At 43.8% G+C, this 122088-nt stretch overlaps 4 protein-coding genes and 1 pseudogene across 15 annotated transcripts; 3 read left to right on the forward strand and 2 right to left on the reverse strand.

The window, feature by feature from the left end:
- Positions 1–2407: 2407 nt before the first annotated feature.
- LOC123394174 (zinc finger protein 37A-like) lies at positions 2408–24049 on the reverse strand. Of its 5 annotated transcripts, none has more exons than XR_006608940.1 (4): positions 23778–24014; positions 23438–23533; positions 6176–6285; positions 2408–4778 (listed from the first exon to the last, which is right to left on the reverse strand). XR_006608940.1 is itself a non-coding variant. In XM_045087935.1 (4 exons), exons 1-4 carry the CDS (start codon positions 23953–23955, stop codon positions 4733–4735), a joined length of 366 nt encoding a protein of 121 aa, XP_044943870.1. In that variant the 5' UTR covers positions 23956–24016; the 3' UTR covers positions 2410–4732. The 5 variants fall into 5 exon arrangements, 2 of the variants coding, with proteins under 2 accessions (XP_044943870.1, XP_044943871.1); XM_045087935.1 differs by having other exon boundaries at positions 2410–4778; positions 6176–6221; positions 23778–24016; XR_006608941.1 differs by lacking the exon at positions 2408–4778 and adding an exon at positions 24026–24049 and having other exon boundaries at positions 5482–6285; positions 23778–23904.
- Positions 24050–24055: 6 nt separating this feature from the next.
- Positions 24056–63709, reverse strand: LOC123394173. Of its 8 annotated transcripts, XR_006608936.1 has the most exons (6): positions 60300–60842; positions 58643–58780; positions 56720–56722; positions 49305–49369; positions 48184–48324; positions 24056–24141 (listed from the first exon to the last, which is right to left on the reverse strand). XR_006608936.1 is itself a non-coding variant. In XM_045087933.1 (4 exons), exons 1-4 carry the CDS (start codon positions 63684–63686, stop codon positions 24107–24109), a joined length of 621 nt encoding a protein of 206 aa, XP_044943868.1. In that variant the 5' UTR covers positions 63687–63707; the 3' UTR covers positions 24056–24106. The 8 variants fall into 8 exon arrangements, 3 of the variants coding, with proteins under 3 accessions (XP_044943868.1, XP_044943867.1, XP_044943869.1); XR_006608938.1 differs by lacking the exons at positions 58643–58780; positions 60300–60842 and having other exon boundaries at positions 55126–56804; XR_006608939.1 differs by lacking the exons at positions 56720–56722; positions 58643–58780; positions 60300–60842 and adding an exon at positions 54507–54906.
- Positions 26610–33729, forward strand: LOC123394172. Its single transcript, XM_045087931.1, has 6 exons — positions 26610–26703; positions 28626–28760; positions 30312–30382; positions 30815–30839; positions 32617–32690; positions 33376–33729. The coding sequence occupies exons 1-6, from the start codon at positions 26676–26678 to the stop codon at positions 33727–33729; spliced, it is 687 nt and encodes a 228-aa protein (XP_044943866.1). The 5' UTR covers positions 26610–26675.
- A 26615-nt stretch (positions 63710–90324) lies between the features above and the next one.
- On the forward strand, positions 90325–120165 carry LOC123394170 (basic proline-rich protein-like). The gene is made up of 4 exons (XM_045087930.1): positions 90325–90485; positions 94968–95852; positions 108189–108272; positions 119721–120165. The coding sequence occupies exons 1-3, from the start codon at positions 90325–90327 to the stop codon at positions 108196–108198; spliced, it is 1056 nt and encodes a 351-aa protein (XP_044943865.1). The 3' UTR covers positions 108199–108272; positions 119721–120165.
- Positions 115834–117816, forward strand: LOC123394175 (annotated as a pseudogene).
- Positions 120166–122088: the final 1923 nt, after the last annotated feature.

Below are 122088 nucleotides of genomic sequence, written 5' to 3' on the forward strand. Positions count from 1 at the left end.
AGTTACAGATACCACTTCACACCCATTAGGATGGCTCTATTAAAAAAAAAAAAAAAAAGTGGGGCGCCTGGGTGGTTCAGTGGGTTAAAGCCTCTGCCTTCGGCTCAGGTCATGATCCCAGGGTCCTGGGATCGAGCCTCATGTCAGGCTCTCTGCTCTGCAGGGGACCTGCTTCCTCCTCTCTCTGCCTGCCTCTCTGCCTACTTGTCATCTCTGTCTGTCAAATAAATAAATAAAATCTTAAAAAAAAAAAAAGAATGAGGAAAAAAAAGCTCAGAAAATACCAAGTGTTGACAAGGATGTAGTGAAACTGGAACATTTATTCTTGCTGCTGAGAATGAAAAATGATGCGGCTGCTGGGAGAAACAATATGGTAGTTCCTCAAAAAATTAAACACAGAATCACTATTTGACCCAGCCACTCCATTTCTGGGTATACAACCAAACGAACTGAAAGCAGCAAGATGCAGATACTGGTACACCCATGTTCATATCAGCATTATTTACAACAGTCAAAAGGCAGAAGCAACTCAAGTGTCCATCCATGGATGAATAAACAGAATGTGCTATATACATACAAGGGAAGAAAACATGGCCAATATAGGCCACAACATGAGTGCAACTTGAAGACATTATGCTAAACAAAGTCACATGCTATGCTAAGTCAGTCACAAAAAGGCAAAGATTGCATGACTCCACTTATATAAGGTGCCCAGAATAGTTACATACACAGACACAGAAAGTAGAACAGTGGTTGCCAAGAGCTCAGAGTAGAGAAAATGGGGGAGCTACTATTTAATGCGTACAACATTTCAGTGTGGTAGGAGAAAAAAAAAGTTTTAGGCTGTACAATATGAATGTACCTAAGGCCACTGAAGTATACACTCAGAAATGGTTAAAATGGTAAAGTTTAGTGGCACCTGGGTGGCTCAGTTGGTTAAACATCTGACTCTTCAGCTCAAGTTCTGATCTCAGGGATGTTAGATGGAGCACCGCATTAGTCTCTGGGTTGGGCATGGAGCCTGCTTAAGACTCTTCCTCTCCCCTCTGCCCCCTCACTGACCCCTCTCTTAAAAAAAAAAAAGAAAAGAAAAAGAAAAATTTAAAACGAAATTTTAAAGCCCCTTTCTTTATTTTGATGGTTTATTCTCTTATATTGTTAGGGCACATGGTCTAGGAATTTCCTAAGAAATGTTGCATGGTGGATATATTTTTTTTTCTTGTTCTTGAAGGTCTTTCCTTCCTCCTTTTGCACTTGACTAATGGTTTGGCTGGATACAGAACTCTAGGCTGAATGCAGAACTTGTAAAGCGCTAGTCCTCCATCTTCCATCTTTAAATTAGATTCTTAGATTATGAGAAGTTAGATGACATATATACTCCTAATCCCTCCTAAATGATCCCAAAAGCTTTTGAGACATTCTCATTATTTCTGATATTCTTAAAGAAATTTTGTACTAACTGCCTGGTATTGGCCTGTTTTCATTCATTGTGCTTGGCACTTTACAGCTTTTTTTTCAACCTGGAAACTCAAATCGTAAATAACTTTTCTGGAATATGCCTATATAGGCATATTCTGGTGTACATATGTATGTGGTAAGACATTTCATCCTCTGATAGATATGGCTACTGAGACAATCAGCTTTGGAATCTCACAGACTAGACTCGACCCTCAGCTCACTACTTACCCACTATGGCACTTGGGGAAATTAACTTATTTTAAACCATATATGAAATGGGGACAGGTTAATTGTAGAGATTTTTAATAAAATGACACATGTAAACAGCTTATACAACAAAAATAATGAAAAATAAGTGTTACCTATTATTAAAATCCTAAAAGCTAGATTGATGCAGATACTATAAACACTGTCAAATCTATCATGGATCTGCTATTTGTAAGGAAATAAAACTAACAAAAGAAGTGGGAGGCAGCCAATGGGTATAGGCTTCTCTTTTGGGGGTATTAAAAATGTTTGGGGACTTGAGAGAGGTGGTGGTTACAAAATACTGGAAAGGTACTAAATGATAGTGAATTGTTCACTTTAAAATGATTGATCTTATGTTATATAATTTTTGCCACAATAAAGAGAAAAAAGGAAGCAGGAAAAAGAAAGGCAGTATAAAAGAGAAGTCAAAAGTTGTTGAAATGGAGAATGGAAACAATACTCTTTCCTCTAAATTAGTGTGACACTTTCCTCTATATGCTCTCTTTTTAATTCTTGGAACTGAACAGCCAATAATGATATTGTTGGGAAGACAAACAATTCCTTTTTTATCAGACATTAATACATAAATAAAAGGCTGATTGAGAGATCGACATATACTTAAGAGAAGATTATTTTAAATTTCTTTGGGAAGAATGTATAAAACAGGAAAGTTGGAGGATATATATATATACAAATACACACACACACACACACACGAACAAAAAAGCTGATAGTATAGAAGACAATGGATAAAGTCTTTTTTTTTTAATCACTATGTATCAGAATGCTCAGCTCTAAGCCTTCTCTTATGACAAATATGGGAATCTAACCGCATCTAAAATCTTTCCAATAAAAGGGGAAGTAAATTACTTCCTACTGATTTCAGACTAGGAGGAAATATTGTTAGATGCATCTTTTTTCATTTTCAACACTTCCCAAATTGTGCTCCAAGAAACACTGTTTTAGAAAGATGTTATTTTAACACAGTACAAAAGAAATGAGAGAAGGGAGAATGGGGGGAAGAAAAAGGAAAAGGAAAGCAGCATATTCAAATTTCATTCTTGGGAGATTTTGCAAGGCATAGTAGTGTATTAAAGGTTCTGCAGTAAGAAAGCCAGTTCACCTCTATTAAACCTACATTTGGCTGATTTATTAAGTACAGAACAGTTCTTAAGCTATGTCGGTTAAACACATAATGCATCATTTTGTTAAAGGCTGCTTAGATTTATACCAGATAACATATAAATTAGGGTAATTTCAATATTAGCCCAGGGGGATAAGATTGCCACACATACTCAAGAATAATCAATTATCTGAATAAAACATTGTTTCAAATTACCAGCTGGTCAGAGCAAGAGCTTAATCGCAATAAAGGAGGGGAAGAGAAGGTAGGAATAAGAGGAAAAGAAGAAAAAACAATCTGGGAAGAGTTAGCTCTTCATCTTCCTTTGTTGAAATGTCCTTGTCCTGACATGTCAATTCTTATTATTAAGCCTAACAGTTGCAGTTAAGATAGTAAAAAATTCCAACTTGGTTCACTTCTCCGCCACTTTCTATTTTTTTACATTAATTCCTAACCCTAGGAGGTAACCTCAAAAGGAGAAGTTAAATATTTGTTACTTGAGTACCTTAAGTATAAAATTTCACGTTGCCATAACAATCCATATCCCAAAACAGTTTAATACTGCATAATTTAAGCATAAAGGCATTTGCAATTTCAGTTTCTTTTACTCAGAGCAAAGATGTACAACACCAACAAAACCTGAACCTGGAACAATATTTCTTGTTTGGGGGAAAACAATAGAAAAAAACATGGATTTAGAGAAGTAAAAATTCAAATAGATAGGGCAAAGGAAAATCCAAATGGAAATACATTTATGAGAAAACTTGTAAGAAGATAAAAAGACACGCTTTTCATTATCACTTTATCATCTTTGAACCAAAAAGAAATCACTACTGCTTATTACTACTATTTCCCATATTGTGGGAACCAATCAAGGAAATGAATCATTTAGGTATTAGAGACAGCCAATCCCTTAGAGAAGTTAATCCTCTTCTTGGAAATTATTTTACTTCATAGGGGAAAAGCTACAGCTACCTTCCTGGTGACTGTTCCTCCTTTTTCTCATAAAAGAAGTGGAGTGGAGTGAGCAAATGAAGCCAACGAAAGCCTCAGTAGCTATATATATCCCCAGTCACAAAACTGGAGGGGAGGAGGAGGGCAAGATAAGCCAGGCATGCACGCCATAGCTATTCTACTCAGCAGATCATTCTTCGTCATTTACAGGCTACCACCCTTGCCAAAGGGTGACATTTGGCTAAAGCAACTACTGGCTAAATAACAAACCAACACATAAATCTTTTTAAGGAATAACAGATTTGAAAAAGACAAAAGCTAGATAAAATAGATACATTAAAGTGGATAGAATAAACTTCAACTTTTGTTATTATTTCACAAATTAAATTTGTGAATCTTATTTCAGTGGCTTAAAGGCAGGAGTTGCAAAGTTGGAAGATGAAAGATCAAAGCACTGGTAGCACAGTATTTTCTTGGTGAGAGTATCAGTCTAAGGTCTGAAAATGAAATGTGCTGATCCAGAAACCGAACTTTATCAGTAACTTAAAGATGATCAATCAGCTTCAGTGACTTATTCACAGAAGAGAGCAAAGGGAGCAAGCACCCCAGGTAAACCCACCACAAGGAGGCCCTTACAGTGACCCAAAAACTTGTCCTCTATCCATAGTATTCATACTCTTTTTCCACATGAGTACTAATCTGATCTGGTTAAGTAGTACTTGGTTGAATACAGAATTATATAGTAGTAATATAAAAGAGATCAACCTGCAAGGTATTTCATCTAGGTCCTCAGGGGGCTTAATAAACACTCCTGCACTTCAGGAGATGCACTGCTCATTTTCCAGATTCTCCATCTCTCTCGATGCAAAATTTACACCCGTCATTCTGTTTTCCATCACCCACTGTGTTTCTGTAGATGTGTATTATCACTGACTAAGCCATATCAGGCTATTGCTCTCGTGGATCTGATATTATGCATCCTTCCAACTGTGTCCTGCCCAACCATGAGAAGACACATTTATTTCCCTATTTTCAAATTCTTAAACAGTACTTCTGACAGCCCCATGTACCTCTAACTGTAATAAAACTACGAAAAAGTAGTCTGGTTTTTCTGTACATTTTGTAGATACTGATACTGATTTTAAAATTCTGAACAATTTAAACACAACAACAGTCCAACTGGACACAACTCAATACTGCAAAATGTAAATATATACATTGGTTCAAAGCAAATTGTTAAAAATTAACCACTTAACAAAACAACTTATGGCTAGCTCATAATAAGGACACAGACAATTCATATACTCAATTATATAAGGATTCTACATTTGCATAATGCTTTACAAAGTGCTCTCCCATTCAAGATAACATTAATTCTAATCAAATATTTAAATTGAAAGTCTCCAAGAAAGAGATTTCTCTAAGAAGATAAACAAAATAATCCAAAATTTTAGGGGCGCCTGGGTGGCTCAGTGGGTTGGGCCGCTGCCTTCGGCTCAGGTCATGATCTCAGGGTCCTGGGATCGAGCCCCACATCGGGCTCTCTGCTTGGCGGGGAGCCTGCTTCCCTTCCTCTCTCTCTGCCTGCCTCTCTGTCTACTTGTGATCTATCTCTGTCAAATAAATAAATAAATAAATCTTTAAAAAAATTTTTAAAAAAATAATCCAAAATTTTAAACTTTAAAAGCCATTAAATTTTCTGATGTTTCATACATATATATTTTTGCTTTGAAATGAGAAAATATATTAAGACTACAACAGAAACAAATTCCTTCTCTCATAAAATAGATCACATACTCTTAGGTTATACATGTGTTAAAATTATTTAAATCAGTCTTGAGAAATACGGTTTCAAGCTGGATAATAATTACACTTAAAAAATCATGCAAGAGACAAAGTCAGGCCTTGGTTTGCCCAGCAATTCCTGTCCAGATCCTCTGTACCAAATTACTTCTTCAAATGTTTAGTATACTTATGCTCCATTATAAACTGTTCTATGTAAAAAATACATGGTATCAGTTATCTCTACCTTAGAATGAATAAATTTAAGTGAGTGAATACACTCAAGGATTAAATCTAATCCCCCATTGTGAAATAAAAGACAAAAACCATAGTGTAACTGAATCCAGGACTTAAATTGGTAAGAAGCCTTAAAAGGAATCCAGGAAATCCTATTACATACACCTAACCATGTCAAAGGTTAGTTCTTATCAAATGAACTGTATCCCATTGAGGTCCATTAAACAAACAAAAAGCAGTTATAGAGCACCAACATAATAAAAAGAGTTCACATCACAAAGCACATCATTTTCTAAGACTTAGAAATCTTCTCTAAATGAAAATATAGCATGAATACATCAATATTTGCAACAGAAAATTAAGAGTTCTTACCTTACTACATCATCAATATTGTTCCTGTATACGCCTTCAAGTCTTTCTGCGGGAAACCCCATAGCAATAATGTTGGGATAAATATCTGAGTACTTAAGTTAAGGAAACATCTGAAATATACAACAATGCAAACTACATGTACTTGTTGTAAAACATTAGCTGATTATAAAAATCACTATACCTATGCTAGTAAAAGGATGTCAAATGTATTTATCTCTAAACCATCATGTGTAATTAAGAAACACAGGTACATAAAATTAATTCCCCCAAAAATTCTCAAAATAATTATATGGCAAAATAATTTTCAAATCTCTTTACCTAGTACATTAAAAGTAAGTACATAAAAATTAAGGAAAAAAGGAACTTCCACATTTACACTATTTAGGCCCACATACATGAAAACAAAAACCACAGTCTATAAATCAGAACTGAAGTTACCTTGGGACAAAAACCAAGTATCAAAATAAAAACAAAAAAAGCGACAAACCATAAGTGACTCTTAATCTCACAAAACAAACTGAGGGTTGCCGGGGGGAGGGGGTTTGGGAGAGAAGGGGGTGGGATTATGGACACTGGGGGAGGGTATGTGATTTGGTGAGTGCTGTGAAGTGTGTAAACCTGGTGATTCACAGACCTGTACCCCTGGGGATAAAAATATATATGCCCTAAAAAAAAATAAAAAATTAAAGTAAAAAAAAAAAAAAAAAAAAGAAAAAAGAAAAAAAAGAAGAAGAAAGGGAAAAAAAAAAGCTACACAACTTCTCATTTTTCATTGTTACAAAAGGCACCACAGCATAGAGAAAAGTAGATACAATTAAGAATTAGGAAGCCAGATTTAAGACCTGGCTTATGCCGCCATCCCATTGTATAACCTGGACATGACTTCATCTTTCCAGGCTTAAATTTCCTACTCCACAAGATTAGGTTGAGCCAACCACAATGATCTCTTCCAAGTCCTTGGTATTTGTGACTTAGTAATACTGAACTAAGGTAGAAAGTTTTCCTCATTCACCATCAAGGTAATCAACATTTAGCATGCCATTCTATTTACTTATGTTACATACTGTAGTCAACATAAAAACAAACTTTTGTGCTCCAGAAGAATCTGCATCAAACTAAAAAAACAAAACAAAACAAAAAATACCAACCAATCTACATTTCTATGCATTTGTCAATAGTGGCAGACCTCATTTCTTCCCGAGTACCATTATTCCTCTCTCTAATCTCGTGATTTTTCTGAGATGGACCTTCCAAAACAGCCAAGCTGATCTGCCCCAAGCCTCCCTTCAACACCCTCCCTGAAGTTCTCCACCTACCTACTCCTGGACCCCATTTGATCTTCAAGTACAATCCAAAATTCACCAAATCCAGTGCCTTTTTGTAGATCTTTTTTCATCACTTTTGGCTGCTTTCACATTATTGAGTTATTTTCGGTATTATTTTCAATTGAAAATAATTATCAAGTTACTAAAAGCTTTTTAAAATTATTTTTTTAAAGGTTTTATCCATAGTTTTACCACACACTGATTGGACAGACCTAAAAATATTTTAAGGGGAAAAAACAAACAAACAAACAAACAAACAGGGTTGCCTGGGTGGCTCAGTCGGTTAAGCATCTGCCTTTGGTTCAGGTCATGATCCCAGCGTCCTGGGGTAGAGCCCTACATCAGGCTCTCTGCTCAACCAGGACTCTGTTTGTCCCTCTCCCTCTGCCCTGCTCATGCTCTTTCACTATCTGTCTCCATCTCTCTCTCTCTCAAATAAATAAAATTTAAAAAATAAAATAAAAATAAAAACCTTTCATTAAAAGAAAAAAGACCTCACACAATAGCATATACAATATGCTACCTTCTGTACAAAAAATATTTTCTTTTTGGATAAAATGAGTAAGATTTACACACAATTTGCCTGAATCTGAACTTCTCAGCACACATGTGCATTTGCACACACACAAATGATAACTGAGAGACCAATAAACATGTTTGCTTCATAGAGAAGGGGTGGCAAAGGGGAAAAACATACACTAAAACCAGCAACAAACAAATCCAATTAAATATCAAATTGGTAACCAGGAGATAGAGTTTATTTCACAGGAGTTATTTGGCTACTGCAAGTTTACTGTACTTCTTGGTAGGAAACACTGTAAGAACAAAAAGAACTAAAAAGAAGTGCTCCTGGGTGGCTCAGTTGGTTACACATCTATCTCAGGGTCCTGGAATCGAGCCCCACACAGGGCTCCTTGCTTAGCAGAGGAGTCTGCTTCTCTTCTCCCTGTGCTCATATTCTCTCTCATGCCCATTTTCTTTCAAATCAATAAAATCTTAAAAAAAAAAGAACTACAAAGAAATTTTAAACTTTTTCTGCAAGTTTGTTTTTACTATTATCAGTATTGATATCCTCAAGCTTTCTTCTTTATATTGTACAAAAAAATGAAATTTTACTAATGATTTTAAGATTTATGATTATAGGTATAAAATCAAGAAATCAAGTAAAAACCTTAATTGGAAATATCAATATGAACTCATGTTTATAAAAATCTATGTTCTCTAGGTCTTTTCACTGAAATGGCCTAAAAGCATATCAATCTTAGCAGCAAACAATCCCTAGATGGACCCAGACTGCATCTCTAGTATTTAATATATTAAAAGGCACTAAACTTGGAACTATAATGGATGCCAGGTCTGTGGCAGGAAGGTACAAGATGAGTCTGGGATATTTTTCTGTGCCAGGAGACAAGGAAGGTACTCAAGAGATAATGATCTCTATCAGACAGATATAGGAGCTAAAATGAAGGACATCCCAGGACCTAAAGCTCTAACAAACTGAGTATTGAAGAAACAATTTAAATGGTAGTAAATTAAAACACCCTAAATAAAATTAAAACACTTGAGTCTAGATAAAGAATCTCAAAGGAAAAAAAGAACAAACTATTTTTCATTTATCACCTTTTGAAGTGGCTGTTAGAACAGTTCTTTCTCTACTCTGAAAGTAGAAAAAGAGGGAGATTAAGTATTTATGCTACTTTTCCTGTAGGTGCTGTATTTCACGACAACCAAATAGCACCATTTCATACAGTAAAGATCTACTTTACAGAAAAACATTGTGTTAATAAACACAAAAGAATAGAACTTTAAAAGTCATATTTTGCAAACCCTAATAAATTTATTGATTTAGGCAAGGATCAACAACTGGTTCTAAACCAACAGGTTAGTGGATGATGAAGAACTGAAATTTTTTTTCTTAAGAAAGCCAAAGCAACACCACCCAAAATACCTTCTGATGTAAGGAGACCAATGTAACTGAACAGCGGGCAGAAAAGACTGCCAGCACCCAATTTCAGTAGTAAATCTGGGCATCACCAAGGAAGTTAAGCAGAGATCCTGTAACTTTCTGTGTGATACAATATGAAGGACACAGCATCACCTATGATATCCAAGGTATCTTCAACCTGAGACTCAACCAAGTATTTAGATATAAATTTTAATTTACATTAAATACAAGAGATAGAAAAACAAGCTAAAGGACATGAGAATAAACTGGACAAATTCAAAAGGTCTGAAACATATGACCCAGTCTCTGCTCAAATGTCTTTTTAAAAGGCAAGGAGGGGAGGAATGGGTATCTCTTGTTTTTAAAAGACTTAAGGGTTGGGGTGCCTGGGTGGCTCAGTCGTTAAGCCTCTGCCTTCCACTCGGGTCATGGTCCCAGGGTCCTAGGATCGAGGCAAACATCAGGCTCAGCAGGAAGCCTGCTTCTCCCTCTCCCACTCCACCTGCTGTGTTCCCTCTCTCACTGTGCCTTTCTCTGTCAATTAAATGAATAAAAATCTTCCAAAACATTTTTTAAAAAAAAAAAAAAAAAGACTTAAGGATTCTAAGAGCCAAGTTCATAGGTACAATGCTATTGTTTTAGACGAACAAGCCATAAAGAACATTTTTGAGCCAACCAGAGAAATTTGAAAATGATCTGGGCATTATATGGGATAAAAAAATGACTGAAATGGAAAAGCAAACATTACTGACTAAAAAAAAAAGGTTTCAAAAGAGAATACACAGCATTATGCCATAATCGAATAAGAATGCATATATACCCAGATAGACATATGTAGACAAAAAGATTACAAACTAAGGTACTAAAAGTAATCATCTCTAGGAGGTGGGAATATATATTTTTCTCATTTTTGTTTTTTATTTTCTGTTGTTGATACAATGCCTGCACTATTTCTGCAACAGATTTTTAAAAACTGTTTGCTTTATAATTACCTCCAGGTCTATTTACCAAGTATCATGACAAAATATTGTTTTTTTCCACATGACTTAAATTCAGCTCTGTATTTAGTTTTTAAAAAATGATGAATTTCTATCAATATATATATGTATATACACATACATACACACAAATATGTAATGAAAAAAGATTTAGGTAGCATTTACTATGTGGCAATTTTGTCACTTTAAGAATATATAAATTCACCCCCAATCTCAAAGTGTTCTTCTACTATGGGGACTCCAAAACTACTAGGATTATCACACATTACAAATAATAGCTGTCATCTATTATTCTCACCTAAGAAAGTAGTTCCACCTAAAAACATAGCTCATTCAAAGAACTATGTTCAATTATCAAAATATTTTGGGTATTATGTACGTTCATGAGAAAGAACAAAAGAGAGAGAGAGACTGGAGGCTCAAATCAAGCCTACAGCAGTAGTAATTCCTGAAAGTGAATAATCTTTACTTTGTAACCCTGTCTTGGGAGCACCAACATATAGAAAATAACACTCAGAAGACAAATGAGGCAGCAGTAGGGACCCAAAGCAGTGGCAGCTTCCACCAATCCAGAATTCCTACATAAAAAATTATAAATAGATACAAGTAAAAAATTTAAGTTGAATTATTCTGAGCAATGCAACAGCAAAGTATTTCTAATTCAAAGTAATAGTAATTACTGCTCCTAATGAACTTTCCAACTGAATGCTAAATTTCAGTAAAGACACTGTATGATTTTCAGCCTTATAGAAAAGCACAATAATACAATGCCCCTTGAAATGCAGTCATTTTAACCAGGACTAAACTCCAATGTATCCTTGCACTATGAATACTAATAAAGGAGTTAAAGTTGAAAAGGACTTGGTTACCTTATTTAAACAAAACCATTTGTCTCTAATTATACATAAATAGGAATGTTATATACTCATTAAAGTAAACTCAGTTGGCCCCCTTTCATTCACTTAATTATTCAAACACACATTGAACATTCCGTGCAAGGGGCAATGAGAGCAGAGGCTAAGTAAGCAAAGACTACTGCACTGGAAAAGTCCCTACTCTGTCAGGAAAGACAAATAGACACACAGACATGCAGCGGTGCCACATGACTTATATTCTACTAAATATAAGACCGAAATATTTTAAGAGATAAAGAGAGAGGGGCTAATTCTAATTAAAGCTTTACAAAATAGGTGATATGTTAGAAAATCCTTAAGAAGTCAGTCAGACATCAGTAGACAGAAGAACAAACAAGCAATCAGAACACTTCAGGCAGGGAACAGAACAGGGATGCGGAAATACATACAACATTAGGAAGCAGCAAGCAGGCCAGTGTGGCTCACACACAGAGCTGTATGGAGAAGGCAGGACAGAAGACTGCATTTAGTTTGAAGGAAGCTGTGAGAGGGAGTTCAATTTAACCAGACATATAAGAAGTCAAAGGCCAGAATCGGCGTGGGGGTCTCTGACAGAGCAACAATCCAATGCTTCCTTTACATAGAATCTAAACATCCAGTCTTCTGAAGGTTTCATTTTTCACAGATCCTCACCTTTCTTATTCACAGTTTGAGATTTTACCCAAGACTTTAACCTACATCATAAGTTAGAAAGATGCAGAGAACATGTGCCACACTACAGGAAATACATTCCCATTTAATCCTAGCAACCCTACAAGGTATTATTTCCATTTCATGAATGACAAAATTGAGGGTCAAAAAGACTGGGTAATTTGCATTAAGTTCCACAGCCAGTAAGTACTGAGTTATGATTCAAACCAGTTAGGTACAAACCCAGCTTTTTATACCATGCTGCCTCATAAAAGATTAAGAGTTCCTTATATTTCCAAATCAGTAACAAAAATATAAAAGCTTCAAAGGAAGCAGGTTCAAATGAAAGTGAATTTACTAATCAAATGTTAAAGCTGAAAAACTTTTAAAAGACAATACAGAATCACTGGAATTTCCAAAACTGAGTAATGAATTATAAGACACATATTTCTTATGACAAGAATTATACCAATGCATGTCCAATTTGACTTTTTTGCTTCCTAATGTTAAAATTTCTGACATACTTTTTTTGGACAATTTAAACCAAATAAAAATAACTGAGAAAACTATATATATATATATATATATATATATATATATATATATATATTTCTAATACGGAATAGTGTTAACTTGCAATTACCGGATATACTTTCAAATAACGAGAGTGTTTCATATGAAATTCTCATCTTATTACTTATAAATGCTGCGCATAAAGAATTATACTAACTAGATCACTGCAGGAAGCCAAATATTTTTGCCATCTAGTGATCTACTCGCAGGCAATGTGGCAACATGGTCAAGAACATATGCTCCGGGCACCTGGGTGGCTCAGTGGGTTAAGCCGCTGCCTTCGTCTCAGGTCATGATCTCAGGATCCTGGGATAGAGCCCGTATGGGCACTCTGCTCAGCAGGGAGCCTGCTTCCTCCTCTCTCTCTCTCTGCCTGCCTCTATGCCTACTTGTGATCTCTGTCAAATAAATAAATAAAATCTTTAAAAAAAAAAAAAAAAAGAACATATGCTCCAAGAGCCAAGCTGCCTGGATTTGAACTCTAGCGTCACTTACTAAGTCATCTTTTGCAAGTTACCCATCTTCAGTTCCCTGTGTAAAATGGGACTGGTAGGAGGTAACATTTTCTTTTCTTCTCTGCTTAATTTTTATTCAAGCTTTTATTTAAATTCCAGTTAGTTAACATACAGTATAATATTAATTTCAGGTATAGAAATTAACCAGGTGTAGAAATTAGCTGCATGTAATTAACTGTATACTAACTAACTGGAATTTAAATAAAAGTTTGGATTAAAAATTAAACAGAAAAGAAAGTGTTACCTTCATTAAAAAAAACAAAGTACTTATAACATAGGGTTGTGATAAGGATTAAATGCATTAACCTATGGAAAACAACTAGAACATAGTGATAGCTGTCTATCAGTTAAACAAATGGGACAGACCTATACCATTAGGGCTTACTGTAACGATTTGGATATATTTTTTTTCCAATGACACTCTTTACTGAATAACCTAATTCTTCTTAAGAGCATCAAAGTCTAATAGAAACCTTAACTCTTTGAAATCTTGACTATAGCAATTTGCCTTTTAAGTATTTAACTTCAGAACAAATGTAAAATATTCCCAAATTTAACAAAGGGAACAAAACAAAAGACTGCTTTCCCCTTGTTATCAGTGGCTACATGAAGTAAGCAGAGAGGTAGAAGGAATTTCTGTCGGGCCTCAGAGGGGCAGCTACCATTGCTATGGCAGGTCTGCAGACACAGACATACGACGTTCAGTACATGACCTTTCACCCCACCTCTAAGCAAACATGCTCAGTTTGTTTTGTTTTAATTCAGGTATAATTTACATACAATAAAATACAAGATCTTAAGTGATTCATTGATGAGTTTTGATAATCATATATATCATGTTGGAGAGTCTTGATTCAAGTGCTGCAACAATCCCATCTCAAACATAGAATGCTGACTGCAAGAAAGAAAATAATAAATGATAATTAAGTTCTAAAGCCTGTCCATAGAAGTCAATTTCACCAATAACAGAACTGACACACTATAAAATGATGCAGCTAGTATATGAGCTAACTCAATTTTTACTGGTTGTTCTTAACATCCAATCCTGACTTAAAACACTAAAAGGATATTCTAAGTTACACCAAATTAACAAAATGCCTTTAGAAAAAAACATGTGAGCTGAGATTTCATATTGACCTTGTCTCAAAATTTTACTTGTACCCAAATTAATGTCATTTGCACTACAAATTTAACTAGAATTTTCAAATAGAGAATAACCAAAAATAGCTCCGTAAGCCTTATTTTATGTGTCCCTGAATATAGACAGTCTTATTTTAAGTACAATTATTAAAAATAAAGCACTTCTGAAGTTTCTTTGTAGTACTACTCAACATAATATATAGATATACTTATCCCCAAACAAGTTATAAACTAAAATACCAGTATACAGTACTAGTATTCAAACCAGTAACATCTTTTTTCTGCCACAATTATTTTAAGAAAAATTACTTCCACAGATCACATATAAGTTATTTTAAAAATTCTAGTTAACTGGAAGCGGTAACATACATGGAACACAGATGGCAAATAGAAAGTGACATGTGGATTACAGAGGTAGTGATCAAAAAGCAGTAAGAGCAAACCTGAAGTTGCCTAGCTCACAAGAGGAACTGACGTTGAGCTGAATCGGCAGCAGGAATGAAGGAATAAAGTCAGACTAACAAGAGGAGACAAGAAGAATCGAAAGCTAGTTAGTAAATACCAAGACTGCACCATTTAATTCTATTTTCCAGGAATTTCTGGAGCTTTTCCCCTGCTTTCTGTCAGGGCTATCAACCAACAGATGCTTAAGGATCAGGTGAGGGGAAAAAAATTCAGCCACTGATTCATAATCTACATCAGGACTACATTTTTTTTTTCCAACAAATTTTAACAAGTTTAAAATTAACAAAGAGTTTCCATGTATGTCACAGTTATATCCATATTAGCAACTTAACTAATCAAATTATGCTTTAAACAACTGCCACTCATAGACTTATACGGGAGTCTCATTTAATGCAAGATTTTTTATTTCTGACTAGGTATTCTTTTTCTCTATTAAATGTGTAAAATGTTTGTATCTGGTTTCTAAATTGAAGATTCATATTGGTAGGAAAGCAGAAAAAGGAGATGCTGATTTTTCCAGTTGATAAAGTGCTAATTGCATTATTTGAGAACAATTTGTCCTAACATATAAAGCATATAAATATTCCTGTACAGAGCGAATTAATGCTGCCTAAAATCTGATTTCATAAAGTGAAAAGGGTGCCTAAGCACCAAAGCCTAAACTACAGAAATACTAAAAATATTTCTCAAAAAAATACAGAAAACTACAAAAATATTAAAAATATTGCTCCAAAAAAATTGGGGATTTTTAAGAATAAAGCATAGTGGTCAGAAACAGCACAGGACACAGGAACATTTGTTTAAATATTCCCAAGGTGCCAGGCCTGCATTAAAATACTTCATGCATAATGTCGTTTGTTTGTTTATTTATTTTTATTATGTTATGTTAGTCACCATACAGTAAACCATTAGTTTTTGATGTAGTGTTCCATGATTCATTGTGCATAGTGTCATTTAATAAATAGAAGACCAAAGTTCCATTCTCAGCTTTGCAACTTAAAAGCCTATGACTGCAGGTAAGTTACTAAGTCTCTGGGCCTCAAATATTTTTGTTTCTTTTGTCTGCAAAATGATGATCCTAACACCTAATGTAATTTCTTTATTGGTTGTTTCAAGGATCAAATGCGGTATCTGGAAATATCTTTAAAACTATAAACTGTAAAGGGCTATTAGAATTGTAATAAGTAGCTGTTATGATTTGAGGTTGCATGGACTAGAAATATCCTGTTATTTAATTTTAGTTTCAATGTCTCATTACAAGGCAACTCAATATGATGTTTTTATAAACAAATTATAAAAGAAAAGAATTCCAATATATTCACTTAAATCCACTTTAACATAAATTTTAGGTTCCTTTTAACACTTCTAAATTAGCTGCCCACAATGGCAAACCATAAAGGAAAACTGACTGCCAAGTAATTTATGAGCTCTACTGGAGCTTTCTATTCCTCCAAACAATTAGGACCTCACAACTTCCTCTAAAATTGTTACATTATACCAACTTTCCTTGACTGAAGAGTTTATACACATTTTTGCTTTGAAAAGAAGTTTAGATGTCACTATGTGGAGTTCTTTTTGTTGCTGTTGTAGTTTCGTTTGTTTTAAGCAGGCTCCATGCCCAGCACAGGGCTTGAACTCACAAACCGGAGTTTAAGGGTCCCATGCTCTACCAACTGAGCCAGGCTTAGATCTTACTTTCTGAAGGAAAATACCACATTCTTCAAAGGTAACATCAAGAATTGCTAGTAATTCTTCTACTTAGTAGCATAAATTGGTTCATTTGGCACAGAATCTGCAATCTGTAACAAAGAACTATGAAACTGTTTTACCTTTTATTCCAGAAACCCCACTCTAACAATGTGCACTAAGAAAACAATGTAAACTATGCAAAGATAGTCACAATATGCTGTTTTTAAAGGGAAAAAATGGAAATAATCCTAACACAGCACAGTAAGCAATGCCTGATATTTAGCCCAATGAAATGCTACCTATATAGCTTTAAAAATGACAAATACCCACTGACAGATAAAAATTAAGCTGTTAGTACCTAAGAATGTAATTATGAGCATAAACACATTAACAAAGAGGGAATGATAATTTCCAGTGACAAATACCTGACACAGAATCAACTTCTTCTATTGTTTAAATTGAAGATTACAGTTTTAAACAAATACTTTTTAAAGGAACAATCAAGGCCCTCTGAACTTTATTTAAATGTAAGCAAACCAGAACCACAGAAAAATATCTAATCAAGTCACTGATAATGCTAGCAATGCTCCAAAACCCAAAGTACAATTTTTGTGTGTATTAGCTAAGGGATTATTCCTCTCAATAAATTTAATCAATTTTTCTTCAGAGCTGTTATGAAATAATGTATCTACAACTGTTCAAACCTACATCTGTGAACCTCTAAAATTTAAGTTGCCCAACTAACTGGTTTTAACGAGCATAAGAAACAATTACCTCCTTCCTAGCTCTCTGGATGAATATGATAAGGCAGATTTCCTGTTTCAGAACTCTGCTGCTGTTAAAATACACACACGTAAACCCCGCCCCCTCCCTGCCATGGTTCTGCTCCCACTAACAAACATCCAAGATTGACTACCAATGACAAATCAAATAAAATATGGTTGTAACTTACAGAACAACTTTCAGAAAGATCATCAGTCCAATATGCATTAGATATACTTGTCAGCATTATATACCTGAACTATAAGCCAAACGCTAACCTAATTTCCTACAGCAAAATCATAATAAAGTATATGAAAAACTAAAAAACTTAAAATTATGACATCAATCCAGCATTATTGTAAAGTACATAAAAGTGTATCTTTTACGCTCTAATCTTTATATTCAGTGTTAGGTTTATGGTACTTCTGTAGTTCATTTCATTATAAAAGCCATGCTTTTCATCCTTTAATTTACCAGAGATAACTATCTAAAACACTAGGTTTGGGCTGCTATTTAAGGTCACTAACTTTCACAGAAAGAAAGACATTCCAACAGGTAAGACAAAAAAGATGATAAGGGATGTATCAATAGTTTGAGAACAAAGGCCTAATAATATTTAGTGCAAATTTACTCAATACTAGTAAACTACATTAAAAAAAAAAAAAAACACAACAGATTCCAACATTTCCAACTCTATTGATCTTTTAGATGCAGCCGTGCACAAATTTCCTAATGTTCGAAACTACTACACATACATAATACGAAGGAAAAAAGCTCAATACAAAACGTATCGCCAGCAAGTGGGGTTTCAGTTTCCTACTAATTAAGCTAAAACTGTAAAATTTCTAAATTTACTTCTATCAAATTTACCTTTCAATGAAACCACTGCTAATTTGAACCATTTTAATGGAAGAAAGCTCCAAACAAGTGTGTGCTAGGCTGCTTCATTTTATATTTGGCTTTAATATAACAGACCCAAATCTCTTTATTTTATATCTAAGCCAGGACATCATCTAGAAATGACTTGCTTTTTTTTTTTTTTCCCATGTGGAAAAAATAGTTTTGCCTAACTGCTGTATTTTAATCCTGGAAGGGTTTATACTAATATAAACTAGAAATACAGGTCTACTTTAAAATATTAAGGCACAGATATTGGCATTTATTACTACATTAATAAGAATCATATTACTGATTTTATGAAAACTGCCTTGGTTCTAATACTGAAAAACATGATTTATATTCTCACTTGAGGATATTTTTATCATTATATCAACTTTATAATCACTTGAATAAGTGGATCATAAAAAAAAAACCTCTGAAATTACATATACTAAAATATTAGCCAAAATTCATATTTTAAATTTTAGTAATATGCAGATTTAAATATACTAAAAAATATGAGAGCAAGTCTACATTGCTTGGTTTGAAAAGGCAGTACTTTTAGTTTTAGTCAGCTACCCATAAATGCTTGTTCCTAAAGCAAGTATCATTTTAGTATAAATCCAATTATCACAATTGGGGGAAAAAAGCACAATTACTAATCAATTAGTTGTGGAATCTTCATATGCAAAGGAGAATATACAGAAAAACCTCGAAAATTATTAAGCTGAAACATGAAAGATAAAAAGGGAGATAACTCTGTCAACCAAAAAACTGTTGAAAAACATTAAAAGGTCAACATACAGAAAAACAAATACCAACAGTTAGACGGGAGGGACGGAAATGAAAACAAGGGAAAGGAGCTCATAACACCTCACACCCTTTAAATACTATTAGGCAAACAAAACAGGTAAAGACTGAATATTTGGATAAAAATCTCACCTACATACATGCTCCCTCACTTAATATAAGAGACAGAATTTACACACATATTATCTGTTTATCCAAAAGGGCACCATTCTCTTCATGACCTACCACTCAGACCCAAACAAATTCTATAAAGTGATGCTTGTCAAATAATCTACTTTCATCAGACATGAGTTTTAAATTGGCAAGATGATTCTTACACAAAAAAATAGAGGCCCTAAACACAAAGTTAGATCCTATCTACACTGAAATAGTATGCCTGATCATATTAATCATTTGGCATAACAAACTTCTCAGTAAAAATATCAATAAATAAAGTAGATTAAAACTAATCAGACCCTATTAAGCCCAATATTCAATTTTAAAGACATCTATCCAACCTGGCAACACCAGTTCTTGGGGTGGGGGAGGGAGGGTGTGAAAAGGAATTATGTTACAGAAACAACTTATATATTGTAGCTTGAAAAAGCAAAATTTTAAATGGGAAAAATCACTTCACAGCAGAAAGACAAGAACTGAGTTGTACAAGAAAGCAGAGGACCTGAAAAATATTTAAAGCAAATATTTAAGGAATACATATTAAATCAGTTCCCTGATGAAGTTCCATAATAATGAATTCCTATCTATCAACTTTTAGGAAAATTACAGCTAAAAACTATCAAAATCTCATATAACTTAATATCACAAGATAAAACATGGTGTTCCCACTTAAATATCCAAATAATCTTGTAAAACTAAATGACTAAAAGCCAGACTTCCATTACATGAGCTTTAGTTCTCAACCAATATCTTCACATTTTATAAAAAAAAAATATAAACACTGGCATAACCTCTAAGCTTTATTTTTGCAAAAGCTTAAAATTTGGTATTAGTCTTTAAAGACTGTAATTAATAGATGATTCCAAAAAACAGAAATGTCAAAACCACTCATATCACTAGATTATCTTAACTTTTTCCTGTATTTGAGTAACAGATGGCAAACCTTAGTTCTTGGACACTACACAGTAATCACAATCTGTGTGACCTTTTCAGTATTAAAAAGAATCCAAATAGCCTTAATAACCAGCACCTGAGTCTATTTTACAGTATTATCTATAATCCTGATCATAGTGAACAGAAACTAGATATGCGAAAATGCATCAGACTTTTTGGTGTGCTGATTCTTATTTTCCATAAATTTCCTACAAATAGCCCACGAAAACTATCCAGATGTCAGACTGCTTCTTCAGTTTTCAAAAAACATAGATGCACACATTTACAAAGTATTTTTACCATTACTTCATTTTCATTAGTACCAAAAAGGTATATAGCATACCTAGATCAAAATTTCCTTATGCTTATTGAAAGAATTTTATCTCATTTTAAAAATGTTACTCTAACAAGTAATTTTGTTTAAAAAAGAGAAGAGTTTGTTTCTTCCTCAATACTTTTGTTCTAAGTACACGAATTAATACATTTGCTCAAGACATCATTTAGCTAATAAGGTTAAAATTATCTCTGACTCTTAAAAATAAACTCTGTAATAAATAAATAAAATGGAACACTAATGGACAACTAAAAGGAATGAACCATTGATACAATAACTTAGATGAATATTCAATGTGTTATGTCGAGGGAAAGAAACTAATCCCAAAATGACATACATACAAATCTATGTAACATTTGAACTGACAGTGGCAGAGCGCACAGGAGTGAAGAGGCTGTGGTTATAAAAGGGCCAACAGTAGAGGTCCTTATGATAATGGAACTATAGAGTATTTTGACTATGGGGCAGATACGCAAAACCTACACAAGTGACAAAGTTGTACTGTACTAAATGTATGCAAACAAATGAAGAGAAGAAAAACTGGAGAGATCTTTCTTAGGCCCCAAAATTTTATCAATGTCAATATCCTGGATATGATATATATATATTTTTCTGGATATGATATTTATACAACAGTTTTGCAAAATGTTACCATTAGTGAAAACTGGGTGAACTGTTCTCAGGACTTGCATATATCGTTTCTTAAAAGTGCACTGGAATCTGTAGTCATCTCATAAAAAGAAGTATTTCAATTTAAAAAATTAGCAAGATGGTAGTTCACCTAAGAACTTGCTCCAAATAAGAGCATTAAAATGAAGCTAGCGATGATCATCCCAGGACCCTGGTATCATGACCTGAGCCAAAGGCAGACACTTAATGACTGAGCCACCCGGGCGGGCCCTGAACAGATTTTTGCCAGTATGTATTCATCCTTGGGGTTCTTCCAATTTGCTTTCTTTACTGTGATTATATTTTCTGTTCTCCTTTCTCAGTTTGACACCTTGCCATGTGTTTGCTATTCCCTTATTAATATCCTTCTTAAATACCTGTATCACAGAGATAATTAATCCAATTAGTACACCCTTTGGAAACTCAGGATTTAATATTTGGTCACATAATTTACCTACTTTAGGACTACTTTGATCAGATGACAATTCTATCACCAACTAGCTTTCCCCAATACTTTTCACCCCTTTTTTCTTATAATCGTTTTGCATGCATTTGTGCTGGTTCCTTTTCCATTACTTGGGCTAAAAGGATGAGAGCTTTTCAAGGAAGACCAAATTGCAAAAGGTTTACTTGAGAGACAAAACAGAGTCATCACTTAGGCTAGAGGGGTAACTCATTATGAACAAGTGGTCAGCACATGTGTTGGTCTCAGTTTACAGATCAACCAGGATGTTCCTTACTTCCTCGTTGGAGTAGCCTCCAGAACAGCTTGCTCTCTTGCTCATCACAGAGCCAGTTCATTGGGGCTGGAACTGCTGCAGCTCCAAATTGAGAAAAACCAAGTGTTGGGCTCATTTCACAGAAACAAGCCCAGAGGCCGAACTGGGCCCATGGAGGCTCCGACTTCCCCAGCATCTGCCTAGGCCAACTGTCTGATGCAATCCAGGAAAGAAAGGTAGTTAAAACTCTACAGAACAGTTTCATCTGAGAGAGAGGAACAAGACAAAAGAGAACATCCTTTCCCCTTCCACCTTTCTGACCAGCTGGTCTGGCACACAGTGGTTCACACTGAGACTCGGAACATATCCTGCTAGTCTGAGCAATCAGATGTGCTAATTACAAAGCTACAGTCAACGAGGTAATCACCCCCCCCTGAGCCTTCCCCTCCTCGTAACCAGCCTTACCGTCCCCCTTGATTCCCTCACTTTTGTAGAAGGTCTGCAAATCCCGATCAACCGTTGCCAAGTAAGTTTTTGCATCAAATTCTATGTCAGAGGAGTACATGCTAAGATGGCATGTAAGATTATTTCTGCACATTTAGTGTCTATGAGGTGGTTTTCCCTCGTGTACAGTCTCTCTTGCACCATCATGGAAACAGGGCTGCTGAAAAGTGTGGTTTGTGCTTCTACACTTCAGTACGTCTCCTTTGCAGAACGAAACTGTCTCCAAGGGAGCTCAGCTATCTAGTTCATGGCACCGTTGTTCATGGAAGTTTAGGTGTGGATGTGCTCTGTTCATGAAAAGCGCACTGCCAGACCCCATGCGCATCAGAAATGCTTTTGTTCTCTACTCACCTGCTAAAACACACAGGTTCCTTGATCCATCATCAGCTCTGCTGCAGGTACACTTGCACTGATTTGGGATTTCAGATATCCACTAGTGTCATAGAATGAGGCTTGTCTTACTCACTTCCCTTAGTGCTTCTGGATGATTTGCAGACAAAGGCAGAAAACGCTGACTTTATACATTTTTCTTCAAGAAGTTCATTTTGCCTTTGAAAACCATCTTAACTCAGCTACAGGACACCATATTCTCTGTTTCCACCTTATCTCCAGACTGTTCCTTCTCTATCTTCGCTGAGTCCTCTCATTTTCATGACTTCTAAACATTAGTGTCCCAGGGGACAGCTATCATTCAGACCTCTCAAATTTGTTCATTCTACCTTCTGAGGAGAGGTGGTTACCTGATCCCTTAGCTTCAAATACTAATTTTATAAAAACTGTAAATACTACCATAAGTTGATAATTTCCAAGTAAGTATTTCCAACCTGGTGTCTTACCTATATCACCTCTGCTCATACAACCAAATGCTTATTCCCATGTAAACCTGTGCATTTTATAATCATTTCATTCAAGCTGATATCATCCAAATGCCTTCCTGAATGCCTTCCTTTTCTCAAGTATTATATTTCATTATTTCAATTTATAACTTCCTTGCAATTTTGTTGACATACTATGTATATAGTATGTGTATGTGTGTACGTATTATGTATGTTATGACATATTATGTGTATAGTATGTGTATGTGTTTTTATTTCTTTTCTTTCCCTATCAGAATGTAAGCTCCATGAGGTCAAGAACAAATTCAGTTTGATCATGTGTTTCAGCACCTAAAACTTGAGTGAGGCACAGCAGGTACTCAGTATTTGTTAAATGTGAAAACGAACATATAAGCAAGTACCTGAGAATAAAAACAATTCATACCATGTCACCTAGTGTCCATCTGTTTAATACATACTAACTCACCTGGGTAGCTCTGACTTGGGGACTCTTCCTCTAGCATCCATGGCTGCTCTCCTTGCTCCAACTTCAGGATCACTTCTGCTTTAGGGATGCAACACCCTGTAATTGGGAAATAACATGGGATTTCGGTGAAGTTCAAGGGCTTCAGGGCCCTTGAAGAAGACAGAAGACGAAGCTTCAGAGGCCAATTACAACACTTCATTCTTTACAGTGATTCAATAATCCTTCTGCTTAATACTTGAAATCTCAAACTTAAATATCATTAAACTCAACAAAGCTTCTACAGGTGTCAAACCAAGAATGAAAGTGCATACTAGGAGTCTGCATGGGAAACAATCCTTACCCACTGAGACAAGGTGGCTATAGTTCTCCAGCATCACCTCCCTGTACAGGGTCCTCTGAGCAGGGTCCAGATGCTGCCACTCCTCCTGGGTAAAGCCCACAGTCACATCCCCAAATGATAAGGATCCCTGAAACAGCACATTTGTGTTCAAATTTAAGTAATCACAATGGGAAGACATGGAAAAGCTGTCGAAGAACTGTTACGGAGTTCACTATTCACAATTAGAAAATGTGTTCTGGCGTGCCTACCTTTGTACTTGGTTGGAGGAGAAAAAAGCACGGCACACATTCCTCACCAGTGTGATAAGTTACCGGCGTCCCATCATGTGCCTACATGCCATAAAGAACTCTGCTACCTTGAGAATCTGAAAACCAATAAAACCATGTCACTGTTCTCAAGGAGCATATAATGTGACAGACACAAGCATGAAGCATCCAATTGCCATGTAGCATGAAATCCTACTACAGTAAAACAGGTGCAAAGTAGAGTGAGATTACAGAGGGGAGAAAAGTTCTATTCCTGCTATTAGGGTGAATTTCACTGATAACAGAGTATCATTCATGAACCTGGGCCAAGAGCATAACCATGCACACTTCTAAAATATGGAGTTAACTGTTTGCCTTTGGCTCCAGTCATGATTTCAGGGTCCTGGGATCGAGCCCCATGTCAGGCTCCCTGCTCAGTGGGGAGTCTGCTTTTCGCTCTCCCCCGTGTGTATGTGTTCTCTCTCTCTGGCAAAGGAATAAAAATCTTGTTAAAATGTAGTTAAAGGAGTCAGTGAACACACAGGAAAGGACTGCTGGGACTATGTTCACATAAAGAGCTACAGTCGTCTTCAGGGAAAATGCTATTTAATAATTCTGAACATAACTCCTGTAGGACGGGGTGCCCAAAATGTTTGGTTACTGTTCCATCTAGGAAACCCTTTTCTTTCTTTCTTTCTTTCTTTCTTTCATTCTTTCTTTCTTTCTTTCTTTCTTTCTTTCTTTCTTTCTTTTCTTTTCTTTTCTTTTTTAAGGAAACCCTTTTTTTAAACAGTAAACTTACAATGTCAATTAATATATTAAATTCCATTATTTGTTTTTCCTAAGTCACCTTTATTTTTTCAGATGAATATATTTGGCATGTAACATTGTATAACTCTGATAGGCTTATATACTGTAACGATTGCCAATGTAGCTGTATTTATCGTATTACATAACTACAGCACATTAGTGTGTATATCCATTTTGCTGTATACTAGATTTCTTCATTCTTCTTTTTATGGATTACAATAAATCTAGGGAGATACCCAAGTATTTCCTTCCCATAACTGAACTGACTGTCTTATACAGTTCATAGCTTTTATACCACCCATTTATAAAATGACCACTGTGGGAAATATAGCAAGAAGAAACAGAGACATATCATTCCCAGGTTATCAAAACAAACAGCTAATCAATGTTCATGTCATACACTAAAAATTGGTTACTAGGAAAAACAAGACTATTTTCCAGAAATGTATAAGGTATTATTGAGAAAACAAAGAACAAAGAATAACTAAGTAAATGAATACACTATATTCCATGGCTTGGACAACTTAATATTACAAAAATATCTCATTTCTCCACAAATTGTCCTATAGATTCAAGACAATCAGAATTAAAATCTTAGCAGATATTTTTGTGGAAACTGATAACTTTACTCTCAGACTTACATAGAAACTTGAACGGCCAAGAATAACCAAAACTACCTTGGAAAACAGAATGGATAAACTCACACTAATTATATAGGCAGAATCTAAGATGATGACCTCCAATGGATCCAACAACGTGACATAAACTCCTCTTAAATGGAAGAGACTTAAGTCCCTGTGATTGTGATACATTCTATGGCAAAACAGATTTTGCAAGTATAAATGAGATCCTTTAATCAGTTGACTTTGGTCTAAAAGGAAGATTTACTTGGGTGGGCCTGACCTAATCGTGTGAGTCTTTTATTAATTTATCTTAAATATTTTATTTATTTATTTGAGAGAGAGAGAGAGAGAGAGAAAGAGAGCGCATGAGCACACGAGCAGGGTGAGGGGCAAGGAGCCCAACATGGGACTTGATCTCAGGACCCCGGGATTATGACCTGAGACAAAGGCAGACACTTAACCAACTGAGCCACCCAGGCGTCCCACATGTGAGTCTTTTAAGGAACGTAAGATATCAGAGACCCTTATTCTGACCTCAAAGAAGAAACAAGCTACTGTGACTCCTATGGCTGTCCAGAAATAAATTCTGCCACATATGTACAGATGGGAACCCAACCAAGCCTTAGATAAGGAGTCCCAAGCAACACCTTGATTGCAGCATTAATGCCTAAGAAACTTAGTTAACCTACTCCTAACTCATTCTCGTCTATACATATGAGCCATATGAGCAGGGAGCCTGATGCTAGGATTGATCCCGGACTCCAAGAGCAGGACCTGAGCCGATGGCCAATACTTAACCCACTGAGCCACCCAAGAACTCCTGGAGAGACTTTGTGAAACAATCTCATATAAATAGGAGTTTTCCAGAGTAGCAGATAGGAAAATGAACATTTCAGTCTCCTAGGTGCCCTCAGGAGTATCCTTTTTCTAATGTCCAAAAATGCAGGTAGTTAACGTACAGCGCAGTATTGCATTCTGCAGTACAACTCAGGGACTCATCACTTCTCTCCACCACTCAGAGCTGACCACAACAAGTGCCTTAATTGCCCATCATCCATCGACCCTTCCCCCCCACCCCCTTCCCTCCATGACACCCTCAGAGTTCTGTCATGAGCCATCGCCACGGTGACCTGATGACACGCATCCAATGTTCCATTTCAACTGTCACTCTGTGAGCCGAGCCCCTGGCGGTTGGGTGAACAGGACTAACAGTCCCCACGATGGGGAACCTTAACTGCTGTTGTATAGGTATGTGCCTATCGATTTTCTCAATTCTCTTCTCTGGAGCTGGCTGCCTCCCTTTCACAGAGATCGGCTTCTTCTCTTTGGCTTTTCCTCTCCACCCTCTGATTCCCCCTCCCGGTTGGATGCCTGTGTTTGTTCGTTTGTCTGGGTGATTTCATTGGGATTTCGTGGGGAAGCTGCCTTCCTTAAAGCGCTTCGATGTTCAGAAAACCGTACTCTTTCTGAATGCCCATTTCGGACACAGTCCTACAGGGACAACACACAGGTCACACGCCACACTGCTGTCCCTGGATCAGGAGAATCTTGGTGCGACCCAGGCACCACATTTGAGGGGAACGAATTGCTGGTCTCCTCTTCCCGATGGACATGACAAAATCGGAGAGGAAAGGTCAGAGGTCGAAATGCAGCTGTTTTTAGAAGGAGAGACACTGGAGGATAGCGGGGTGGTCTCATGGCTTGATGTGCAGGGTTTCCCGGGCCGTCTGCTTGATGCCTGGGAGTGCACGGGAACGGGCTGTGCCACCGGGTGGGTGGACAGAACACACGGCAGCTGCACAGTGGACTGTCTGCTGCTCTCAAAGGTACTGCTGGGCTGGGTTCTCCAGGCCCGGCCTAGGGAGGGAGACAGGAGACTGTCTGCTAAACCTACAGTCTCCAGAGGGGATCAAGAGACCTCAGAGTAGACAGGGGATGCTGGCGAAGAATGAGAGAGCAGGGAGGGACTCACGCCAGCCAGGGTAGCCTCACTTCCATCCAGCCTCCTCAGAGCAGTCCGCACGGCAAGAGCGGGCCACTCAGCATCATCCGTCTCCTTCCTGAAACCAACCCCTCCCAGCCCACATGGCCACCTACATGTCCGTTTGTACCATCGACTGCTCCTCGGGACTGGCGAGCTCAAGGCAAGCGAGTTCTCGGCCAGGTCCTATGCGACTGTTGGGAGTTTGAATCAGCTTGGGAGCCAAGCAGAACCCGAGGAGCCTGGGCTTCAACTGGCCTTCAGGACGGCCTTGGGCGACTGGGCTGACCTTGCAGAGAGGTGAGGGAACGTGGCTCAAGCTACCCATTCCTGGTCCTTCACTAGGGCCCCACTGGGCAGAAACCACCACTTAGTTGATGTCAGGGCACCAAACACAGAGGTGAGTGAGGACTGAGGCTGGTCTCGTGGCCCTCGCTCTCCCCTACAGAAACACTGGCACAGAGGGATTTGAGACTGTGAGGGCAGCTCTTGGTTCAGGGCTTCAGGACCTTTTAGCAGGGGCCGTGGGTTGGTGTCAGGGGCTCGGGGATCTCCGGCCACAAGAAAACGACGACGTTCCTGTCTCAGATCCATCCTTCATCAGGGTGGCAACTCTGGACGGTCCCTTCGGCACCCTATATTTCAGAGCCCTCCACTGTCCTCCATTGTGGCTTTACCCACAGCCAGCTGTCTAGCTGAGTCCCTAGGCGGTCCGTTCCTCAACACCTGCCGAGTGGCTGGGAAGCATCCAGTCCTCCCCTAGGTCCCAGGCACTCCCTGGACTCAATCACTTGGGACACCGTGGTGGCACACTAACGTCTAGGCCGGAGGGCAGGGAAACAGGGCACAGAGGGTTCTGGGGAACACTCTCGGGTAGGTGTGGCTGCTTAGTGGATGTGACCGAGGCCATCACGCGTGCTCACGGTGCTCTGTTGCGTGCTTTTCTATCCTGTCTCTGCTCTATACAAGCCGTTGCCCACGGAACCTGTGGGTGTGGGAGGGGGCAGAATTCAGAGCACAGCACATGGTGACCCCTTCCTAAGTCCCACCTGGAGGGAGGAATGCCTGCTGGGCAGCTGGCGAGTAGGGGCAGGAGACGGATGGACTAGAAGGAAAGGACTTCCAATCCCCCTTTGGGCTCCTGAGGACAAGGTGCCGACACTGTTCTCTATTTCTGTGCGTCTCCCAGAAATCTGTGGGGAGTGTCTCCTGGAAGATGTGGAGACGCTCCCACCCACGCCGCCCCCTCCACGACACCACCACAAGAAGAGAGTCCGGTTCTCGCTCCACAATGAGGTCTTCACCATTGAGGACCCCGAGGAAGGTACCTTGGGGATTGACTCATTACGTTGATCAGAGACGCTTTCTGTCATTCAGTAGCACAGACATAACCGAAGCTTTTAAAACTGCTGAGACACATTGTCCTCTGATTTCACTGGTAGCCATTTCCCTCTATGCCGTCCGCCCGTCCCCTTTTAAGTCCACAAGTCACGATGAGATCCTCATTCAAACTGGATCCAAGCGGCACGGGAAAAAAGTGTCTACTAGCTGAAGGGATGGATCTTAGGTCTTTCTGGAACACAAAGGTCCCTATAGGTCTCCCCAGGAAACCTGGTTCTTAGATGTGTAGGAAGGAAGAGACTATGTTTTTTGCCAGGAACGCTGAACAGAAAAATGGAACACAATACGACAGGAGGTTTCACGATGTCCCCCCTTCACTTCCGCCCATTAGCCACATCTTACATGGGTGTGCTACGTATCTTCAAAGGAACAGAACGACCTCACCACATTTGGGGAACTCAAGTACCCAGTACATTCCACGTGGTTACCGTTCTACAAATGGGGCCAGTGCATTCGGTGACGTCTTCTCATTCTGGAAACAGACAGAAATCTGCTCACTAATGTCTCACACAGCTGGGTTCCCAATAGCCCCAGAGAGGCACTGCCCCCAAATCCATCACGGGAGGAAAGAACACATTCAGTGGCATCCATACACATCATAGAGTGCAATTCAGGCGTAAGAAGAAACTAAGGTTTCCAATATTTGACGAAACAGATGGAACCTGGAACTTAACTTAAACACGCATTTTGAAAGCAACCACACAAGGAAAGAGGTACATGACACGATCCCAGGCTTTGAGGACACTCCAGTAGGGACATGCGTAGACCCAGAAAGTGGAAGGGACGGTGCAGGGAGGAAACGGGGAGGGCCGGTCATGTCGTCACGGGTACAGAGGTGCCATGAGATAGGATGGCAACGTTCTCCCCGTAGATGGCAGTGCGGTCTACAAAGCATCACAGATGTCACTGAACATCTGTGTTCAGTGTCACTGAACGGACACGTACTAACAAATACAACCCGTCCCCAATACTTAGATTCCATCACCAAAAAACGCACTACTCCAAGGCACGACAGAGGAGCGATAGGGTCACACAGCAGAGGTGCAGGGGAGACAGCTGAACAGGCCCCATGACCAGCTGAAGAAGTGGCAAGCTGGCTTGGCTTCACAGTGGGCAGGAGGGCTCAGGGGACTGCGCCCTGAAACCCAGGGTGCCTTGAGTGTTTCCCAGACAGACGCTGAGAGTTCCCACTGATGACATCCCCTCCGTTAGAAAGCCAAGGCCCCATTTCCCTTTTCCATCCTGCTCCCCTCCTCTGTGTTTCTGTGTACACCACTGCGTTCTGTGTACAGCACTGTGTACTGCGTCCACCACTGTGTCCACCACTGTTGGCCCACTGGCAAGTCAGGCCTTGCTTGGTCACCCTTCACGTCCATTCCCTCTGGCCCCGCATCTACATCCAGCAGACTTAACTCCCCAAGTCATTCCTGAGTAGCGCAGCCAATGTCCTGACAGCTCCTCTCTGTTCTCCTAGACCCTGTGGAGAACCAGTCCAAGGACCTTCCTAGGAGCTGGACAAAGGAAGGTCCCCCAACTCTCCCTGAGGTAAGCTCGCCTCTCTGATTTCTCAGAGACAGAAATGGTGCTTCCTTGATTTCTTCCATCAGTGGAGTTTGATGAACATCTGGCACTTTACCTCCCAGGGGAAGGGGGCAGCAGTCTCCCCTCGTGGAGGAATGCTGGGTCTGACCTCTTACACACAGTGGACCCAAAAAGGGTGAGGACACAGGACAGCCTCAGTTACAAACTCCATGGGATCAAACAGCTTCTTCAGCAGAAAAGGTTTCTCCTTGAAAGAGAACGTTCTGCCTGTTGATCAGAATGGACTTCGGAGATTGAACTCAGGTGGGAGGACATGGACTCAACCACGGGACCTCATCCAATTAACTGCCTGAAGCCCTCCCCAAACCAAAGAGCTGGCCCAACAGAGGACAGGATGCTGGGATCCTCACTGTGTTTCCTTTTCCCCAATCGCAGGTAGACGCTGGGAGCAAGGACAGCTGTACGTATTTAAGACCATCGGGCTCTGGGAGGAAATCTAGAGTACAAAGAAGCCTGCCCCCTGATTCTGGGTTCCAACAAGGAACGGGGGTTGGGGGATACTGACCGAGACTGTCCGGTGAGGCACGGTCACCACGTCGAACAGGGCCTGGAAGAACTCGTACATAGGGAAGGGGTGATCTGTGTGCACGTGGGATGAAGGCCCTGTGTGCGTGGGTGTGTGCGTGGGTGTGTGTGTGTGTGTGTGTCCCCATGCGTTATGCTTGTGAACACGATTGTGTGCCTTTCCCAGCTGATCTTTCTCACACTTCCATCACAATCACAGTGTCCCCCTTCCAAAACACTCTCATCACCCTGGCACACTTTACATACTCCTTCCCCTACTCCCCACAGCTGTACCTGGAGGATGTTTCCCTCTGATTTCCTGGGATGGGCATGGTGCGGAGATGAAGGGTCCAAACCCTTGACCTCCTACTTGGAAAGCCAAGATTGGAGCTCAGGTTCCAATCTGAGAGTTGCTCTGGCCTACCAACCTGTGTTAGTCCCTCAGCCAGGGGGACATGCTGTTCCATGGGTGCTAGCTAGCAAAGGGCCATCAGCATCTGTGCACACAGCCAAATACCTAGATTCTATGATGGTCCCCGAAAGGACCCAACATGACACGGTGGCTCTCATGGACACAGAAGCCAGGGAAAGCTTAGAAGCCCACGTTCAAGAATACAGCCTGGTCCCTGGAGTCAAGTGCACAGAGAAAAGCCACATCCTCGTGCTCAAGCCCACATGGCTGGAAAGCGTGTGGACCCGTGGAGGACAGAACAGGGCAACATCGGTCATAGCCGGTCTCAGTGTGTACACACGACCGACCAATGGCAGAAAAGCATCACGGAGGGAACTGACTGTACTTGATAAGATTTCCCTAAGCCTCAGGAAGGTTCAAATTCTCTAAGCACACACTCAAACACCACTGGCCAATAGGAAATCAAGGTGAAGCTTGGGTGGAAGCTTTGGACCCAACATCCCCGGAGCAAATCTCCTGCAAAGCAGGCCTACAGCCGATCAGCACACACTCCCAGACTCCTCTGTGTAAGCAACTTCCCACTGGTCAGAACACCTGGGAGGGTTCGGACAGCCACTGTCTTCAGGGGGAAAACACGCACACACACACGGGACAGCTCAAGAACAGTGGAAGGAATCTATCACACTCATCGACGGTGCCGGCTGTTTACGGAAGCTATGATGTCCGTGCTCTCCAGTGTTGCACATGGCATTTTCTGAAGACAAAGAAAGGATGAGTGAAGCAAACTACCAGGCTCCTTTCCTGAGGGTTGAATGCAGCCTGGCAAGCAAGGCTGCTTTTTATGCTGTGCAAGATCTTACACAGACGTGATGCATATAGTCGCAGCAGGTGGGGATCTTGGGCCCAGAGCTGATGTCCAAAGCAGCAGCGTGGGACACCTTAGTGGCACGTCAGTCAGGAGAGGTTATGGGACTCGGTCTTCACACAGAAGCCAGGTTAGGCTTCCCATGTCCTGGACTGGCTATTTGGCTTTGATCGGGCTCGCTTCAGCTAGAAAGACAAGAACCCTCTTCGCGTTTCCTCCCTCCTCCTCTCCCGTCCCTTCCCCTCTGCACCAGGACAAGGCCCGGCAGCAGTGCGGCCCATACCTCCTACGGGCCCGCACGCGCACACTCCCCTCCTGTCCTCATCCATCCAAACTCCCCGCCTACTTCCTGAGCAGCCTCACCAGTGTCCTCACGGTGCCTCTGTATCCTCCTAGCTCTCCACGATGACCTGATGGAAGAGCTACTACCCACTTTGAGGGCCGAGGAGGAAACTCTGACTCTCCCTCAGGTAAACTCATTGTTCCTCAAGATTTTGTTTATTTGAAAGACAGAAAGACAGAGAAGGGGAGAGAAAGACAGATAGACAGACAGAGAGCGCACAAGAGCGCAAGCAGGGGGAGTAGCAGAGGGAGAGGAAGAAGCGGGCTCCCCTTTGGAGCAGGGTGCCCAATGTGGGCCTCCATCCCAGGACCCTAGGATCAGGTCCTGAGCTGAAGGCAGAAGCTTCAATGTCTGAGCCACTCGGGCACATCGCTAAAGTCATTTTGTGCTTCTGAGGGACAGCCAGTGTTTGATTTCTCTTTCCATGAAAGTGTCTGAGCATGGACATGCCAGAGGGGAGAGACCATGTCCTTGGTGCTGAGAGCCTGCCGTGAGTTTATACCATTAACGGACAGCAGATTGAGACGGGCACCACCATTGCTTAGGCAATGGATGGTCGTGAGCATTTTCCACCAGGTCGTTCTGTCTATGGGAAATGGCTTTGGAATGAGTTGCTGACGAAAATGGATGGGGGAATTTTGACATGACATGCCGGAGCCAAGGACAAGGGGGTCATTTTCGGGAGGTCATTTCCTCCTCCTCTGGATCATAGACTCAATGACCGCATCCCATCTAGCTTGCTTACGACACACACCAAGGGCACAGAGATGTGTGCGGGGATCCTCACTGGGTTTCCCTTTCTCCAACTGCAGGAGGCGGCGACTGGATACACCCCATATGCTTATTCCCCCATCACTCCCTTTAGGGGGACAGATCTAACTCAACAAGGTAGGGTTTTCTCTCCTCCTTTGGTCTGGAGAGCTTCCCCCCTTCTGAGTTCCTCCCGGGAACAGAGGCTGGGGCGGACTGAACAAACGGAGTGTCCTGCAGAAACCCAGGACCCTGTGCTACAGTCCCTGCAAACCAGTAGGTCATTCGGGCGGTGTGCTTGGTGCGTCGGAGGGTTGGGGCTCGCTTTCGCGTGGGTCGAAGCGACGGGACCGGGCGTGTGGGTGTGTGGACTGCGTGCGTTTCACCAGAAGACATCTCCCACTGAATGGACTTGAGGGCACGGGTCAAAGTTTCAAAGCCAAACCTCCTTCATCCCCGCTGCACACACCCCGCTAGGACACCACATTCCTCGCTGACCACAGCTCCACCTGGAGGGTTGCTCAGGATTCCCTTTCCTCAGACAGGGACGGGGAGAAAGGAAGGGGCCCACATCTGTCCTAGCTCGGGACGTTTCTCAGACAGGGTCAAAACACAAAGGCATCAGAAGCTACTTTAGTCGACCCAAACATCTCCACCAGCCTTACAAAAACGCTCCCATCTTGAATGCACATAGAGGGAAGGCTCACTGGCAAATGGCAATGGCCAGGAAAGCTTCATCATTAGCTCGGGGCCCGATCCGACTTCCTGACAATCTGCTACATGGCCTGGTTAGAGAGTGCCCTTCTCTCGCCTGGCCTCCGCGCTCTCGTCAACTTGCCGGATCTTGACTGGGGGAGCTGGGTCCTGGGAAACTGGGTCCCCCGGACTCCAAGGACACACCCACATGCCACAGGAAAGGAAAGACTGGGAAGAATCAGCACTTTGCGGATGGGGACTCTGTTGGAATGGTCAGATCTCAGTACGTCGAAATCCTGGGTCTTTGGTTTTCCTGACCCTGCATGACTCAGGGACAAATAGAAACCTCTAGGGTACTTGTGCTTGCATTGAATGCAACCCTGCCACACAGTGTTCTTCTGCAGAAAAACAATCTCCTAGAAGAGGTGAGAGATAGGTGGGAGCGGCCAAGAAACGGTCTTGACAATGACCATGACACAGTCGCTGGTTGGAGGAACTTGCCTGTCAGTATGGAACGTGTCTCTTAGTGTTTACCCTTTCTGCTTGAAGAGGTCACCCTGACTCCACTCCCTCTAGCTCAAGTTCAGAGTCAATATTTCTCCCTCCGTTCCTGCTCCTTGCCCTGACCTCTCTCGATGCAGCAGCAGCTTGCTCAGTCCATACCCACGCAACCCAACGTCGCCATACACTCCCGGGCACGCCCACCCCAAGCAAAACTCCCTGAGCTCTTCCTGCCGAGCCCCACCAGTGGACTGACCATTCTGTGGATCTCTCCCTAGCTTGGCTGGATGGACAGGCGGGTGAACGGTCAACAAGAACAAAAGAGGAAGACGCCCCGTTTTACACCAGAGTGGTACGCTGGCCTTTCTTTGGGGGAGACACAAAACTCTTCTGGCTTTTTAAATCAAGGTCACATAAAAAAAAAATCTCAGCATGCACAATTGATGGGGTAGGGAGAAGTTTGAGGGAGAATCTGTTACCTAACCCCAAAGGCATTGGGGGGGGGGGCAAGGACAACCTAAGCAGGATCACCTACCATCTGGAGGGCAGGGAGCTTTGGTACGGGTAGCAGCTATTCCTCCTTGCCACCTATTTTGTCCAGTGGGACCCGGAACGTGGGACCTCTAGGAAGACTGGGTGCATCTGTGGAGGACTCATTTTGCTCTCTTTATACTTTGGGGCTCACGGGCCTCTAGCACACTTCCCCATCTGGCTTCCTCCCATCCCCCAGGGAACAAAAGAGCCATGCAAACAGAACAAAGCCTGATTTGATGTTCATACTGTTTTCTTTTCTGAAATCACAGGTGTCCCTGCTGGAAGGGGATGGCGGTAAGTATTCTGTACTCTAGAGTCACTCACTCGTTTGCAACAACCTGGAAAAGGGACAAGGTCGGGGCTTCCTCGCAGGCTCCACGATGAGAACCACCCTGATTCCAGGTCCGGCGGGACTTGAGAAGAAGGGTCGGAGTAACAGAGAGCGATTTTCTGGGCAAAGACCCATGGCCTCATGGCCCTGTCCCCGGAAACTACTGCGCTGCTCTTAGGTGGTGCAGGTTTGGGGGTAGGCAGTAGATGTGCCTTGGAGAAGGACTATTTCACAGCTACTCCAGGCCCTTGTAGCTCCAACAGGAGGCAGAGCTTCTATTCACGTCCCTGCTCCTCTCCAGGACCTTTCATCCTCCATCCAGGAAGGGCCCACTGCAGCTCAGTCCATACTGATGAGCTCCCCACCTCCACACACTTGTCCACACGTGCACGCCAAGCAAAGATCCCCGAGTGATTCCCGAAGAGTCCCCTCGGGGTCCCGACACTCTCTGTGTGTATCCACCTAGATCCCCCCGATAGTCTGTTCGATGACCTTGACGTGGACAGCACAGAAGGAGTGGTCCCATTTTTCACCAAGGTGGTAAGTTAGCCTTCCTTCAGGTGAGGTACAGCATCCCTTGTTTCTCTGATACTTGCAATCAGATCCGAACACCTCACCACGTACAATGTCCTTGGTGGGGAGATTCTTGAGGGAGCGACTCTTAGCCAGGGACACCCCATTTCAAAGACCCTGCAGGAAACAGCAGGTTCGGTTACAGTCCACAGGGTCCTTAGCTTTTTCACGGGTGCTACTGACACCGCCGTGCCACCTAATGGACCCAGGGCATGCGGCCTCTAGGTGGATTCCATATCACTGCCCATGACCCTGCCCATCACCAAGAGACCAAAAGAGCTGTGCACACAGGACGAGGCAGGACTTGATGTTCATCATGTCTTCTTTTCTGAAATCACAGGTGGCCCTGCTGGAAAGGGAGCATGGTAAGTATGCTGTCCTCTAGAGTCACTCATTGCTTTCGAGCAACCTGGACAGGGTGGGGCAAGGTGGGGCCTCTTTGCAGGCTCCATCTTGAGAGCTACCCAGAATCCAGATCCTGTTGCAACGAGACTAAGGGTCATGTTCCGGACCGAGACCCAGGGCCTCTTGACCGTGGCCCTGGAAGCTACCGTGCTGCTCTTAGGTGCTGTAGGATCGGGTGCTGGGCACGAGGTCTGTTTCCATGGGAATTCATGTGCTGTGATTCGCAGGGTTGGTGTGTGTGTGTCAGGTGGATGAATGCTGTGCTCTCGAACGTGTCTGGTCCCCTCAAAATGGTGATTAATGGTGTCCACGTTCTCAGGGATGTTTCCCATCACTGTCCCGTCATGAACGTCCATTCATGGGAAAACTCTTCAACACCTACAATTGAAAGAGGTGTTCTTTCCTTGCAAATACACATCAATTCCCCCAGAAAACAAATCCCGTCGCTAACTAGGAAGGGCTAGACTGTGCCCCAAAGACACAAGTGTGTCTTTTCCAATCCCTGTTACTGAGTCAGTGTCCATGGTGCTCTCCCGCCCAGCTAGGTCTCGGGCAAGAATGGTCACAGCACCTCCCTCTTGACACTGCACTCACACACACACATCTCTGCATCAGAGGCCCCACGATGCGTCTTCCCAACCTCATCGGAAACACTGAGTGCGGGGACACACTTCCTCCCTTCTGCAGGTGGCTTCCGGGGCAGCCGCGTACAACAGCCCGTACGGGGATGACCCGCACAAAGGGGTAGTGGCCAGGGAACAGATGGGGCCAATTCACTCTGTGTTTCTCCATGGAGATCTACCATTTCCCTGCAGATACTGTGTCTAAGAATGCAACTGGCCTTCTCCCAGGGAAATCCCACACCCACCACTGGTCCTTGCTGGGGATCTTGGAGGTGGGTCCAAAAGGTGTCCTATCCAAGGGGGAATGAGGTGGTCTTCAGGGACTGAGCATCACTGGGGGCACCTGGGCCCCCTCCATGCAGGAACGAAGGGTGCTCTGTGCATCGCAACGTGGCCAAAGAGAACCTCAAACCTCAACAGGTGTGACAAAACAATCATCTCCCGTTTCGCTGGCCATCTGTCCATGCAAGAGGGCCTTGTTAGATTCGGAAGGATTGGGCCAAGAGACAACTCAAGGGAGTTCAGTGCCTGGGAATGGAAACAGAGCCAAATCAGGGTTTCAGGGTTCTTTGGCAGACAACAAGACTTTCTCTCATGAGAAACATGTATTGGAACAGATTCTGATTTTCCAACATCTCTTTTTCTCACTCGCATGCGCGGGATCCACGGGAGTACCTTTCGCTGCTCTCCGAGGACACTCAACGGGCTTTTCCAGGGTAGTTGCACCAGTCTGCATTCCATGAATTGCATACAAAGTCTCTAATTTTCTGCCTCCTTCCAACATGGGTCCTGGGTTTGAATTCCTGGTTTGGGTCCTCGCCACCCTAACTGACAATGCCACAGCTCAGCATCCTTTGGATTCGCATTGCCCTCACGATGCCTTACGTTGAGCATCTTTTCGTACGATGTCTGTCATTCGTTCCCTTTGCAGCACGGACTATTCCAGTCTTTTTCTCGATTCTTTCATTTGGTGAAATCCCGGTCTTCTTTTGTTTGGTTTGGTTTTCTTTGTTGTTCTTCCTTTTTGTCAGTGAACACACCTTTTCTGAAATAAGGATTGCCAAGGGTGTCTCCAATCTGTGGGCTGCCTTTTCACTCTGTTCACTGTTTCAGAAGAGGATGCTTTTCCTGGGCGGTCCTCTTGGGAAGGAAGCATCGTGATGCCAACATGAGCGCATTTCCTTGGGCATTTCTCTTCCGCTCCCAGGTGCCCCTGCCTATTTGTATGCCAGCACCCTCCTGTTGGCTCAGGGGAGTCATCCAAGGTATTGGAAGGTCAGCTTCTAGAGACCCACCACCAACTTCTTCATATTCAGAAACGTCGTGGCTCGCTGTGTTCCTTTATGGTTCCCTTATCTATTCTAGCAGCTCCTCTGTCCCGAGAGCATCACATTGTATGCTTTAGATCAGTGCTGCATGGAATCCGATCCCCATTTATTCTAGGAACTGGGGCTTCACCTTAATCTCTTCGGGTCCAAAGACCTCCAGCAGCGCCTGGTGGGTGTGTGTGAGCCCGGGAACGTCTTCCCTTGATCAATGTCCCTGTCAGGCCAGCCACTGATGCCCGAGCAATACGCGGGAGAGCAGGCCTCCTCTCTCGCTCCTGGTTGGTGTCTAGTGCTGAGTGATCCAGGAAAGAGTCTGTCTAGGATCCATCATACACAGTCATTTATTATCTCAGCACAGTACACGGAAATCATCAAGGGAACGAAAATGTCCAGTCGCTCACTCCCACTAGCCACACGTCAAGAGTCCCATAACGACTGGAGTTTCTGATGGTTGCGCTGGGAGGGGACAGCGGTCATGGGCATGCAGAACTGACACTGAGGTGACTGCTGCAGCGTCCTGGTCTCATTAGAAGGCATGAAACTCCAATCCCTGTCTCCTCCAAGGGCTCCGGCTCCGCCAGCCCCGTGAACCTCTGAGAGCACTGCAGAAGGGTCAGGCAGATGCTGCACGGCCCAGAGACATCTCAACGCACCTGGGATGAAGGGGTGAGGTGGTTTCTCTCCTAACGGCATTGCTCCTCTTTCAGTTCTTACAGATCTACTGATAGAGAGCATCGAGGACTACTCCTTCAGTGAGGACGAAGTCTCTTCAGGTAGGGAATGGCACCGAGGAGGGGAACACTGGGACAGGGCTCCCGGGAACATGGGGTTGCCCCTGCCGCTCTGGAGAATGAAGAAGGTGGGTCAAAAACCACCAAGGAAAGCGATGCTCTGGCACAGGCATGATTTGCTCATGTCACGGTTTCGGGATGAAAAGAACAGACGAGGTGTCCACGGGCCTTTAGGGTAGGCTGGGTTTGTCATCACCACTCGACTCCTTGCGTGGCTCCTTGAAGGATCTTTCCCATCAAAGCTGCTCCTGCCTCCCTTGGCCACTGCCACATGTCAAAGCTTGGCCTCTTTGCTCATGGCCTCTCGGGAATGGTGCACAAGAGATTCTGCATCATTCTTGGCACGGGCCCAGACCTGGTCATGCTCAGGACTTGGCGGCCCCAACCGCACTCTCCTGGGCAAGAGACACTACGCGACACTCCGTTCTGGTCTGAGCCAGGAGGTGTAAGACAGGTCTAAATTCTCTCCCTCATAACCTCCACTACCAAACCATCCTAGTTCTCTCCACGCTGCTGTACTTCAAGGGGATGCCCAGAGCTGCAGAAGGGAAAGCGTACTTCCCCTGGGTTCACGACACAGGCTCCCGTAAATCGGAGCTTCTGCCAGCCTTCACACCCCAGCCGAGTCTGACCTGGGGACGTGTTCCCAAGTGTGGGATGCCCCCATGCAGCTGCCCTGGAGAACCCCTGTCGTGGGCCACGGTCCCCCGGGCCTGAGTGAAGGGGCTGCTGGACCTGCTTCACACACTTGCTGCCCCGGGTCCACTCTACCTCTCACTAGCTGGCGTCGAAGCATAGCACAGAGCCTCTTGGAAGCAGGGCCAGGGAGTCATGGTTCCTCTCACAAACCCCCCTCGCTGGCCCATGGCCCTGGCCATGCTCCCCACTCCCTAGGCATGCCCAAAAGGCAAACGTTCCTCAGGCCTGCCCAGGGCCCTACACACACCCCGACCCCGTCCATTCCTGGCAAGCCTCAGCAGGAGCACTGGCAGGAATCCCGTGTTTCAGTAACCACACCGCTGGACGTTTTCCAGCCCTGAACAGCTGAGGGCGCCTGCACAATTTCCCATGCTCCTGTCTCCATTCAACCTCTCTAACACTTAGGGAAACAGAGGGCGTTGCGTTCCCTGAAACACGTCCCTGGGAAGGTCATCCCAGTCCCTGGGCAGACATGGGCTGTGGGGACGTGGTGGGCCATCTCTCCCGGCACTTCCCCAGCAATCCCAGACCCATGACAGCTGCTCCCAGCACAGACGGATCGGGGGGGGGGAGGGGACTGATTCCAGGGAACCCAGAATATCTCCTCTCTTTCCTTGGTGGCACCCTCCTGGACAACAATAGTACTGGTGGAGCTTGGCAGGGGGAAGGACAAGGAGCATCTCTAGGGGAGGAGGTGGAGGGGGAGGAGGTGGAGGAGGAGGAGGAGGAGGAGGAGGAGGAGGAGGACGAAGGAGAGCAGGGAAGGACAGGAACAAGGACAGAGGAAGACAAAGTCCCGCAGAGGCAGTCTTAGGGACAGTGACAGCCTCCAGGGGGGAAAGGATCACACAGCCAGGCTCCCGGGTCTTGGAGAGAATCGGAGGTGGGAAGAGCAGGTGGGCAACCAGAGACCCCCCTGTACCCTGCCGAGATCAATCGACCAAGGCCAGGGAGGACTCGGCTCTAGGGACGCACCCCACTGAGGGCAGAGCCCAGCATCCCCAGAGCAGCAGGCCGTGGGTCGTCACCTGCACTAACTCCCCTTTGTTCTCTCTCAGGGCCAACCCCAGCACCCTTGCTGCTCCCTAACCCGAGGAAGGATTCCACAGAAGACGATTCCGATGGAAGGAGCCACCCTGCGCCTGTAATTCACTTCCACCTCCATCTCTTGGGCTTCCTCTCTCCTCTCTCTGTCCCTAACTGCCTCCGCCCAGCTCTTCCCCTTTCCCTGCTTTGACGACGACGCCAACCCCGGAGGCCCTCGTCTCTGGCAGGCACTCGGGCTCTGCATGGGAACTGCTGCATGAAATCCCTGGGAAGCCCTCCTCACCCCTTTCCTACCATCACCCTGACCCCTCACCGCGGACTCTGGGAAGCAGCCCCGGACAGCAGAGCAGGGAGGAGGGCTGGGAGTCGGCAGGGCACGGCTCACCCGGCTGGAGGGGCCTCGGGAAGGGAGGCTGGGCCTGGGTGTCCCCACTTGGTTCTCTGATGCCGGGGAGTCTGTGCTCATGCCCACTTCTGCTCTTGCTCTCAGCTCTCAAGAAACTTTCCTTCGGTGGACTTGGCGCAAACGACAAGGGAAGCAGAAGAAGAGGAGGACTCGGGAACAGGGTGAGTCGGGCAGGAAAAGGGGCCGGTGAACATGGACACACCTTTTCTCTCGTTGCCCCGTCCCTGCTGTGGGTACCTCAGCAAACAGCACAAAACCCGGGGTGCTGCCCTAGCCTCTGACCACAAAGAGGAGAGGAGAGGAAGATCCCAGTCCCTGCGGCACTAGGAAGTCCTGAGAACATCCCACGGGGAACCTCCACCTGATCCCTGCAACTCCCTGTGGTGGTTGGGCGCTGTCGTCCAGGAGCTGCTGATCTTGGAGGGAGGGCCCTGGCTGCCTGGAGGGACTGGACCCCAGGCAGCCTAGGCACGGTGACCTTCTGGCAAAGGGCTCCACGCCCCCCATTGAGCCCCTCCCTCTGCACGACCCAAGCCTTGCCCTCCCACCCTGCAAAAGCCAGCAGACGGCTTGCTCCCGGACGACACTAGTCGCGAAGAGACAGTGGTGCGGTGGCCTCATCTCCCACTTCAGGCACATGAGAAATGAGCAAACAAGACAGGCCCCCGGGCTCACAGGAGCAGGACAGCTCACCCCTCCCAGCGCTGCATCCCTGTGGGCAGGGAGTCGGGCCCGGTCTCCAGCTGAGTCATGTCCGCCGGCCACTCCCATACGATCTAACCAACACCTCCAGTCCCCCGAGACTCCAAGATGCCTCGTGGGAGGTAGTGGGTCCCCTCATGGCACATTTTGCTTTGTGCGTCTCATACTCTAGAGACTCACCTCGATCCCTCAGTCGGCAGGGGAGACCCACCGGAGAAAGGCCACCCTGCCTACTCCCACCTTGCCCAACACCTGCCCACAGCCCGTCTCTGCCACGCCACCTGCAACACTCATGTGGGCAAAGGCTCCCCCCACAGAGAAGGGCACGTCCAGGGCTCTCAGAGAGGCTGGGGAAGGGACAGCCCAGCAGGAGGAGGACCCCGCCGTCATGGAGGAGGACGCTCAGGGAAGGGGCCTGAGGGACCCTGGCAGTGTAGCCTTCATTCAGCCCCAGGGGGCCCACAGGAAATTCCCCTTTCTTCAGGTCATGCATGGGTTCTGCAGGAAAACCTCCACCTCAACACCTCAGAAGACACGTCCCGCAAAACCCCACAGGCCTCTGGTAAGGCCCAGGCCACACGCCACTCGCTATCTCACACCACTCTACCCGTTGTCTCCACAGCTGCGCCACAGGACAGTGTGCCCACCACCCCGAGGCACCAGAGGCTCCCAGGGTGCTCCAACAAACGGAGCCAGGACGGCCCTGGGGCCCCACTTGCGGCTCCGATTTGGGCCCGGAGGAGGATTCGGCGTGAACGTACAGGGAAACACGCCTGCAGGAACGGCTCTCTTACGCCTGACCTCCGTAGGCCAAAGAGAAGACTTCTGGGCAGCCCACCAGAGGACGGCACTGGAGCCCCGAGGACGAGACGAGAGGACCCTCTGAGTCGGCCGCCACACCCAGAGTTGGCTGCCCGGGCCCTGCCGATGACGGACACTTGGAGCACGAGGCAACCACCTGGGCCCACAACAGTCCGTTGTGTGGGGAGACTGGGCCCACCTGGGACTGGGCGGGACAGCAGCCTTCCCGTCGTCTCCCCTGTCTGCTGCAGGGGCTGTCCCCTGCAGTCCCCGACAACCCTGCAGAGCATGACACATGCAGGACGAAGCGGCACTGCCAGGGCCCCTTGACCACCCTGGGATCGACTCGAGGGGCAGCAGCCCTACCCCTGCTGCATTCCCCGAGGGTGCCGCACCGGAACCGCCCCCGTCGCTTCGACGCACAGGACCGTGACCAATGCTGGGCTCAACACTGGAAGCAGCCCCACAAAACGGGCCCCGCTCAGCCTGTGTGTTTGGCAGCAGCAAGAGGTTTAGGGAGGAGAGGCTCTCCCCTGCACTCAGCGGCCTCTTCCTTTTACAACTCAGACAGCAGAGGCCTCCCCAAGCTGGGCCTCCGCCACCTGACCAGAACGACCCACGCGGAGGGACAGCTCTACGCCCCTATTCAGCAGGAAGAAGCTACAGAAGATGAGACCGTCCTCCTTCAACAACCTTCACCACGCAAGGCTCCGCACTGGTCAGGGGCACACGAGGAGGGAGGGGAAGGCTAGCTGAGCGCCAAGCAGGAGCTGGCACGCCACACCGCCCCCCAACCTGTGATACGGGGGACATCCCTCAGGCGCTCTGACTGCCCTCAAGCTGAGGAAAGGAAAAAAACAGATTCTCCACAGATGGAGATCAAAACCCGGCAAGACCGGAGTCTCCCTCGGTTTTGAAAAGTCCTCCTGATTCTGTAGGAAGAGGCCTGCTTAATGAGAGCCTAGCGACCTGCCAGAGGCCCGGATCTCCGTTTCCTGAAGCCCTGACATCTCCCTCCCCTCCACGACACGGAGGGAGGCTGAGGCCAAAGGAAATGTCCGTAGGACAGAGTTTCTTTTCAAACGTGCAGTCCCTGGGATGGACCTGTGAGAGGAGGAAGGGAACATTCCTCCAGGAAGCTCCGCACCATCTTTCAATTCATGCCTTCCTAGCAGGAAAAAAACCACCTCCCCTTCACAAGAGCAAAGTCAACTGTATCCTCGGTGTCCTCTGTCCTCCTGCCACATTCTTGCAAAACCTCCCTTTTGCTTGACCTCCTCCAATGCCATCCCAGAAAGTCAGCCTCCTGTCACGACCCCAGCAAGCAGCCCTTTCTACCCAAGGGTCGTATCCCTGTGCCTTAATAAAAAGCACCTCCTGCCAGCAGAGCCGTCTCAAGACTTCTTTCTTGACCATCGGCCTTGAATGCTAACCTCTTTCCTACATCAGTCCTGTCTCTTGTAGGGCTCCTGTGGAAACAACCCTGCAACACGGGCCCATTTCTGTCAACTCTTCCGACTCCATCCACCTCACGCACTGCACATTCTGAGTCCTCCGAGGACTGGACCCTTCTGTGATTCTTGCACTCAAACCCTCACATGGCCCCTCTCTCGGTCCTCGACGTGGTTGACGTTGCCCTTCTGAAACTCCCCAGCCTCCCATCCTCACTCTCTTTGTCTCGCAGGTTTATCTGGTCCAAAGGTTCTCATCACCAACACGCTACAACCGGTTTCTGCTCCTGAGTAGAGGACTCCATGCCTTTCCTTTCTCATCAAGCTCAAATCTTAACTCTCAGATGTTTGTCTCACAACTTTCAAAATTCTTCTTTCCCCTAATGCCTCTCTACCAGTTTCTCTTCTCCCTTTTTCAAGCCGCCCTCCCTCTTCCTCCCTCCCTCCCTTCCTTCCTTCCCTACATGACCTTTTTGTTCTTTGTATTCCTTCCTCCCTCCCCCTCTTTCCTTTTCTCCTTCTGTTCTGTTAGTCCCCACACAGCACTTCAGTACTTTTTCACCTAGTGTTCCGGGACTCACTCTTTGTGTACAAGACCCAGGAGCTCACGGCAATTCGTTCCCTATTATAAAGGATGAAGGGAGACCCACACGGGGGCATCTCAAAGGTCTGCTTCTCTGCAAGTCAACGGGAAGCTTCAGGGTCATGAACCCTGGCCTTCCACACTAGAGCTGGACACGGGCTACGCTAAGCATTCCCCACAATCCCCTGTCATCCAAGACCCTGAGCATACGGGCTGTCCCACCAGAGACCTGAAGAGTTTCATTTCTCGGCTGAAATGGGCCTCGAGTCAAGCCGCCGCCCGAGTGTCTGGAAAAGTCACTGGCTTCAGCACGACTCACGGGTATATAGTCTTTGAAACGGAAACATCAAAAATTTAATCAGCAGTTGACGTGGTATGAGGCTACCATGTAGAAAGATCTATCTGAATTCCGGAAAGGAACAAGCCACGCGACTACAAGTGGCTTGCAGGGGTAGACGCAGCGACCGTTCCTGAAGGGAGGGGCTGGAACGCGTTCCTTGAGTCAGGAAGGGAGGAACGTGAGGGAGCGATCCTGCCACAGCCCCTCGTGCTCTGGCCATTAGCACAGGGTTCACACTGCACAGGAACCCGGGCAATGCTGGAGCACAGCACGGAGAGGTCTCACGTGCCTCACCTCACTCCAGGTGTGCTGTGTCCTGGGAAGACAAGCCTTGTATTTGCTGACAATGTGGAAGAGCCTTCAGCCATGAGTCCCTGGTGCCAGGGACATCAGCGATCGTTCATCCTGGATCGCAGCACACCCATCTACCCAGTGTGGGAGAGCCTTTAGTCAGGGCTCTAACCTCGGGAGACACGAGAGAACTCACCCTTCCGAGGAACGGAGACATGATACACATGGGGGGAACAACTCCAGGGCAGTGCTCACCTCTGTACACAGTAAGACCACTGGAGACCCACCTCAGCGATGGAAAGAAGGTGGGGGACCCTTGTTTCAGAGAGCTCTGCTCTTCTTCATGACCAGGACCTCACACAGGGTAGAAGCCATGGGCTGGGATTGCTGCACAAGAGCTCACAGCAACATACATCTCTTCGAGGCCATGAAACGTACCCACAGACAGAAACCAATTGAATTTCATCTTCAGGGGAAAGCATTTAGGCCAGCCACACCCTTAGCCAGCACCCGAGGATCCACACCGGCGGCAACCCCGACAAATGCGGTCAACGTGGAAGAGCCGTTCGATACAGCTCTCACATTTGGAGACACCAGACAACTCAGAGCAGAGAAACCTGTGTCTGTCATCACTGGGGCCCCGCCTGTACCCAGAGCGCCCACCTTGCTCACCGCCACAGAAATCACACAGTACAAACCCTTGTCTCCCGTCACTGAGGCAGAGCCTTCAGCCAGAAGTGGGCCCTTTCCCAACACCAGAGAACTCACACGGGGAGAGCCACTAGCGCGGTATCCTGGTGGGAGAAGCTTCAGGTGGGGCTCAGGCCTGAGGCTCCCGCTACCATCTCAGAGTGTGCTTCATCCCTCACATGGGAGCGAAGGCGCAGGCACCCCTGGGACCCCCTGCATCATCGCTGTGGCTGAATGCGAGGACATCCCATATGGGAATCCCATTCCTCACGGAGCCAACACAGGAAGGACCGGGCAGGATTTGCACACAGGAAAATCCTCCCGGTCAGATGAGCCAAGGAATGGGCTCAGCTATCCCTTCTTCCCTAGCCAGCAATGACACCCTCACACCGAGGGATCACTGATCCCAACGCAACGAGGGGAATTTCTTCCCCGGACACTCCCATCAGAGAATCACTGGGCAACTACCTCCCAAGGAATTCCTCGGGGTGACTCTGAGATACAAACTCAGACACTGCAAACACAGACAGCGGGGCCCCGTTCTGAGGGATGCAGAATGCGTTATTCCAGTAACCAATAGCTAGAAATCAAGCACATCTGCTCTGATCCAGGAGTACTTCCATAAAGGCCAGTCTCACCGAACAGGCGGGTCTAACAACCGTGCACACTGTGCCAAGTAAGAACAGGGGACTTCTCCTTCAGGAGCTCTCACAACAGACCCAGGTACTGTCTCTTGGTAGGAAGTGGGATCACGGGAAGTAACACTGCCTGCCTCGGATCCATGAGAACATCAAGTCGAGGGGGAACTCAGAGTCTCAGAACACAAGGTGATAGAAGTATGTTCACAAAAACATGAACCTATCGATGTATATAGATCACAAGGATGAATGGCCACAAGATTCAAAAAAACACATGGTTTGTGATCTACCTCTCATGTGTCCTTAATTCTACTAATATTGTCCTCACAAAGCGCAAAGGATTTACAAATTAATTGCGTGCATAGAAATATATCTATTTACTTCACTTCACTTATTGGAGATCGACAGAGCTAGCGAGGGAGCAAGAACAGCTGGGGTCCGGCAGCAGAGAAGAGGGAGAAGGGTGCCCAATACAGGGCTTGATCCCCCAGGATCCAGGGATCCTGACCTCAGCCAAGGGCAGATGCTTACCCAACTGCGCCACCCGGGGGCTGGCAAATTAATTTCATCTTTTACAAAGATGCTCTTCTGGAAGACAGGGCACCAGAACCTCCACAGTTCAGCATCAGGCAGTGAGGGCTTCCTCCCTGTCTAGGAGAACAAGGAAGCCAAAGGTTTTTCTCCACCACCAAGAAGAGCTACATATCTCTGGGCCTGAGAGGGTATACAACCACTGCAGATGTGGAAATACTCCCCGATTCGGTAGATTTTACAACAGGATGGCGTTCTTATGGCCCCTTCCATAAAGACAAAGCCTGTCTAGGAATGCCTGCGAGGTTCTTTCAGTTAAGGGACCAGCTGTTGGCTTTGGCTCAGGTTATGATGTCAGGGTTATGGGATTGAGCCCCTTGTCAGGCTATGGAAGGAATGTGGAGCCTGCTGAAGGGTCGTTCTCATCCCCTGCAACACCCACTCCCCCGCAAAAAAAAAAAAAAATCCAGGAGAGCGTGAGTGAGAAAGAGAGAGAGAAAGAACGTGTGCGCAAGTCCACTCAGACATCCATTTGTAAAGATGCCCGGCATTCTTTGCTCTAGATGAATGGCCCAATAAAGCCAGTGTGGGCAGAAAGTTGACCATCAAGAGAATGTCTATTTATAAGATCAGGCAGCAATAACTCAGGACTCTGCTAAAAGGGGCAACCTGGAGTTCAGAAGTCTTGTGTGGGGCAGGGACTTGCAGAACCTTCTCCACATGTGCCACTAAATCATCTTCCCCAAGCAGCCAACTCTAGACATTCTGGTTAAGGGTACAACTCCACGTTAATCGACAGGAAGAGGCTCTCTTTGCCTCCGGAAGAAAGAGAGAGGCCGGCAAGAAAGACACCCAAGTCAAGGCCTGAACCTCAACCCAGGTGGGAGGTTCAGAACCAAGACAACTTACCACTGTGATGCACGTGCACCAGCGAGACGACAGCGGTCACAATCCTGGACATGCTGCACTTCCATCTGCACTGAAGAGACAGAGGCCAGACGCTCTGGATGCTGCCCAGCAGGCCACATCCCCTGAGCCTCAAAGCGCCACCTGTAAAAACAAGGAGAGCTTTCAGTCGAGGTCTCAGGACCGCACATGGGGAGAAACAGTCACCCATGATGGAAGCAGGCCCCTCCGTCCCAGCAGGGAGTGCAGGTTCAAGGAGGCCAAAACCACAGGGCCCCGCCATCTGTCAAAGTCTTAGCATTGCTGCTGGAAGGCCTTCCCCTAAAGCATGCTTGGCGAATTGCCTGCCAGGAGTTCCATCAGGCTGAAAAGGGCCTCTGGTCTTTCCTTGCTAAGACATGCCTCTCATGGACCCTGGTACTCAACAAAAAAAAAAAAAAAAAAAAAAAAAAAAACCAACAACGACTGACTACCTTCCCCTTCCACAACACCCTTCCACTTCAGGGTCCTGGCTATGGTAGAGTTCACACTGTGCACATTTTGCCCTGATAAACGCCAACCCTCCAATAAAGGACAGAGCAGAGTGTCACGCTTGAGCACCCCAGCGACTTGGCTGGCTGCTGTGGCTGACTGGGCCTCCCTCCCTCCCTCTCTCCCTGGCTCTAGTCCTTTCCAATAAGCATCTGCCTGGGCCCTGGGACTCTGGCTGTCCCCTGGTGCCCCGGGCCCTGGGTACAGGCCGTCAAAGGCAGTTGAGGGGCTACAGACTCCAGCCGGCCGGTCCTGTGCTACCCTCAACCCAACCACCGTGGTAACCAACGTGGGCCCAGGTGCCTGATCCAACTGCAGCCCCCGCCTTCCTGCTCAAACACAGGGTCGCTTCCGCAGCAAGGCACATCGGCCCCAAATAACCTGCCCCTTTGCCCCCAGCCCACCGGCCTGAATATCCCCTGGGGACAGAAGCCCCAGAAGACAACACAACCTCCATTCCAGGCAGCGCATTTCACTCATCCTCACGTCTTGCACAGGTTGTCTGATGGGTCCAGAAAAATCCGCCTACGGTATGGCCCACGTGCTGTTGTGATGTTAGGAACCCTTCACCTCCCCAGAGTTTGAAAGGTCACCTGACCCATTTTGGAGGGCTGTCCCAGCGACCACGCCCACTTCTCCTGCCAGCCTGGGACTCTGCCTGCAGAAAAAGAACAAGAAAGAACAAGAGTTGGTGATAATGTGAAGAAAAAGGAACCTTGTGTACTGATGATGGGGATGAAAACTGGTGCAGCCATTATGGAAAACAATGTGGGGGTTCCTCAATAATTTAAAAATAGAACTGTCATATGTTCCAGTAATTCCATTACTGGGTAATTACTCAAAGAAAATGAAAACATTTGAAAAGATACGTTTATATTGCAGCACTATTTACAGTAGGCAAGATATGGAAGAGCCCGTCAATAGATGAGTGGATTAAAAATGACGTGGTGTATATATAGATATATAAAGAGATATATAGAGATTATATAGATAGCTAATAGACTAGTACTTGGCCAGAGAAAAGAATGAAATCTTGACATTTGCAACAACACAGATAAATCTAGAGGGTATAATACTAAATGAAATAGGTCAAAGAAAGACAAATATCCTATGATTTCAATCATATGTGAAATTTAAGAAACAAAACAAAGCATAAAAGAGACCCAAAAAAAGAGACTCACAAATATAGAGAACAAACTGGTGATTACCAGAGGGAAGGTGCGTGGAAAGAGGGCATGAGACAATGAGGGTGTGTCATTTAAAAGGAAAAACAAAACTCTATCTGAAGTCAATATTATTGTCTATGTAGAAAATCTCAAGTATCTTATAAAAAAAATCTATTGGAGGTAATGAGGAAATACCAAAACATCATAGGATACAAGGTCAATGTAAAAAAGTCAACTATTTTCCTATATCTGAATAAAGAATTGAATTCCAAATTTTCAAATGAAAAAAATACTCTTTACAAACACCCCTAAAAAGGGTACTCAAGTATAAAATCTAACACAATACATATACACAGGAAGACAAAACTGATGGAAGAAATCAAAGATCTAAATAAATGGAGAGTTCGTATTCATCAGTAGCAAGACTCAATATGGCTAAGAGGTCAATTCTTTCCAACTTAATCGATAAATTCAATGAAATCCAAGTAAAACCTCACAGTTATTTTGCAGATAATGACAAGAAGATTCTGAAGTTTACACAGAAAGGCAAATATCTAGAAGAGCCAACACACGGGACACCTGCGTGGCTCAGGTCATGATCCCAGAGTCCTGGGATCAAGTCCCGAGTCAAGCTCCTTGCTCAGAGGGGAGCCTGCTTCTCCCTCTGCCCTCTCTGCCTGTGACATCCCCTGTTTGTTCTCTCTCTCTGACAAATAAATAACATCTTTTTAAAAAGTTTAAAAAAAAATAGAATAGCCAACACAATGTGGAAGAAAAATGAGAATTCACCTCACCTGGTCTTGAGACTTACTATAAAGCTACTAGCCACCAAGACAGTGTGTTAGTGCTGAGAGAGACACACAGATCAACAGAACAGATTACAAGGACCAGGAATAGATCTACCAAAATAAAGTCAAACATTTTTTGACAAAGGCACAAAAGGAATAAAAGGAGAAAAGATAGTCTTTCAACAAATGGTGCTCGAACAACCAAACACTCATGCAAAAGAAATGAAACTAGACACAGACCTTACACAAGTATTAACTAAAAATGAATCAGAGATATAAATATAAAAATACAAGAATAAAGAATACAGGAGAAAAATCTCTAGGGACACTGGTTTGGGGGATGGGTTTTTAGATTCAACAGCAAAAGCATATTCCACGGGGAAAAGCATGCGTTGGATATTATTAAAAATAAAGTCTTCTGCTCTGTGAAAGACATTTTTAAGAAAATGAAAGGATAAGGCACAGACAGGGAGAAAATGTTTGGAACGCAGGTATCTAATAAAGGCTTTGTGTCCAACATCACAAAAGAGCTCTTAATGATTCATAATAAGAAAAGAAATGACCAAATGAAAAATATGCAAAAGATTTGAACAAACTCTTCACCAAAGATATAAGGGTAGCAAATAAATACACAAACAGATAGATGCTCCACATCACCTCAGTGGGAATATGCAGACAACATGACACAGGTATTGGAATGGTTACATCAAAAATAATGACAGTGCCAATTTCAGGTCCAGAATCAGAACAACAAGATTCTCATTCATAGTTGGTAGGAACAAAAACTGATACAGCAACTTTGTAGAAATAGTTTGGCAATTTCTTGCGAAGCTAAACATACATACATACATACATACATACATAACAAACACAGCAATTTCACATCCTATGTTTTTGAAAACTTGTGTTTTAAAACCAGGAGACAACAGTGTGAATACTTAGCTTACTATAGATAAAGATGGTGACATACTCAAATATTTTTAGACACATGTATATACATGAGTGAGTATACACAAACTCCCTGTTCAGTTAGCTGAGTGGGTCTTTGAGCAATGACTTAAAAGTCACAACAGACACACCTAGTCCCCCAATCTTGGTTTCTCATACTATGTTCCAATGAAAAGAACCAGAACTACTTAGGGGGGGGAAATGGCTAATTCTAGGGCAGGAAAGACATAAGATGAACCTGGAAAATCTACTGCCACAGAGTAAGGTAGAAATATTCAAACAATAACAGGGTATGTCAATAGACACAGGAAGCGACAGAAGGTGCTTTTTTTAAAAATTTATTTACTTGTTTTTGAGAAAGTAGAAAAAGGAGAGAAAGCATAAGCAGCAGGGAGGAGCACAGGGAGAGAGAGAGAATTTCTATTTATTTATTTACTTACTTACTTATTTCACAGGCAGAGATCACAAGTAGGCAGAGAGGCAGGCAGAGAGAGAGGGTGAAGAAGGCTCCCTGCTGAGCTGAGAGGCCGATGTGGGGCTCGATCCCACGACCCCGGGACCATGACCTGAGCTGAAGGCAGAGGTTTTCACCCACTGAGCCACCCAGGCACCCTGAGAGAGAGAATTTCAAGCAGGCCCCACACTCAGCAAAGAGCCCAAGGTGGGGCTGGATCCCAGGACCCTGAGATCATGACCTGAGCTAAAATCAAGAGTCAGACACTCAACCAACTCAGCCACCCAGGTGCCACGAGAAGATGCTTTTACTAACCAACCTGGGACAACTTGAGCAACAAAAGGAACAAGGTATCATTGTACTAGAACCAAAATATAAAATAACTAGCCACGAATTCATGCTGATATAAATGGATTAGTAAATAGGAGAGAACAGAAAAATCTCCTATGCAGAATTCCTGATAATTTATGTACATAATCATGTAGCTACTCCAACAGGAAGGAGGTATAGTGTAAGTGGTATAGTGTAATTGCCCACTTCCTTCCAAGGAGTACAGTATGAGGACAGAGAAAACAAAGTAATAAGTCATGTCCAGAGCACTAACCCTTGATATGATAAGACCAAAGGACATTTTATCTCTGTGGTCTTCCTCCAAGAAACCCATAACCTCAGTCTAATCATGAAAACAACAGCAGACAATTCCCAGTTGAGGGACATTCTACAAAACACCTAATTGTACTCCTCAAAATTGCCCAGGTTATCAAAAACCAGGGAAGTCTGAGAAATTGTCACAGCCAAGGGGAGCCTAAAGAAATGACTAAGTGAAAGGTGGCATCCTGAAACAGAATACCTGCATGGGGGGAGAGAACACCAGGGTCAACTATCAAAAGACAAATCACATCCCATAAAATAAGAGTTTGCAATCCATAAAATGGACAAGCACTAGTATCCCTAATCTATAAAGAGCTAGACACTGAAGAAGAAGAAGAAGAACAAAAAAAGCCACAAACCTAAGAGCAAAATGGGCAAAAGATATGAACAGAGGGTTCACAGAAACGTAAATACACCTTTCAGATACATGAAAAAATACTTAACCTCACTCATAGGTAAGAAGCTTGCAGAGATAAACTTCATAAAATACCACGTTTCTCTTTCCACTGCCAAAATTCCAGAAGTTGAACCACATGTTCTATGGGAGAAGCGTGGACAACCAAGCACTCAGGTGGTGTCGATGGGAGTGACACAAAATGATACCAAAATCCTGAATGATCGAGTTATCAATTCTATGCACCCGTTGACCTGGCAGCACACTTCTAGGAATTTACCTGATAGAAAAAACCTATATGTACAAGGTCATTCACTAGAACATTGGTTTGTAATAGCAAAAGGTTTGAAATAGTGCATAACTAATAATAACCAGTTAACTAACTATGGAACGTCCATGCTTGAATTACTGTGCAGTTATAACAAAGAAACAATCCATGTTCCGTTTAGATACAGATGTCTTGGACAGACTTTTAAGAAGTGACAAAAAATCAAAGAAAGAACAGAAAATCATGTATAGACTCCTTACTCAAAGTGTGGCTCCCTGAGCAGCAGAGTCAGCTTCACCTGGGAGCTTTTTAGAAATGCAAAACTCAGGGCCCCCACCAGATCTACTAAATCAGCATCTGCATTTTAACAGGATGCCAGTGGTATACAGCTGCATCTAAGTTCTGAAAGCCCTAAAGATGATGGATTCCCTTCTAAATAACAGTAGGGGGCATACAAGAGTATCTTTTACCTGAAAAAAAAGCAGCACTGGTAGGACAAACAAGACAGACAGACATATCTACAGCAGGAGGACCATAACTCCAGTTTGTCTGGGACTGTCCCGATATAGCCAGTTGTCCCATCATAACTTTATGGAACCTCTTTCATTCTCAGTGGAAGTGTCTCAGTTGAGATGAAAAATGTCACCCTTCCTAGAGGGAACATCACTTTACCTTTAACCATGTTATTACTAATTCAGAAGTATTTTATTAAAAAGAGAGAGAGAGAGAGAGAAAGAGAAGACCAGTCAGGAAAAAACACAGACTGAAGAAAAGCAGTGAGCCAAGGATGGTTGGGCAACAAACCCAAGGAGAGGCAACGTCTGGGGCAAAAGGGAAAGACAACTTTGTGAGGAACAGTAAGGGGATGTATCAGAGATAAGAAAGGAAAGCTAGCAGGCAGGTGTCAGAGACAACAGAGACTGAGGGTTATGCTGCAGGATGGGCAAGTAAGACTAAAGCCAAAAACTGGATGTGACAATTTGGTAGCCTTTTCCAGAGCTGACTCAGCTGAATGTCGAAGAAGCAAGAATGCATTCATGAAGTTGAAGTATGAATGAGAAATGCAGAAACCAAAGCCGGAACAGTCGGCTATTCAAGCTAGAGATGTGAACAAGCGGACACAAACCCTTAGGGAGAGTCATCTGGAGGACGCGTGGTCCCTCCATTCCACCAGATCTTCAAAATCCTATTCCTGGATCAAACAGGATCATGAGAGGGCTGTCCACTCAGACCTCATTGTTCGGTCCCCTGAAAAGCATCCATTCACTTCTAGTACAATGCTCTGTCTATCAGAAATGATTATAGGCAATTTCAGTGTTGTTATTAGAGAAATCAAAGGAAGTTTTATAACTTGCACAACTCTGTGAAATTAAGAGTCCTGCTTCTCATTCTACCAACTGTTCTTTGAATTTGCTTGATATACTTGATACACTTCCCTTCAAGTAATTCTTGCCTATTTCTATCTTTTCGGGTTTTTTTTAAGATTTTATTTATTTGACAGACAGAAATCACAATTAGGCAGAGAGGCAGGCACAGAGAGAAAGGGAAGCAGGCTCCCTGCTGAGCAGAGAGCTCCATGTGGAGCTCGATCCCAGGCCCCTGGGATCATGACCTGAGCCAAAGGCAGGAGCAATCACCCACTGAGCCACCCAGGAGCCCCTCTATTTTTTTGTTTTAAAAATATGAATCCTTTCAAATTTTAGAATACTCATTTTGAAACAAAGTGGAAATAAACAAATGCTTACCTGGGATGTTCAGGGAGGGGTGATGACAGAATTTCCTTCGCTATGGCTGGTGAGCCTGGCATCAGCTCCAGAGTGTCCCAGAGAACAAAGGCCACCAAACCATGACAGCAGGCCCATGATATTACCAAGTACCACCTTACACTTCCAGATATGCCTGCATTTTAACAGGATGCCAGTGGTATACAGCTGCATCTAAGTTCTGAAAGCCCTAAAGATGATGGCCAACTGGAAACCCAGCGATCCTTAGGCCTGGACCCAACTGCTCTATGCCCATGGCTCCTAACTCTGGAAAGGTTCTGAAGTCCACCACACTGCAGAGGCCCCTACGAAAACGTGGAGGACAGGTGCTTTAGCAACGGCAACAGTTTCAGGGAAAGGCGGTAAGAAGAACCAGGAGTGCTGTCATCAGTCGAACTCGGACTGCTGAGGCCAAAGCCTATCAGCAAACATGTCTGCCCCCAAAGCAGAGATCCTAGTGCCCACCTGTTGGTTCTCATTGGCAACAAATCATACAAGCATTTATCCGGACTCTGACAGGCCTTCCTCATCCTTGTCGCCCATGAAGCAATTGACAGAAAAGGCTCTTCTTCCCAAGCCAGAACCTGCCAACCCGATATTGGCCTGAAATGCTTGCACGTTCCAAGAATGGCCCTCCCAACCCAAGGAGCCCTTGAAAGCCTGACTGCGGTTCAAGGAGACTGGGGATTCGATAAGGGTCCCTAGCTGGGACGCAATGGCCATGAAGCTCTAACCTGGGCCCATGGCTTCCCCAAGCTCCAGAGGCCGCCAGACATTTGGCCTGGGCCAAATGCATGGGCGCATCATGAAAACCATCACCGACCCAGCCGACCTTCCCCATTTTAAGCAATGGTGCACGGGTGCTTTGTTCCACTGACGTGGCCACCTGGCATCCATCGTTGCCCCTCTTTGGGAATGGAGGATGTCGTGGGGCATGGGGAAGTCCTTACTGAGTACACAGTCAAGGCCCACCGTGTCACCCCAAACAGGATTTCTCAGTGAAATACGGGAATGATCCCAACGCATAAAGCAGTTCTACAGAACACAAAGGCTTCAGAGGTGGTAACTGCTGCACAAGGTGGAGCCTGTGCCCATCGAAAGACACAATGCTGTGCATACATTCCCCATGATCTCAAAGAGAACTCTGGGTTTCTACCAGACACCACTGCTCAAATCCCCACTTCCAAGGATTCCTCTCCTTAAGGACTGGCTCAACTCCTGGCCTGGGGAAGGGTTCTCACCCACTATCAGAGGACTCTTCATGGGGATTCTCCTTCCCTTTCTTCTTCTAACCCCGTTGTGTTGTTTCCCACCCCCTGCCCGGTCTCTGCAGGTGGTGCCAGGAACCCTTCACTGCAGTAACTTCCAGAGGACAAATGGTCCTTTCCACTCAGGAAGATCCAGTCACAAGTTCTCCCCTGCACTCAGCGACCTCTTCCTTTTACGACTCTGACAGAAGAGGCCTCCCCCAGCTGGGCCTCCCCCACCTGACCAGCAATGACCCACACGGAGGGACAGCTCTACGCCCCTATTCAGCAGGAAGAAGCTACAGAAGATGAGACTGTCTTCCTTCAACAACCTTAACCACGCAAGGCTCTGCACTGGTCAGGGGCACACGAGGAGGGAGGGGAAGGCTAGCTGAGCACCAAGCAGGCGCTGGCACGCCACACACCGCCCCCCAACCTGTGATACAGGGGACATCCCTCAGGCGCTTTGACTGCCCTCAAGCTGAGGAAAGGAAAAAACAGGTTCTCCACAGATGGAGATCAAAACCCGGCAAGACCGGTCTGATTCTGCAGGAAGAGGCTCATTTAACGAGAGGCTAGCTACCTGCCAGAGGCCCGGATCTCCGTTTCCTGAAGCCCTGACATCTCCCTCCCCTCCATGACACTGAGGGAGGCTGAGGCTGAAGGAAATGTCCATAGGACAGAGTTTCTTTTCAAACCTGCAGTCCCTTGAGAAGGACCTGTGAGAGGAGGAAGGTAACATTGCTCCAGGAAGCTCCGCGCCATCTTTCAATTCATGCCTTTCTAGCAGGAAAAACCACCTTCCCTTCACAAGAGCAAAGCCTCCTGAATCCTGGGTGTCCTCTGTCCTCCTGCCACGTTCTTGCAAAACCTCCCTTTTGCCTGACCTCCCCCAATGCTATCCCAGAGAGTCAGCCTCCCGTCACGACCCTAGCAAGCAACCCTTTCTACCCAAGGGTCGTATCCTGTGCTTTAATAAAATCACATCCTGCCAGCAAAGCCATCTCAAGTGCACCCTCAATGTATGTTCAAGAAAACCTTAACCTATCGACATATGTATATCGTGCAAGGATGAATGGCCACAAGATTCAACACATGGTTTGTGATCTACCTCTCATGTGTCCTTAATTCTACTAATATTGTCCTTACAAAATGCAAAGGATTTACAAATTAATTACATGGTTAGAAATATTTCTATTTACTTCACATATTGGAGAATGACAGAGCTAGAGAGAGTGCAAAACAGTCAGGGTCACTCAGCAAGGAAGATGGAGAAGGGTGCTCAATACAGGGCTTGATATCCAGCATTCAGGTATCCTACCTGAGCCAAGGGCAGATGCTTACCCAACTGTGCCAACCAGGGGTTGGCAAATTAATTTCATCTTTTACAAAGAAGCTCTTCTGGAAGACCTGTTGGGATCAGGGCAGGAAAACCTCGACAGTTCAGCATCAGGCAGTGAGGGCTTCCTCCCCGACTATGAGAACATGGGAGCCAAGGGCTTTTCTCCACCACCAAGAACAGCTATGTATCTCTGGGCCTGAGAGGGTGTATGACCACAGCAGATGTGGAAATACTCCCCGATTCGGTAGATTTTAGAACAGAAGGGGGTTCTTACGGTCCCTTCCATAAACACAAAGACTGTCCAGGAATGCCTCCATGGTTCTTTCACTTAAGGGACCAACTTTTGGCTTTGGCTCAGGTAATGACGTCAGGGTTATGGGATTGAGCCTGTGTCAGGCTATGGAAGGCATGTGGAGCCTGCTGAAGTGTCTCTCTCATCCTCTGCAACTCCCACTCCGCCCACAAAAAGAAACATAGAGATAGAGAGAAAGAGAGAGAGAACACGTGTGCGGAAGTCCACTCAGACATCCATTTGTAAAGATGCCCGGGATTCTTTGCTCTAGATGTATGGCCCAATGAAGCAAGTGTGGGCAGATAGTTGATCGTCAAGAGAATGTCTATACGAGGTCAGGCTGCAATAACTCAGGATTCTGCTACCAGAGGCAACCTGGAGTTCAGAAGTTTTTTGTGGGGCAGGGACTTGCAGAACCTTCTCCACATGTGCCACTAAGTCATCTTCCACAAGCAGCCAACTCTAAACATTCTGGTTCAGGGTACAACTCCAAGTTAATCGACAAGAAGAGGGTATTTTTCCCTCCAGAAGAAAGACAGAAGCCGGCAAAAAAGATACCCAAGTCAAGGCCTAAACCTCAGCCCTGGCGGGAGGTTCAGAACCATGACAACTTATGACTGTGATATACATCCACCAGGGAGATGACAGAGGTCACATTCCTGTATATTTTGCACTTGAATTTGCACTGAAGAGACAGAGGCCAGACGCGTTGGATGCTGCCAACGAGGTCCAGTCACCTGAGGTTCAAAGCACCACCTGTAAAAAACAGGGAGAGCTTTTAGTTGAGGTCCCAGGAACCACACTGGGGAAGACACAATGTCACACAGAACTGAAAGCATGCCCCTCCCTTAAAGCAGAGAGCACAAGCTCAAAGAGGCTAAGACCACAGAATCCTGAAATTTAAAGATTTAGCACTGCTGCTGGCAGACCTTCAAATCATACATGCACGGTCAGCGGGCTACCGGGATTTCCAGGATATCTTTGCCAGACCCAAGCAGGAGGATGTGGGCCAGGAAATGGCCCAGAGGTCAATCACCATGTGACAGGAGTCTAAATAGTTTTTCTGCTTCTCCCATAAACCGAACAGAAGATCTGGATAAACCCTATTTCAACTGCATTTTGCATGACCGTCCTAGGGTTGCTTACTTCTCCTTGAATCTTCGTTCACCTTTAACATGCATTCTCATTCCTCTACCCCGTAACTTCAATGACACGGAACTCCCACTGGAGATATGCATATACTCTACCTCCTCAATGTCTTTTCTACTCTATGTGAGTGACTCTGTTAGTCTTGCTTCCTTTCTTTCCTCAAAACTCTATTTGGCTGAAATGAGCCTCTGGTCTTTCCTTTCTAAGACATGCCTCTCATGGACCCTGGAACTCAAAAAAGAATAAAAAACCAACAACTAATCACCACCCAATATGAATGTAACCTATACCTTGGAGATTAAAGTTGCTTCACTCCTAACCAGAGACTATGCTACTGACCTAAAGGGCAAGCCCTCCAACAACCAGCTTCTAGAGGATTCTGGGACGATTTGGGGTATAGTTCTGATAGGATTTTCCCAATCCGAAAACACTGCCACCCTACAAAGTGAGGTCCCCAAACCTGATTGTGAACTAAACAGATTCAAAGCTTCACGGGACCCATTGTGAGGCACAGAAACGCCTGGCAGTGGTGGCAGCGTGTGCCAGTCCACATGGGTGATGGCTTTCAGCTCAACCGATTTGGGATGGTTTCTTAGATGCAAGAAGGCAGCCACAAGCACACTAGGTTTCTTAGCATCTATTCTAACTAAGCCTGGCAGGCATAGTGACGGACCGTTCCATACAGATTTTGAAACCCTGCTGTGCGGGAACTTCTCATGAGGAATCACTAGAGTGAACTTTCAGTAGTGTGTCCAGGCCAAAGCCAAGTGCAATACTCCCATCAGACTTGACTGCAATACCTGTTGATTTGAGTGGATTCCTCTTCTCGAGGTCCCCCAAATATCCTGAGGTTCCTATACCTGCCAACAGGTAACATTCCCTACTCATCTGGCAAGGCTCCTGAGCACTGTGTCATCGAGGTGTGAAGCCGCTATTGCCAAGGGGCTCCACAAAGTCACCCTTAATTCCTGAAAATTGTCTGGTCATTATCTGAGTCTATACACATTACTGTCAAATTGGACATTTCACTCAATCCCTTAGTAAAATAACCAATGTTTCTAGCGGTGTCCTGTTACAGGAAAAAAAAAAGCACTTGTGCTGTACTTGTGCCAATAATACTAAGTACCTTGGAAGAAAGAATTCTCCCTGAGAATGATGGAGGGTTCAGGAAGGGAGAGAAGTTAAATTTTCCCATTTGTTCACACAGAAATATTTCATCACATTTCTGTAGATCATGGATATTTTCAGATACAGTTTCCCTAAATCTGGAAGAAGAAATATTAAAGAACCAGCAACATTTCAAACAAGAGTCACAAAGGTAGGCTCAAGTTCCTCAACTCAGTAAGTTCTCCTTTACGAATTCTTGATTAGCTTGAATGCAGCTTTTCCATGAGTTCTGCAAATCCTTACCCAGTTGAGTTTGAGAATTTTCACGATCAGACACTAAGACCCCACAAGACACATCACCGTGTATAGTCACAGGCATTTAATGAAAAGTAGGGATAAAAGGCCTGTGGACACACACTTAATGAGATATATTTTCACCTAACATAGAAGACGAGACATCAACATGGAAGCAGAGAGGCCACAAGACCTGCATCCTGGTCACCAGGACATGGCGTGTCCATGAGTTTCTGTATCTCCAAGCCAAATACGCTCATGTCTTCTGAGCTAAGGTTTCTGCTTCTAGAAATTTTTCTCCCAAGGAGAAAACCAAGGGGTTGTAAAGGATTTGCAACAGCGTTTACGGAGGCATCCTGGATAATGGCGAAGCCCTGCAGCTCACCGCCTTGCCCAAGGCCCACAAACCTGTTCAGTGCCCTCTTTGCATCCACCATGGTCAGGCAGGTCTAGCCCTTTCTCCCCCGGTTGCACAGCACACCCTCTCCTGGTGTCCACCAGGTCGCTCGGCCTCTGTGTTCCATGTCCTCAATGGATCTCTTTGGAAGAAGGTAACCCGCATAGTGGTGGAAAGAGCAAATATACTCCTTCCCCCCTTTCTCCCTCCTTGCACCCAACCAAAGATTCTGCAGGGACATGGAGATGGGGTTCTTCTTTTGTGGCGCCTCCAAGAATCCCCTTGCACAAAACCTGAGCCTTAGCACTTAGCAGGCTATTTTGGTCTCTACCCCCACCGCCCACCTTAGCCACGGGACAGCATTCCACCTACCAGCCTCCTCAGAAAGAACTCCCGCACCCTAGCTAGCTGCTCTCTGTCCAACGCCCAGGTGCTGACCTAGACATCTGAAAGGAGACTGGATGAGGAGACATAACCATTGCACCCAGGTGCCTGAGTTCATGCCACATCACACCGTCTACTTCAGGGTTGTGATGATGGCAGACTTCCCACTGTGTGCTTTTTGTCCTGAGACATGCCAACCCTCCAATGCAGCAGAGAGCACAGAGCCGGGCTTCAGCCCCCCAGTGACCTGGCTGGCTTCCGTGGAGGCATGGGCCTGCCTGCCTCCCTCCCTCCCTGGCTCCAGTCCTTTCCTATGAGCATCTTCCTGGGCCCTGGGGCTCTGGCTCTGCTCCAGTGCCCCGAGCCCTGGGTGCAGGCTGTCAACAGGCAGTTGAGGAACCACAGACTCTGGCTGGCAGGCCCTGTGCTCCTCTCAACCCAACCACCGTGGTAACCAATGTGGGCCCAGGTGCCAGATCAGACTGCAGCCCCCCGCCTTCCTGCTCAAACACAGGGGGCTCTTCAGAAGCAAGGCATGTCAGCCCCAAATACCTGCTCCCTAACCCCCTTCCCACCAGCAGAATAACCCCTAGGGACAGATGTATAGAGAAGCCAACATAATCTACACTCCAGGCACTGCATTTCACTCAGCCTCTCATGGTACGCAGGTGGGTCAGAGGAGGATTCAGCGTAACAGCACAAATAACGCTTGAGTAGTGAGCAAATGTGTTTCTCCCAGGGCGGCTACATTTCCAGATAGGCCTGGTTGTCAGTCTACCTGTGCTCCAGTAAGAGCCCTGCTCTGACACTGATGAGCAAGCCATAGACCAAGAGTACCTCTGCCGGTAAATGGGCCCAAATGTATCCTGGATCCTTTCATTTTGTTTTGATTTTGCTCCAAAGTACAGGGAGATAGCTCTGGGGCATGGATGGGGCTCTCTGTTCAAGAGCACAGGCGGTAAATGAGCCATATGTTCCCCTCAACACCACTCCTGGGACAAGCCAAGTCAAGCTACCACCCATGTGCTACCCTGTGGCCTCAGCAGGGCCAAAGCACAGCCTGCTCCCTGGATGTGGAGAGAACAGGGATGCAGTCTCTGAGCCACACATTCTGAAGCCAGAACTCTAAGGGAATTATGCATGTGGGCTGGTGGTAGCACAGAAACTGGCAGGCACCACGCTGCCCTGAGAGCCACGCAGGATCCTGGCAGCCTCAGAGTGGGGGTCCAGTGCCTGCTCTGCACTCGATTGCCCCTGCTCTGTCCTGACTCAGACCTAAGCTGGAACCCTTGTGGTCCCTCCAAGTTCAGGTGGCATAAAAAGGGTCTATAGTAGTTGGGGTGCACCTGGGAAGGGAACCTCCTGAGGCAGATCCCGGGATGAGGCTGGATGGCATATCAGGGGCTCACTGAGATGGGAACCCACAGCAGATTGCTGTGGGAACAGGGAGCCCAGTGTCTGTGGAAGGTGTCCACATCACTGCCTCAACAGCTGTGTCCCTGGCAAATGACTGAATCTGTCTGTGCCCCATGTCTTCTGTAGAACTGGACCTCACAGCACTTTGTCCCCCAGAATTTGGTTAAGGATAAACCAAGACAATGAACAATAAGCACCTCACCAGGGCTTGGAACAGAAGCGCCATCCAGGAAGACATATCTCCCTAGGATTGCTTGGTAGGAAACCTGTTTTGGAACCCCTGGCTCAGCTGATCATGTGGTCTTGAACATTAGAGAAAAAGCACCTGGCTTCAGGGAGCCTCCCTCCAACATGGTGACTCAGAGCCACCCTGATCCAGTTACACAACCTCCTCTCCAGGGACATTCTTGCCTATCTGGTAAATATCGGGCTATGTAGACGCACTACCCTGCAAGCCCTGCCCCAGGAAGCCTTGGGCCCAGCTGTCTTCCCACATCACCAGGACAATGGACCTGGGCCTCTGGCCTTACCTCGCTTCTCAGTGGTGATGATGGTGGCCTCTAGGGGCTCCCCCAGCCCTGCCTCATCTTGATCATCAGCCTGAAGATGTATGCTGACTCTGGGTCCAGCTCGGTGGCCATGAATTGCCTCACCATAGCTCCCATCTCCACTGTGGTGAACGTGCTGGAGTTGCTGTTGGCCAGGCAGTAGGCAATCTGATACCCTATGGGTGGGACAGGAGGGCCACGCATCAGTCTCATCACCCCGCTCGGACCCCAACTTTCTGCCACCACCACTCTGCCGTGTTTCCACCACGTCCTTCATCCTCTGCCAGCATCTGAGAGGAATGACACAGCCGCAGTGGCAGATGGAGCCTCTGAGTGCTGGGCCCCCATGACTCTCGTTCCCCTTCATCCATCCCACCACCAAGATATGGAAACAGTTTCATCTCTAGTGATTCAATTCTTACATAAAAAAACACCAGTACTCACCATATCAGCCATTTAAAACCTCAAAAAAAAAAAACCCATGTTTCAGAACCAGATGTCTTTTATGGTAAATTCTACCATTCAGGGAAGGATTCATACCAGTCCTTTGCCCGCTTTTCAAAAAAAAAAACAGAAGAGAAAGCTTCTAAAGCCACTTGCTGAGGCCAACATTACCCTGATACAAAAATAAACGAGGACACCCCAAGAAAAGAATCTTATAGTCCAATATCCCTGATAACTATAGATGTAAAAATGTCCAACAAAATACTAAAAACCCATGTTCACCAATATGTTGATATGATCATATACTATGATCAAGTGGGATCTTGCAGGAATGTAACGATGGTTTACAGGAGCACATCGATCAAAGTGATATAGGACATTAACAAAATAAAGAATAAAAATGATGTGATCATCTTGAGAAGCAGGAAAGCATGTGACAAACTTTAATATCCATTTGCAATCAAAATTCTCAACAGAGCACGTAGACCAGGAACATACCTCAACACCAAAAAGGCCATATATGGGCCACCTGGGTGGCTCAGTGAGTTAAAGCCTCTGCCTTAAGCTCAGGTCATTATCCCAGGGTCCTGGGATCGAGCCCTACATTGGGCTCTCTGCTCAGAAGGTAGCCTGCTTCCCCCACTCTGCCTCTCTGCCTACTAGTGATCTCTCTCTCTCAAATAAATAAATAAATAAAATCTTTTTTTTAAAGACCTTATGCGACAACCACACAGATTACGTCACATCCCATACTGAAAAGTTTTAGCTGTTTCTATTTCCTCTAAGATCGCCGAAGTTAGGAACACTGTCACTTTTTCCTTGCCACTTTTACTGAACACAGTATTAAAAATCCAAGGCAGAACAATTATGCAAGAAGATAATCCGAAGGCATCAAAACTGGAAATAAAAAAGTAAAATGGTCACTATTTGCAGATGATACAGAATATAAGGAAAACCTCAAAGAAGCCAATGAAAACTTGTTCAAACTATGACTAAATTCAGTAAAGGGACAGGATACAATATTACTACCCCAAAACCTACTGCATTTCTGTACACTAATAATGAATCATCAGAAAATAAATTAGGAAGATCATCCCAGCTTAAGTTGCATCAAAAAGAATAAAATACCCAGGAATACACTTCACCAAGAGGTAAAATCTTGTATAATTGAAAACTACAAGACAGGAAAGAAACTGAAGGCAACACACATAAACCATATCACATATTCATGGGTGAAAAGAATTAATAGTGGTAAAATGTCCATACTTCCCTAAACCATCTACTTTGTAATTACTATCAAAATTCCAAGGACATTTTTCACAGAAAGAGAACAGAAGGATCTAAAAATTTGTATGATGCCACAAAAGACTCTGAATACCAGAGCAATCTATAGAAAGAAGAACCACACTAAAGGCATTGCGCTTGCACTTTTCAGACTAATGACAAAGCTTGAGAATCAAAACAATCTAACATTGTCATAAAAACAGACACACACATCACCAGAAGACAGGAGAGAGCCCAGAAGTGAAACACACATCTATGGTCCGGGACCTTTATGACAAAGGAGCCAAGAATAAACAAGGGGGAAAAAACAGTCTCTGTCATCAATGGTGCTGGGAACACTGGAGAGCCACATGCAAAAGAACAAAACTGCACCATTTTCGTACACCATACACAAAATTTAACTCAAAATGTGTCAAATACTTGAATATAAGTCCTGGAACTATAAAACTTGTAGCAGCAGAAAACACAGGATTTGGAAAGGCCCTTGACACAGGTCTTGGTAGTAGTGGTGCTTTTAAGCTGATACCAAAGTAAAAACAAACAAAGAAGCAAAGTGTGGGCCTACATCAAACTATAAAACGTCAAAACAACAAAGGAAACCATCAACAAAATAAAACGGTAACCTAAGGTAAAACATTTGTAAATTATATATCCAGTAAGGGGTTAATGTTTAAAATATAAAGAACTCATACAACTCAACAGCAAAACAAAACAAAACACACAAAAACACCAAAAACTCCACAAGTAATCTAATGTAACAGCAGCAAATCCAAATAGACATTTTCCTGAAGAAGAAATACAGATGGTCTACACGAACACGAAAAGATGCTCAACTTCATTAATCATCAGGGAAATGCAAATCAAACCAGAATGAGGCACCACTTCACACCTGTCAGAAGGGCCATTACCAAAAACACAAGAAATAGCAAGTTTTGGTGAAGATGTGGAGTAGAGGAAAACTCTAGTGCACCATTACTAGGAGTATAAAAGGGTGCAGCCACTATGGAAAACAGTACAGAAGTTCCTCCAAAAAATGAGAAGCAGAACAACCAAAGGAGCCAGCAATTTCTGTTCTGAGTATTTATCTGAAGGAAATGAAAACACTAACTCACAAAGGTATATTCACCCCTGTGTACACTGCAGGAAAATAACAACAGTGAAAATAAAGAAACAACCTAAATGCCATCAGTGGATGAATGAATAAGGAAACTGTGGTCCATAAACAGTGGAATTCTACTCAGCCATAAAAAAAGATGAAATCTTTCGATTTACAACATGGTGGCCCTTGAAGGCATTATGCTATAGTAATACAGGCCAGACAGAAAGACAAATACTAGAAATCACATGTAGAACCTTAAACAAAACAAAAACAAAAATATGAGCTCACAGACAGAACAGATGGAGGGTGGCAGAAGTTTGGGGTTGGAGGTGGGAGAAATGGGTGAAGGGGTCAGAAGGAAAAAGAAAACAAGCCCAAATATAGCATCTTTTTTTTTTTTTCAGTTAAGTAATCTGTACCCCCAACATGGCTTAAACTCATAACCCGGAGAACAAGAGTCAGACACTCCACCGACCCAGGCAGCCAGGGTCCTGGAATTGTAGCATCTTCCGATACTCAATGTATGGAGAAAGGGGAAACTAATTTAATCTATGGTATTTTGAGGGCTACGTATTTTTTGGTAAATGTACAAAGTAAAGAACACATTCTTCAGGGTCACACACTCAGGACTATATCTAGTTCTAACATTTATCATGACACTGAGCAAGTAACTTACCTTTTTAATTTCATTATTTATTTGAGAGTCAGGGGGGACATAAACAGGGGGAGACATAAGCAGGGGGAGGGACAGAGGGAGAAGATGACTCCCCACTGAGCAGGGAGCCTGACCTGGGGTTCAATCCCAGGAACCTGGGATTATGTCCTGAGCCAAAGGCAGAAGCTTCAATGACTGAACCATCCCAATGCCCCTACTTAACCTCTTTTCTGCCTGTTTGCCCACCTCGGAGTATATTATGAATATTTGCTTTTAGAATCTCTTCTATTTAAATTTAAAAATAGTTTTTAGAATTGAGTGAAATGGAGATCACTTAGAATAGTACCTATGAGAGAAAGCCCTCAAAAAATGTTGTAAAAAATCTTATTCTGGGGGTACCTGGGTGGCACAGTCAGTTAGGCAGCTGACTCTTGATTTTGGCTCAAATCAAGAACCCAAGCTCCTGGGAGAGAGCCCTGCACCAGGCTCCACACTCAGCGGGGATGCTGCTGGAGGATACCCTCTCTCCCTCTGACCCTCCCTTCTCTAGCATATGCTTGTGCACTCTCTTTCTGTCTCTACAATAAATACATATGTCTTTAAAAATCTTATCCTGAACATTTGGTGTTGCGCAATCATTTTCATAATTGGGCAGTATCTCCTAGTTTATAAAGCACTTTTATACACATCCTCGTATTGGAGTCAGGATATGGTCATTGGAGAAGAATTTATTGTGTTTATTTACAGAGGAAAAAAAAGAAAACCAGACTTAGAGCAGGGGTGTGCTTTGTTCATGGCTGCAGAACTAACAGATGATCTTCTTGTTTTCAGCCCAATGGAGCAGAACAAGAAAAAATCCAAACACTGTAACAAGAGCCAATGAAGGGCACTACAACTGATAATGGAATTAATGCAGTACAATTATCCAACATTTATAAATATTTACTGCCCCAGCATGGAGCAACTAAATATGTAGAGCATATATGAACAAACCTAAGAGAAGCAATCAGCACCAATACCATAGGGAACTTTAATACCTCACACTTCTCTCAATGATCCCCCATCCAGACAGAAGATCACAACGGAAACATCAGCCTCAGACAACCCCTTACTTGGATGGACTTGACAGATACACACAGAACCCTCCATCCAAAAGCAGCAAAAGGAATATACTCTCTCAAGTGCCCCTAGAACGTTCTCCACCTTAGGTCATATGTAAGGCCACAAGACAAGTCAATAAATTCCAGAAGCCTAGAATTTTCCCAAATGAGGACTGAAATCAAATCAACCATCTTTTCCAACCACAGTGGTATAGAACTAGAAATCAATTACAAGAAGAAAACTGGAAATTCATAAACACAGAGACTAAACAACATGCTACTGAACAACCAATTGGGTTCATGGGCAAACCAAAATAGGAACACAGAAATACTTTGAGGTAAATGAAAAATTAATACAATGAAACAAAATTCACAGAATGCAGTAAAACAGGTTCTAAAATGGGGTACCCGATTAGTCGATTAGTCAGTGGAGCTCTGTGACTCCTGATCTTGTGGTTTTGAGTTTCAACCCCACACTGGGCATAGAGCTCACTTTATTTTTTTAAAGATGCCATTTATTTATTTGACACAGAGCTGGGGAGAGAGACAGACTGAGCAAAGTGGAAGGAGCAGCAGGCAGTAGAAGAGAGAGAAAGGGGCTCCCCGTGCTGACCAGGGACCTCATGCAGGGCTCAATTCCAGGACCCTAAATTCATGACTTGAGCCAAAGGCCAACACCTAACAGACCAAGCCACACAGGCAGCCCTTAGAGCCAACTTTAAAAAAAAAAAAAAAAGTTGTTCTAAGAAGGAAGTTTATAGTGATACAGGCCTAACTCAAGAAACAAGAAACGTCTCAAATAAGCAACCTAACTTGATACCTCAAGGAAACAGAAAAGAACAAATAAAGTCCAAAGTTAGTAGAAGGAACACATCAGAACTTAAATAAATGAAATACAAACTAAAAAGACAACAGAAAGATATATATATTTTTAAAAACACCAACAAGAATAACAGATCAGCAAAGAGCTGGTTCTTTGAAAAGAACAAAGCTGACAGAGTCTCAGCCAGATTCAAAGAAAGAGGACTCATCATCAGAAATGAGAGAGATGTTCCCTGAAACCATTGATATGCAAAGGCTCTTAAGAATGTACTATGAACAATTACACCCCAACAAGCTGGATAATCCAAAAGAAAAGGATACATTTCCAGAAACATACAACCTACTAAGATTGAATTCTAAAGAAACAGACATCTGACTGTTCAGCTGTCTACTAATGACCAGTAGAGAGCTTAAATAAGAAATCAAAAACTTCCAACAAGCAAAAGTCCAGGACCCCCATGGTTTCACCTGTGAAATTCTACGAATCATCCACAGAAAAAAATGAATACCAATCCTTCATCCTTCTCCAACTCTGCCAGACAAACAAGAGGAAGAAACGCTCCCCACCTCATTTTATGAGGCCAGCACGGCCCTTATCGAGACCTCCCAAGTATCTGTGATGAACATAAACATAAAAATCCTCACCCAAATATCTGCAAACCAAATTCTACAATACGGGAAGAGGTATGATCCAGTAAGATGTATTTCAGGGATGCAATGGTGGTTCAACATCCACAAATCAAACTAATGGGCCGCATTCACAAAACGAAGGATCAACATCATAGGACCATGTCAAACAGATGTAGAAAAAGCATTTGATAGCGCCGCTACCAAATCACTGCCCCCCCGACCTGTTCTTCTGCCGCCTGGCTGGTCCCCACACCCTGTACCACTGCCACCCCCACTGTGCCATCCCCCCACTGCCACCCTGCTGCACCCCACACACCCACCGCTGTCACTTCAAACACCACCCCCCCATTCCTGACATGCTGCTGCCACCAGTGCTGCCACCCTCCACCCTGCTACTCCACAGCAGTGCCCTTTTTTTCCACAACAGCTAACCCTCACCACAGCTGCTCTGCTGCCCTGCCGTTGCAACTGATGCCCAGCTGTGCCACCCTCAGTGCCCTTACCACTCCCTTGTGCACCCCCCAGGACTCTGCCACCCTGCTGCGCCAACCCTCCAGCGCTTCTACTGCCCTGGTGCCTGTGTTTCCAACAGCACCACCACTGCTACCATGGTCACCCTGCTCCTGCCCATCTCCACTGCCCCACCCAGCCCCCCAAGCCATGCTGTGCCATTGCCATGTGGCTGCTGCGCCACTAGTCCCTCCCAACCACATCCAGGCCAATCCCTCCCCGCTTCGCGGCTCCCTGCTTTGCCTCCCCATCTGCTGCCATCTCAAGTCACTGCTTTCCTCTAATCACTGCTGCCCTCACTGCCCTCCCTCCGCCATTTCTTCACTGCATACTCTCCCCTTGCTGCTGCGGCTGTGCAGAGCCCCTGCCCTGCCCACACAGCTATTAACCTGATGCTCTTGCCCTGCTGGTCCCACCAAACAGCTAACCCCGAACTTCTCCCGCCTGTCGGCCCCCCCCCCCTGCTCCAGTGCCTCCAGATTCCCTCCCCGTTGACCTGCTGCTGCTGCCCCCCCCCCCACGCACTCCCCAGCCTTCTCCCAATGCTGCTACTGCCTGGGTACCCCCGCCTCGTGACCCTGCCCTCCGCAGCACACCCCTCATACTGTCCACCTTACCACCACTGCTGCAGCTAAGCTGCTGCCCTGTGCCCGAGGCCACTACTGACCTTCACTGTCCAGCCCCATTGACAGGCACTAAGGCCCTACCCTGCCCTTCGTGCCCTACCTGTGCAGTTGCTGTGCTGCTGTCCTCCCAGATGGTTCTGTCCCCCCTTCTCTGCATGCCACCCACCAACCCCTGCCACCCCACATGCACCTGTGCAGGCCGTGCTGTCCACCCTGCCCACCACCATTCCTGTCCTGATGCCCCACCACACTGCTGATACCACCACCCCATCTGCTCTCTCCACACCCCCCACTACCAATACCCTGCCCCTCGCCGTCCCTGCCCCCCTTACCACTACCCTGCTTCTGATCTGCTGCCACCCTGGGTCCCACTCTTACCCCATGTCCTGCTGCTCCCCTGTGTTCTGCAACTGCTGGTCTTCATAGCCCTGCCCTGTTGACTTGCATGACTGCCCCACCTACCACGCTACCCTCTGCTGTTACCTGCCCACACCCTCCCTGCAGCTACCACCTAGATGCTACCCCTGTCCCCCACTCCAGAGCCTCTCCGATTTCCTAGCCCTGTTGCCGCACTGCTGCCGCCCCATGAGTCCTACTCCACCTTCCCCGCACACTGTACCACCAGGCTGCCCCCCAACAACATGAGCCACTCCCCACCACGCTCGCCAGCGCACCATCGTCCACAGCGCCCCACCACTTAAAACCACCATTGCCCTCTGCCACTGCTACCCCGGGTCCACGCATGCTGCGTGCTAACAGTGGTCCGCCCTGTAGACATGCACCAAGCCCAGCAAAGCCAGGCCCTTTGCTTTGCTGCCTGACCCACCACACCATGAGGTTGAGACCCCACTCATACCCGGCTAGTCCTGCCCACCCCCAAGGACACTACCGCCTAGCTACTCCCCTCCCCCCACTCTGATGCCTCCTGGCTGCCAAGTGTGTGTCAACCACCCAGCACATCCACCCCCCCCCCGCCGTGTGGCTACCAGCTTGCTGCCCCCAAAAATGTACCCCTGCCACCCTGCGGTGCCCCCCCACAGGCCCCCTCACTGCCGGGCAGCCTTCTGCCCCTGTCCCCTGTGCGTTTGGCCTCTGCTGCGCTTCGCTTCCCCCACCTCGTTGGCATGCACTATGAGCAGGCCCAGCAAGCCAGCCAAGCTGTCTCTGTGCCTGCTGCCTCAGGGCTGGTCCCACCCTCCCTATACTGCCTGCCACCTCTAATCTCCCCACCTCCTCCAGGTGCCACACTGCTGAACCCCCTCAGATGGCACACAGCTCCCGACCCACGGCCGCTACTCCTCCTTGCCCACACTACTGACTCTTGGCTGGTTGCCCCCTCCCCCGACTCTGGTGACCCCAGCTCTCTCCCCCATGATCCCGCCCCCATACGTGAGCGTTTTTTTCACCTCTCTGACACCTCATGGCACCCTCTGCAGCCGCCGTTACCCTGGCCACCACGCCAAACACTGGCTCTCCCGATGATTGCCAGGCTGGTCCCTCCCCTCCACCCACCACCACCGCCTAGCTGCTTCCCTCTCCCCTGTCTCCGCTTGGTCTCCCCACTACCAGCCAACATTACTGTGCTACTAGCACCCTATCCACCACCTCCCCGTGCTTCCACCACAATGCAACCCCCCCACATACCACCCCTGTTGTCCCCCTTACCTCAGGTCTGCTGCCACTCCACTGCGGCCCTGTGCCCCAGACCTCCTGCAGCGCTTCACCTACCCCGCCCCCTGGACGCGCACGATGGGACCGCCCACCACCCCACCCCTCCAAAACTGGGCTGCCCAGCTTTTGTTTTCTTCCCATAAAATCATCGCCTAGCCCCTGACGCATTAGGTAGGAACCTAGGGGCTGATTAATAAACAATGTGTAATGCTGCCCACCCTAACAGAGTTTGGAAATTTCACTGACAAGCTCATAAGTAACCTCTGCTGCCACCTGCCTGTCCGACCATGGTTGCACAGAAAGCCACGCAGCAAAACTGGCCATCTGTGTCCACTATTTTGTTTTTCTGTAAACGATTCCCGCCTCTGTAAGTGAGTGACCTGCTCCCTCCTCCGAGATCCCAACCCCTCGGGAACAAAAATGTCTCATTCTGATATCTCTGTTAATTTATCTATTATTTTTTATATCCATAAACTTATCTTTGAAAGAGAAAAGAGGTCATCTCCAGGCTATTTCATCTTCCCAACTACCGGTTCCTGAACGCCTTTTCTTTCATACAAAGAGTATTATCTGCGTTCAGACTTTGTTCCTCTCCTTTAATATGATGTTTGACTATTGTTGGTCTTCTTCTTTCAAGTAAATTTAGAATCAGTTTTGCTGATATCCATAAATTAACTTGATGGTATTTTGACTGGGATTGTCTTGAATCTACAGACCAATTTGTGAAGAACCTGCATCTTGACCATATTGAATCTTTTTATGCATGAATAAGGAGACTTTCTCCCATTCTTTTGCTCATCGTTACTTTCCATCAGCATCTTGAGTTGTTCTTATATAGATAAATGGTTTATGTTTCCCTTTCTCCTGCTAGAGGCATGAGGAAAATTTTTCTCCACTATTAACTATGAGGACCTGGTAGAAACCCTGGAGGTAAAACTCACAAATGTATAGAGGCCCCCCTATGGCTGGGTCCCCTTGGAATTTGTTTTTATTTTGCGGGGCTTGTCCCCACTTAGAGTTCTTATGAGTCATATCCACACTAACCCTCCAAGCAATTCACTAATTACAGCTCAGGTTTCCCAAACCCAGGACTGGTTTCTGGGGAAGTTTCTGCTCTGGAAAGTTGTAATTCTCTGTGTCTGCTGTCTGCCTGTCTGTCTCTCCAGTTTTAGAAGCAGTGGTGATTGTCCATGAACTCACTCTCTGAAATATCTAAAGAGAATTGCTTATTTTTCAGTTTTATTCAGCTTTTTTAGTTGTTGGGATGGAGTGACAATTTCTAAGCTCCTTATTTCTCAGACCAAATCAGTTGTGCTTATTTTCTTTTAAGATTTATTTATTTATTTGAGAGAAGGAGAGAGAGAAAGAGGTGGGGGGAGAGGAAAGAAAAAGTCCTAAGCAGACACCCACTGAGTGTGGAGCCTGACACAAGGCTCCATCTCATGACCCTGAGATCATGACCTCAGCCAAAACCAAGACATCACCACCCAGGGACCCCCAATTTTGCTTATTTTTTTAATCAACATTTTCAGGTCTTGCAAACCCTTATCTCTCTTTTCCAATGATTGCCAATTAAGTCACTCACTGAACAAAAGTTACAAAGTACCTGCTAAATTTAGTAAGACCTCTGCAATCTGAAGGGAATTATACAATAATCTGTAACCAAGATGTACCTACTTTTATGATTTTATAACCCAGAGGAATAAACCTTAGTGAATTTCTTCCATTTCTATTACCTGACTTTTCGATCTAGTTAATAAACCCTTTGGCCTCGGGATTATACCTTTTCCATGTAGATTGTGATATCATATAAGAACATTTTTAAATGTTTAATGAAATTTATTTTCAGTAATAAATGAAGCAAACACAAAGTTAAATTTGTTGTGGTCCCTGAAAGTAATTTCAGTCATGAATTGCAAAAGTTTGTCAATAGTTACAAGTGGGAAATACATTAGCAATAGAAAGACAATGCACTGGGGAGAGATGATTAAAGAAAATTGCTCATTTTCGGCTCAGGTCATACTGGATCGGTCCCGCAAATGTATTTTGCCTACTTTGATTTCTCTCTGTCAAATAAAACAGAAAGTCATCTACTAAAAAAAAAGAAAATTGAATTTTACCTCTAAGTTTTAGGCAAAAGTTACCGCCTCTAAGTCAGTCTATGATTTTTTTTTTAATTTATGTACTGCGATTTAGGTAGAACAAAATGTAATTTGAGATTTTGCTATGGTAACAAATGTGAAATTGCCAAAGTAGTAGGATGACGCACTCAGTAAAAAGCAGTCTCTATGTTTGCCAAGAGGATCTGCACCGCGACACACTTCAAGGATTTTAAATAAGTCTATCTAACCAAGTGGGAAGTACTGTAGCCTTTCCAGAAATACAATATTACCTTGTTTTACCTATTTTCCAAGTAAACACATTCCATAATTCTTTAGGAATATTGTAAATTTGTTCTAACAAAAACCTAGGTGGTAAAAAAATATTCATCATGTGATTTAAATAAATACTTCTCAAGGAAGCAAAAGCAAAACCGATTTTTTGGGACATCACCAAGATCAAAACCTTCTGTACAATAAAGGAAACAGTCAACAGAACAAAGAGGCAATCCACAGAATGGGAGAAGATATTAGCAAATGACAATACAGACAAAGGGCTGATATCCAGGATCTATAAGGTACTCCTCAAACTCAACACACAAAAAACAGATAATCATGTCAAAAAATGGGCAGAAGACATGAACAGACATTTCTCCAATGAAGACATACAAATGGCTAACAGACACATGAAAAAATGTTCATCGTCACTAGTGATCAGAGCTATTCAAATCAAAACCACATTGAGATACCACCTGACACCAGTTAGAAGGGTCAAAATGAACAAGACAGTAAACAACATGTGTTGGAGAGGATGTGGAGAAAGGGCAACCCTCTTACACTCTTGGTGGGAATGCAAGCTGATGCTGACACTTTGGAAAACAGTGTGGAGATTCATTAAGAAATTAAAAATAGAGCTTCCCTATGACCTTGCAATTGCACTACTGGGTATTTACCCCAAAGATACAGATGCATGAAATGAAGGGCCATCCATACCCCAGTGTTCATAACAGCAATGGCCACAGTCACCAAACTGTGGAAAGAACCAAGATGCCCTTCAACGGACGAATGGATGAGGAAGATGTGGTCCATAGACACTGTGGAGTATTATGCCTCCCTCAGAAAGAATGAATAACCAACTTTTGTATCAACATGGACAGGACTGGAAGAGAATATGCTGAGTGAAATAAGCCAAGCAGAGAGAGTCAATCATCATATGGTTTCACTTATTTGTGGAGCATAACAAATAGCATGGAGGACAAGGGGAGAAGGAGAGGAGAAGGGAGTGAGGGAAATTGGAAGGGGAGGTGAACCATGAGAGACTATGGACACTGAAAAACAATCTGAGGGTTTTGAAGGGGTCGGAGGTGGGAGGTTGGGGGAACCAGGTGGTGGGTATTATAGAGGGCATGGATTGCATGGAGCACTGGGTGTGGTGCAAAAACAATGAATACTGTTATGCTGAAAATAAATTTTAAAAAATGATTTTATTCGGGACGCCTGGGTGGCTCAGTTGGTTAAGCGGCTGCCTTCGGCTCAGGTCATGATCCCAGCGTCCTGGGATCGAGTCCCACATTAGGCTCCTTGCTCGGCAGGGAGCCTGCTTCTCCCTTTGCTTCTGCCTGCCATTCTGTCTGCCTGTGCTCGCTCGCTCTCCCCACACCCTGATAAATAAATAAAATCTTTTAAAAAATAATAAATAAAAAAATAAATAAAAATAAATAAAAAATGATTTTATTCAAACAACAAGACCCGTGGGCAGAAAGAGCTCTCGCACTTGGGTTGTGGAGGTGGTTGATTATAGACTGTGATGTTGGGGAGGTAAGGAAAAGGGAAGTTTCAAAAGAACTTTCATACGCTAAAGAGGACTGTAAGATATCAGAGGCCCTGCCATTGTCAGGTTAAGGTGTTTTTCCTTTTAGTAAGACATTAACAGTAAAAGACTTGGGAGCTTCCTGGAGGAATGGCACATTCCTGCTGTCACACATTCTTATCAATGAGCTTTAGGTTTAGAAGAAATTTAACTTTATTTACATTTCCCTCTGCCTCAGCCTCCCTCAATTTTAGGGAGGGAAAGATAGTGTTAGGGCTTCAAGAACTGAGTTATGTGTCTTTGGAAGTTAAGCTATTGATAAGAATTCTTCCTTGTAGTGGTGCCTGGGTGGCTCAGTGGTTTACGCCTCTGCCTTCGGCTCAGGTCATGATCTCAGGGTCCTGGGATCGAGCCCCACATTGAGCTCTCTGCTCAGTGGGGAGCCTGCTTCCCTCTCTCTCTGCCTGCCTCTCTGCCTACTTGTGATCTCTCTCTGTCTAACAAATAAATAAATAAAAATCTTTAAAAAAAAAAACAAAAGAAAAGAATTCTTCCTTGTAAATCATTAGGACATTTGTACACTGAGGGAGACGCAGGTCTGGTAGAATTGTGATCTCTACCAGTTAGCTATTTGTTTTTCCTTTAGGGTAGCAGGAATGCCTGAGGACTGTCACATATCCCAAGATGGGGGCTATTAAAGCTTGCCGGCTTCTGCATTGTCCTCAGACTGCCTTCTGTTGCCTCATCAGATGGGGTCCTCTGAAGGTGGGGTGGGTTCAGTTGGGCCCGCAAATTTCTCCTGCTCTGAATCCTTTCCATGAGTCCAAATGCCACAGTTTCTTTCTGGGTGCCAGGCAGAGTCCTCTGGTATTTTTCAGATATGGCTGCCAGGTCTCTGGGGACCAAAGCCTCATAGTCCAACCAAGGGTTAGGGCTAAGGCCTAGGGGCATAGCATATTCAATAAGCCAGAGCTGAGGTGAACTTCCTGGGGGCTGAGTTGAGGGCTTGGGCCAGGGAGAGTGGCCATTTCCTGGTTCGAGTGCAGAGGGCCACTGAACATGGAGGTGGTCTCAGGTTGGTCTCAGCAGTTCATTCAACTGCTCTGAATCTTTTCCAGATTTCCAAATGGCATGGTTTCTATGTGGGTGGCAGGCAGAGTCCTGTAGTATTGCTCAGGTATCCCCAAAGTGTACAGCTGACTTCCAGGCTTCTGGGGACAGAAGCCTCAATGTCCAACCGAAGGTTAAGGTTAGGACCTAGGGTCATGGCAGATATGATCAGCCAGAACTGAGGAAAACTCCTGGGGGCTGAGTTGAGGGCTTGGGTCTGGGTGAGGGGCAGACTTCTGGTTCTAGTGCACAGGGCCACCAAATATGGGGAGGTGGCCTCAGGTTGGCATGCAGATTTCTCCTGTTCTGAATCCTTTCCAAAGTTTCCTTGTGGGTAGCCAGTGGAGTTCTCTGGCTTTGCTCAGGTGTCCCCCGTCTGTAGGGCTTGGGATCTGTGCTTTGGGGTACAGAGGCCTCAAAGCCCAACCTCAGGTTAGGGTAAGGGCCTAGATGCATTGTAGGCCTGATCTGTGGGGGGTGAGGTGAAGCCTCAGAGGCTTCCCGGGGTGCGGAGTCGAGGGCCGGGGTCAGGGGAGTGTCAGACTCCAAGTTTGTGTCCTGGGGCTGTGGTGATTGGGAGTGGCCTCATTTGGGCATACAGATTTCTCTTGCTCTGAATCCTTTCCAGAGTTCCAAGTGGCACAATTTCCTTCTGCGTGGCAGGCAAAGTTCTCTGGGTTTGCTCAGGTGTGCCCGGTCTTTGGGCTTGGGAGCCAGTCTTCTGGGACAGAAGACTCAAAACTAAACGAATTGTTAGGGTTAGGGCCTAGGGTCATGGCAGAGGTCAGGAGACCCTGAAGCATGCTTCCCTGGGGCCCAAGTTGAGGGCATGGTTAAGGGGAATGTCAGGCTCCCTGTTGTGTCCAGGGGCCCCTAAAGGTGGGGTGGATTCAAGTGGGAATGCAGATGTGTCCTGCTCTGAGTCCTTTCTGGAGTTCCAAATGGCAGGGATTCCTTCTGGTAACAGGCAGAGTCCTGTGGTATTTTTCAGATATCCCCAATGTGTAGAGCTTGGCTGCAAGACCGCTGGGGACATAAGCCTCAAAGTCCAACTGAGGGTTAGGGATAGGGCCTAGGGGCATAGCATACCAAATATACCAGAGCTGAGGCAAATTTCTTGGTAGCTGAGTTGAGGGCTTGGGTCAGAGTGAGGGGCAGGCTTCTGGTTCAAGTTCCAGGGGCTACTGTATATTGGGGTGGACTTAGGTTGGCATGCAGATTTCAACTTCTCTGAATTCTTTCTAGAGTTCAAAATGGCATGATTTCCTTGTCGGGGATAGACAAAGTTCTCTGGCTTTGCTCTGATGTCGCCAGTCTGTAGGGCTTGGGAACCAGGCCTCAGGGGACAGAAGCCTCAAAGTCCAACCTCAGGTTAGGGTAAGGGCCTAGAGGCATGGCAGGTTCATTCAACAGGAGGTGAGGTGAGCTTCCTGGAGTGTGGAGTCGAGGGCCTGGGTCAGGGGAGTGTTAGAATCCAAGTTTGTGTCCGGGGGGCCATGGTCATTGGGAATGGTCTCATGTGGACATGCAGATTTCTCTTGTTCTGAATCCTTTCCGGAGTTCCAACTTGCTGGGTTTCCTTCTGTGTGGCAGGTGGAGTCCTCTTGGATTGCTCAGGTCTCTGCAGTCCCTAAAGCTTGGGAGTCAGGTCCCTGAGAACAGAAGACTCAAAGCTACAGCTATGGCATGGCAGAGATCTGCAGGTCTTGTTGCTTCCGGGGGCTGAGTTGAGGCCCTGGGTCAGGGGACAGTCAGGCTGCTGTTGTGAATGGGAGCCCCTGAGTGTGGGGTGAATTCCAGTGGGAATGCAGATTGGTCCTCCTCTGCAGCCTTTCTGGAGTTCCAAATGGCAGGGATTCCTTCTGGGAGGCTAGGGGAGTCCTCAGGTATTGCTCAGGTATCCCCAATGTGTAAGGCTTGGGTGCCAGGGCTCTGGTGACAAACACTCAAAGCCCAATTAAAGGTTTTGTTTAGGGCCTAAAGGCATGAAATGCCTGATCTGCTGGCACGGAGTCCAGCTTCCTTTGGAGCTGAGTTGAGGGCATGGTCAGGCTGAGTGTCAGATTCTGTGGTTTGTAGCAGCAAGCCTCTGAGGGGGGGGGGTTGGTTCAGGTGGACATGCAGAGAGTTCTCCTGCTCTGAATCCTCTCGGGAGTTGCAAATGCCATGATTTCTTTGTGGGTGCCTGGTGGGGTCCTTGGTATTTTTCAGATATCCCTGATGTCTGATGGCCCAGTGTGTAGAGCTGGGCTGCAAGGCCTCTGGGGACAGAATTCTCAATGTCTCACCAAGGGTTTGGGTAGGACCGAAGGGCATGGCAAACCTGATCAGCCACAGCTGAGGCCAACTCCTTGCGGCTAAATTGAGGGCTTGGGTCAGGGTGTGTGTCATGCTCTTGGTTTGAGTTTCTTTTTGGGTGGCAGGTGGAGTTCTCTGGGTTTGCAGAGGTTGTCCCCAGTGTGTAGGGCTTGGGAGCCAGGCTTCTGGGGACGGAAGACTCAAAGCTAAACCCATCACTTGGTGTAGGACCTGGGGGCATAGCAGACCCAATCTGCAGTCTTTGACGTGAGCTTCCCAGGATGCTGAGTTGAGGGCCTGTGTCAGCATGAGTGTCAGACTCTGAGTTCATGTCCAACGGACCACAGAAATTGGGGGTTGCCCCTGTTGGCATGCAGATTTCTCCTACTCTGAAGCTTTTCCAGAGTTTGACATGGCACAGTTTCCTTCTGGGTGACAGGCAGAGCCCTGTGGTATTGCTCAGCTGTCCCCAGTCTCTGGGGCTATGGAGGCTGGCTCTTCGGGGGACAGACCTCTAAGGAACGCAACTTAGGGTTAGCATTCAGGTCTAGTGGCATGGCAGGCTTGGCCTGGCAGTGATGTGGCAAACTTCACAGGGGTCTCCTATGAGTGTGTGCTTTAAGGTTAATTTCAGGTTCTGGGTTTGTGTCCAAGGGTGCACTAAATTTGGTCATATCCTCTGATGGGCACGGAGATTTCTACTAACTGTATCCATTCTGGAGTTCCAAATGGTTGCCAGCTGTAGAAAACTGTGCCATTTCAAACTCCAGAAAGGACTCAGAATAGGAGAAATCTGCATGCCCATATGAGGCCATCCAAATTTCAGTGGCCAGCTGGACATAATCCCAGATTCTGAAACTCACCCTGACCCACCCTCTCAACTTAGCCCTCTGAAAACATCAAAACACCACTAGGAGATGCCTTCTGCCATGCCCCTAGGCCCTAACCATAACCATATTTGGCATCTGAGAAGCCCATCCCCGTGATGTGGAACAAAGAGAAGGAACTGGGGCATTGTCAGAGGACTCAGAAGGAAACAATGCCATTCGGATCTCCAGAAAGGATTAATGGCAGGAGAAATCTTCATGCCCACCTGACGCCCGCCCCCACATTCAGTGTTCCTTAGTAGAAACCTGGAGTCTGAAACTCACCCTGGCCCTGATCTCATCTCAGTCCCCCCCAGGAAATTCTCCATTGTACCTTCAGCTTGGTCCTGCCATGCCCCAGGCCCTAACCCTAACCCCATATTGGGTTCTGAGGGGTCCAACTCCAAAAGCCTGGATCCAAAGACCCTTGAGCAACACCAGAGGACTCAGCCTGCCACCAAGAAAGAAACTGTGGTCTTTGGAACTATGGAAAGGATTCCAAGTAGGAGAAATGTGGAAATCCCCCTGAGGCCACCTCAACATTCAGCAGCCCCATGGACAACAATGCAGAGCCTGACACTCATTCTTAAGCAAGCCATCAAATCTTCCCTCTAGAAAGGTCAAATCAAAGCTGGCAGATTAGGCTAGCCATACCCCTAGTCCCTAACCCGTACCCTAGGTTGGGTTCTGAGGCCTCCACCCCCCAAGAGCCTGGATCCAAAGACCCAAGGATTGGAGACACTTGAGGAATACTAGTGGCCTCAGCCTGCCATCCACAAGGAAACCATTCCATCTGGAACTCTTGAAAGCATTCTGAATAATAGAAATCTGCATGCCCACATCTGGTCACCCTGACATTCAGGGGGCCCCTGGACACAAACCTGGAGCTTGACACCCAACCTGAGCTAGACCCTCAACTCAGCCTCCCATCAAGATGCAATGAGCACTGGCAGTCCACACCTGTCATGCCACTAGGTTATAATCCTGACTGGACTGTAGGTTCAGTTCTGAGGCTTCTGTCCCTAGAGCCCTGGGACATAAGCTGTCTAGACTAAGGAGACCAGAGCAATCCTAGAGGGCTCAGAATGCCCCCCAGCAAGAAACAGTGCCATTTGGAAGTACAGAAAGAATGAACAGCAGAATCTGTTCTGAATCTGCAGAACCCACCATGAATCTGCACGCCCACCTGAGGCCACGCCCATATGAGTAGACCCCTGGACACCAACCCAGAGCCAGACACTGACCCTGACCCATGCCCTCATCTCAGCCACCTGGGAGGCTCTCCAAAGCACTTTCAGATCAGTCATGCCATGCCCCTAGGCCTTAAGCCTCACCCCAGTTTGGATACAGAGAGGTCCATCCCCAAGGGCCTGGCTACAGAACCCAAGGGATTGGGAGTACTTGAGCAAGACCAGATGGCTGAGCCTGCCACCCGGAGGGAAACCGTGCCATTTGGAACTCTGGGAAGGATTCGGTGGAGGAGAAAATTGCATGCTCAACTCTAGCCACCGCACATTCAGCGGGCCACTGAACACAAACCGGAACCTGACACTCCCCCTGAACCATGCCCTCAAAACAGCCCCCCATAAACATGGACAGAGCATGCCGTCCCAGACCTGCTAGGCCCCTAGGCCCTTACCCTAACCCTGGGCTCTGTTCTGAGGTTTCTGTCCTGAGAGGCCCACATTCAGCAGTCCCCTGGACACAGACCTGGAACCTGACACTGACACTGACCCTGAACCATGCTCTCAAGTCAGGCTCCTGTAAGCCTTGCCACAGTGCTTTCAGATCAGTGCAGCCATGCCCAGAGCCACTAACCCTAAGCCTAGGTTCTCCCTCCTCTATTTTCTGCACACGCTATTGTCTCTTAGCCAGTAAAGAGATTACCTATAGGTATTTTAGAGTTCCATTCAGGGTTAAAAGATGACCTGTTTATAGAGGGTGTCTCTCTTTCACGATGCTGGTTTTTCCTCAGAGGTAAGTGAGTGCTGGTTATTAACAAACCTGACTTGAGAGTCACTGGTAACTTGAGATCCTAGTCTCCACACCACGGAGGGTGGGGTGGGAGGTGCTCGAGCCTGAAGGCGGACCAGTCCCAGGCTACTGCCTGGCTCCAAGTGAGACATGAAGCCTTGGAGTTCTCTTTCCCCATCTTTATGTCATGGCGATGATAGGGGTGATTGGATGTGTCAAAGAATTTGGCATTTTTTTTAAGATTTTTTATTTATTTATTTGACAGAGAGAGATCACAGGTAGGTAGAGAGACTGGCAGAGAGAGAGAGAGAGAGAGAGAGAGTGAAGCAGGCTCCCTGCTGAGCAGAGAGCCCGATGTGGGACTTGATCCCAGGACCCTGAGATCATGACCTGAGCCGAAGGCAGCGGCTTAACCCACTGAGCCATGCAGGCGCCCCAGAATTTGGCATTTTTAATGTCTCTTCATACCTGAGAAGTAATCCGGCATATATTACAGGAATGTCAAATAAAAATGTACAACAGGGGCGCCTGGGTGGCTCAGTGGGTTAAGCCGCTGCCTTCGGCTCAGGTCCTGATCTCAGGGTCCTGAGATCGAGTCCCGCATCGGGCTCTCTGCTCAGCAGGGAGCCTGCTTCCCTCTCTCTCTCTCTGCCTGCCTCTCCATCTACTTGTGATTTCTCTCTGTCAAATAAATAAATAAAATCTTAAAAAAAAAGCACACCCCATTTAAAAAAATGTACAACATATTAGACATTACTTTTTTAAAGAGAAACTGCTAGGCAAAAAAGATACTTTGTGCTGTCAAATATATAAAGAATTGATTTCTTTTAAGTCATCTTGTAGATACAAATGTAGGCTTCAGATGACCTCAGATAATATTCTTCTCTAGTTCCCAACTGTTACTTAAACTAGCAACAGAAGGATCATCTATCTTTCCTCAAAGTTTTTGGTAACAACAACCCTTCAAATAAAAATCTCTGAATGCTGATAAAATGAATTATTAGTTTTGATCCTACCATGTTATTGATTGTGAATCTTTGAAGCACATAAAAGTGAAATGTGCTTTGTGTGCTTGGGTGAGTCAGTTGGTTACGTATCTGATTTTTTAAAAAGATTTTATTTATTTATTTGACAGAGAGAGAGAGGGCACAGCAGGGGGAGCAGGAAAGGGAGAGGGAGAAGCAGACTCCCCCACCCTCATGCTGAGCAGGGAGCCTGATGTGGGGTTCAATCCCAGGACCCTGAAATCATGACCTGAGCTGAAGGCAGCCACTTGACTGACTGAGCCACCCAGGGGCCCTTAGTCTCACCAAGATTTTAAAAACATAGTATTTTCCTTTTTAGGAATTCCATTTTTTCTTGCCATAAAGAGGAAATTCTATTAAAACGGACAAAATACATGATACAGAGTTTCTAGACACCATGCCAAAGTGACACAGACTATAGCTCCTGAGAGAAGGAACACTAAGGAGTGGTTCCTACAATTGCCTAGCGTTCTATCTAGGGACGATTTCCTGACTTCAGGGCAGGCACCTAGAACGTAGCATGGTGGCCCCACTATGATGGAGAAAAAAACACTGGCAAGTGGGGTGACTGAGGTGGCTGAATCCAGCCCTCCAGCCAGTGCTGGGCGTCCCCCTGCTGTACGCCACAGCCTTCTCTGGCCTGAGATCTGAGATAGGCTGCTTTCCCCCAACTAAAAACTAGAAAGTCTGTCTTGTTTTTTGGTTTGGAAGATATGAATTTTAGGCAAGGAGAGCTGGGAAGGTGGCGCACAGGGTAAAGAAGTTTGGGAGTCCTATGCTATGGGAAGCCAAGTCCTTGTTGGCACCATGTGGTGGTTCTCAAGTGAATAGTTACCAGCAGGCCAAATGCCAAAAAGACATTTTATTTATTTATTTATTTTTAAGATTTTTATTTATTTATTTGACAGACAGAGATCACAAGTAGGCAGAGAGAGAGGAGGAAGCGGGCTTCCTGCTGAGCAGAGAGCCTGATGTAAGGCTGGATGCAGGGCTTGATCCCAGGACCCTGGGATCATGACCTGAGCCAAAGGCAGAGGTTTTAACCCATTGGGCCACCCAGGAGCCCCCCAAAAAGACATTTTAGAATGTGGGCCTTAAGAGGACATTTGGACTTTTTTTTGGAAACTGTGACGCTGAGGAGATCCTGGCCAGGCTGAGGATACTGGATCTCATTGTGCTCCTAGCCCTTTGACCTTTCCCTGAAGCCCCTCAATAAAACAGTTTGATCCTGCCCCCTTCAGAATAGAACACTGGCGCCAATTGCACCCTGAGAGGTTCTGTGCTATACATTAAGAAGCACCATCTTACCCTCTGTTTCTGTGATCTTGGTCTGTCCATAATTCCCGATTTCTGGAACTATAGGATGTGAGGTCTTCATGGCAGCCACATCCAGTACCCAAGTGCCCTGATTTCTCCTCTCTCATCTGGTATGACTGTCTACACTTATAAAAGATGGGATCCCAGAACGTTTTAAAAAAATATTTTATTGGGGCGCCTGGGTGGCTCAGTGGGTTAAAGCCTCTGCCTTCGGCTCAGATCATGATCTCAGGGTCCTGTGATTGAGCCCCGCATCTGGCTCTCTGCTCAGCAGGGGGCCTGCTTCCTCCTCTCTCTGTCTACTTGAGATCTCTGCCTATAAAATAAATAAATAAAATCTTTAAAAATATATTTTATTTATTTGAGAGAGAGAGAGAAAGAGAGTGAGCAGACTCCCAAGGGGTTAGAGGCAGAGGGAGAGGGAGCAGGCTCCCCACTGAACTGCAAGCCCCATAGTTGTGGGGCTTGATCCCAGGACCCTGGGGTCATGACCTTCATTGAAGGCAGACGCTTAAGGACTGACCTGGGCACCCCGTCCGGAAGTCTTTTCACCAAGGCAGAATTCACTGCTGAGGACGAGCTGTGCTTCCTTTCACCTGGAGCAGAGGTGCTGGGATGCCTGGTCTTGAGAAGGATGAGACCGTTGTCCCAGAGTGGTCCAGGGAAGATGGGGCCACCATTAGTTCCAGCCCCATCTTTGACTAGCGTCTATACCAACCACAGAGTGGGGAGGAGGGAGGCGGAGGTCTGACAGCAGTAAGCTTGAAGAACAAACTTATCCTGGGGGACCCACCAACCTGACATAATGACACTTTATGAGAAATGTCAGGTTCCCCACTGAGTGCAGAGATCATGACCTGAGCTGAAATCAAGAGTTGGAGTTCTCTCTCTCTCTCTCTCTCTTTAAGATTTCACTTATTTATCTGACACAGAGAGACAGAGAGAGAGTGCAAGCAGGGGGAGCAGGGAGCATAGGGACAGGGAGAAGCAGGCTTCCCTCTGAGCAAGGAGCCTGTCATGAGTCTCAATCCCAGGGCCCAGGATCAGGACCTGAGCCGAAGGCAAGTGCTTAACTGACTGAGCCATCCAGGCACCCTGAGAGTTGGAGTCTTAACTGACTGCACCAACCAGGTGTCCCAAGGAGGCTTTATTTAGAGGTCATGGAATTGAGGACAAACCAGCAAAAGGACTGAGAGGAAAGAAAAACTAGGGTATAGGAGCAAGACCAGGGAAGTCATGTGAAGAAAGTATTTCAGGGAGAAGGTGCTCAGCAGTGCGAAATGCTGCTTTAGGTCAAATCAATGAGTCCTGAGAACTGGCGTTGGTTATAGCAATAAAGAAGTCAGTAGGGAGCTTACTCAAGAGAAGTTTTGGTGGGGCAGTGGGGGCAAACATTTAATTTAAGGAGGTTAATGAGAGAACAAGAGGAGCAAAACTGAACACAGCAAATATAGATAACTAGTTTAAGGAGGGTTCTGTAAAAAAGAAAGAAAAGGGGCGCCTGGGTGGCTCAGTTGGTTAAGCGGCTGCCTTCGGCTTAGGTCATGATCCCAGCCTTCTGGGATCGAGTCCCACATCGGGCTCCTTGCTCAGCAGGGAGCCTGCTTCTCCCTCTGCCTCTGCCTGCCATTCTGTCTGCCTGTTCTCCCTCTCTCTCCCTCTCTCTCTCTGACAAATAAATAAAATCTTAAAAAAAAAAAAAAGACAAGGCAGAAATAGGGCCAAGACGTGTTTTTAAAAGGTGGGAGTTCTTTCAACATGTTTTTAATACTAATGGAATCCGTCAGCAGAGTGGGAAATCCATCATGCAGAACACAATGAGAGAATTGTTAGAGAAATGCCTTTTGGTTGGCAAAGGGAGCAGAGCTGAGTGTAAGGGTGGAGGCACAGGAGAAAAGGCAGATGCAGGTCAGTGGGTAGGTAAGGGAGTGGGAGACATGGCTATACTTTGGTTTCTATATGCTTTTTGGAAATGAAATACAATTTCTGGTTAATGTACTTCTTTTTTAAATACAAAGATAGCCATGGCAGAGGTACTGACCCTGGGATGAAAAGAGTATCTTTATAATCTGAAAAGTCTGCACATTGCTAATGAGGTCACCATGAACAGTAAGACAATGGTGTACTAATATTCCAAGACAGCCCAGTGGCTTTTCTCCTAAATAATTCTTTCTGACACTGTTATACAGACATTTTAAAGTGTTTTTCTTAAAGTTATTAAAATAACCCCACAATAATTAGTTCTTTTTATCTAAACATCAGCCAGTTGTTAGTTTAGATCTTTGAGTCAGAAAGTTTTTCTTGCTATCTCTTTTTTCTCAAAGTGTGTTACATTCCTGTGTCCTGGGCATTAGTATGTGTAGTCTAGTCTATTTCAAAAGTTGGTAATATATGGCTATTGATTGCTCCAGTCATTCAATTTGCAATCTATAGCTACTTTCCAGTTCAAGCTATTAAAGTGGGAACACGGGATAACAGGCCATTTGCTGAGTTGCAGATACTGATGCTCATACTGCAAATGGGAAAGGATAATTCTAAAAATGTTTAAACAATGTTAGGAAAAGGCTTTTTGTTTGATCATTGGATGGAAAAAAAAAAAGGTCCAAGTAGAGTGTTCTGTTTTTTTTAAGTGGAATCACTGAAAGTCAGGATTGAAAAACTCTAAAATATCACCTGGTCTCATCATTAATTTGATGCTTATGCTGCTCCCTTATAATCCCCCCCCACCCCCCACCTGCTGAGTGGTGGTTTGTCTTTAGCTCCAGCAGCAGGGAAGTGACTACTTTATTCCTCTACATCATAGAAATTCATCAACAAAAACACATTAGTAGCTTTCTATTCAAAATTATTTTTTGGAGCAATCAAGAGATTTTCCATTTGTTACTCAAAAAACATAAATCAGAATTAGGCTTTTTTATGTAGATACAAAATGGGATGTGCAGCTGGCATACATATCTTGCAGAGTAGGGGGAGGTGCAGAGAATCCTCAGCTAATCCTGGTATGAAGTACTAGTCCTTTTCACAGGTGAGTGTACACAAGGGTCTACGGAGTCTGAGCTGTAGGGTGCTATCCCAAAGGAAGGCTATCTTCATTTTCTTTTCTTTCTTCTTTTTTTAAAGATTTTACTTGTTTATTTGACGAGAGAGGGAGAGAGAGAGAGAGAGAGAGAGTGTGTGTGTGTGTGTGTGTGTGTGCACAACAGGGGGAGGGACAGGCAGTGGTAGAGGGAGAAGCAGACTCCCCACCAAGTAGAAACTAACCCCATGTGGGACTCCATCCTGGGACTCTGGGATCATACCTAAGCTGAAGGAAGATGCTTAACTGAATGAGCCACCCGGGAGCCCTATACCTTCAATTTCTTCCATAACCTTGACAGTGCTATAGACACTTCTCTTGTCTCTGCCTTAGTACAAGATATCTGTATTGCTACATTCAAAATCCCACCCTCCTGTGTCATAATTGTGGTCAGAAGATTGGACTGATGATCATTAACATTTAGTAAGATAACTGGACACCACTACACATCTTTATTTTTTTCTTCTTGAAATCACATCATGTAGAATGAAGAGAAACCTTATTTCAGTTTAGTTGAATTTGATGTTTTGCTTTGTTTTATTCTACATGGTTAGAATTAATTCCAACTGATATAGATTTTTCCATTTATGACATGACCCGGGGCAGGAAAGTTGATGAAAAAATGATTTCACTGAGGAGAGAGACCCAAATCGAGCACAGGATTTTTGAGGTGGCGAAACTATTCCATCTAATAGGACAAGGGTGGATACTTGTTATTACACATTTGTCAAAACTCATCAGATGTGTAACATACAAAAAACAAACCCTAATATCAACTATGGGCTTTGGGTGTTAATGATGTATCAATGTTGGTTCACTGATTATAACAAATACACCATTCTAGTGGGGGATGTTGATTATTCGGGAGGCCGTGCAGGTTGATGGGAGGGGTGTAGGGGAATTGTATTTTCCACTCCATTGTGTTGTGACCCTAAAACTACTCTATTAAAAAATAATTCTGCAGGGGCGCCTGGGTGGCTCAGTGGGTTAAGCCTCTGCCTTTGGCTCAGGTCATGATCTCAGGGTCCTGGGATCGAGCCCTGCATCGGGCTCTCTGCTCAGAGGGGAGCCTGCTTCCTCTTCTCTCTCTGCCTGCCTCTCTGCCTGCTTGTGATCTCTCTCTGTCAAATAAATAAATAAAATCTTTAAAAAAAATAATTCTGCAAACCTTTCAGATATAAACATAGGTTTTTGAAGAACTAGATCCTCTCATTTCCAAAGTGTTCTCTTGTCATTAAAAACCTTAGAGCCATTCTTGATAAATTAGTAAATTTCTATACATGGCAATTAAAATAGTACAATGAAGGCATTTGAAAAGAGGACTTCTTTGATAAATAATTTTGTACAGTGAAGAATCACACTAATTTAGTGGTATGATAAGCCTAGGGATGTCTGGGAAAAAACACCACAGACTAGGAGCATGAGATTGTAAGACATTTTAAAAACATAACCTGAAAATTGGGGAAAAGATTGTCTCAAGTAATTGTAAAGTTATCTTTAAAATAACTGAATATTTTCTCTGTGTTTTCTGACTGTTTTATAACCCAGTGGCAGTTGCAGCCTTGTAAAAATTGGTATTATTTTCTAAGAAATTGTAATTGATTTCATTTTTTTAAAGATTTATTTGTTTATTGGGGGGGCAGAGGGAGAGGGAGAGAGAACCCCAAGCAGACTCCATGCTGAGCACAGAGTGTAATTGGAGGCTCCATTCCAGGACCCTGAGATCATGACCTGAGCTGAAATCAAGAGTCAGATGCTTAACTGAGCCACCCAGGTATCCCTGTTGATTTTATTATATAGCAATATAGTGAATCCTTGGGATCATGGAAGAAAGGAGAGACATAAATGACCCATTTCATTCTTGGGGGATTAGAAGAGTCCCAAGGATGTCATATAATGTGGTGGGTCATCCTGCTTCTGTGGGGGGACTGTGGATAGTCACAAACAATGAGAATCCCACTGGGATTCCAACCCTAAGAGGAATCACGTAAAAGGCACTTATAGTGCCTTGAGGAATATATGCTATGCTCCTCTTTTTTTTTTTTTCTCAGAGAAGAGCATGAGGTTTTATGTAAGATTGTAAATGCAAGATGCACATCCTGCTCAAGTAGAAGGAGAAGATCCTTAAAGTCTGTATCTATGAGAGATCGTCAGGAGATCGTCAGAAATTCCTAAACAGGAGAAAGAAAATAACACAAAATGGAAGCCAGCAAGTATGTGATTCTGTTAAGGCCAAATGGAATCCAAATCTGAATCAAGATGTTGGCCAGTGAGAGAAGTTAAGGCACAGGAGGTAGAGAGCCTACACAATAGAAACCAGACTCTATGGCTGGAGGGAATGGGGATGAGGAGCGATAGGCAGCAGTCTGGGGGCAAGCGTGAATGTGAGTCTTGGAAAACAAGCAGCAACACCGAGCAAGGACGAGGCGACTGGCTGGACTCAATATACATATGAGACTGAACTTGGGGAAAAAACAACTGGATCTGGAAAAAAATGAAACTTCTTGAGATTCCAATGACTGCATGGGAACGCACTGACAGGAGGGAACTCAGTTGGGGCCAACAGAGAAACACCTCCAGCCATCACCGATGGCTATCAACGGCCTTCCCTGCCTTTGCCTCTCTGACCTCACTGTCTCCATGACCTTGGCCCTCTCTACTTCCTGTAAGCTTCATCTTCACATTGTAAGAACATCCGCGGCGGTCGCCCTCACACACTGTGCCCTGGATCCTATGCAGAGTGGACTGCAGTGAGAGCTGGACTAAAGTCAGATAGTCCCAATGTGCAAGCCAGTGCCATAGAACTTTGGGATTATGTGAAGTCTTTTGCATTATAGACATTAGGTGGGAGAGTGAAATTGGCAAAATAATGATTCTCATTTTCCCAGTTATTACATTTAATAGATTACCCCTGTGATCACATTATATATTAACTTCTAACATAATGCCACGTGTTTGTTACATAAAAGAAAGTTTTGTGCAAACTGCATATCTCCAGGTAAACTCTTTTAGAAATGGAAATAATTCTAATGGGCTCAAGTTTATCAGCTTTAATGCTGTTAAGTGAAAATACTTGAGCATGTCACAGCTGAGTAAATATTAAAGAAAAACAGTGAATGCTTTATATAGATAACTAAGCAAGCCACAGGCCAGCCAAGGTCTTTCATTTTAATTTCTTTTAATCCCTATCCCTTGTCAAAAGAACAGAAGAAGAGATGTCCTCAGTAAAATTCAAGAAATCCTATCACCAAGCCAAAATTCCCTTCATAACTAAGTTACAGGTGGAAATTCACTTTTTAAAAAATTGCCATTGGCAGGTTCTTAACACAGCAGTACTATCCGCAAATACACTTGTTTAAACACAACAGATTGCCTCTACTCAGCAGGCTCATTAATCACAGTTCAGCTTGCTATCAGGAGTGAAAATTACTGATGTTATTAAATTTCCACCCCATTACCTTGACTTTCATTTGGAACCACACATCAATGATTTCCTTCACTAGAAGTCACGAGTTCACCAAGCCAAAAAATCATCAAAAAAACACAATACACTTGATGGTATCTTGGAAACCTAAACACCCAGTGCAAAGTCTCTTAAGCATTATAGTAATCTGCTCGAGACCATTCTCACACCATTGCTTCAACAACCTTGGGTGTAGACATTTCAAATAGTGTTTGAGGAAAAAAACAAAATGCTTAAAGTAATGAATTTCCAATAGTGGGTTTCAACCAACCCTCTGACAAGTCTGTTACTGTCCTCAGTCTTTTTGATAGTTCCCAAATACACCTCTGCTTAAGGACCTGGAATCCCTTGCCTTAATGAAAAGCCTTCAGCTTCTTCTTACTGCCTTCTCCAGGAATGTTCCTGTCCAATGACCCTATTTCCCAGTTGTCCACAGGAAACGTTCAGAGGTACCCAATCCAGGATTGGTTCTGAGACAGATACCTTCTAAGAGAAATTGAGATTGTAAGAAATAGTAATCAATAGACAAACGTTCATCAACTATTGTTCATGGGAACTGAGATAGCCACTAAAGAGAATACAGTACAAGAAGACAGAGTCTTCTGAAACTTTACCGTCCAGATGTCTATAATACATGTATATGCAGCAAAAGCTAACTCTTGATATGGAATAGCAGATTGTTCATGCTAAATGAGTATCACAGGTGGGAACAGCACAGGACTCTAGAAAACTCGCTCCAGATCACGGGATGACATGGGCCATCCTCTCAGAGAAGGGAGAGGTGTGGGGTAGGAAGGAGGGGAAGGGAAACAAAAGGATAGAAAGGGATGGGGAATCATTTGTATTTGAGAGCTAAATGGAGAGATACTGCAACAAATATTAGTTTGGTTTTGTGCATGCCGACAGTGTGTATATATTTCAAAAATGAGTAAGATTAACCTTAACCAGCATTTTGACACTGTTCATTTAAAACCTAAACCACACGGGTCATCCTCGAGACACATAGGTTGATTCTGTTTGGCTACATTAAGAATCATGGGGAAAAGAGTCATGGCTAGCCCTAGTGGAATTACATCTACACTAAGATTGTCCCTCCAGGATAACCCCCTCCCATAATCTGACCCAACCAAATCAATGACAAATTCTCATTGTAATGAGGGCTTTGTACTGATTAGTTTCATAGCTGGCCCTGCCCTTTCTCAGATTAATAGATCTGGGAGGCCCATAAATTCTTCAATTTGCAAAATGATGTCACTTTTAAGATACCTTAGTTCCAGAAAATTAGGTCCATCCAATCCAGATGTGGCTGGCAAATTGTTGCTATTTCCAGTATCTGAATACAACCATGTCTTCCTGAAGGAAAGGGTCATGTCTGACCAGCATCTCTTCCATTTTCTTTCTTCCTTTAGATTTGTTTACTTGGAACGAGCACATGGATGAGCAGTGGGAGGGGCAGAGGGAAAGGGAAAGAGAGAATCTCAAGGCTCCACATTCAGTGCAGAGCCAAGGCAGGGCTTAATCTCATGGCCCTCACATCATGATCTGAGTCGAAATCGAGAGTTGGAGCTCCATTGACTGAGCCACCCAGGTGTCTCCCCCACCCCTTCCCTTTCTACTAAGAATTGAAGGTAGTAGCACTCACTGTTGATTTGTGCAACATTTTGCTCATTCCCTGTAGACTTTCAGGGTTGTCAGTCAATGCGCTTGTTCCCTCCCTCCAAGCTAAATTCTAGAAGGAATTTGAATTTGATAGGAAGGACAAAGGACTAAAAGCAATTGGCATTGATGGGTCCAATGGCAGTGCCCTGGGAAAGACTCTGTTTAGTGCTCCTGAATGCTGTCCTCACTAACTTGCCTTCCTGGAAGTATGAACAGTGAAATCTTCCTTGGTACTATAAGCACGTCTACATTTTTGTCATTTGCTACTTTTTCTTGAAAAGTTTAGCAGGAGCTGATTTTTTCTTTCAACCATTGAGAATTAGTGTTGGCACTTTCTCTCCTCTGTCACAACTTCTAGCCACAGCGTTCAAAGTGGCAAAGTTCAGAGTGTCACCATGGAACTCTGCTTGGAAGCAAGGATGACATCACCGGTACCTTGCACAATGCTGGTTTCACTGTTGTTGATTTTAGGGAAAGCAAAGGTACACAAAGAGGCAGGGGGAGAGGACAAATGGAGCAGTCTGTTCACAAAAGAACAACCCCCCCTCCTCACACTCGTACCAATTAACGGTAAGACAGATCTCAGTAGACGTCATTAGGCATGCATTTGGGTGCACCATATCTCTCGTGCAAAATACCAACACTTTCTAATTTCAATTGCTTGTGTTACTTCCTGGGTTTGATAACCAGGAAGACAATAGCTATTGGACCCCCTGCACTGGAGTTCTGTGACCCCTTACCTCCTTCCAGCCACTGACCACTCAAACTGAACAAATCTAGAAGGACTCTAACTACAGACCATGGTTGCTGTCCTTGATTGCAAATGCACTAGAGGACATGAGATGAAAGGTCCACTAGAGCACCTGAGATTTTGTAATAAGAAATTGTATAATCTAAACTTTTTTTCCCTTTTTTTTTTTTAAACCAGAACAAAAAATTCCCAGGATTTTTTAAAATAACATAATCCCACAATGTATGTGTTAGCAATAAAATCAAATGTGGTGCAGAGATGAGGAATCCTGAAAAAAATAAAAAAAACTCCATTGGATTGGACAAGAGAAAAGCTTTAGCAGAATGGGGAGAGATCGTATTTATATAAGGGACAAAAGGAAACGGGAGGATAGAAAATAGAGGTTTGGCAAAGAAAAGAGGAAGCGTCAAAAAGTAGCTGGAAGAGTCCAATAAAAATTCCAAGCTGCTGAAGAGGAAGAGGACTGACGTGGCTCAGAAGGGCCCTGCACCTGGTTGAATGCTCTGTTGTCCCTGGTTGAAATTCTTACCATCTTTTAAACCAGGACCCTGAATTTTCATTTTGCACAGGCCCCTCAAATAATGAAAGTGCTCAGAAAGGTGTAACACACTGTGTGTTGGCTGATCAATGTCCCCCAAACATGTGTATACCCTAATTCCCCCAAAATGTGCGTTTGTTACCCTATGTGGCAAAAAGGACTTTGCAGATGTGATTAAGAATTTTGGGGTCTGGTGCCCACCTACCTACCCAATAAACAAGCTCTGTCTCCTGAAAAATTGAAAAAAATTTTTTTTTGAGGTGGGTAGATTATCCTGGATTATCTGAGTGGACCCTGTGTAATCACAGGGGTCTTTATGAGAGGGAGGCAGTAGAGTCAGGGTCAGCAAGACAAGGAATGTAACAATGGAAGCCTAGGGAGTGAAGATGTGACAGTGTGGTGTACAGTTATGAGCTGTTAGGAACGCAAGTGGCTTCTAGAAGCTGGGAAAGGCAAGGAAACATACTGTCCCCTAAAGCCTTTAGGAGATGCAGCCCTGCTGATCTAATTCGGATTTCTGATTTTCAGAACTCTAAGATAATAAATGTCTTGTTTACACCACTAAATGTGTGGTCGTTACCGAAGCAATGGAAGTCTAATACACATCGCATACGTGTAAGCCGCGTATTGCTAGTTTTCTAGAAATCAAGGCTATTAATAAAACGAATAGCAGCTATCGTTGAACTTCTTTTGTTCTGGCGCCATCCTAAGCCCTTTAGGTAAGGTCTAATGCAATCCTAAAACAGGGTTTGGATCGGTTATTATTCACAGACGAACAGACTGAGGCTCGCAGAGCTTAAGGAACCTCCGTCCTTCTGAAGCCCCGTGAGAAACTGCGGTATTTCGGAGGCAGGGGCCAGAGCCAGGCCGCAGCCCTTCCAGGTCGTCCAAGCCCTCGTCCCCACCCCACAAGTTACGATCAATTCCGGGGCTCGACCCTTCTTCCGCGCGCAGTCTGCTCCGCCGCAGGGAGTGGGAGCGGACCGAGGAAGGGCGGCGTCCACGCCTGCGGGCCGTGAAGTCGAAAAGGAGCCGGGGCCACCTCGCCGAGTGGCCGATGCTTGGCGGGGCCCCGCCAGGCGCCGGAGGCCGGGGCCGCCGCAGGAGACGCAGAGCGCGCCCCGGCTCGCAGTCGAAGGCCCCCCGGGGCGCGTCCCGAGTACCCCGGCTGTGGGGACCGGCCACCCAGGCCTGACCCCTGGTCGGGATTACAGGAGCCACCGCGGGGGAGAGGAGGCGGCGCGGCGCCCGGCCGCAGTTAGCGGAGCCCAGCCCGCAGCGCCTCTTGTTTTGGAGGCTCGCGTGGTTCTGCCCTATTGGCCGCCTTGGGAGAGACGGAGTTGCCGCCGCCGCCGCTGCTCCCGGGTTCCCTCAGCCGCCGCTCCCGGGTTCCCTCCGCCGTCGGCCCCGCCCCCCAGCAGGAGGGGACCACAACTCCCTCAAGGCCCTGCGCTCGGAGGGGGGCGTGGCCGGGGCGAAGGGGAAGCCGGGGGCGGGGCAGTCTGGGAGATGAAGTGGGGGCGCCCGGCTCTCCGGCCTCACTCGCCCCTGCCGGGAGCCGGGGAGGGCGTCCCCCGCGTCCGCACGGCGCGGACCTCAGACCCTGGAGCCTCGCAGCCGCCGGGAGCCGTCCCCTTGGGTCGTCGCCCGGGCCGCCCGCCGTTCCCCGGTCCCGAGGGGCCCTGCTGGTCGCGCTGTGGGAAGAGGTCAGCATGAGCCAGGGGCCCCCGCGGGCCGGCACCGGGCGGGGGGCGGCCGCAGTGCAGCTGCTGGTCACCCTGAGCTTCCTCCCGCGCATCGTCGAGGCCCGGGGGGGGGGGCGCGGGGCCGGACGCCGGCGCTGGCGGCGAGCGGCCCGCGGCTGGGGTGCGGGCAGGGCCAGGCCGGACCCGCAGGGGCTTTGGAGACCGCGCGGGCGGGGGTCCGTGACCCGAACCGCTGCGTCCTGGGAGGCCTGCGAGATGCGCGCGGTGAGTTCGGGGCGGCGACTCTCGTGTTGGCGGGGGCAGGATGAGGGCGGCGGTGACGGTTCCCAGAGGCGTTTCCGCTTTTCCTTCTGGAGTGTGGGGCGGCGGGGCGTGTGCTGGAGCCCGGGCGGGAGTGGGGACGCCGTCCGCTGTGTGGGGAGGGACAAGCGGACGGGGAAGCCCGCCCCTCACCGGGGGCTCCCCCGCGTCCCTCAGGAGTGCCGCGGGCAGGGAGGGACGCCAGACCCAGAGTCCTGGAGCTCTCGGGCTGGAGAGCCCCCTGCTGCGCCCTGGCTCTGCCGTCCCTCGTTCTCCGGGGAGTTTTCACCGGTGAGCCGGTCCGCGGGGTCCGGGGGGCCCGAGGGGAAAGCGCGCGGACACGGCCGGTCGGTGACGGGTGACGTGGGGAGAGTGGGCCGGCCCGAGGGGCGACCTGTGACACCTGCAGGACAGAGTGCGCTGGAGGTCGAGGGTGTGGAAAGCCAGAGCCTTTGCCCCGAGAGCCCCGTTCGCTGCTTTCCTGCAGCAGCAGGTGTGGCTGTGCCCGGTTGCCCCTGCTGCGAGGCGGCGGAGCCGCTGGGAGGGCAGGTGTCTCGGTGGCTAGAAGGCGAGGAGAGATGCCCATTTGAAGCGGTTGGTGCTCCCGGCTGAGGACGGCTGAAGCCCTGCGTGCAACCCTGTAATCATGCTTTTCGGACTTTGTTCACACACTTTCCTGCTGGCGTTATGGTGTGTGCACACAATCCCAGAAAGCACAAGCATTATATTTGTGTGGGTATTTATTAAATGAATGATTTGGTAAAAATCTAAGGGGCAGACTTCTGGGTTCGTTATTGGTGAGCGTGCTAAAAATGCAGATTCTCTGGCCCCCTTGCCACCTGTGCTGATTTAGTGGCTCTGGATGGGACCCAGCGATCAGCAATTTAAAACAGGCCTTGTTTGTAAGTAACTGCAACGCAGTTATCCTCTGAACTACCTTGTGAGCCCCGCTTAGGAAACACTGAACTAATGGAAAGTTGGAAATCTTCTAAAAAGTAAGTTTTCCAAATTGTCTTTAGCAAAATTATCTTCTAGCGGTGATAGTTTTGGGGCATACATTTAGATATTTTTCTTAAAGGAGAGACTTTTTTTTTTTTTTTATTTTTATAGCCTATGTGAATTGTATACTTTGTCATCAATCTGGAAACTTCACTTCAGGTTTTTGTCATCTACTAATTACATGTGTTACTGTTTTATAATTGCACGTTTACTTTTATTATATCCAAATGAATACATATCATTTTATCATGTCCAAATGAATACATATAGTTCAAAAATTAAGTATTTGTGCATATTCAAAGGAATGTTTTGTGAAACAGTCCTCAAAAGTGGATACATTTGGCTTTTGTTTCCAGTGGTATTTTCTAATACAGTATTGGAGCGTATTATAGATAGTATTTCATCTCCAATGTGTTTCAGTATATATTATCTCATTTTATTGGATCTGTCTCCTAGAAGTGGGGCTGGTTTACTGGTAAAAGCAAATATTCATTTCCTCTGGAAGAATTTATTTTCAACCCAGGCCGTAACGAATTCTTGAAGATACAGTGTCAAGGAGAATAAGCAGCTAATAGGCAAAATCACCAAACACTAGGCACCATGAATTAGGTATTAGAAATATAGACTATGGAAAAAAACTGCAGTTTCTAGAGCTGAAATTAAAAACTCAATGGGTGAATTAGCTAGCTGATTATGTCCAGCAGAAGAAAGGATTACTGAATCATGCTACCATTTTATGTCTTTTTCTACTTAATCCTCCAACACTTCTCCTTTTCTTATCTTCGAATTTCACTAACAAAATTGGAGTAATCTGTGTAATCCATATGTGTTTACCTATTAGTTTTTGAATCCACAGGTCATGACTTCCAATGGATTATCATAGATGAACTGTAACTTTTTTTTTTTTCTTTGAACTGTAAACTCTTATCAAAGGTCAATCCCTGCCTCATCTGCATTAGGTCCCATTCCCTCTTTCAAGCACATGGCTCAACAACTCTTCCCTTTCTCTCCTGGATCATTAGTTTTTCCTTCTCTGATGGACTGTTACTGGCATTCTTTTTTTTTTTTTTTTAATTTTTTATTTTTTTTATAAACATATATTTTTATCCCCAGGGGTACAGGTCTGTGAATCACCAGGTTTACACACTTCACAGCACTCACCAAATCACATACCCTCCCCAATGTCTATAATCCCACCCCCTTCTCCCAAACCCCCTCCCCCCCGGCAACCCTCAGTTTGTTTTGTGAGATTAAGAGTCACTTATGGTTTGTCTCCCTCCCAATCCCATCTTGTTTCATTTATTCTTCTTCTACCCACTTAAGCCTCCATGTTGCATCACCAAGGGAGATCATATGATAGTTGTCTTTCTCTGCTTGTTACTGGCATTCTAAAACATGGTGTTAATTCTAGTTTACAGTTCCCTCTCAACCTGCCCAACTCTCCTGGCTCTGCTCCATTTTTCTGTTCTCTATCAAAAAAAACTCATCAAAGGATTTATCCTTACTCCTTCCATGCTGGTTCTCTCTTCAACCCACTCCAGCTCCTTGGAAACTTCTCTTGGCAAGGTCTGTAGTGTCTTTCTTGTTAAAGCCAATAGTGAGTTTTTAAACCTTAGCTTTACCTATAGACAGCAGTTTTTCCCCACAGTTCATCACTTACTCTCCTTGAAATACTTCTTTTCTCTGGGCTTCCAGGATGCTGTCCTTTTCTGATTTTGTCTTGTCTTTCTGGCTAGTCTTTCTGGTATCTTTTGCTTGTTTCTCCTCTTTGGGCCCCACCCATGACCCCTAGGATGGGGATAGGGGTGCTAGAGATGGAGCTCTGTAAAAGCTCTTAAAATAAGATTGACGCATTTCCAGGTGGGCGAATAGACCCTTGCTGGGAGGGTGCGTTGGAGGCAGAGAAGGTCTGTACTTGCACCTCCTAATACCTTTGCCCTATGCCCCTATCTATTCTATTTGGTACTTCCTGATTTGTATCCTTTACAGTAAACATAAGCATTTCCTTGGTCCTGTGAGCCATTGCAAATTACTGAACCAGAGAAGAGAGTCATGAGAACCTCGATTTATAGCTGGTCAGTCAGAAGTACAGGTGGCTTGGAACTTAGGACTGATATCTAAGGTGGGGACAGTCTGCGTGTGTGAGCCCTTAATTCCGTGAGGTCTGCTCTGACTCCAGGTGGTATCAAAACTGATTTGGGCACTCACTTGGTGTTGGGGAGTTGGAGACTTGGTTGGTGTGAGATAACCCTGGGTTCCAGTAAAGCCATAGTCTTATAATGGTCTCCTATTTCTCCTTTCACCTGCTACATAGTCCCCCTTATTTTTCCTCAGAAATATTGGGCAAGCTGACTGCCTTGGGGCATTTATAGTTTGTGTTCCCAATGCCCGGAGTGCTTTCCCCCACTTTCCCAAATTGTGTGGCTTGTTCCTTTTCCTCCTTCAAGCATTGCCAAAATTTGACTGAGACCTTTTTGTAACTCTCATTTTGAAAATAGTAGCAACTCAGTCCTGCAGTTCCTATTCCCTGGTTTCCCTGTTACTTTATTACCATCTGACAGACTCTGTATGTGGCTCATTCTCCCCCCCCCCTTTCCTATGAGCATGTAAGCTCAGGGAGGGCAGAGATTTTTGTCTGTTTTTTTCTTTCTTTCTTCTCTTTTTACACTCCCAGCAGGTAGAACAGCAGTGCAAGGCTTATGTGAGGTAGATTCTCAAATATGTTGAATGATGAATGAATGAATGCATGAATGAATGGAAAATAAAAGCATGAATTATTCAGAAGGAAGCTCAGAGAGATAATGGATTAGTAAATTTTAAAGAGAGCTTAAGAGACACAGTCTAATATAATATGTCAGGTTGGAGTTCCAGAAGAATGTACTAGAATAGGGAAAAAGTATTGACTCCTGCATGTTAATATGAAAAAGACAACCCCATAGAAAAATGAAAAACAGGTATTTCACACAAGAAATACACATGTCTTATGGCAAATAAAACATTATACTTCATCAATACAAAAACCAGATACTCTTTCCTGCTTACTATATTGGTAAAAATTTTTAAAATATCAAATAATTGTGGTGCCTTGGTGGCTCAGTTGGTTAAGCAGCTGCCTTCGGCTCTTGATCCTGTGGTCCTGGGATCAAGCCCCACATCAGGCTCCCTGCTCAGCGGAGAGCCTGCCTGCTTCTCGCTATCCCTCTGCCTGCCACTCTGTCTCCTTGTGCTCTCTCTCTGTCAAATAATAAATAAAATCTTATTTATTTATTTATTATTTATTAAAATAAAATGATTTATTTTAATAAATTTAATAAATCTGAAATATTTAAATAATTAAATTTTAATAAAATTATTAATAATTTAATTTTAATTTAAATTAATAAGTTAATGCTTTGATTTAAATAATAAAATAAATTTAATAAATTTTAATAAATAAAATATTTTTTCTTAAAAAAAGGATTTTATTTATTTGACAGAGTTCACAAGTGGGCAGAGAGGCAGAGGGGGGTGGGAAGCAGTTTCCCTGCTGAGCAGAGACAGGGAGGGATGCGGGGCTCAGGTCCCAGGACCCTGAGATCATGACCCGTGCTGAATGCAGAGGCTTAACCCACTGAGCCACCCAGGTGCCCCAAATAAAATCTTTTTTTAAAAAATCAAATAATGGCAAATATATGATTTAGCAGTAACTTCTATCTGCTGTTGGTAGGATTGTGAAGTGGTATACCTATTTTGGAAGTGAGCTATAGTAATTTCACTTGTAAGCATATACGTTGGAGAAACTTATATATATAGGGAGATAAAGAAAAAAGTGTTTGTGTAGCATTGTTCTTTAACTTAATCTGAGAACAACCTAAATATGGATTGCATTAGTTTCCTGTTGCTGCTCTAATAAATTGCCACAAATTTAGTGGCTTAAAATAATACAAATTTATGATCATGTAATGCTGTAGGCCAGAAGTCTGAAAATGGGTTTTACAGGGATAAAATAAAGGTTACAACAAAGCTGCATTTCTCCTGGAGGCTCTAGGGGAGAATCATCATTCCTTCCCTTTCCAGGCTTTTGTTCCTGGCCTGTGTCCTTTTCCATTGTCTTAAAAGCCAGTAATGTAGCACCTTCCAGTCTGACTCTGACACTGTCTTCCTCTTACAAGGATCTTATTATTGAGTCTGCTTAAATAATTCAGTATTAACTACCATCTCAAGATCTTAATCACATATGCAGAGTCACTTTTGCCATGTACTGTAACATATTCATTGGCTTCTGGAATTATGGCATGCATATCTTGGGGGGGCATTATTCTGCCGACCTTACAGTTCAACAATAGGATAAATACACTGTGATATTTTCATATAATACAACATTTACAGCAGGGAAAATGAATGACCATAAAACTCATTATGGTGGGTAGCTAGCAAAATATTAGCAAAAGATCATGTCATGTCATTAACATTAAAGTTCAAAAACAAAAAGAACCCTCTATATTGTTCAGGGATATATCATATGTGATGAAATTGCAAGGAAAAGTATTTAACAAAAGTAAGTTATTCTACCTCCAGGGGGAGGGAGATGGCTATAATTAGAAAGGGACTTAAAAGATAATAGCCGTATTCTATTTTTTATTTTTTTTTAAAGATTATTTATTTTAGAAAGAGAAGGGGTGGAGGGTGGGGAGAGCTGGAGAAGCAGGTTCCCTGCTTAGCAGGGAGCCTGTAGGGACAGCCTGAGGCTCCATCCCAGTACCCTGAGATCATGACCTGAGCTGAAACCAAGAGTCAGATGCTCAGCCAAGAGGCACCCAGGCACCTCTCTATTTCTGTTTTTAAAAATTTAGTGATATGCAGGCTTTTGTTTTAGTATTTAAGAGTTAGAAATAAGTACGTAATAATTTTGTATACCTTACCCCAGCCTCTACCACATTTAAAATATTTTTTTAAAAATATGGTGGTTTACTAAAAAGGAACAATTTAAGAAATATTTGTAAGAAAGAGCAGTCACTGGATAAAGTATTTTTTAAAACCTAGAAAGTTGTCAGTTGGTATTTCTACCCCCCCCAACTCTCCACAATTACTTAGAATTTGAAGTTTTACAAATAGTAAGCTAGAGAAATGGAATAAAATTCAATAGTTAGTGACAGGATCTTAGTAACTAGGATAGTAAAGCATCTGGAATTCTAGAGCCAAAATTGTTGTGAATGATCCTTTGCTCTTTAAAGATAATATACCTCTGACTCTTTGTGTTGTAGGGAGTTTGGGGACACATTTGCATTCCTAGAGGGAAAACATGAGAAAGAAACAACTGGGAATTTCTGGTTTCCATTTTCTGATCATCTGTGCATAGATTCCTCCAATGGATCATACAAGTGATCTTTAACCACCTGGGTACCCCCCCACTTTTTATAAAAATTTTAATCGAGGTAAGTGCAGGTTCCATGCAGTTGTAAGAAATAATACAAAGAAATGCCATCTACACTGTATCTAGTTTAACCCACTGGTACCATTTGGCAAACATACAGTGCGGTATTATCACCAGGACATTGACACTGATGCACCCGCTGATCTTACTCAGATCCCTCCTAGTCTCCCTTGCATCTGTACATTTTCTGTCCACTTTTATGTGTGCACCACCGTAGTCAAGATGCCGAACGATTTCATTACCACAAGGATCCTTCCTCTTGCCCTTTTAAAAATGATTTAAATTTTTTTAGAGAGGGATTGGAGAGGGGCAGAGGAGGGAGAGAGAGAATCTCAAGCAGACTGCCCACTGAGCATGTGCCCATTGCGAGTCTCAGTCTCATGACCCTGAGATTGTGACCTGAGCTGTAACCAAGAGTCAAAAGCTCAACTGACTGAGCCACTCAGGCACCTCTCTTCTTGCCCTTTTATAACCACTCTCCCTCCTTTCTACCCTTCTCCCTGACTCCAGTTCCTCTCCCTACACCAGTCCTTAAGCCCTGGTAACCAAAAAACTTTTCTCCATTTGAAAAATGTTGTAGGGGTGCCTCGGTGGCTCAGTGGGTTAAGCCTCTGCCTTCGGCTCAGGTCATGATCTCAGGGTCCTGGTATTGGGCTCTCTGCTCAGCGAGGAGCCTGCTTCCTCCTCTCTCTCTTTCTCTCTGCCTCTCTGCCTACTTGTTATCTCTGTCAAATAAATAAAATCTTAAAAAAAATGTTGTATAAATGAAATCACATAATAAGTAACATTTTGAGGTTGGCTTTTTTTCACTCAACCTGATTCCCTGAAGATTCATCTGATATGTGGATGTCTGTGAGTCCCATTTTTAAATTTAGCTGAAGAATGTTTTATGGAAATTTTGGATTCTGAACTCATTTTGTAAATATCATTTTCTGTTCAGTTAATGTATACTTTGAGTAGTAGATAAAGCATGTATTTTTAAGTGTGATTATTTGGGACTAAGTCTCATTTTTACTTTGGAAAAATTATTTTAACTATGCTAAGCCTTCATTTTCTTATGTGTAAAATGAGGATAATAATACCTATTTCATAGAGTATTTAAAGAATAAATGAGATAACATGTAATGTTCTTAGCACTGTGCCTATCACATAAGTGTTCCATAAATGGCAGTAGAAAAATAAGATGGGGTTACTACAGCAGTATTATTATAGTCTGTGACTTTTAGGTTAGTCTTGGGAGAAATGCTTTAGCATTCCTACTACATTTGGATTTTATGTATGTTTGGGGAAGGGAGGAACATTCAATATATTTCTCTAGCCACTAATGTTTAGTTCTTCAGAATAGGTATATCTATTTAATCCTTCTGTTGTTCTTTACCTAATTGGCCATATAAAAAGTAAATGATTGTTTTAATGTTATGTATCTTTTTTTAAAGGATTTTATTTGAGAGAGGAAAGGAATGAATGGGTGAGTGGCAGAGAGAGAGGAAAAAAAACAGGCTCCCTATTGAGCAGGGCTCTTGATCCCAGGACCTTGGGATCTCTACCAGAGCTGAAGGCAGAGGCTTAACCGGCTTAAAACAACTTAATCGACTTAACCAACTGAGCCACCAAGGCACCCCTTTAATGTTACGTATCTTAACAAAGACTAGTTACCTCAAATGAATAAACTATCTTTTTATACAATAGTACAGATTTGCTAAGGTTGAAATATCTATAATTAACATATTTTAAATTTTATATGTATAAATTCCCCACCCCCAGGTAACTGGAGTCCTGGATGATTGCCTGTGCGACATCGATAGCATCGATAACTTTAACACTTTCAAAATCTTCCCCAAAATAAAAAAATTGCAAGAGTGAGACTACTTCCCTTATTACGAGGTAGAGTTATAATTTTTGATTCCTTTAGGAGTAAAATTTTTACATAGCTCTCTACAGATGTGACTTTTATGACCCTTTTGAAAACCCATTTTGACTTCTCAGAACACTCTGTGCTTTTTTTTTTTAATCACTTGAATATATTAAGTATGTAGTAAAACCTGATTGTCTTTTGAACACTGAGAACCTGAACACTCTTCCTGTGTTTGGGAAATCCCTCATCTTTCAGTTTTGGGACAGAGACTACTTCCACAGAAGCTGACTTATCTGTCAGCTTTCACTGTAATTTAGGCTCCACCATCTAGACCCCTCCCAGGCTCTGTGTTGTGCTGCTGGGCCTGTCCTGTGTTAGTGCTTTTCTCAGTGTAAGTACCACAGCAGCACATGGTTCCTGGGGAGCTCACTGGAAGGGCTGCTGAACCAGGCTGAGGGCACAAGCAAAACAGCCTTCGTAGTAATACTGAGGAACTGATTCTTAAATTGAGCGCTCTGCTCTAGACCTTTACAGAATAACCAATGCTAGTTTAAAGGTAGCAACAAAAAACAATATTCAAAAGCAGTATTTTAAATCGAAGAACAGTATTTTAAAAGCTGCTGTTATGCTTTGTTTTGCTCTTGCTCTCAGTATTCGATTGGGTTTATAATTTCTTTGATACTCATTTTTAGTTTATTTTAAAAATTGAGCATGATTTTTTTATCCTGATTCTACATAGCTATCTTAGTCTTTAAATATTTCTGAGGATAAAAAAAGAAATTAGAGCAGGAACTAATAGTCATTATTTTTATGTCACCACCAAAATTTTGGCACCATTAGTCATTGCCCTTTTTTTTTTGAAGGTGACAAAAAATTTTATTATGTCGTGTGCCTAGCAAGAAATGCAATAGCCATTTCCCTTGTTTTTGCAACACTCTATATCAAATTTATGGAAGAAATTCCTCCCTAATTTCTGGAAAAACACTTACACAGGTTTCTAATTGACCAAAAGAGGGAAAGACACTTTGGTTAACAATCCTATTTACATAAATATAAGGGGGAGTGATTGTTTCTCAACAGAATGTTAGGGTTTACAGGAGGAGGAAAAATGGAAGTTGGATAGGCAAACATAACAGTGTTCTAAGAAAACATTCTAATCAATGTGATGAAATTATTCCATATGTAATGGAAATATCCACTTACTTCCCAAGGGAGGGTAATGCAGTGATCTAGTTAATGCATTTGTCTCCAAGTCAAGGATATTCTGATGATGATTATTCCTTTCTCTAGTTCTGCCAACCTACAAATTAAACAAAAAGGACATTTAACCACCGTCAGTATACTTTTCGTACACTAGTGGCAGAAAAGAAAGCAAAGAGAATAGATTAATTTTAAACATGTGCAAACATACTTATGATTGAGCAAGGATATCTAGGTGGAAGCCAGTCTACCCCTGTCAACTGCTCAGTTGGCTGCTGAGTTGGTATTTACAGTTTCTTATACTATCTATCCCCATTTCTTTATTCACCAAATATTTATTGAATAACAACATAGCAGTAGGTGTTCTTTTTTTTTTTTTTTAAAGATTTTATTTATTTATTTGAGAGAGAGGCAGTGAGAGAGAACATGAGAGGCGAGAAGGTAGAGGGAGAAGCAGACTCCCCATGGAGCTGGGAGCCTGATGCGGGACTCGATCCCGGGACTCTAGAACCGTGACCTGAGCCGAAGGCAGTTGTTCAACCAACTGAGCCATCCAGGCGCCCAATAGGCACTCTTTTTTAAAGAGTTTTCCTATTTTTATTATTATTATTTTTAAAGATTTTACTTGCATGTCAGAGAGAAAGAGAGCACAAGCAGGGGAAGTGGCAGGCAGAGGGAGAAGCAGGTTCCCTGCTGAGCAGGGAGCCTGACACAGAGCTTGATCCCAGGACCCTGGGATCATGACCTAAGCTGAAGGCAGATGCTCAGCTGACTGAGCCACCCAGGAGGTAGGTGCTATTCTAAGTGCTGTGGATACAATAGTGAATAACACAAAGACTCTGACTTCATGAAGCTTTATCCAGATTAGGAAGGTAAACAATAAACAGTGAAATTTAATGTCATATGCTTACTAAGGTTAATGCTATGGAGAAGAATAAAGTAGGAGACAGAATAAATTAATGGGGTGGGGAAGTTAGGTAGCTTTTCTTTTAAAGAAGATGATCAGGAAAGGAAGGTATCCGTGCTGTGGCATTTGAGTAAAGACCTACATAACGTGAAAGCCGTGACAAGATATGGAGAGAGAACATTCCAGGGAAGGAGAGTAGAGCTACAGGTATAAACATCTTGAGTGCAGGCATAAAGATTGAGCGTGTTTGAGGAATAAGTTCAGCCTGGCTGGAGCAAGGTGAGTGAGATATGGAGAGTTGGAAAGTAAGAGCCAGATGAGAAAATCTTATGTAAGGATGTTGAATTTTAGTGTAAGTGTAATGAGCTTTTGGGGAGATTTGTACAAAACAGACTCTCAGGGTGTGCAATAGGAAATAGAGAAACCATGTAGGTTTTTGCATGAGACCAGATGGAAAGTGGAGTTGGAATAGGGCAGTAGAGTTGGAAGAGGTGAAAAGTAAGCAAACGAAGATCGTACATAAGAGGTAACACCAACAGACTTACCTGATGGGGTGAATGTATGCTGTGAGAGTAGAAGTGAAATCGAAGATGATGTGGAGTTTTGAGCATATTACAGAAAAATATATCCTGACCAAGTTAATCTTATTCTAAGAATGCAGGAACAAGGCTTTTAGGTCCTCAACACAGTTTCAACACACATTCCTGATTTTTAAAAAATTTAATAGGAATGATGGATACTTTCCTTAACATGATCATTTTAATCCTAACATTAGCATTGCCACCATCTTGCTTGTTGGGAAATAGTCGAGGAATTCTCACTTAGGTGAGAGACCCAGGGTACCCACTGTTCTTTACTGCTGGAGATATTAATTAGCATACCAAACAAGAGAGAGAAACTAGAGGCATAAAAACATTTTTGAAGAATAAGTAAAACTATCTCCATTTATAAATGACAAAATAATACTAGAAAACTTAAATAATGAACAAAAATTATTAAAGAAATGCATTAAGATAGCAGGCTATAAACTTAATATACAAAATCCCATATCTTCCTAAATGTAAACAATAAGGTATAAAAAAACAAAATCCCCAGTTACACTGAGCAGTCAAGAAGGTCACTGTCCGCCAACCCCATTATTTTCCATGAAGAAACTCTGGATGTTCTTTGTAGCACTTACTACAATTTGTAATTAAACAGGCATTTATAATTTCTATTCCCTCCAGTAGACTCCAGGTGGGTGAAGTACTTTTTTTTATATATCTTCTTTTGCCCTAGACCCTACACAGTGCAGCAGACAGTGGGTGCTCAGTGCACACTGAAGCGGGTGGGGCGCTCTGGAGAACCCTAACGGGTAAGGTGCTGACAGACATCAGAGTAAAATGCTGCCCAGGGTCTGCAGGTGAGCAGTGTACTTGGACTTTATTTTTCTTTTTTGAAGTGTCAGAGGACTAATAACAGTTATTTTTTTTTAAATTAATATTACAACTGGGTGTCTGAAAAACTGCAGTTTCAAATTTTTTTGAACCCTATAGATGCCACAGGGTAGGACTTTTTCTTCTTCCCACCACCACATCAGTGGTGTGCAGCACAGGGACACCTAGAGAGTGTTGAAGAACTGTGCCATATGTCTGCTAACGTTTATCCAATCTTTCTCTCAAGGTCAATCTGAAGCGACCATGTCCTTTCTGGGCAGAAGATGGCCATTGTTCAATAAAAGACTGCCATGTGGAGCCCTGTCCAGAGGTAAAATAAATTTAAAAAAAAAAAATAATAAGGAAAACATTGCTTCCTCTTGGGCTCTTAGATAAGCATGAATTTATATTTTAGGCCACTGTTAATGGATTTAGACTTGTCCTCAAATTCATATGCTGTCACCTCTCTCTTTTTAACCACATTCTTGAAGGTTTATTTTATACTTGTTACCAAAATGGGTTTGAAGAAGCTCTTGTACCCAGTAGTATTGATTGGTTGTGGAAGTATAGTATGGTTCTAAGCCAGGTGGAAGCCTGGGCAGCCTGTTCTAGGACTGGATCTACAATTGGCTAACTCTTATTTCATGCTTTTTTGAATATGCTTTTTATTTCATAAGAAAAGTGATGTTAGTGGACCTTAACTTTTACATTTAGAGTGGGAATTAGAGTGCTTTGTAAAGCAGAGGAGTTTCAGGCTTGGTATGAGGTCTTCACTTGGTGGCTTTGTTACATTAAAAAAAAAAAGCAGCTATACTTATATTTTAGACTTTTGTTTTAGACATATACCATAGTTAATTCTTCTTAAACAATAGTTCATTATAAGCTGTGTTTTTCATTTCACTTTTTACTTTTCTTACCTAACCAATTAATCTAGTTTGTTATCCTTAAAAATGGGAAAAAACTTTAACCAATGTCCTTTGTAAAGGGACAATTTAAAAAATCCTCTTCATTTTCCTTTAAGAATAATTTTTTTAACTTTTTCATCTGAAATAATTTCAGACCTACAGAAAAATTGGGAGAATAATACCAACAGTCCTCATCTATTTTTATTCAGATTCTCTGAATTTTTATCACGTTTGCTTTATTACTCTTTGTATATATTATTTTCTGAACTATTTGGGTGTAAATTACCAACAAGGGGATACAATACTGCTAATTACTTGTGTTTCCTTAAAAACAAGATTATTCTCTTATGTAACCACAATGTAACTAACATAATCAGGGAATTAACATTTTTATAATACAAATGTCTAATCTATAGACCTTAGTCATATATTGCTGAATGACTTACTAATGTTCTATATAGCTAAAAAAAAAGTGTTTTATAGTGTACATTCACTTCATGTGTACAAAATGGTGCTTCAGTAGTTCCATATACTATTCAGTGCTGATCAAGATAAGTGCACTCTCAATCCACTTTCCCAGTTTCAGCCATTGCCCCCTCCTTATATCCTCTCTGGTATCCATCTCTTTGTTCTCTATAGAGTTAAGAGTTTCTTGTTTTGGTTTGTCTCTTTTTTGTTCTTGTGTTTGTTTTGCTTCTTAAATTCCACGGGTGAGTGAAATAGTGTGGTAATTCTTATTCTCTAACTGACTTGTTTTCCTAAGCATTATACTCTCTAAATCCATCCATGTTTTGCAAATGGCAGGACTTCATTCTTTTTTATGGCTGAATAATATTCCATTGTATGTGTATACACCACATCTTCTTTATCTGTTCATCTATTGATCAACACTTGGGCTGTTTCCATGGGTTGTCTATTGTAAATAATGTTACTATAAACATAGGAGTGTAGGGTGCCTAGGTGGCTCAGAGGGTTAAGCCTCTGCCTACAGCTCAGGTCATGATCTCGGGGTCCTGAGATGGAGTCCTGCATCAGGCTCTCTGCTTGGCGGGGAGCCTGCTTCCTCCTCTCTCTCTCTCTGCCTGCCTCTCTGCCTACTTGTGATCTCTCTCTGTCAAATAAATAAGATCTTTAGAAAAAAAATAGGAGTGTATATATCCCTTTGAATTAGTGTTTTTGTATTCTTTGGGTAAATACCTAGTAGTATAATTGCTGGATCATAGGGTAGTTCTGTTTTTAATTTTTCAAGGAACCCGTATGTTATCTTCCACAGTTACTGCACCAGTTTGCATTCCCACCAACAGTAAATGAGTGTTACTTTTTCTCTACATCTTCACCAGCACTTGTTTCTTGAGTTTTTGAGTTTAGTCATTCTAACAGATGTTAGGTGATAGTTCAGTTTGGTTTTGATTTGCATTTCCCTGATGATGCATGATGTTGAGCATCTTTTCATGTATCTGTTGGTCATCTAGATATTGTCTTTGGAGAAATGTCTGTTCGTATCTTCTGCCCATTTTTTAATTGGATTATTTAGGATATTTTTTGGTGTTGAGCTGTATTAAATTCTTTTTTTTTAAAGATTTTATTTATTTATTTGACAGGCAGAGATCCCAAGTAGGCAGAGAGGCAGGCAGAGAGAGAGGAGGAAGCAGGCTCCCTACGAGCAGAGAGCCCAATGCGGGGCTCGATCCCAGGACCCTGGGATCATGACCTGAGCTGAAAGCAGAGGCTTTAACGCACTGAGCTACCCAGGCACCCCGAGCTATATAAATTCTTTATATAATTTGGGTAATAATCCTTAGTTGGATATGTCATTGCAAATATCTTCTACCAGTTAGTTATGTTGTCTTTTAGTTTTATTGGTGGTTTCCTTTTCTGGGCAGAAGTTTTTTATTTTAGTGTCATCACAAGTGCTTATTTTGCTTTTGTTTTACTTGCCTCAGGAGACATACCTAGAAAGATCTTGTTATGGTCAACATCAGAGAAATTACTGCCTGTGCTCTGTTCTAGGAATTTTATGGTGGCAGGTCTCACATTTAGGTCCCTAATCCATTTTGAGTTTTTGTGTGCAGTGTAATAAGTCCCATTTCATTCTTCTGCATGCAGCCATGCAGTTACCCTTTGTTGAAGAGACTTATTCCCATTAAATATTCTTGCCTCCTTTGTCAAAGATTGACAGTAGCATCATGGGTTTATTTCTGTGCTTTGTATGCTGTTCTGTTGACCTAAGTGTCTATTTTTGTGCCAGTACCATACCTTTTTTGATTACTACAGATAATAGAATTTGAAATTTGAAATCTGGAATAGTGTTCCCTCCGGTTTTGATTTTCTTTTTCAAGATTGCTTTGGCTCTTCAGAGTCTTTTGTGGTTCCATACAAAGTTTAGGATGTCTTTTTTCTAGTTCTATGAAGAATGCTGTTGGTATTTTGATAGGGATTGCATTAAATGTGTAGCTTGCTTTGGGTAGTACAGAAATTTTTACAATATTTGTTCTCGTAATCCATGAGCATGGACTGTCTTTCCATTTCTTTGTGTCATCTTCAGCTTCTTTCATCAATATTTTAAGTTTTCACAATCAGGTCTTTTCACCTCTTTGCTAAATTTATTCATAGCTGGTTTATTATTTTGGGGACTGTTGTAAATGGGATTGTTTTCTTAATTTCTCTTTCTGCTGCTTCCTTATTACTGTATAGAAATGCAGCAGATTTTTGTACATTGATTTTATGTCCTGAAACTTTACTGGATTCACTTTTAGATGTAGCAGTTTTTTGGTGGAGTCTTTAGGGTTTTCTACACAGAATATCATGTCCTCCGCAAATAGTGAAATTTTGATTTCTTCCTTAACCAGTTTGGTTGCCTTTTATTCCTTTTTGTTGTCTGATGGCTGTGGCTAGGACATCCAGTACTAAGCTGAATAAAACGGTTAGAGTAGATATCCGTGTCCTTTTTCTGACCTCACGGTAAATGCTCTCAGTTTTCACCCCATTGAGTATAATGGATTTTCTCTATAAGGCCTTTATTATAGTTGAGGTATGTTTCCTCCAAACCTACTTTGTTGAGGGTTATTGTTGCTGTATTTTATTGGATGCTTTTTCTGTATCTGTTGAAATCTGAAGCTTCTTTTCCTTTCTCTTACTGATATGATGTATCACACTGATTGATTTATAAATATTGAACCACCCTTGCAACCTGGGAGTAAAGGTTGATCAGGGTGAATGATTTTTTTTAAAGGATTGTTGGACTTGGTTTGCTAGTATTTTGTAGAGGATTTTTGCATCTATGTTCATCAGAGTTATTGGCCTGTAGTTTTGTTTTTAATTTAAAAAATCTTAATTTTTTGTAGTTTTTTAAAAGATTTTATGTATTTATTTGACATTTGACAGAGATCATAAGTAGAGAGTGGGGCGGTGTTGGTTGCAGGGAAGCTAGCTCCCTCCTGAGCACAGAGTGGAAGGCAGGGCTCAATCCCAGGACCAGGGGATCATGACCTGAGCTGAAGGCAGAGGTTTAACCCCCTGAGCCACCCAGGTGCCCCTGTAGTTCTGTTTTTTAATGGTGTCTTCACCTGGCTTCAGTATCAGGATGATACTGGCCTCAGAGAATGAATTTGGAAATTTTCCTTCCTCTTCATTTTTTTGAAATATTTTGAGAAGAATAGGTATTAACTTTTCTTGGAATGTTTGATAGAATTTGCCTATGAAGCCTTCTGGTTCTGGAGTTTTGTTTGTTGGGATTTTTTTTTTTAAGATTTTGTTTATTTATTTGACAGAGAGAGATCACAAGGAGGCAGAGAGGCAGGCAGAGAGAGAGGGAAGCAGGCTCCCCGCTGAGATGAGAGCCCCATGCTGGGCTTGATCCCAGGACCCTGGGACCATGACCTGAGCTGAAGGCAGAGGCTTTAACCCACTGAGCCACCCAGGTGCCCCATGTTGGGAATTTTTTGATTACTGATTCAATTTCATTGCTGGTTATCAGTCTGTTTAAATGTTCTTTCTTCCTGTTGCTGTTTTGATAGATCATATGTTTCTAGGAATTTGTCCATTTCCTCTAGGTTGTCCAGGTTTGGAGTATGTAATTTTTCATAATACTCTCCTGTAGTTACTTGTATTTCTGTGGTGTCCATTTTTACTCTCTCTCATTTGCAATTTTGTTTGGGTCCTCTCTCATATACCACCCCCCCTTTTTTTTAATGAGCCTGGCTAGAGGTTTATCAGTTTTATTTATCTTTTCTAGGAACTAGCTCCTGATTTCATAGATTTCTTCTATTTTGTTTTTAAAAAATTTTCTGTATCATTTATTTGTGCTCTAATCTTTATTATTTCCTTCCTTCTGTTGGTTTTGGGTTTTGTTATTCTTTTTGTAGCTCCTTTATATGTAAATTTAGGTTGTTTGAGATATTTCCTACTTCTGAGGTAGGCTGGTATGATCCTAAACTTCCCGCTTAGAACTGCTTTTGCTCCATCCGCAAGAGTTTGGACCATTGCGTTTTCATTTTCATTTGTTTCCATGTAATTTTTATTTCTTTGAGGTCTTGGATGACTCATTCATTGTTTAGTAGCATGTTATTTAATGTTGATGAATTTGCGCTCTTTTCAGATTTTTTCCTGTGGTTGACTTCCATTTTCATAGTGGTGTGGTCAGAAAAGATGCATGGTATGACTTCCATCTTCTTGAATTTGTTCAGGCTTATTTTATGGGCTAATCTGTGATCTGTTCTGGAAAATGTTCTGTGTGCACTTGTGGAGAATATGTATCTGCTGTCTTAGGATGGAATGCTCTGAAAATATCTTTTAAATCCATCTGATCTGGTGAATGGAGCCATTGTTTCCTTGTTGATTTTCTGTTTGGACAATCTGTCCATTGATGTAAGAGGGGTGCTATAGTCTTCTATTATTATTGCATTCCTATCACTTAGGTTTTTTTTTTTTTTTAATGTTGTTAACTGTGTGTTTGGGTGCTCCCATGTTGGGTGCATAAATATTTATAATTGTGTATCTTCTTGTTGGAGTCTCCCCTTCATCATCATATAGTGTTCTTCTTTATCTCCTGTTACAGTCTTTGTTTTAAAGTCTGTTTTGTTTGATTTAAGTATTACTACTCCAGCTTTCTTTTGACATCCATTTGGATGACGAATCTTTCTTCATCCTCTTACTTTCAGTTGGCAGTTGTTTTTACATCAGAGATGAGTCTCTTGTAGGCAGCCTTATAGATGGCTCTTGTTTTTTTTATCCACTCTGTGTAATTCAAAGACAGCCCATATCTTTGGATTGAAGTGTCTAGTCCATTTACATTCAAAGTAGTTATTGGTAGATATAAATTTATTACCAAGTTGTTACTTGCTTTGTGATTGTTCTGTAGTTTTTCTCTGATCTCTCTCTTGCTCTTTTTTGTGGTGTTTTGGCTTTCCTTAGTGATAAACTTGGATTCCTTTCTCTTTATCCATTGCATATCTATTGCTGGCTTTTTTTTCTTTATTTCTTTCAGTGTAACAGAATTCATTGTTTATGCACCACACCCAGTGCTCCATGCAATATGTACCCTCTATAATACCCACCACCTGACTCCCCCGACCTCCCACCCCTTCAAAACCCTCCGATTGTTTTTCATAGTCCATAGTCTCTCATGGTTCATCTCCCCTTCCAATTTCCCTCAAGTAAAGTTTCAAGTCATTCTCTTTTTTTTTCAAGTCATTCTTATGAAGTTATTCTTCATCCTAAATTTCATGATTGCTTTGCTTCCTCCTCTTAGTGGATTTCAAAAACATATCAATTTTTTAAATTTAATTTTTTAAATTTAATTTTTTAAATTTAAATTTCAAAAATATATCATCAATAGTGACTTTATCAAAATGTAAAAATACAGAAGATTGTTCTGCTAACAGGACTTATGGATCCATTCTTCCTGGTTATTATAGGAAAAGGAACTTGAACTTCTAAGTCTTTTGTAAATAGTAATTCAGTCTGTGTGTTACATTCTGAACAGTTAAAGTTTTGATTACCATGACTAGTAAGTTTCATAGATTTTTTTTCCCTACTGACTTTTCCTTATTTTCTCTAAGTAAAACCTGCTTGTGAAGGCCAACATAATTTGTGAGTGGTCTCAGATTATGCACTATGAAATGACTGAACTTATCTATAATTGAGAGTAGGGAATGGATTATTACTAATCTTTTTAATTTCCTATTTGCTTAGGTTGGCATTTGTGTACTATAATTGTTAGACTTAATAAAGTTATCAGTCATTATTTATTGAAAAATCTTAATATAGAAAACTAGAGAAGATAATATAACATAATAAGATAATAAAATAAATTCATTTTATTTATTTATTTATTTAGTGACTAGATATTAACTTTTTGTACTATGTTTTTAAAAAGAGAGAAATGTAGATAAATTTGAAATCCCCTATGCCCTATTTCCCAATTCTGTTCTCTTTCCTTCTTAGAGGTAACTACTATCATGAATCCATCTATGGTTTTTTGTTTTTATTATATATATAAAATGATGGTTATTTTACATATGATTTTATTTTTTTCTTATATAAAATAATACTGAATTTAACATCCAAATTTATTTTTACACTGTACATATTGCGTTCTAGATCTATGTTAAAACATGGGAGATTTGTCTCATTATTTCAGCTGATGAATGGTTTTTATCAGATGACTATTACCTATTTTACTTATCTGTTCCTCTACAGATAGACATTTGAATTATTCAGATTTCTTACTTCTACAAATTATGTGACCTTGAGTGCCTTGTAAATTTTTTTGGCATACAGTAGGAAATTTGGCATGCACTATGAGATTGCTGAACCTTATGATGCCCCCGTGTACCTGTTCTTGATATTGCCTGAGGGCTTTCCATAGTGTTTGTATGGCTGTGTACTGTCTCTGGGGCTGAGAACTGGTATTGGTCTCCACATCCTTGCCAAAAATTAATAATGCTTGCAGATGAAATAGCATCTCATTTTTGTTTAATAATTTGTATTTTGTTGATTACTAGTAAGTTTGAGCATTTTTAATCTGTTTATTGCATATTAGTGTTTCTTAATGAATGCCTACAATATATGTCAAGCACTGTTCTAGAGTAGTATTAAGCATATAGTGGTGGACATGACAAATTCTTTTTCTCATGAAGCTTAATCCTTTTTGGAGATCTGCAGTAAAAAAGTAAAATATATAAGAAGTAAGTAAAGTGGTGATGAGTGCCTGAGAGAAAGATAAAGCAGAGAAGGATGACAGAGGGCTAGGGGTGTTGTGGATGGGGATGGGGAAGTGGCACTGTTTTAGATTGGGTGGTGAGAGAAAGGCACAGCAATAATGGGACATTTGAACAAAGTGCCCATAAAGGCACAAGTTGTAAGTCATAATATGGCTGCCTGAGAGAGAAGTATTCTAGGCATGTATAATTGTTAGTAAAAAGGACCTGTGACAGGAGTGTGCCTAGATGATTTGAAGCCTCCCAAGAAGGCCAGTGTGGTTGGAGTACAGTGGTCAAGGGCAAAATAGTAGAAGACTGAGTCAGAAGATGTTAGGGATGGGGGCAGGGGTGGGGTGGGGTGGGGTGGAGGGCTTGAAGACAGCTACGAATGCTGCTTTTAAATTGAGTGGAATGAAAAGTCGCTGGAGGACTGGAGTGAATGCTTTGAGGCAGCCGGGTGCTATGTTATGTGGTTATTGTACTAATCCAGGTAAGACAGAATTGTGATAGCTGTAGAAATGATGAGAAGTGGTCAGATTCTGGACAGATTTTGAAGAGCGAGCTGACAGGATGTGCTGAAGGATTTGATGTGGGGTATGGAAAAAGATAGGAGCTATAAATGACTGCAGGATTGGGAAGTAGCGGCCTCTGCTCCAGCAGCAGCCTAGAGAGCAACAGCGAGCACATCGCTCAGCTTTCCCACTTGTTGCCACCTTTGCCTCCTCTGCTATGCCCCCAGCTTCCTTCTTTCCAGGCTGCGGTTAACCCATATGCCCACTGGGCTGCACAGTGGCAACCCCAGCATCATGATGAGTGATGATAAACCAGGTGATCACCTAGACTTATTCTGTATACCTCAATCATTATGCTGAGGATTTGGAAAAGGTGTTTATTCCTCATGGAATTATGGACAGGACCGAGCAGCTTAGTCAAGATGTGATGAAGACATCTGTCTTCATCGTAGACCATCATATCGTAGACCTCTGTCTGCTCAAGGGAGGCTATAAATTCTTTGCTGACCTGCAGGGTGGTATCAAAGCACTGAACAGAAATTGTGATGGATCCATTCCTATTACTGTAGATTTCATCAGACTGAAGAGCTATTGTGATGACCAGTCAACAGGGCACATCAAAGTAAATGATGGAGATGATCTCTCAACTTTTTTTTTTTTTAGTTTTTATTTATTTATTTGTTAGAGAAAGGAAGAGAGAGAGAGAGAGAGAAAACAAGCAGGTAGAATGGCTGGCAGAGGCAGATAGAGAAACAGGCTCCTGGCTGAGCAAGGAACCCAACACGGGACTCGATCCCAGGATCCTGGGATCATGACCTGAGCCAAAGGCAGTGGTTAACCGACTGAGCCACCCAGGCGTCCTGATCTCTCAACTTTGACTGGAAAGAATGTCTTGATTATTGAGGATAAACTGACACTGGCAAAACAATGCAAACCTTGCTTTCATTGGTCAAGGAGCATAATCCAAAGATCATCGAGGTCGGAAGCTTGCTGGTGAAAAGGACCCCTTGATGTTTTAGTTATAAATCAGACTTGTTGGATTTGAAATCCAGACAAGTTTATTGTAGGGATATGCCCTTGACTATAATGACTTCTTCAGGGATTTGAATCATGTTTTGTGTCATTAGTGAAACTGGAAAAGGAAAGTACAAAGCCTAAGATGAGAGTTCATGTTGAGTTTGGAAGCATCTGGAGTCCCATTGAAGTTATCAGTAGAATGTTCTAGGTCTGTGGCCATCTGCTTAGTAGAGCTTTATTGCATGTTAACTTCTCAGAATTTTATCCACTTTGTAATTTAGAAAGATCCGTTGCTGCATTCCTGAAGTCTTTATTCACAGTATGAGCCTATAGACTGTTGCTCTTTGTGTGGAGTATTGTTTGACTTGTGAATGAATAATAATCTCTTAAAACACACCACTGTTGAATGAAAATATTGACATTGTATCTGTAAGAAACATTTAAAGAGAAGATATATTAGTTTTTTAATTGGTATTTTTATTTTATATATTCAAGAAAGAACAGAAGTGATTGAAGATTGTTAGCTCTCTATACCACTGTGTGTTTAGAAGAGTAAGGAGCAGTGAGTTTTTGTATCAGAGACAGCATCTACAGTATTGTTCTGTTGGGTAAACCATATGTCTTGGAATTATTTTACTTAGTAGAATTAACTGTTTTCTCGGGTTTAGTCAGATGATTTCCAGGGAATCTGTGTCAACAGTTCATTTTAAATACAAATCAATAAATTCCAAAAAACGTTAAAAGAAAAAAAGATTTGGAACTAGAAAACTAGGAGTTGCCGTTGACTGAACTGGGGATCCTTGCAGGAGGAACAAGTTTGATGGAAAATTATAGTTCAGTCTTGGACTTGCTACATTTGAACTGCCTTTGAGACATCAGTTGGAGATGTCGAGCAGGTAGTTAGATCCACAAGTCTCAATTTCAGGGGAGAGATAAAATGTGGGAGTCATGTGTGAATATATGGCATTTTAAAACCATATGACATTACCCAGGAAAGAATATAACTAGAGAAGTTATCCCGGGATTGGGACTTAAGTCACTATAGAATTTTAAGGTAAAGTGCCTTTTAATATTCTTTGCTGTTGTTTCTCCATGGTGAAACAACATGGGGTTGGCGTGGGGTGTGGAGGTGGGATAGTATGTACTTTTAAAATATTATAATTTGGGGGTGCCTGAGTGGCTCAGTGGGTTAAGCCTCTGCCTTCACCTCAGGTCATGATCTCAGGTCCTGGGATCGAGCCCTGCTTTGGGCTCTCTGCTCAGCAGGGAGCCTGCTGCCCCCTTTCTCTCTGCCAGCCTCTCTGCCTACTTGTGATCTCTCTCTCTCTGTCAAATGAATTAAAAAATCTATATTATTTGTAGGCATTCCTCATGCAATCTGATCACAATTCTTTGGCCATATGCATTATTAGGGCTTGTCTTTTAATTTTGCTTATAGATATTTTGTTGAACAGAGTTATTTTTAAATTTTTAAATCCAAGTATAACAGAAATGCAATAAAGTATATAAATGTTAAGCATAAAGGTGAGTTTTAATTTTACAAAGTGAACCCAGCTCTGCAACAACCATCCAAAACAATGTACTTGCTGCCCTGAAGATTGCTGTGTGTACTTTTCTGGTCATTACCACTGTCCAAAGTTAACCATGATTTTGAATTACAGTAGCAGAAGTTATTTTTGCCTATTTTTATAAAATAATATGGAATGTATTATTTGTGTCTGACTTATTTTATTAAGTATCATGTTGTGTGAGAGTCACCCATGTTCTTGGACTTAGTAGTAGCATTTAATTCTTTTTTTCATTGGTTTCCATAGTTAAAACTGCACCAAAATGTTCCCATCCTATCATTGATAGTTGGAATTTTCCATTTCACAGCCATTCCAAAAAATATAGTGGTGGACATTTGGTGTTTGCATTTGGTATGCATCTATGTAGAATATACCTAGAGGTGAAATTAAGTAATACTGCCGAGACGTTTTCCAAAATGACTTCTAAAATACATTGCTACTGGTAGTGTATGAGAGTTCCTCATTCCACAACTTCTCCAGCAGTTGGTACTATAACTTTTAAACAGCCTTACTGAAATATAATTGACATGTAGTATACTGTACCTATTTAAATATGCCTCTTGGTGTTTTGACAGGTGTGTACACATGAAAATCAGTTTAATCAAGATAGTTATTTTGTTTACCACCCTGAGAAGTTTTCTCCTGCTCTTTGGAAATCGCTCTGGTCCTTTTCTTCCTGCCCCTGCATTGCCCACTTCGAAGGCCACTAGTTTTAACCCAGCGCCATCTTGACAGGAAGTCCCCTGGTAAAGACTAGGAAGTTGTGACGTAAGTAGCTTGGCATCCATCTTCAAACTGACTTTTAGAAAAGCTGGAATACTTCCCTTCAACCCACTTATAAGCCAGACCGAGCCAGCTCTGTTAGCATTAGATTAGCCTTCACCATCTTTTCTGCTGCTGTGGCTTTCAGGTAGGGTTTGGGATGAAACAATCAGCAAAGCATCACCACATAAGAATCCTCAAGGATAAAAGTTCCTCTAAATTGTATTGTTAATAAGAAAATAGGAATTTATGTCACAATTGCTTTTGTTCTTAACTATTTTCAAAGATAAGACTTCTCTAATTAAGTAACATAAACTATAGTTACCATCTCAGCTGTAACTAGAACTTGCCTTCTTGCTTTATCACATCCTGTATTCCAGCTGAGTCAACTATGATACAAGTATTTCCATTAACTTGTATTATTAAGTTAATTGAATATTCCCATAGGAGGAAAAAAAATCCACTGTGTGAATTAAATTGGCAATGTTTATTTTATTTTTTTTAAAAGATTTTATTTATTTATTTGACAGACAGGGATCACAAGTAGGCAGAGAGGCAGGCAGAGAGAGAGAGGAGGGAAGCAGGCTCCCTGCTGAGGGCTCGATCCCTGAATGCTAAGATCATGACCTGAGCTGAAGGCAGAAGCTTTAACCCACTGAGCCACCCAGGCACCCCGGCAAACGTTTATTGATAGTGGATTTTGTGCAGCCAGCCTTATGCGGACTTCTAGTGGTTATGTCATGTAGCGGTTTCTCAAATACAAAATAAATTCTTGGCTATGATAGTAACATATTTAGGAACTACGTGATTTGTACTTGGTACACACCAAATAACTTTATTACCTTGTTTTTTCCTGTTGTATAGTAAATAAAAAAGAAGGATGATTAGCTCTCTTATAGATGTTGCTGTTATGTATTTAAGACAGAGATGGTCTGAATATAGGTTAAAGTGAATATAGGTCAGAATTTATTTGAATGACTGTAATTGTTTCCAAGATCTCCAAGTAGAGATCTTGATCTTATATTTTATTAAATGTGAGGTGAGGTAGTATGGAAAGTGAATGATATGCCATGATTAAAGTGACATTGGTGCTACCAGTGAATACCATGTAGGAAGGGAGCTCCTAGAAATGCAGTTTTTTGGTATTTTTGTCCTATAAATACAGAAAGCAGTTTTAAGTTAAAGGAATTATGAATGTAAATTTATTATTTCCTACTTTAGAAAAAAATGATTGCTATTTCTAAGTCAGTCGAAAAAGGCTAGGTTGACTTTTTGTATTTTAACTACATTTCCTATATTTCTGTAAAATAATTTTCGAATGGAGATTATTATTAAAATAGGGCTCATAGTTTTTAGTGTAGTTAAATAGAAATACTTCATGGAAGTTAATATGTATATTTTTTCAGGTAACTTGTTTTATCATTCCTTCAGGTAACCACTAATTGAATTTATGAAACTATCTAAATTAAAGACATGATCTCAGATTATCTGGTTTTTAATTATATAAGATACAGCATAACATTTTCCATTCCCGATTTAAATCATTTTTCTTTTTTATTCCCTCTTTCTCCTTAATCAAAGCAAAGAAGCGTTTCATTGACTGGGCGAGATATGATGATTCACAGGATCATTTTTGTGAACTTGATGGTAATAAACTATTGTAATGAAGTTATTATAACCTTAATCCTTTTATAAGAAATGGAAAATCAGTGAAAAATATAATCAGTTATACCTTGAATACACTGGGTATTGCTGAGTGGATTCTTTTTATTCATAATAGCATTTATTGAGAGCTTATGTTCTAGCCATGTGCTGAGTGCCTTAAGTACATTATTGCTAATCTTTTATAGTTACCTTGATAAACTGTGTATATTATCATTCATGTCCTGGGGAAACTGAGTCTCAAGAAGAGTAGCTTGCCCAGGATCACACACAGTAACAAGGAGGCTGAGATAGGATTCAATCCCAGATTTGACTGGATCCCATACCTATATTTTTTCCCATCATGACACATCATCTCCTATGGACCTTTATTTCAAGCCACTCAGTTTAGGTCTATGAACATATAAACATGTTCACATTGGAATTTTCTGGAGGTCCCAAACAAACATAAAGACACCTTGCAATAGTTGGGGGGCGGAGCTCTAAATTTGACTTCCCCACAAGCCTTTTCCAAGAGTC

Source organism: Mustela putorius, unplaced genomic scaffold (genome assembly GCF_011764305.1).
Source record: "Mustela putorius furo isolate JIRA1106 unplaced genomic scaffold, ASM1176430v1.1 tig00001629_pilon_pilon_pilon, whole genome shotgun sequence".
NCBI lineage: Eukaryota > Metazoa > Chordata > Mammalia > Carnivora > Mustelidae > Mustela > Mustela putorius.

Excerpts from the sequence above, each read along its gene's own strand:
- LOC123394174 (XM_045087935.1), bottom strand. The coding sequence starts at position 23,955 with ATGTCTTCCCATTGTGATTACTTAAATTTGAACACAAATGTGCTGTTT. Across the intron at positions 23,534-23,777 it reads TAGCCACCTTGTCTCAGTGG|GGTGTTGCATCCCTAAAGCA; the intron begins GTAAGGATTGTT and ends TCCCAATTACAG. Across the intron at positions 4,779-6,175 it reads AATATTGATGATGTAGTAAG|GACACAGTTGGAAGGATGCA; the intron begins GTAAGAACTCTT and ends ATGGTTGGGCAG.
- LOC123394172 (XM_045087931.1), top strand. The coding sequence starts at position 26,676 with ATGGGGAACCTTAACTGCTGTTGTATAG. Across the intron at positions 30,383-30,814 it reads GTCCCCCAACTCTCCCTGAG|GTAGACGCTGGGAGCAAGGA; the intron begins GTAAGCTCGCCT and ends CCCCAATCGCAG. Across the intron at positions 30,840-32,616 it reads CGCTGGGAGCAAGGACAGCT|CTCTCCACGATGACCTGATG; the intron begins GTACGTATTTAA and ends GTATCCTCCTAG.
- LOC123394170 (XM_045087930.1), top strand. The coding sequence starts at position 90,325 with ATGGCTATCAACGGCCTTCCCTGCCTTTGCCTCTCTGACCTCACTGTC. Across the intron at positions 90,486-94,967 it reads CCTATGCAGAGTGGACTGCA|CCCCGTGAGAAACTGCGGTA; the intron begins GTGAGAGCTGGA and ends GTCCTTCTGAAG.
- LOC123394173 (XM_045087932.1), bottom strand. The coding sequence starts at position 63,686 with ATGAAGGGGAACGAGAGTCATGGGGGCCCAGCACTCAGAGGCTCCATC. Across the intron at positions 49,370-63,301 it reads CATCACCACTGAGAAGCGAG|GCAGAGTCCCAGGCTGGCAG; the intron begins GTAAGGCCAGAG and ends CTTTTTCTGCAG. Across the intron at positions 48,325-49,309 it reads GGGACAGCCCTCCAAAATGG|GTGGCGCTTTGAGGCTCAGG; the intron begins GTCAGGTGACCT and ends TTGTTTTTACAG.